Raw genomic sequence first — 105,866 nt, 5'->3', positions numbered from 1 at the left:
TGGAAAGGAACCATTTTTTAATCCCTTTAATTTGTTTTAGTCTCAGCTCTTCTGGTGGGTCCATATCCCTCAACGATATGCTAATTCTGCTATTTTTTTATGTATCCATCCTGCCTGCCATTAAGCTACTGGTTTCTAGCTCCAATAGGAGAACATTTGACCCACTGGCCCTGTCCCACTTCCCGGGTCAGCTACATCCCTCTTTTTAGGCTCTTTGTAACCGTAACAAAAGTTGTTTTTGTTGCTGTAAGTATAATAACTCTCCGTGGTCATTTTCAGTATCAGCTGTCATGTGGCGGCACAGTGGTTAAGGGAGGGAACTCTGGGGCCAGACTTCCTGGGGCCAGACCCAGGCTCAGCCACTGACTGAGTGTGTGACCCTGGGCAACAAATGTCACCTTCCTGTGCCTCAGGTTCCTGATCTGTGAGAAGGGTTAGCCTCGTCCTGAGGATTCAGTGAGCTAGGACACGGGGTGCTCTGGGAACAGTGCCAGCGACCTGTTAAACAACACAATTCAACTGAGGATCTAATTGGCTTTATTAAACAACTCATTAATTGGGTAGCATCCCACCTAGCAAGTAGAAAGGCTCTCTGAGGGGCTGTACAAATGGAAGGCTTTTATAGGCAGAAGTGGGGTGGGATGAGGAGGTGATCAGCAAAAGAAAAGGATTATTTTAGGCGAGGACATCTTCCCTTAGAGGCAGCGGTCAGGAAAGGTAAGGGTCTTTTCAAGGAAATTACCTCACTAGTGTTTATCAAGAAGTTCCAGACTGGGCTTCCCTGGTGGTGCAGTAGTTAAGAATCTGCCTGCCAATGCGGGGCACATGGGTCCGAGACCTGGTCCCGGGAAGATCCCACATGCTGCGGAACAGCTAAGCCCGTGCGCCACAACTACTGAAGCCCACACACCTAGAGCCCATGCTCCTCAACAAGAGAAACCACCGCAATAAGCCTGCGCACCGCAACAAAGAGTAGCCCCCACTCTCCACAACTAGAGAAAGCCCGCGTGCAGCAACGAAGACCCAACGCAGCCAAAAATAAATAAATAAAATAAATTGAAAAAAAAAAAAAAGAAGCTCCAGACTGATTAATTTAAAATTCCATGCCTGGGAGCAGCTGAAACTGCAATTAGGTTAGGTATTAAGTTTTGGTTTTGGTGACTCAGCTTAACACAAGTGACTCCATTTGGGCCTGTTGCCTCATTTTTTTTTTTTAAGTACTCAAATATTGTTTTTTTTTTTTTTGGCTGCATTGGGTCTTCGTTGCTGTATGTGGGTTTTCTCTAATTGAGGCAAGCAGGGGCTACTCTTCATCACAGTGCGTGGGCTTCTCACTGCGGTAGATTCTCTTGCTGTGGAGCCTGGATTGTAGGCACGTGGCTTCAGTAGTTGTGGTGCAAGGGCTCAGTAGTTGTGGCGCACGGGTTCAGTTGCTCCACGGCATGTGGGATCTTCCCAGACCAGGGCTCGAACCCGTGTCCCCTGCGCTGGCAGGCGGACCCTCAACTACTGCACCACCAGGGAAGTCCCTACGTTTACTTTTATAATGCTTAAAGTAGCTAATACTTGCATTCTCTTCTTTGCATTGTCTAGAGCTTCACTGTCCAATACAGCAGCCACTAACCATGTGGAACTATTTTAATTTAAACTCATTAAAATTCATTAAGATTTAAAATTCAGTGGATAAAATAGATGTGGTATATGTATACAATGGAATCTTACTCAGCCATAAAAATAATGAAATAATACCATTTGCAGCAACATGGATAGACCTAGAGATTATCATCCTAAGTGAAATAAGTCAGACAGAGAAAGACAAATATCATATGATATCACTTTTATGTGGAATCTAAAAAAATGATACAAATAAACTTATTTACAAAACAGAAATAGACTCACAGACATAGAAAACAAACTTATGGTTACCAAAAAGGAAGGAGATGGGGGAGGGATAAATTAGGAGTTTGGGATTAACAGATACACACTGATACATATAAAATAGATAAACAGGGCTTCCCTGGTGGCGCGGTGGTTAAGAATCTGCCTGCCAATGCAGGGCACATGGGTTCAAGCCCTGGTCTGGGAAGATTCCACGTGCTGCGGAGCAACTAAGCCTGTGTGCCACAACTACTGAGCCTGTGCTCTAAAGCCTGTGAGCCACAACTACTGAGCCCGCGTGCCACAATTACTGAAGCCCGTGCGCCTAGAGCCCGTGCTCCACAACAAGTGAAACCACTGCAATGAGAAGCCTGTGCACCACAACGAAGAGTAGTCCCTGCTCGCCGCAACTAGAGAAAGCCCGCGTGCAGCAACAAAGACCCAATGCAGCCAAAAATAAATAAATAATAATTTCTTTTAAAAAATCAGTTGTGTTTATATGCACTAATAACAAACTATCAGAACAAGAAATTAAGAAAACAATCTTATTTACAACTGCATCAAAAAGAGTAAAATACCTAGGAATAAATTTAACCAAGGAAGTGAAATATCTGTACACTGAAAACTGTAAAACATTCATGAAAGAAACTGAAGAAGACAAAAATGGAAAGATATTTCATGCTTGTGGATTGGAAGAATTAATATTGTTAAAATGTCCATACCATCCAAAATAATCTACATTATATGTAATCCATATCAAAATTCCAGTGGCATCTTTCACAGAAACAGAACAAAGAATTCTAAAATTTGCATGGAACCACAAAAGACCCCAAGAGCCAATGCAGTCTTGAGAAAGAAGAATAAAGCTGGAGGCATCACACTTCCTGATTTAAAACTATATTACAAAGGTAAAATAATCAAAACAGTATAGCATTGCCATAAAAAAAGACACACAGATCAATGGAACAGAATAGAGAGCCCAGAAATAAATCCACAAAATATGGTCAATTAATTTACTACAACAAAGCTAAGAATATACAGTGGGGAAAGGAAAGTCTCTTCAATAAATGGTGTTAAGAAAACTGGACAGCCATATGCAAAATAATTAACCTGCACCCCTCTCTTACACCATACACAAAAAAATAATACAAAATGGATCAAGGCTTGAAGGTAAGTCCTGAAACCATAAAACTCCTAGAAGAAAACATAGGCAATAAGCTCCTTGACATTGGTCTTGACAATGACTTTTTGGACTTGACACCAAAAACAAACATAAATAAGTGGGACTACATCAAACTAGAAAGCTTCTGCACAAAGGAAACCATCAACAAAATGAAAAGGCAACCTACAGAATGGGAGAAAATATTTGCAAATCATATATCTGATAAGGGTTTAATATCCAAAACATATAAATAATTCATACAACCACATTGTAAAACCAAAAAAAATCTGATTTAAAAATGGGTGGGGGGACTTCCCTGGTGGTGCAGTGGTTTAGAATCCGCCTGCCAATGCAGGGGACACGGGTTCGAGCCCTGGTCTGGGAAGATCCCACAGGCCGCAGAGCAACTAAGCCCATGCGCCATAACTACTGAGCCTGTGCTCTAGAGCCCGCGAGCCACAGCTACTGAGCCTGTATGCCACAACTACTGAAGCCCGGGCGCCTAGAGCCCATGCTCCACAAGAGAAGCCACCGCGATGAGAAGCTCACACACCACAACGAAGAGTAGCCCCCGCTCGCCGCAACTAGAGAAAGCCCGCATGCAGCAATGAAGACCCAATGCAACCAAAAATAAATACATTAATTAATTAATTAAAAAAAATAGGTGGGGAATTCCCTGGCAGTCCAATGGTTAGGGCTCCATGCTCCCACTGCAGGGGGCACTGGTTCAATCCACGGTTGGGGAACTAAGATCCTACAAGCCATGGAGTGTGGCCAAAAAAAAATTTTAAATAAGGAATTCCCTGGTGGTCCAGTGGCTAAGACTTCATGCTCCCAGTGCAGCGGGGCCCGGGTTCGATCCCTTGTCAGGGAACTAGATCCCATATGCTGCAACTAAGCGTTCACATGCCTCAACTAAAGATCCTTCATGCTGCAACTAAGACACAGCACAGGCAAATAAATAAATATTTTAAAAATTAAAAAATAATAAATAATAAAATAAAAACGGGCAGAGGATCTGAATATACTTTTTCCCAAAGAAGACATACAGATGGTCAACAGACACGTGAGAAGATGCTCAACGTCACTAATCATGAGGGAAATGCAAATCGAAACCACAATGAGATATCACCTCATACCTGTTAGAATAGCTATTATCATAAAACAAGAACTAAGTGTTGACAAAGATGTGGAGAAAATGGAACCCTTGCGCACCATTGATGGAAATATAAACTGTTGCAGCTAGTATAGAAAACAGTATGGAGGTTCCTCAAACAATTAAAAATAGAACTACCATATGATCCAGCAATTCCACTGCTGGGTATTTACCCAAAGGAAATGAAAACACTAACTCAAAAAGTTACATTGTAAAAAAAAAAAAAAAAAAAATTACATTGTACCCTCATGTTCATTGCAATATTATTTGTAATAGCCAAGACACTGACGCAACCTAAGTGTCATATACATATATATATATATATATAGAGAGAGAGAGAGAGAGAGAGAGAGAGGAAGAGAGATGTATATACTTCTATACAGGAACATTATTAAGCCATTAAAAAAGAAGGAAATCTTGCCATTTGTGACAACATAGATGGACCTTGAGGGCACTATGCTAAGCGAAACATAGAGAAACACAAATACTGGATGATCTCACTTATATGTGGAATCTTAAAAATAAAAAACAAACAAAAAACCTCATAGATACAGAGAACAGATTGGTGGTTGCCAGAGGCGGGGGTGTCAGGGGTGGGTGAAATGGATGAAGGGGGTCAAAGATACAAACTTCCAGTATTAAATTAATAAGTCCTGGGAATATAATATACAGCGTGATGACTATAGTTCATAATATTGTATTGCCTTTTTAAAAGTTGCTGAGTAAATCTTAAAATTTCTTATCACAAGAGACAAAACTACGTGTGGTGATGGATGTTAACTAGACTTAGTGTGGTGATGATTTTGCAATATATACAAATATCAAATCATTATGTTGCACACCTCAAACTAATATCATGTTATAAGACAATATATCTCAATTAAAATTTTAAAAAACTGGTGAAGTTAACAAAAGTGAAAGGAAAAAATCCAAGCCTAAGAAAGAGCAAATAGAGTAACCCACTTCACATTTGACTATGAGCTTCCTGGGGCTGGCCCTTAAAGGGACAATTTACATGATGAGTTTTCCTAGTCAAAGAGGAAGAAACACAGTAGTTCCTCAGGGGAGTCAGTGTTTTCCTGACACTCACTTATAAAGTTAAGGGTTAGGGATCCAGGATGATGGGCGATGAGAGGGAAGTGGCCAGCTGCTGACTATCATCTGAGGTAGAACCAATGGGATTTCTTAACACATTGGATATGGGGGTGTGAGAGAGGGGATCTGACAGCACCAAGGTTTCTGGCCTGACTAACTGTAAGAACCAAACTGTCGTTTTCTGATATGGAAAGGCTGGGGATGGAGCAGGTTTGGGGGAGAAGATATAGTATTGATCAAACATGCTAAGTTTGATATGCCTATTAGACACCCAAGTGGAGGTTTCAAGTAAGCAATTCTCTAGGAGCAAGTGAGGAACTCCCAGAAGAGACCCACATTGAAGGTGTAAATTTGGGGGCCATTAGCATCTGGTTGGTGTTTAAAGCTGTGAGTCTGGATGAGCTCACCTCAAGAGTGAGTGTTGATTAACAGAAGAGGACCAGAGCTGACATGTGAGATTGGTGTTACTGCAGTTACAGAGAGGGCCATGGTGGCTCAGAGAGTTTAAGTGACTTGCCCAAGATCACACGGCTAGTAAGGGGGTAGAATCTGCATTCAAACCCAGGTCCCAGTTCGAATCTTTCAACACTCCTTTAGAGTCGTCTATATAAGCTTCTTTTGATCTAATTTGAGCCAGGGCTATAATTTAGAACACTTAGAGGATTTAACTGGTGTTCATTCAGGTTCCAAAGCCCTCGGTTGTTTCTCAGCTGAGCTTTGAAAACAGCTAGAGAATCAGGAGTCCAGGGATGGGCCTGGAGGTCTGATGGGATTCCCACACACGGAGACAGGGCAGATCTGTGTGCTTTGCAAAGCCAGAGGTGATAGGACTCAAAATACTCGATTATGAAAGTTGGAGATATTGAATATTAAGACATGATTTCGGATCTATCCCAGCCCCAGAACAATTAGTGGAGCACTCAGTATTACAGCCCTGCAGCCTTCCTCCAGTCTGGAAGAATGTCACCAGTAGTTGTCACCAACTACTTGCCCTCATCCCAATCCTAAATTAAAGGTAACGGTGCTCATCTCTCCAGGACTGTTATAAGGTTAAACAAGAAAATATCAGTGAGGTCACTCAGCTTACGGCAAGCCCTGGCTCAGAGTTTCATTTATTTTTCATCTCATGCCTCAGCCATTAAGAATATGGAAGCCATATGACTTCCAAGGGTTCCCTCCTGCCCCTACCCCAGGAATTTATTCAGTTTGACTTGTCCCACCTAGGACAGAGTTCCACCCTGGGGTTCAGAGGTGGTCCTTTGGGGCTTGTCACCCTGGGCTGGTTGACAGCTGCCCTCCCCAGATCCCTTCTCTGCCCTGCTCTCTGCCCTGGAGGCTCCCTTGCCCTCTGGCTCCCACTTGGGTTCAGCTAAAGGTAGGACAGCCTGGAGATCAGAGGGAGAGTGAAGAGAGTCAAGACATTTCTTCCCTGCTCCGGATCACGCCTCTGGCAGTGGCTTTATCTCCCTACCCATGTCTATAGCATCTGTGAGCTGGCCTCCTGTGATATTGTGATTTGCAATAAGAAATATACATTTGAACTTTGTCCCCGTTTCTGGCATGGAGCTCCCCAAACCACACACACACACACACACACACACACACACACACACACTGGAATTGATGATCAGAATTTTACCTCCTCCTCTATGTCTCCGGCTTTCACTGGGGTTCAGCGACACTATTTCTTCCTCTTCTGCTTTAGTCCTTGGGGGCAACATTCTTTGTAGGTTCCTTTCTTTGGCAGCGTTGGGTCTTTGTTGCTGCACACGGGCTTTCTCTGGTTGTGGCGAGCGGGGGCTACTCTTCGTTTTGGTGCTCGGGCTTCTCATTGCGGTGGCTTCTCTTGTGGAGCACGGGCTCTAGGCGTGGGCTTCAGTAGTTGCAGCACGTGGGCTCAGTAGTTGTGGCTCGTGGGCTCTAGAGCGCAGGCTCAGTATTTGTGGCTCATGGGCTTAGTTGCTCCATGGCATGTGGGATCTTCCCGGACCAGGGCTCGAACCTGTGTCCCCTGCATTGGCAGGTGGATTCTTAACCACTGCACCACCAGGGAAGTCCTCTTTGTAGCTTCCTTTAACCATACACGTATCTCTACCAGGAGTCCCTATATTAAAGCCTCTGGAATTGTGCTGTCCAATATAATAACCACTGGCTACATGTAGGTATTTGAATTTAAATTACAATAATTAAATTAAACACAATTTAAAATGCAGTTCCTCCATTGCACTAGACACATTTCAAGTGTTCAGTAGCCAGTGTGGATAGTGGCTACCATTTTGAACAGTGCAGATATAGAAATCTGATCATGACAGATGATTCTATTGGACAGCACTGCTCTAGAACCAGCTGAGTTAGACTCTGTTTCCTGTTGGGCTGGACTGGTACCTACCTTCCCCCACATCCGTCAGAACCAAGGCACTTCTTTTTTTTTTTGATGTGGACCATTTTTTTTTAATTAATTAATTTATTTATATTTATTTTTGACTGTGTTGGGTCTTCGTTTCTGTGCAAGGGCTTTATCCAGTTGCGGTGAGCGCGGGCCACTCTTCATCACGATGCGCGGGCCTCTCACTGTCGTGGCCTCTCTTGTTGTGGAGCACAGGCTCCAGACGCGCAGGCTCAGTAGTTGTGGCTCACGGGCTTAGTTGCTCCGCGGCATGTGGGATCTTCCCAGACCAGGGCTCGAACCCGTGTCCCCTGCATTGGCAGGCAGATTCTTAACCACTGCGCCACCAGGGAAGCCCCGAAGGCACTTTTATCTGGTTTATATATTTGGGAATCCAGTTTAAACTGTCATTTGATTTCAACTGTTCTAACAGATATTCAAGACATAATGTTTAGGGACTTACGTGGTGGTTCAGTGGTTTAGACTCCACACTTCCACTGCAGGGGGCATGGGTTCGATCCCTGGTCAGGGAACTAAGGTCCCACATGCTGCATGGCACGACCAAATAAATAAATAAATTCTTTTTTTTTTTTTTGGCATATGTACTTTCTTTTAAAATTTAATTTATTAACTTATTTATTTTTGGCTCTGTTGGGTCTTCGTTGCTGCACGCGGGCTTTCTCTAGTTGTGGTGAGCAGAAGCTACTCTTTGCTGCGGTGCGCGGCCTTTTCATTGTGGTGGATTCTCTTGCTGCAGAGCATGGGCTCTAGGCGTGCGGGCTCAGTAGTTGTGGCGCATGGGCTCAGTTGCTCTGCGGCATGTGGGATCCTCCCGGACCAGGGCTCGAACCCATGTCCCCTGCACTGGCAGGCAGATTCTTAACCACTGCACCATCTGGGAAGTCCAATAAATGAATTCCTAAAAAAAAAAGAAGACATAATGTTTAACCCTCGTACACTGAGGGCGGGAACATGCAACAGTGCAGCCACCTTGGAAAAATTTGGCAGTTCCTTTACATACTAAACGTTTATAACCATATGACTCAACAATCCCACTTTGGGGTATATACCCAAGAGAACTGAAAACATAAAAACCTATACGTATGCAAAAACTTGTTCACAATGTGCATTATTTCTAATTGCCAAAAAGTGGAAACAACCTACATGTCCATCAACTAACGCATGGATAAACAAAATCCCAATTCTCAATTTTTCATGGTCCCTTGGACCCCCAGGTCTCAGTTTCCTCCCTTGGGCTGTTATCTATCTGCTGAGACTGTTGGGTTATAAGTCGGCCTGGCCTCCATCTCAGACCACTCTTCAAAACCCTTTTCAATGAATATTTATTGAGCACCTACTGTGTGCCAGGCATGGCACTCAGTGCTGGAGGTACACGGGCTCTGCAGGGTTTCTGGCTTTCATGGAACTTACTGCAGCCATTGACAAGAGTTACGAAGGGGAAGCACAGACCTATGAGACCACATAACAGAAGCCCCTACTCAAACCTGAGGATCAAGGAAGGCGTCCTGGAGGAAGTGATACATTCACTGTACCTGAAGGATGAATAGTAGAAGTGAACCAGACAGAGAGAAGAGGGTAGAGAACTCCAAGAAGAGGTAAGAGCTTTAGCAAAGGCCTGGAGGCAATAAGGAGCCTGTGGTGTAGAAGCTGCTGGAAACAACTCACTGTGACTGGCATGTGGGGCGGGGGATGTGCTGTGAGCAGTAAACACAGGCCTGAGGGCCTTGTTAGGACAGGCGATAACAAACCTGCCAAGCTTCCTACTCTGTGGCAGGCCTGGGATCCACAGGCAGCCTTGACAGTAATGGCCCCCCAGGCAGTGTCACGCTGGTGCCCTGCCATTTACTGCTCATGTTAGAACTTGCAAACACCAGTGTCTTCCTGAGATTCCCCACAAAAGTTGAGTCGGCACACACTGGTGCAGCTCTCCAATTGTTAAGATACTGGAATAGTTCTGTACCTCTACGTAAAGAGCCACTGGGCCAGGACTTCCCTGGTGGTCCAGTGGTTGAGACTCCATGCTTCCACTGCAGGAGGGCGCGGGTTTGATCCCTGGCTGGGGAAATAAGATCCTGCATGCTGCACGGCGTGGCCAAAAAAGAAAAATTAAAAAAGAGCCAGTGGCCCAAGAAATCCCTCCAGTAACCCCCACACCAGGCACTCTGGCTACTCCTTCAGGAAACTCCAGAAGGGCCCACATTCCTGCTACTGATAGGTCTGCACACCTGAAGAGCAATAGTACACCCTGCCCCCGTGTTATCATGAGGACTAATGTATGTACAATTAAGCCTAGTGCCTAAATGCACATTATTAGTACTTAATGAATGTAGGCTATTATTATTATCACCAAGACAACTTCAGAGCAAAGTCTGCTCCCCAGAAGACAAACCTCCTGTGGGTTTCAGGTAGATGTTACATGTCCTGCCTCCTCATGAATCCCAGAATAGTTGGTGGCAGAAGGACCGCAGGGAGCCTGTAACTGAGCAGGACCCTATGGGGTCTTCCCAGGACAGCTCCCTGCCCCTTGCCCATCCTGTGCCTGCCTTTTTCCTATAGAAAAACTTTAGCCTTCTGGCCTTCCCCAAGCTCCAAAGAATAAACTTAGAGAAATGAGAAAATGCAGAAACAAAGAAAAATAGTCAAGCAAGACAAAATAATAATAGTTTAGGCATTAAACAAAGTCAAGGACCTTTAGTTCCTCCTCAAGGGCTATAGATAATATTTTGAGCTCTTTTGCAGATACCAGGTGGAAGAAGTTAATTGTATGTTGCCCCAAGAACTTTGACCCCAGACAGGTTGGAAGCAGAAGGTTGATGATGTTGACTCCTGGTTACCTCACCATCAACAAATCAGAAAAATGTCCACGAACTGATCATGCACCTGCAACCCTCTCCTCAGCATGTAGCCCCTTCCTCATTTCCCTATATAATCTCCAAGCAAAACTTGGGGAATGGGGAGTGGTTCTTTGGGACATGAGTCCACCTTCTCCCCAGGATTGTTGGCTTCCTCAATAAAGCTATCTTTCCTTTTACGCAACACTTGTCTCTAAGTATTGGACTCTTGAGCAATGAGCGGCCTTACCTGAATTCAGTAAAAAGCCCGTGGTCATGACATTCAAGGCCTGGGTCCTTCCACCACCCTGTTCCCCCATGCCTGCCTCTCACCCACATTGCATGGGTGCTCATGAACACAGAGAATGGGCCCTCCTGCTGACTTCCATGGAGAACTTTGGAGACATTTGTAGAAAACCAGAAGCTGCTGTTTACTGCCTCTTCTGCCACTGATACTGGGGCATAAGGTGGGGCTGGGCTGGGGTGCAGCACGGTGTAATAAGAGAGCCTGACTGGGGCTCTGACCACAATGGAGTAGTGGGGACTGGATATACCTACCTATCTTAAACAAGTAAAAAGCCACCCAAAATCTAGGATTTTCAGACACTGGACAACAGGCAGTGCAGGATGGTGAGCTCTGTGCCCTAGTTTATTCTTCTCTGGGAGAGAATTCCCAGAAAGCACAGGAAGAGAGAACCCAAATAGACTCCAGCAGTCTCCCTGAGTTGAGGAGGAGACATTGAGAATTTGCGGAGGCCATGGCCATCAGAATTCACAGGGCAGAGTAATGGAGGAGGGAACTGTACCAAGAGGGAACTCTGGACCCTGGCAGAGGGTTGCCATGAGACTTCAGCTGAGTAGTGAGCAGGGGAGAAAATCCCCAGGGCTCATGCGGAGTGGGAGTAGCTGCTGGTCCCACTGGGGAGAGTGAAAAGACCTCCAAACACATGGGCATCTGGTAGAGGATTCAGAAGGGCATTGCCTCAGCATGGGGGCCAAATTAACCCTAGACTAAACGCTATTCTGGTCCTAACAAATGGTAAAAGCAAGTCTTGAAAGAATCAAACTGTTTCCAAGGCATTAAGACTCCCCGGAACTGCTTGGCCAAGTAACATAACTGTTTACCACAACAAAGTTCAAAATATTTAAAGGAGGAGATTTCCGGGAATTCCCGGTGGTCCAGTGGTTAGGACTCCGCGCTTCTACTGCAGGGGGCACGGGTTCGTTCAGGGAACTAAGATCCCGCATGCTGTGTGGCACAGCTACCCCTGCCCCAAAATAAGGAGGAGGAGATTTCCACCTATGGTTGAGTGAGGAGGTCAGCAAATCCTCTCTCCAAAAGTAACTGTAAATCTGGGCAAACTAGACAAAACAGCTACTTCAGGGCTCTGAGATCGACCAAAGGCATACCCCAATCCAAGAAGCAAATTGGGTTGAAAACTGTTCAACTCTGAGTTAGAACAGTGAGAGTCTGTGGTGTTCCTGCTTGGGGTTGCTCCATCGTGCCCCCTTCCCAGCTTGATAGGTTCTGCCAAGGTGGGGCAGGTCTTGAGGACCAGCGGCTTCACTGCTGAAGGGGACTCGTTGGATTTAGAGACCCAGACGATGTCCATGCCAAGCGACGTTGCCGATATAAGTAGCTAAATGTGTGGCGTGCAAGTGAAGAGCCTGACGCTGTGGCTGTGGACGAGGCAAGCATGCTCCTAGCTGAGGCTGTGTGCATTGCCGCAGAGGGCAGAGGGCCCGCTCCACCCTTACACGCTTGGCTAACCCTGGGGCTCCATGTACAGAGAAGACTCAGAAGGGCTCAGTGGAAAGTAAGGCTCGGGCCAACTTGAAAACAACGGGAACTTTGTGCTCTCCTACCCACACACAGATCCATTGGCAGAGGCAGAATTCTCACTGACGCAAAGTAACTGAGTACAACCTCCATCCAATAATTGGCTGACCATTAAGCTACACTGACACAGAGGTCTACCTAGGAACCCAAACTTTAAAATTTTTTTTAAAAAAAAGGATTTTTTAAAACATGGTAGGGACTTCCCTGGTAGTGCAGTGGCTAAGAATCCGCCTGCCAATGCAGGGGACACAGGTTTGAGCCCTGGTCCAGGAAGATCCCACATGCCGTGGAGCAACTAAGCCCATGTGCCACAACTACTGAAGCCCACGTGCCTAGAGCCTGTGCTCTGCAACAAGAGAAGCCACTGCAATGAAAAGCCCGCGTGCCACAATGAAGACCCAACGCAGCCAAAAATAAATTTAATTAATTAATTAATTAAAAAAATAAAAACAGGGTAGAAAGGTCAGTGACCACACACCATGAAGGAGGCAGATTTCACAGATTTTGCCGAGGCCAATTATTAAACAAACAAACATACCATGACAGCAATAACCTTTAGGGGGCATCAGAATCCAGTCTAAACTCAGGGGAAAAAAGTAATCAGTAGACGTTGTCTCTGAATGCCCCCAGATGTTGTATTTAATAGACCAAGGCTTTGAAGTAGCTGTTATAAATATGTTCAAAGAACTAAACAAAGAAGTGTGACAGCAAAACAAAGATTCAAAGAAAAGTGTAACAACAATGAATCAAAAATAGATCATCTTGATAAGGGGGTGGAAATCATGTATTTTTTTTTTACAGAAAAGTTCTGATACACGCTACAACATGGATGAACCTTCAAAATAGTATGTTAAGTGAAATAAACTGGACACAAAAGGACAAATATTGTATGATTCCACTTATATGAGGTACCTAGAATAGGCAAATTCATAGAAACAGAAAAAATAGAGATTATCAGGGACTGGAGGGAGAGAGGAATGGGGAGTTTTTTAGTTAGGGTACAGAGTGTCTGTTGGAATGATGAAAAACTTCTGGAAATGGACATCAAGGTGCCGAAGAAACTCAACAAGAATAAGAAACTGGTCAAGAAGCTGGCCAAAAAGTATGATGCGTTTCTGGCTTCAGAGTCTCTGATCAAGCGGATCCCATGAATCCTGGGCACAGGCCTGAATAAGTCTGGCAAGTTCCCTACCTAACTGACCCACAATGAGAACATGGTGGCCAAAGTTGATGAAGTGAAGTCCATGATCAAGTTCCAGATAAAGAAGGTACTGTGTCTGGCCGTGGCTGTTGGCCACATGAAGGTGAAAGATGATGAGCTTGTGTACAACATACAATCAGCTGTCAACTTCCTGGTGTCATTGCTCAAGAAAACTTGGCAGAACAGCCGGGCTTTGTACATTAAGAGCACCACGGGCAAGACCCAGCGCCTGTACTAAGGTGCAGCTCAATAAACCATACGCCCATCATTTAAAAAAAAAAAAAGGAATTCTGGAGTTGAGAGTAACAATAATAACTGAAGTGAAATATTCACTAAAGGGACTCAGCAACAGATTTAAGATGACAGATGATAGAATCAGTGAACTTGAAGATGGGTCAGTAGAAACTATTCAATCTGAAGAACATAGAGGGAAAAGGCAAATAAAAATGAGTCGTGGGACTTCCCTGGTGGTCCAGTGCGTAGGACTCTGTGTTCCCAATGCAGGGGGCCCTGGTTTTATCCCTGGTCGGGGAACTAGATCCCACCTGCATGCCACAACTAAGAAGTCCGCATGCCGCAACTAAAGATCCTGTGCACCACAATGAAGATCTGGAGCAGACAAAATAAATAAATTATATATATATATATATATATATAGTGTGTGTGTGTGTGTGTGTGTGTGTGTGTGTGTGTGTGGCACGTGAGCCTCTCACTGCTGTGGCCTCTCCCACAATGGAGCACAGGCTCTGGATGCGCAGGCCCAGCGGCCATGGCCCACAGGCCCAGCCGCTCTGCGGCACGTGGGATTCCCCCCGGACCGGGGCACGAACCCGTGCCCCCTGTATCCACAGGCAGACTCCCAACCACTGCACCACCAGGGAAGCCCAATAAATATATTTTTTAAAAAATAAGTCTTTGCTCAGTTATCTGTGGAACAACAGGTGTCCCAACATAAGCGCAGTAGGAGTCCCAACAGGAAAGGAAAAAGAGAAAAGGGAAGAAAAAAATATTTGAAGAAACAATGGCAGAGATTCCCAGTTGGTGAACATATCTACATACTGGGAGGGTGGCACATCCAGTTTCACGGGGACAGAATCTCCTGTGCTCAGGACCCTTCCAGACCCTGCCCTATGTACTTCTTCATCTGGGTGTTCATCTATATCCTCTATAGTATTCTGTATAATAAACCGGTAAACAAAAACCTAGACACAAAGCAATGAAGTGACTTATCTTCCACTAATAAGTAGCAAAGCTGGAATTCAAACCCAGGACTATCTGACTAAGAAACCAAAATCTTAATCACTTTGCTCATGGAATATATCTTCATAGAAACTAGTAACATTAAGTACTTTACCAGGGAAAAGGGAAAAAAAAGACACGATAGCCAAAAACTTCCCAAATGTGGTGAAAAAATAATCTACACATCTGAGAAACTCAATGAATACCATGTAGGATACATACAAAAAGATCCATGGTCAGACACATTATAGCCAAACTGTTGGAAGACAACAAGAAAAATCATAAAAGCAGCAAATACAAAAGACTCATCATGTGTAGGGAAGCATCAATACTGATATACGCCGACTTTGCATCTGAAACAATGGAGATCAGAAGGTAGTAGAATGACTTATGCAAAGTGCAACAAACAATTCAAAAATGAAATTAAGAAAGCAACTCCAGGGAATTCCCTGGTGGTCCGGTGGTTAGGACTTTACACTCTCACTGCCGAGGGCCTGGGTTCAATCTCTGGTCAGGTAACTAAGATCCCACAAGAGGCACAGCAAAAAAAGAGAAAAGAAAAAGAAAGAAAGAAAGCAATTCCATACATGACGTTGTGCCAGTAAATTCAACCACATAGATGAAATGGAAACATTCCTTAAAAATAATAAACTACCAAAGCTCACTCAAGAATAGAAAACTTGGGGACTGCCCTGGTGATCCAGTGGGTAAGACTCTGTGCTCCCATTGCAGGGGGCCTGGGTTCGATCCCTCGTCAGGGAACTAGATCCCACATGCATGCTGCAACTAAGAGTTTGCATGCCGCAACTAAGGTCCGGCGCAGCCTAAATAAATAAATACATATAAAAAAAAAAGAAAACTTGAATTAGACTTACATAATTAATGAAACAATTTGTAGTTAAACCTTCCTATGAAATCAATTTGAGCACTGTGCCTAAAATAAAAGCTTTATCTTCAAAACTTCACAGACTGGGCTTCCCTGGTGGCGCGGTGGCTGAGAGTCCGCCTGCCAATGTAGGGGACACGGGTTCGTGCCCTGGTCCAGGAAGATCCCACATGCCGCGGAGCGGCTGGGCCCGTGAGCCATGGCCGCTGAGCCTGCGCGTCTGGAGCCTGTGCTCCGCAACGGGAGAGGCCACAACAGTGAGAGGCCCGCGTACCGCAAAACAACACCACCAACAACAAAAACTAGCACAGACCTCTAGGCATTGAAAGGCAGAGTTTTTTCTTTTTCATTCCCAGAAATACTCTTTCATCATACAAAATTTATTGGTTTGGAGGGTTTTGGGGTGTGGTTTTGCTGTTGTTGTTTTTGTTTTTGTCTCTACATGAGCCAACTTTCAAAATATTTGGAAGCATAAAGGATTCACCCTCAGGTTTCCAGCATTTCTCTCCTGGTGACATTGTAAAGTCAGTTGAATTCCTTCACATTCCCCATAAACTGAAGGTAATGAATGGAAATATTCAGGAAAGGAAAAAAACTTTCCTACAAAGAAAACTCCAGGCACAGATGGCTCCACTGGTAAATTCTACCAAATATTTAAGGAAGAACTCAATAATATCAATAAATATTATTAGGAAGAAATAGATATCAATTCTACATGACTTAACACTATCCCAGTCTAATCCCAACAAGGTTTTTGAGAAACTGACAAGCTGATTCTAAAATTTATATAGAAAGCCAAAGACATAGACTAGCCAAAACAATTTTTAAAAAGAAAAAAGAGGAAGTACATTACATGATGTCAAGACTCACTATACAGCTACAGTTATCAAGACATGGTTTTGGTGTAGAGATAAACATATAAATTAATGAAATTAAATAAATAATTCAGAAAAAGATGAACACATATGTGGTCAATTGATGTTTAGCAAAGGTGGCAGGGCAATACGATGGGGGAAAGGAGAATATTCTCAATAAATGGTGCTGAAACAATTGGATAGCCATATGCAAAAAAAAAACCCGAAATGACTCATATATAAAAGCTAAGTCGAATGTATCATAAACCCAAATGTTAAAGCTAAAACTATAAAGCTTCTAGAGGAAAACATAGAAAATCTTAGTTACCCCGGGTTTGATGAAGATTTCTTATATAGGACACAAAAAGCACAAACTATAAAAGAAAAAAAATTACAAATTGAACTCATCAAAATTAAAAATTTGTTGTTCTTCAAAAGATACTGATTTTTAAAAATGAAATGAAAAGCTATGGACTGAGAGATAATATTTGCAAAATATGTATCTGACAAAGCCCTTGTATCTGAGATATATGAAGGTCTCACAACTCAAGAAGAAGACCCAATTTAAAAATAGGCCATAAATTGGAACAGACAGCTCACCAAAAATTCTGTCTGGACTTTAGGATCACACAGGCCTGGGTTCAAATCCTGGCTCTACCATTTTCAGACTTTGCCATATTGGGCAGGTCAGTTTACTTCGTCTCTCTAAGCCTCATTTTTCGCATCAGCAAGATGGGGAAAATATGTAACTAAATAGTAGGTAGTCGGGAAGATTAAACATAATATTCCTAACTTATTTAGATACTTAAGGAATGTCAGGAATTCCCTGGCGGTGCAGTGGTTAGGACGCCACACTCTCACTGCCGAGGGCCTGGATTCAATCCCTGGTTGGGGAACTAAGATCCTACAAGCCTCGCAGCATGGCCCAAAAAAAAAAAAAAAAAAAAATAGAATAAGAGGATCTGAGTACCAGCCTGTCACTTTATTTTTTTAATTGGGGTATAGTTGATTTACAATATGATATTAGTTTCAGGCGTACCTTATAGTGATTCAAAACTTTTATAGATTTACTCCATTTAAAGTTATTATAAAATATTGGCTATATTCCCTGTGCTGTACAATACATCCTGCAGCTTACTTATTTTTTAAAATTTATTTATTTATTTTTGACTGCGTTGGGTCTTTGTTGCTGCGCGCAGCTTTCTCTAGTTGCAGTCAGCGGGGGCTACTCTTCGTTGCGGTGCGCAGGCTTCTCATTGTGGTGGCTTCTCTTGTTGCAGAGCACGGGCTCTAGGCGCGCGGGCTTCAGTACTTGTGGCACGCGGGCTTCAGTAGTTGTGGCGCACGGGCTTAGTTGCTCTGCGGCATGTGGGATCTTCCCGGACCAGGGCTCGAACCTGTGTCGCCTGCATTGGCAGGCAGATTCTTAACCACCAGCTTACTTATTTTATACATAGTAGTTTGTACCTCTTAATCCTCTACCCCTATCTCACCCCACACGACCGGAAAAAAAAAAGAAATGTCAAACACCCTCCTCTTCTCTTATCAAGTAGAGATGGGTTTAGCCTCAGAAGTCTGGGTCAGGTAAGAGGCAGCAGCGCCCTTAGGCCAGAGGGCAAAAGCCCACATTGTGTCCAAGGGAGTGTGAAGAGGCTGAGACAGAGAAATGTGTCCAAAATAGGGCGTGGGAGCCACAGGGCCTGATGCTACCGAGAGCTTCAGAGATACTCTGGGTAGAGATATGTGGGGTAGTGGGTGGAGAACAGGAAAGTAACAACAAGGATGATAGCATCAGAACAGGAAAACCAGAAGCTGCCCAAGCAAATCTCAGCATCAGCGTCTGCAGCTAGGTTTTACACACTTGTCACGAGCAGTATTTACACAGGGAGGTGGGGTCTTACCTACAGGGCAGGCTGAGCCAGACAAGCCTCCTAGAGGACAGGGCAGCAGCAGCCCCCAGCCAGCCAGCTGGAGATGTGTGCTGGGAAGCTCCCCCGGGAGGAGGTTGAAGCTGGTCTGGGAAGTGGTGAACCCACCACAATGAAAGTGTATCATTGAACTTGGGGAATGGCCGAAAAGGACCAGGGACAGCCCAGCCTCCACAGGGAGTTCAGAAATGGCTACTGACTTGAAGGAACATTATCCACCCTGGAATCCTGCGCAAAACATCTGCTACTAAATCCACCCTTGAGGGAATTCCCTGGCGGTCCAGTGGTTAGGACTCCACGTTTTCCACTGATGAGGACATGGGTTCAGTTCCTCGTCAGGGAGCTAAGATCCTGCAAGCCGAAAGGTATGTATGTATGTATGTATGTATGTATAAATCAATCAATCAATCAATCAATCAATCAATCAATCCACCCTTGAGAGGAATTCCTCTCGGGTCTCAGCACCAGAAAGAGCTTGGCATCTCCAGGGCTCCAGCTTGGTTCTGGCTGGAAGCAGAGTGGAAGGCAAGCTGCCAGGTTCAGGTCTCCCCACTGCCTGGGAGCTTGGGGTTCAGTGACTGTGCAATGAGACTTCCAGCCAGCCAGGCGGGTCTGGAAGGGGTGGCAGGTGTGTCAAAGGTGTGAAGGTGCCCAAACTCCTCAGGCTGTGTGGATGCTGATTCTTCATTAATCTTAACCCCTTTGGGGCTCTTTACCAGTCCTTGTCTCCCCCAGGGCCCCACCAGATGCCCAGGGCAGAGTGATACCCCAGCCCTCCACCAGGAGTGTCTAGACTCACCCTCCCCCACTCTCGCTACTCTTCTGGAAAATGGCCTGCCAAAGCCAAGAGGCTGCATTTCAGAGGGTCTGGTGTCCCAGATGCAGTGATGACACCTGCAGGTGTCAAGGGTTTGACCTTGAGCCCCTCCTATAAATTTGCCCATGGGTCAGTGACACCCCCAGGAGTTAGAATGACCCTAAAGACCCCTCCATCCTGCCCCTCTGGGGGACGCTTGGGTCTAGACACCTGTACACTGCCCATCCAGGTCACACCTCACCCCCTCTGGGGCAACAAACAGCCCCACAGGTTCCCACTTCCCCAGTCTGGCTCAGGAAGGCGCTGTCCCCCTGACACACAGGAGGGGGAAAGAAATGGCTCATTCCCTATTCATTCATCAGCACTGATTCCCTGTCTCAGGCTAACTGGTGAAGACAGGCCAGGAAAAACCGCTCTGGGTGTTGCGTCAGACGTCTGTGCTACTGGGCGCTGTGGAAGAAATGCTGACCAACCTGGGAAGTGGGAGTGGGAGTCAGGAAGCCTTTAGGAAAAGGAGGCCTAGAGCTAAGGCACGACAGACATAGTCACTGGTCTCCCTGGAGAGTCTGAGAAGAGAGAAGGGCATCACTGGCCAGGCCTGGAGAAGTGAGTTATTTGTCCTGTTCTGGGAGCAGGCTGGAGCCTACAGCCTGGTGTCAGGGGAGGCCAGGAGGAAGGAAAGCAAAGGCAGCTGTGGAGGCGGAGGGGCTGGCTTAGGCCAGGCCACGGAAAACCTACCAGCTTCAAGCTTTCGAACTTTGAGGGCAATGCGGAGCCTTTAAAAGTTTCAGTGAGGGGCTTCCCTGGTGGCGCCGTGGTTAAGGACCCACCTGCCAATGCAGGGAACACGGGTTCGAGCCCTGGTCCGGGAAGATCCCACATGCCGTGGAGCAACTAAGCCCGTGAGCCACAACTACTGAACCTGCGCTCTAGAGCCCGCGAGCCACAACTACTGAAGCCCATGTGCCTAGAGCCCATGCTCCACAACAAGAGAAGCCACCGCAACGAGAAGCCCGCGCACAACCAAGAGGAGCCCCCGCTCGCCGCATCTAGAGAAAGCCCGCGCACAGCAACGAAGACCCAACACAGCCAAAGATAAATTAAAAAAAAAAAGTGATGCCTGTAAAAAAAAAAAAGTTTCGGTGAAACGCAAGGGACTTCACTTCTGTTGTCTTCCTCCCCCAAACCCATAACCCAAATCTAATCATGGGGGTAATACCAGACAAGCCCAAACTTTAGGAATTTGACAAAATACCTAACCAGCACTCCTCCAACTGGTCAAGGTCAGTGAAAACAAGTCTGAGGACCAGACAGAACAGAGGAAGCTAAGGAGACATGACAGCTAAATGTCCTGCAGTGTCCCAGATCGGGACACTGAAACAGAAGAGAGGCATTAGGGAAAAGCTAGTAAAATATAAAGTGTGAGGTTTAGTGAGCGGTAATCTGTCCATACAATTGAATGTTAGTCAACAATAAAAAAGAATAAAGTACTGTTACACATTACATGGGTGAATCTTGAAAACATGCTAAGTAGAAGCAGCAGACACAGAAAACACAGACCACGTACAGTATGATTCCATTTGTAGGAAATGTCCAGAATAGGCAAATCTACCGGGACAGGAAGTAGATTAGAGGTTGGCAGGGACTGGAGGGTGAGGGGGGATGGAGAAGAATAGGGAGGAACTGCTGACAGGTGGGGTTTCTTTTAGAGAAAAATGTTCTAAAATGAGATTGTAGCAATGGTTGCACAACCCTGTGAATGTACTAAAAACAATGGTACTTTAAACGGGTGGATTCTATCTCAATAAAGCTGTTTAAAAATAGCAAGGTCGTTGGTACCTTGGCTGTAACAAACGTACTACTGAAAGATGTTAACAATAGGGGAAGCTGGGTGAACTCTGTACTATTTTTGGAAACTTTGTTAATCTACAAAACTACTGTAAGATATACAAAGCTTATATAAAAATATGTATGTATTTTTATATACATTTTTATATATGTACACACACATAAATATGTACACAGTTTGTTTTTTTAAAGGCAAGGGAGTTAAGTGTTGATAGGGGCTTGAAACAGGGACATGGCGGAGGTAGAGAGAATTTACTGATGCTCATGAAGGAGAGGCATTCAGCTGGATGGAGTGTTAGTTTCCTATTGAGGCTATAACAAGTGACCCCAAACTTAACAACTTAAAACAACACGATTTTATTAGTTCTAGAAGAGGTCAAAAGTCCAAAATGGTTTTCACTGGGCTAAAACCCACAGTGGGGCTGCATTTCTTTGTGAAGACTCTGGGAAGAACCCGTTTTCTTGCCTCTTCCAGCTTCTACAGGCTGCTGCATTCCTCGGTACATGGCCCCTTCTTCCATCTTCAAACCCAGCCGTGGGTATAACATCTTCATCTCCCTCTCACTTTGACCCGCCTCAGTCCCTTTCATGTAATAGGACCCTTGTGGTTACACTAGGCCCACCTCAATAATCCAGAATAATCTCCCCATCTCAGTCATTAACATAAGCACATTTCAAGGTCCCTTTTGCCATATAGTCATATATTCACAAGTGGCCATCTCTGGGGGCCATTATTCTGCCTACACATGATGTCTTCAGGGAGGTGAACACAGGAGGCTGTACGGGTGGGGAAGGTGAGATCAGCTTTGGATTGTGGAGCCCGGGGTGCCTTTGGGACATCCAGGGGAACTGCCCCCCATAGCTTCCATCTATTCACCAAACACTAAGTACCTCCCATGAGTCGGTCACTGGGGATATAAACGTGAACACTGTATCTCACTGGTCCTAAGACATCTGTTTTTCACTTTGGAACATTTCTGAAATCAGGAGGCAGCTCTGAACCAATGACATCTTACAACTGCAATGCGCAGGCTTTTCTTTCTAACTGACACATAAAGTAAGACATCTTACAATTGAAGGCATCTTAAAGTCAATGAAATCCAGGTCTGGGCTAGCACTAGAATGGGCCTAGTTATTATAGTAGTTAATTATTATATAAGTTGGGTGCCTCACTAGAGCATCAAGTATCCCCATGCCGCCCCTCCAGCCTTTCCTGGTTCCAAGCCTGACTCCTTCCACCCTCCCATCTGCCCCCACGGCTCTGGTGCTTGACTCTCCCGTAGGTAACAGACTCCACCAGAGCCCCGGCCACACCCATGCTCAGCTCCACCACAGCAGGGTCCACGAAACGGCCCCTTTCCCCAGGTGTAACCTCAGTCCTGGAGTCAGGCCCAGTGGTTTTCCACCTGGCTGCATGTGGGAAACACCTGGGAGCTTTTTAAAGCCCCAAACACCAGACCATTACCTAGATCGATTCATTCAGAATCTCTGCGGAGTGATGTTACAGCTCCCCATAAAACTCCAACAGAGAGCCAAGGTAGAGAACTAACTGGTATGAGTGAGAAGAGGCATAAGGCAGCACCAGTGGGAGGTGGAAGGTGTTTGGTTCAGACTATACAATTATGCGTATCAGTCTTCCTCCCAATCCCTCCCCCTGACTCTGAATTCCTGGGAGGTGACCAGCCCAGTTCTCTCAGTTCCCTCAAGGCACTAACCAGTGTCAGACACATTGTGGAAGCCCAGAAAACGTAAGCCACAGGGCTTCCAAGGCCAAACAGAAAAGCCCTGGTGCCAGGAAAGGTCTTCGAAGGGAGCCCACTGGGTCTGGGCCCGCCCTCTGATGTGCTGTGTAACCTCCAGTGAGACACTGCCCACCTCTGTGCCTGTACAAAGCATGACTGGCCCAGGTGGCCTTGAAAGGTCCTTCAAGTGCCAACATTGAGTCTAGACTTTACCTAAGAGGCCGTTTCTATCCACTTCTAAGAAGTCTGAGGCAGTGGGGAGCCAGTGAGTATCAGCTTTCCTGCTCACTCCCAACAGATGTCCCAGCCTTTCCAGGCCTAAAGTCTCCACTTCTGGGGCTCTGTCCTGCACTGGCTGAAAAGCAGAGCATCTTAGGTCCTAAAAGCCAAAGACCTAAAAACAGCAAAACAAGAATTGCCAGAGAACTCTGGAGAACGGCATGTGAGTGGAGAGATTTTTAGATGGTGAACAAAGTCAGGTTGGGAGGCCACAAGACACCTGACAGGCCCAGCTCTGCCCCGAGGACTGGTAAACAAAGGCGAAGTGGTTCAAGGGACCAGAGACAAACTCCCAAGGAGGAACTTCATGAAAGGAAACACTCAAGGGCCAAAGCAAGTCCAAAGGGGTCTGGAAAACGTTCCCAACTTCTGGCCATCAGCCCAGCCAAGGCCCTAATACACAACTAAAGGCTTTTATTGGGGAAAGGAAGTTGACTGAAAAGTGGCCCCCGATATCCTCACTGCCTAAGGCAGCTGGGGCCTCCTCTGCAGAATCCAGGAAAGAAGGGGCCACCAAACTCGGCCCTCAGTAGGCTCAGGTGTAGAGGTCAAAATCAATCCGTTTGGAATTGTAGAACTGTCCGCCGGGGGTGTCCATCTTCCGGCAATACACACCGTCCGGGAAATAGCCTTCATTCACCCAGGTCTGCAAGAAGAGAGGGCAGAGCTGGGGGAGGACTAATGGGGTGGGGGGAGGGAGAGAAGAGGCAAAGTGAAGAAGAAAGGATTTTACCTGCATCTGGGTGCTGGAGAAGGGTCCATACAGCTCAGCATCCCCTGTGTTCTCCCACTTATATTCCCACATCACGTCGGCCAGACCATCTCCGGGCGACTCTGCGTCTAAAATAACAGGCAGAGCCATCTGGACCTCAAGGGGCCTGCCCCTGCCCACAACATCCCTCCTCTGCCCTTCAATCTTACCTCCTCTCTGGGCAGGGGTTGGGGTCTCCAGCTCCCCCTCCGCCACTTCCTCAGCAAACATGTCCAGGGAGGGTGGGGCTGTGGGGTCACGGGGTCCCTGGGTCTGGCACCCCAACCCCTTCAGCCGCATGGCCAATCGTTCCCTTGTCTCCTGATACACTCCGAGGTTGCCCCGAGCCACCATCTGGTCAGCCAACCCGGAGAGCCGGTCCAGGCGCTGGGGGGAACTGGGCCGCCCAGGCCCCTTGCTGCCCCCTTTGCCTCCTCCTCGGGCTCCCAGGCGCCTCAGTGCCCCAGCCACTGTCTCTCTTGGCAACATCAGCTCCAGAAGGCCCTCCAGGAGGGCTTGGGCGCTCATTGGTGTCTGGCCCAAGCTGTCCTCCTCCTCTGAGTCTGACGGCGGCCGCTGATTGGGCGGCCGCTCCCTGATCTTTACCTGCAACGTGAAAATGGGAAGGTTTTGTTTCTGACAAACTGCCAGCAAGGCCCAGGCCCAGCCACGTCCACCTCTGGCCCTCACCCAATCAATGTTGTCCAGCCAGCTGTCTCGGATCTGAGCTTCCCGGTTCAGGAAATAGTTGCCATCAGCATCAAAGTGGCCTTCCTCCATCTCTTCCTGCAGGTTGAAGGGTGTGATCCGCACACCTCCCTCACTGGGGAGTGTGGCTGCTTCCTGACCTGCACCAAAGACACAGGCGTCCCATGCTAGGAATGCAAAAATGAGACAGGAGCCTCCTGTGCTCTGTGACCTCAGAAACCCCTATTTGGTCCTCCAGCGGAAAGTCAGTTCTTGGCTATAGCTCACCTTCTACATCTTCTGAGGCCAGGATGTCATATTTGCTGGACCCTTCATCATCATCCTCCTCATCGCTGTCCAAAGAGTGTTTGCCTTTGAAGCGGCTCCCAGGACCTCCTGCCCCAGCCACAGGGTCCACCAACTGTGGGCAGCAGTCAGAAATCGAGAGAGATGCAGGTTACTGGCTATTACTCAAAATACTCTAGGATCTAGACTCAAACTGAAAATCCTGCAAACCCATTTCTCAGAGCACACAGAAAAGCTAGCCCTTTCCACCTTTTCTTTATCCCTCCAGATTTCTCTCTTGGCTTCTAGCTTTTTTTCCTCCCATCACTCCTCCCCAGAATGCAGGAATCTGGCCCCCTCACCTTTTTCTTGGGGGGACTGATTTCATCCTCATCATCCTCATCTCCCACGCCTTGGAAGGTCACTTTCCTCTTTGGCATGACTGGACAGAGGAGCCTTTCTCAAGCTGAGCCGAGGAAAAGGGTGCAGATTAAAGGAACTGGGTGAGGAGAATACTCACCGCGAGAGGATCTCCCGCACGACATATCTTTCCCTTAGTCGGTACTGGATCCAGTTTGGGAGGGGAGGGAGCACAGAATCAGGGGCCGAAAGGGGAGCTGGCAGCCAAGAGGCCCCCAGGACTTGGTCTGGCATCCGAAAGAGCTGCTGGAGCGGGGATGGAGAGGTGGACGCGCGGAGGAGCTCCCCACGGGCACCCCCCCCTTGAGACGGGCTCCCCCGCGTGACCACCACCATTCCCGGCCCCCGCAGTCCTGGGCGCGACGTTGCTCCGCGAGCAGACACCCGCTCAACCACCTCCAGCTTCCTCGCAGCCAGCGGGGCCTCGGCGAACCCAGGACCTGGCACCCTGGCAGCCCCGCTCCTCCCTGCGCCGAACTCCCGACTCCGTGGGGTGACCCCCAACTGTCCTGGGCTGTGTACAAATCAGAGTGGCAGCAGAGCCATGAGGACTCCAGCAACCCCGCCGGCGCGCGCTCACCTAAAGACCCAGGAAAGGCGGGGGAATCCAGGGAGACTGGTTTTCGCCAGGACTACATCCGGGTCACCCGCCCGCCACCACCCGGAAGAGAACTGCGGAAGGCGCCGGGGAAGGCCGGAAGTGGCTTCACTCGTGTTAGAGGACTAACTGAAGGAGAGGGCGGAAGTACGCGCTGAGCGGGGAAAGACACCCCCTCCCAGAAGTGACGTGAGACGTGTGGGGCGACGATGGCGAGCAGAGGGCACGTATGAACGCCTAGACCCTGATCGGACGAGAGGGATGGCCGGAAGTGGTCTCAATTCCCTCCTACAGCAGTAGAGGCTCTGGGGAGAAAGCGGAGCGCGCTTTACCTAAAGGGGCGCCCAGAGTCACGATGGAGGGGCAAAGTCCCAGCAGGGCCGCTGGGTCCCTGCCCTTGTTTCCCTTTCCCCGGTTGAGTCTCGTTTTCTCCAGGGCTGGCTCTGCGCCTTTCATCATCTCATTAGAGATCCTGCCTTCCTACTCTCAGCGTTCCGTTGTCCGCCCTCTCCTAGTTCGAGGTGCGGCCTTGCTCTTGTCCCAGAGGGGTTGCTCGGTTCTCCTGGGGCATTTTCCCAGCCCAGCTCCTTTTAGGACCCAGGGGAAGTCATTTACCCCACGCCTACCACCTGGGCAATTTCCCGGTTTCTGAGGTGGGAAAAGCCATAATAGGAGAGGTGGCAGTGGCACCTGTGCCCAGTACCGAGGCCAGAGGTCCCTTGTGCCCTCATCTCAGGTACGCCTGGAAAAGGGCAGTAGTGGATACCCGTGCCCCCCACCCCCGCCGAAACAGGACCCCAGCCCAGCAGCCCCTGCCCAGGTTTTGTACTCTGTCCCAAGGGGCAGAGCTGGGGTTGGAAAGTGGGAGTAGGTCCCAGTGCTCAGGGTATAAGACCTCTACCTCTTGAGGATACTCAGAGTCTGAATCCCAGTAGGCCAAGGCTGGGCCCAGAAAGAGCCTACTGGAGCCAGAGGAGGGCACTGGGGGCAGCTGGGGTCCCTAGGATACCAGATGGTCCACCCCTCCTTTCTCCTGCCCCTAGGGTTTCCTCCCAGGATGGACTACCATGAAACTGCACAAGTCCGTGCTCAGTTTCTTCCGTGGCTACAGAACACAGGCTCTGGACCGGGAAGGCATCCTGCTAAAGAAGGGGGCCAGAAATACCAGCTACCAGCACCGCTGGTTCATCCTCCGGGGAAACCTCCTCTTCTACCTGGAACTGGTACCAGGCTGACCCACACACCCCTGAGCCTCATCCTGTTAGAGAACTGCCAGTGAAGCCACGCCTTGGGGCCACAGAACCCTACGCCTTTACCATCCTGACCCCAGGGGTAGAAGGTGGGCAGGCCTACAAGCCGGCAGCAGAAAATCAGGAGAAGCTGGGAGCCTGGCTGTGCTGCTACGCTCTCTGGAGGCCCAGCACCAGGAGCTGTGCCAGGCAGCTGGACAAGAGACCAGCTCACCCCCAGAGGACTGTGGCTCCCCACAGTAAAGAGAGGGCAGTACCCTCTCCAGCTTGCAGGAGTTGCACGAGCACTCTGGGAAGGAGATCCGGGTGCTGCAGGCGGCGCACAGACAGCTCCAGGAGGCCAGTGACAACGGAGGCAGTGGATCCCAGGCAGAAGTGGAGTGGGAGCTCAACCACTGTCTGTTGATGAGTGACTAATAGACCAAAGGCCAAAAGGTACCTACCTGCCGAGACCAGGAGACCAGCCGATTGCTTCAAGAGACACCCACATCCTGACTAGCTCCGTCACTTCCTCCCTCCTTGTCCTTATTCTAACCCCCTTCATCAAATAACAATGCAGGAGACAGGCCCAGGTACAACAGCAGGTTCTTTTCCGGTTCCTCAAAGCGCCGCACAGGGTGGGGGCAGAGACAGAAGAAAATGTAAACATTGGGTTTCACCCCCTGGTGCTCAAGGGAAGACCCCTTACCCAGGTAGGGGCTGGAGAGTTGGAAGGGAACAAGGTGAAAGGTGGGAGCCCTGGTGAGACAAAGCAGGGGAGGCCTGAGAATACAGAGAAAGGTAGGTGAAGAGGAAGGAGAGCAAGGAGGGTGGTGGTGGGGAAGTGGGGGACATTTCCTGCTCCAGTGCATGTCCCCTTAAATAAACCAGCGTGCAAGAACATGGTGGAGGAAAACCAAAGGACAGAAGAGAGTGAACACCCCCACCCTGGGCCAACCGGGTCCTCCGTACATAATTACAACACAGAGATGTCCAGAAGGAGAACACGAAGAGCCTGGGCCCCCCACCAGGAAGTGGGGGGAGACAGGCAGGACTGAAGAAGGGAAAAGGAACCCAGCTCCACTTCATGGGTAAGGGGAGTGACTGGAGTGTAAGAATCTGAAAACCGCTGACTCCCATTGCCAAAAGTCACCCCTGTGGTGACAAAAGGCCAATCAGGACAGCACCTGGGAAGGGATCCCAGAGGGAATCGGGGCAGGAGTGACAGAGACCCCAGCTGGGCCTAACTGGAGGGCTCCAGACTTGTTCGCTGCTGCCCCAGGGAAATGCAGCTGCCCCACGTACTCTGACTGTCCTGGCCGTGTAGGGATCAGCAGCTGGCAAGGAGACGGGGAATCAAGCCACTTTCCTCAGAAGGAGGGACAGCCTGCCAAGGGGGCCGGGAGCAGCACCCCAGGCCAAGGCCTGCTCTTGGCTGAGGGAAGAAGAGAGGGCCCTGCAGTCCAGCCCCAGGGCAGAGGTCAGAAGTAAGCATCCTGCCGGGCCTCTGATGCTGAGGACCTGTCCCCGCCATCCTGGGGGGCTGGGGGTCCATCTGCCTTCCGACGCAGCGAGAGCTTCCTGCCCTGAGCCTTCTTCTCCTGCTTCTGCCGCTCCTTCTCCTGCTTCTGCCGCTCCTTCTCACGTTCCTTTTCCTGTTTCTGCCGCTCCTTCTCCTGCCTCCGGGCCTCCTTGCTGGGAGCCAGTGGGGTGCTGTTGCCAGTAGGCGAAGGAAGGGATGGATGCAGTCCCTCAGCGGTGACCAGAGGCCCTGGGGCAGGCCCAGCACTGGCCCTGCGGACAGGAGGGGGTGGAGAGGGGGCCCCTCCAGCTGCCCGAGAGCCTCGGCTCTTGAGGCCAGGGAGGCTGAGGAGGCTGGAGGAGGGGCCCAGGGGTGGCTGCTGCCGCCGACGCTCCTCATGGATCGCCCGGGAACCGTGTAGTCTCCGTGAGGGCCGATACTGCAGCTCGCCCCGGGTTTCCCGCCACTTCTTGAGCTGGGCCGAGTTCTCTCGCTCAATCAGTGCTTCTGTCACTGGGAGGTTGGTCACCTAGATGGAGAAGAAACAGGTACCAGAATAAGATTGGGGATGGGGATGGGCCAAAGCAGGTGTGAGGTATGCTAAGGCTAGGGCCTACCTCATGCACCAGAAAGTCCTCCTGCATGCACTGTTGGGGCAGATTGCGCAGCTGCTCCATGGTTTCATACATGCCTTGGCAGGAGCGCAGCTTCTCCACAGAGCCCAGCGTGTGCCGCAGCAGCACCAGGGCCACCCGGAAGATGATCTTGACGCCTGCAGGGTCCAAGGAAGAGAGGCTGGATGATCAGCCCAGGATCTCAGCCTGTCCCATTTAGGAGGGACTCACAGCCCCCATCCCTGTCTACTGCCAACCTTACAAATGAGGAAACTGAGGCCCTAAGAAGGGAAACAAGCTGCCATGGGTTTTAGGTTCCTGGGAGGTAAAGCAAGCTGTGGGCTGGTGGCAGAGCCAATAAGATCAGCCCTCAGTTTCTCCAGCCCCAAGACATCTTCCAGTGAAGCCTTATGTCAGCAGGCCACCCTCTGGCAGCCACCATGGAAACCGCAGCCCCGTCATGGCCTGAAATGGCTACAGAAGTACCTTCACAGAAGAACATATCCCAGACACGTAGCACTGAAGCCCAGGGAAGAGTGCGGGCAAAGATGCACATGAACCATTCTGTCATGTACAGCACGGGGTCAATGCGCTGCCGTCGCAGGTGCCGATGTGCCAGTGGGGAGGCCCGGCGCAACAGCGCAAAAAAGATTTCTCCATCCAGTTGAATGGCCTCCTGAAAGTGGGACAAACCATGAGAAGAGGCCTGCTGAGGACCCTTGGGGTAGAACCGGCCCTGGTAGTCAGTACCCATCCACGAAGTGGGATCCTCACCTCAGTAGGAGAGGCCCAGAACAGAGGGACAGAGTGGTACAGCGTGGGGCAGGACAAGGACCACCCTGCAGTCTTGGGGAAAAGTCACAGCCCCAGTTGCACCCAGCCTCCAGACACTCACCAGCCCTGCACTATAGTAACCGGGGAGGTACTTGTCGCAGATCTGCACCAGGCACCAAAAGGCTTGCTGAGAAGGGCAAGAACAAGGAGGGAGGGATGGGGCCTGAGAAACAGGGAGGAGGGAGCTCCCCCATCACCACTGTAGGCCAAGATCCTCCCAGCCCCTCCCCAACCAGGCCCAGCGTCTGCTGACCTCAGCAGGCATGTGCATGAGCAGCACTGCGGCCACGGGGGCCTGGGCCTGGCAGTAGCCCTCGTCAGGCCGGTAGATAGTGTAGGCCTTCAGGATTCGATACAGGTCCTGTTGCCTGTGGGTATGGGGAAAGACCATGAGGAAAGTCACAGGAGTTGGGAGCTCTCGCCCCCAAACTAACCCGCACCCCCCGAGAGCCCCCCTATATCCCGTGGCAGATCAACCCCAGAGCTTTACCACCACAACCTCTATCCACCTTCCTAATCCTGCCTATCAAGCTTAAGCCAAAGACTCAGACCGTAACCTAAGCTTTGTTCCAGGCTCTAGGCTTCCGCCCTTGCCTGCACACCCACGTGCTCCCCACCCGTGTCCCCACACGGGCTGTGCTCTCTCTCTGTCTGCTCCCATCCCGTAAACCTTCAAGGTCATCTTCTTCAGGAAGCTTTTCAACAGCGTCAGCCCTCCTCTGGCACTGTCTGAATGCTTTTACTGCCCCAGAGCAGGCACTCTCCCAGGGCAGGCCCTGCCTTATCTGTCTGGAATTCATCAGTCCCGCCGGGCAGAGCCCTGGTTCTCGGTGTAGGCTTGGGAAGCCAGCTGTGCCTCAGACCTTTCTCTTGTCTCTGCATCCAAAAGAATAAACTCTCTGCCCTAGATCTGTTCCTCTTCCCTGAGGGTGCCCCATCTCTGTGTGTGGGAATCCCATCCCCTCAGCCCCAGATCAGAAAACAGCGAGCCTTCCATCACTCCCCACAGCTAATTATCAAGTCGTATCAACACTACCTTCTGAATTTTATTCACGTCTATTCCCTCTCTCCGCACGTCTATTCCCTCTCTCCGCCGCCACAGCCACTGAGCAGCTCAGACCTTCATCTCTTAACCAGGACGATGTAATAACCTCCCAGATCCTCTCCCTGCCTCCAGTCACACACACCTGACCACTGCTTACATAGTGTTTCTCAAAATTCAGTCACTGGAGTGTGATCTTCATTTGTGCTTTATCTGCACACCACCCCACTATTATTTATTTTTTCTCCACTTTGTAATAACGTCCATGAAATGACAGGTTTGATATACTAGTTATTTCATCTAATATATATTAAAATAAACATGTAACTTCCCTAAGCTCCCATGCTACATTCACCCACCTGCCTGCTTCTGTGCCCCTGCCTTCTCCCCTGTTGCTATGGGTGAACTATCTGTGATCCTGGCCAACCACAGCCTTTCCACTTGGACACTGGGTCCCATCCCCTCTCGCCTACACAGGCCATCCCTCCAGCAACCTTCCCATTGTTTGTGCGTCATCCATTTTTCTCTAACTACAGAGGCTGGCATACCAACATGTCATTTCTTCTAGCTTAAAAAAAAAAAAACACCTCGTGACTTCCCTGGCGGCCCAATGGTTAAGACTCCATGCTTCCACTGCAGGGGGTGCGGGTTCGAGCCCTGGTCGGGAAAATAAGACCCCGCATGCCACAGGGCATGGCCAAAAAACAAACAAAAACCTCTCTCTACCCAGCCTTCCCCTATGAATACCACATCGTTTCTTTCCTACCTATTCAGCCAAACCCACCTAGAGTACAGACTTGCTATCTTCAAGTTCTTTCCTCCCATCCTCCAGTCAGGCTTAAGCCCACTGCTCCACACAAAACTGCTTTTGTCAAGGTCACCAATGACCTCCACATTGCTAAATCCAGAGGTTGATTTGCAGACTTCACTTTACTTGACCCGTCAGCAGCATTTCATACAGCTGATCCCGAAACCCCTCTTCACTTTGCTTCCAGGAATCACACTCTCCTGGTTTTCGTTATACCTCACCAGCTTCTTCCAGGCTCCTTTACAGGTTCTTTCTCATCTTCCCATTCTTGAAATGTTGGAGCTGCAGGGCTCAATCTTTGAACAGCTTCCTTTCATATCTACACTTGCTGCCTTGATGACCTCATCTAGTCCCATGGGTGAGATCTGGTCCCGTGTAGAGCCTGACAACTCTCAATTTCCAATCTGTCTCCAGTTTAAACCTCGCCCTGGATGTTGTGTCCACTGTACATCCAGCTTACTTGGCATCTCCATCTGGATATCCAGTGAGTATTTCAAACTTCACATTCCAAAAATGAGCTCCTGATATACCCTTCAAGCCTACGTTCCCCCCAGTTTTCCCATCCATATCAGTATATTGCAACTCCATTCATTCTAGTTTCTAAGACCAAAAACCTTGAGAGTCTTCCTTAACTACTATCTCTCTCTCTCTCTCTCTCACTCTCACACACACACACACACACACACACACACACACACACACACACTCTCTCTCTCTCTCTCTCTCTCTCTCTCTCTCTCTCTCTCTCTCCCCACATCTAATCCACTGGCAAATTCTTTTGGCTTTACCTTCAAAATATATCCAGTTTCACAGCTACCATCCTGGTCTATCTATCATCATCTCTTTCCTGGATTATGGAAATAGTCTACCTGGTCTCTCTGCTTCTGCCCTTGTCTCCTATAGTCTATTGTCAGCACAGCAGCCAGAAATGATCCTTTTTTTTTCTTCCAGCCGTGCTGCGCAGCATGTGGGATCTTAGTTCCCCAACCAGGGATCAAACCCATGCCCCCCGCAGTCGAAGCACAGAGTCTTAACCACTAGACGGCCAGGGAAGTCCCAGAATGATCTTTTTAAAACACAAGTCAGATCAGGTCACTTGTAACCAAATCTCGGCTCACATTCTCTTTTCCCCTTTCTTGCTTTAAACTCTTCTATTTACCACCATTGTACATACAACATACTTTCATTCTTTTATTTATTGTCTATCCTTACTAAAATATAAGCCCTGAGGGGGCAGCTGTCATCTGTAGCTAAAACAGTACCTGGCAGATAGCAGACGCTTGACTAATATTTGCTGAAAGGATGAACCTACTGTTAAATGTCCATCCACATGCTCCCACAAGGAGCTGAGAACCACCTAAAAACATCGCACACTACTAGGAAGCGATCTATAGCCTTCGTGAGGAAGCCGGGCAAACAGAACAAAGATCGAAGGGCCTGGGCACAGCATTTAAGGGCCCTTAATTGCTTTTCCAGCCTCAGCTCTACCCAACCCCACTGCCCAGACACAGCTTACATAACCCCCAAGCCAGGAAAAACCTGCCCCTTGCTCTGCTCCCATCTATCCTTTAAAACCTAGTTCAAATGCAACCTCTTCAATGAGCCCTTGATGTGCCTCCCCTTCCCCTCACCAGCACCCCACCCCACCCCCATCACCCTGAATCACAGTCTCCCTCCCAGGAGACTTCCTTCAACATGGCTAGACACTCAATCCATTAAGGACCACTCCTGTAGAAGTTCTGGAAGGCAAGACTGCTTTCAACCCAGCCCTGTATCCACCACTGACTCATACAGTCAGGTCGCCTTACCCATGCCCGCCTCGAGCAGCAAACATCTCATGGAAAGGGAACTGACGGTGCAGGTCCTTCTCAATCACATCCAGCCACTTAGGGTCCCCAGGAGCCCGTTCCAACTCCTGCAGTGGGACAGCTGAGATTATCTCAGGATCTGGGGGAACTGATGATACCCTTCACACAGACACTGTCACACGTCCCCACACCCTGGAGCTGTGCGCACCTCAAACTTGCCCGGGTTCTGCTCCAGGAGTTCCTTGCTATTGGACAAGTACTGCCAGGCCTTGGCTCTGAGGGAGGATGGGATCCCCTTCCGGCAGCGCAGCTTCACCTAAGGCAGAGTGGCAGGCAGGGGAACAGCTTCAGTGGCAGGCACAGCCTCCAAGCTTTCCCCAGCAGTCCTTGGGCTCCCTGGGACACTCGTACCACATCCCATAGGCTTCACTCCACTGGACCCCGCCTGGCCTTCTATCTTTAAAGCTACTCCTCCCCCAAGGCCCAAGTACCACCTACCCCCAACATGGTCTGGAGAGCAGATACTATCAGGTTCCTGGGCTTCCCCAGAGCACAAGGGCCCACCCTGTCCTCCCCACCCCCACCACGTCCATTGCCCTGCCCACCACAGCCTTCTCAAACCTTCTGGAAACGCCGTGAAAGCCATTTATCCCAGTGACTGAACATCTCCAGCCATTTGAGCTCCCGCTGCCGAGCCACATCCACAGGAATGGAGCTCTCTCTGAGGATATGGGGAGTATGGAAGAGGTCAGTAGCAGTAGTATAAAATCCAGATTGCTGGGGGGACTGAGGCAAGCCACTTCCCCAAGCTCAAACATGAGAGATCAGACCATAAAAGCATTTTGTGAGCTACCAATACCAAACATTAGGCTGTCTGGTCATTCTGGCCATCCAAGGTCCTAGTTCACCACACTAAATGGAATTTCCTTGGAATCTCTGAACAGAGATCACATTCTCATGTTGGATCGCTATACAGAGGCTGTGTTCAAATCCCACTTAAGACATATACAAGTTTGGGGAGAGAGCACGGAATACTGAAAAGCTACACTTTGCATTAGACCTGGATCCAAGTTCTAGGTTTGCCACCTATTCACTGTGTGGCCTTGGGCAAGTCACTCTCTAAGCCTCAATTTCCTCATGTGTAAGATGGAGAGAAAAATAGTATCTACCTAAGAGGTTATATGAGCTAACACATAGCAGTGACTCAGTAAGTAACAGCAATTATTATCCATAAAATAAAATACATAACAAACATACTTCCCTGTCCCCTTAGAAGCAACTGAGTTTCCTTCTACAAAACTCAAGATCCCTTGCACCATCTGCAATTTCCGCTACCTCCTCCTCCCTGAAATCACCCCACATTCCCAAGCAAATGAAGCTCTCCTTGCACTGTTTGCTCACTGTTCTTTCAGAGCTTCGCACTCAAGATACCCCATCAGTCTTGAAACAGTTAGTTGTAGGAGCCAGTACCAGGTGAGTGGAATGGAAGAAAGAGCTTGGGTTTCCAGATAGACCTGAGCTCAAAGCCCAGTTGTCCCTTAGAAGTTGGGGAGTCTTGGCGAGTGATAACCTAAGTCTCTTCCTTATAAATGTAAAAAGGAATGCCACCACCTACATCACAAAGTTATGAGAGGACTATTGAGAAACTGTATATAAAGGACTGTTAAATGGGAGGTTTAAAGTTAGTTTCCTTTGTCCCAGAAACTCCTTAAACTAAAAGGTGATTTCTCGGGCTTCCCTGGTGGCGCAGTGGTTAAGAGTCTGCCTGCCGATGCAGGGGACACGGGTTCGTGCCCCGGTCCGGGAGGATCCCACATGCCGCGGAGCGGCTGGGCCCGTGAGCCACGGCTGCTGAGCCTGCGCGTCTGGAGCCTGTGCTCCGCAACGGGAGAGGCCACAACAGTGAGAGGCCCGCGTACCGCCAAAAAAGAAAAAAAAAAAAAAAGGTGATTTCTCATTCACCTCTATCATAAGGCAATTCCAAACTCTACTAAAGGCCAGGAAGAGTAAGATACCTTTCCTGCCCTCAAAAGGTCACAAGCTAGCAGGGGAGATAATTGCAATATGTGAGGGGAATGCAATTACAAAGATGCGCAGAAGAGGCACCTAATCGGAGTAGGGGCAATGGATATCAGGGAAGGTTTCCTGGAGGAAGGGACATCTGAGGTAAGCCATGAAGGACTGAGTAGAACATGGCAGGGAAAGACCGGGAGAAGGGCATTCCTGGCTGATGGTACAGCCTGAGTATGAAGGGAGAAAGACTACAATCACTTCAACAGGACCACAGCACACAGTGCATGGTGAGAAGGCGGTGGAAAAGAAGACCAGAGAGGCTGGCAGAGCCAGAACATAAGGAGCCTGTGCGCAGGCTAAAGCGCTTGGACTTTATCCTGTGGACAGTGCTGAGCTGCTAACAGCTTTTAAGGTAACGTGTGCCACAGTCAGCCTTGCCTCAGAAGTTGATTCTGCCAGCATGGAAGATGGATTTTAGAGGGACAAAATTAAAAGCAGAGAATTAGGGCTTCCCTGGTGGCGCAGTGGTTGAGAGTCCGCCTGCCGATGCAGGGGACACGGGTTTGTGCCCCGGTCCGGGAAGATCCCACATGCCGCGAAGCGGCTGGGCCCATGAGCAATGCCCGCTGGGCCTGCACGTCCGGAGCCTGTGCTCCGCAACGGGAGAGGCCACAACAGTGAGAGATCCACGTACCGCAAAAAAAAAAAAAAAAAAAAAAAAAAAAAGCAGAGAATTAGCACCCCGCACCGTGCCTGGTACACAAGAGGGGCTCACTAAAACCCAATTCAATCCAAGTTCCTCAGGGCAGCAGGGTATTGAGGAGAGTGCCATTGGTCACACAGATCCAAATTGTTTGAGTGGGGCAAGTCACTCAACTGCTCTAATCCTGTTTCTTCATCTATAAATTAGGTACAGCAATGCATCCCTCATGCATGGGAAAGCACCAGGGTCAAACTTAAGTTGCCCTCCCCACACAGGACCGAGAACGTTGTTACTCAAAGATTTTCTGATTTTTTTGTTGGATTACAATCCCTCCCACAGGGCTTCCCCCAACACCAGGCAGGTCCCCCTCACCCCAACACGCACAGCCATGACTAAATCCTACTCATTCTTCACAATTCAGATCAGTCCAGCTGAATGCCCAGACTGGGCAAAAGATCCCTTCCCTAGCTGCTCACAAAACCCTGTGATGATCTCCAGGCTAAACCTAACGTATTATATTGAAACCAACTGTTTTAAGTATTTGTCTCTCCTCTAGATGATGAGCACCTTGAAATGATTATTTTATCCTTAGTACCCAGCACAGGGCCTGGCACTGGGGGTTCTCAGGCAGTGCTGTAAACTGAACTGACCAGCAGGTTAAAGGGGTACAGGAACAATGATCCAAAGAGAGGGAAGGAAGAAGTCAGAAGCAATCACACCCTCACCTCAGAAGTGACTCAGGCCCCTGGAGGGAACTAGGAAAGAGTAAGCCCGCCTGGGGAGATGAGGAAATGGGGAAGAGGCCTTCTCCACCCCCTTTCCTTCAGTGAAAACACAAGACTGCTCTTCTGTTTCACAGACGGGCCCTACCTTCAGAGTCTCTCCTCCATCAAACAGACTTCCCCACCTCACCACCACATCAGACCTAAGGCTATGGGGGAAGGGAGCTGCCTGCATCCCTCCAGACTTTCTCCCTAAGGAACCAAACATCTCTACCAGAACCCCTGTCCAGCCAACCCTCCAGAATATCTGACCTGTAGCTGGAGTTTCCCACCAAGGAGCTGGGACAACCTGAGGTACAATCTCATTCAACCTTTCACTTCACAGAGGAGGAAAGTGAGGCACTAACTCAAATGTGGAAGGCACTAACTCAAGGGCACACACACACCAAAGGCAAGGCTTAGGCTCAAACCCAGGACTCCCGACACCTGGTCTCAAACCCTAACACGCTGGTGCCACAGAAACCTCAGGAAACTAGGCGTGATAAGGATTGTTAAGCATTCCCATTCCCACTAATCACCCCGTGGATCCTCAGAGGAGGATGGGCAGCGAGATCGTGGGCAAGGCGTATCATCCCCCCCACCCTGCAACCTCTACTTCCATGAAGCAGGCCCGCTGGGTGCCCACTGGGTACTCACAGGCTGCCCGAATACTGGCTGCCCCCAAGGAAGCCGTACTTGTCCGTCTTGCGCAGGGCCAGCCCATTTATCTCCGAGTCTGAGCCCATGGAGCTCACATCATCCGCCAAGGACTCTAAGGTCCCAGACATGAGGCTCACGGAGTCCAAGTAGCTCAGAGTGTCTGGAGCCTGCCCTCGAGGCCCAGAGATTCCAGGTCCCAGGCTGGACGTGGAGCCTAGGTCCTGAGAGTTTTCAGCAGGCTCCAGAGCTGGGGTCACCGTCACGACAGCTACCGGGGCCTCACATGTCCCTGAAGGGCCTGTGCCAGGCCCTGAGGGGTCCTCTGGTGCCTGTCCTGTTGATGCTGATGCTGCAGCTCCATGTCCACTTGTCACCTGTCCTGCTGTCACTGCTGCAACCCGTGCAGTCACTCCTAAGGCCACAGTGGTTCCCGGCTTGGGGGCAAGCGGGGGTTTGGCGGTCAGGGCCCCAGGAGCCGTTCCTGAAGGGGTCCTGGTGCAGGTCCCGGTGAGGGTACCTGGCCCAGGATCGGGTGAGGTTCTGGCCTCCTCCGTCTTCGGAGAGTCTGCCCCTGGGGCCAGAGCCATGGACCTCTCGGCTCCTGCCACAGCCTCAGGCACCAAGGGCTCTGGGTCGGAGACCTGCGCCCTCAGGGCTTCGGGTGAGGCCTCCAGGGTCAGCCCCACCTCCGTGCTGCCGGTGACTGTCGGGGCGGGAGCCAGGGCCGAGTCCGAGGTCTGGGCTGGACCCGGTACCCATGCGGGCCGCGCCTCCCCGGGGGCCACCAGGGTGACCGGGGCCGAAGTGGCCATGGTCACTGGCGGCCCCGGAGCTACCACCACGACGGACCCGGCCCGGGAGCCGCGGGGCGGCGGCGACGGGGCCGCGGGGGCGCCATGACGGCGCGGCGGGGCCACCAGGGGCGCCGGGCCCGTCTCCATGACCGCGGGCCGCCCCTCACATCCCCCCGCCGCGGCGGCCGCAAAAGGCGCCGCCCCTCAGGCCGCTCCCCACCGCCCGCCGAGGAAGGGGAAAGGGCGAAGGGCGCGGCCCGGCGCGCGCCGGGGTCGTTGCTGGCGCGCGGGGGGCCACCCGGCGCGCGGAGCCGGGGCACGGGTCCCGGGGCGCCAGGCGCCGGGGTCTCGCTCGCGCCCTCTCCCCCCTTTCGCACTCTCGCCGCCTCCCCCTCCCTCCCGCTTCGGGCGAGCGGCCCACCTCGCGCCTGCGCACAAGCCCCGGTGCCGGCCAAGAGGCCAGCGTTTCGGCGCTTCACGCCTGCGCGCGGGCGGTCCCATCGCGCTCCTTTTTTCTCCCTCCTCGTCAGAGGGCTTGGACGAATAATAGGAGAGAGAGAACTGGGTTTCTGCCAATCGTTGGAAGTGTGGGTGGGGCTGGAGGTGGGAAGGGGGTGGGTATTTTGGGAAGAAGAAACAGACAAGGCGGAGGTTATAAAACCAATGAGAGGGCGAGTGAAGGCAGGAGGAGGCGGGACGAAGGGAGTAACTAATAGAAAAGCAGGAAGATGAACCTCCTGGCCAATAAAGATGGCTGAAGAATGAACGACTGTAGAAGGAGGCGGGTGCTGTGCGAGAAGAGGCGGGCCTGCCTAATAGGAATGGTTAAAAGGGAGCCAATGAAAAGGGGAGTAGGCGGAGGTCAAATTGACAGACAGTGATGTCTATTTGGGCGGTGACAGCCTCCGCAGTCGATAGGAGCTGAGGGATTCTTTGGGTCCCCCAAGAAGGTCAGGAAGAAATGACAGCTGGGAGGGGAGGGTCAAATTTGCGATTAATTTGCCTCGTCAGCCAATGAATGCATTCTCTCACTTTAGCAAAAGGAGGAAGATAGACAGCTGTCTCAGCCAATGCAGCATCCAAAGGGAAGGGGTGCTGCCAGCAGGCAGTGCCAAGCCAGGGATGTCGGTGACAACCGGAGACAAGCGCGGGAGGTGGGGGTGACAGTTGGGGACAGCGCGGAGAGGGGGCGGGGACCGGGTGCAACCGTTAGCCAATAAGAGCGCCACGCTGCCCTGCCTGAGTCTTCTCGTGGGCCCCATTCTCTATTCAGCTCCCAAGCCCACCACAGGGCACTTGATCCAGTGCTCTGATCAGGTACTCTTGCCCTTCACTTAGCCTCTAATTTTCATTCCAGCCCGCAACAAATCCCAGGCGACTATAACCAGAGCCCCAAAATCCTATAAGTGACTCATCTCTCTGGATCCACCATTTCCTGTGGGTATCCCAATCCCCAAGTCCCTCTCCTCAGCCCCTTCTATCTGAGCTCTTCCCCAGGATCTGGGCTCCAGTTCCTTGGAACTCATCCTCTGAGTGCCCCCTCCATTCTAGTGGGGATCCCAGACCCCAAATCATGAATTCCCAATACCATGAATTCCCATATCTGTGTTCTTCTGGGGATCCAGGACCCATGCCATCAACTCCTCTCTCCTCATTGATACACCCCTCTGTGCTCCTCATTCTCTGCTAAGAAATCAGACCCCAATCTCATGAGCCCTCCAGGCTACCCTAGACCACAAACACAAAGCCCTGACTTTACCAGCCCCTTCTCTCTCTGGCTCTCATTCCCCTGAGGTCCAGGATTCAGGACTCAGCACCAGGAGGGCTCCAATTTCCATACAAAGTCCACCATCCTGAAATTTCAGTCAGGCCTAGCTCCCAGCTTCCCAGTTACTTGGTTGCTGAGTTCTCTGAGGCTCCTTACTCCCAGCTCAGACTCAGATCCCGTGAACCAGTGTCTGAGATATGCCACTCCCGATCTCCTCCTCCTCAACTTCTCCACTTTCCATTTGGCCCAAGCTTCCTAAGCACTTCCCCCATCCCCCTCTTTGGAGTTCTCCTCCCCTCCCAGAACCCAGTAATAAGTGGGCTCCTCCCTGGGCCTGGACCCCCATGGTAACCGTATAAGGTGAGGCAGCTGTCGACTGAGGAAGGGAGGGGCCAGTGCAGGAGGCCAAGGGCAGCTGCTAAGTTTAGGGTGGCTCTGTCTCTCTTCTTAGAGACAACAGGTGCCTGGACCCCAGTGACCAGAAAAGCAAATGTCTTAGAGGCATTGGTATGAGGCTGGAGGAGGGGGAGGGAAGGAGGAGACTTCCTTAGGACATCAGGTCCTAGAGGGAACAGGAGGAGGAGGAGAGGGAACAGGAGGAGGAGGAGACACGGGTGTCCTTGCCAACCTTGGGCCTCCTGGGGCTTCCTCACCCACAGTTTCCGCAGACCTCCACTGTACGGAATGGACTGGGGCACCGAGGCCCAGAGGGGTGGGAGAGCGTACCTCAAAGTCACACAGTCAGCCTAGCTGGTTCTAGCCCAGATTGGAGAGAGAAGCCATTGGCCATCCCAGCCACCGAGGAGGAGGTGACCAATTAGGTTCCCTCTTGGTGTCCTTGACTCCCCTCCTCTGAGTTCCAACTTTCACACCGGTATCCAAAAAAGTGATTATAGACTCACACTAGACCATGTCCTTCTCCTGTTTCAAACCTTTCCAAGGCTCCCAAGGTCTCAGCCCTCAGCATGGCATTTGAAGACCCTCCAGTGTCTGATGTCCAGCCCCTTGTATCCTCTGCTCGAGCCCCATCCCAATTCTGGCGAACTGAACACTTCTGATCTTTCACTTCGCCAGGCCTTTGCCCATCTGTGCCCACCACTTAGCATGGCTGTTCCTCCACTTTCACCTGACTCACTTCTACCAGCCTTTATAACGTCATTCCCATACTCCTAGATAGGGCTGCTATGCCCTCTACTTCTGTACTCCTGACCAGCTGGTTTGTCATTTTCTGCATTTACCCTGTCTCCACAGCTAGACTGTAAGTTCTACCAAGGCAGGGCCTGAATATTAATTATAATGATTATGGGAATTCCCTGGCAGTCCAGTGGTTAGGACTCCAGGTTTTCACTGACAAGGGCCCGGATTCGATCCTTGGTTGGGGAACTAAGATCCCACAAGCCATGTGGTGCAGCCAAAAAATAAAAATAAAAATAATGATTATACTTCACTAACTGTTTCCAAATAGTGTTCACATCCAGAAGTTCTGTGGGATGGGAATTACGTCCCCATTTTATAGAGGGGGAAACCAAGGCCCAGGGAGTTGGAGCGCAAAGCCCAAGGTCACAGAGCAGGCTCTCTGCTCCAGGCTGTCTAGTCTCTTCATACCTAGTGATTCCATGCCCCACATCTTTCCTCACAAAATCCCCCCTCTTCTTGAAGGGGATGTAGAAGACTTCCTGATCCTTCAGCTTCCCCAGGCAGCTCTCTCCCACCTGTAACCTCTGTCACTACCCCCACATATACATACCCTTGAGTGTGAACTCCACAGTGGGGGGGACTGTGTTTGTCAAAGTGCACCTGCAAAGCATGGACCAGTGCCTGGCACACTGTAGGTACTCAATAAATTTACTGGGTTTAAATCTGGGCCCACCCCACACAGGGGTACAGGAGCCTGGTGCATCTCTTTCCTAGTCCTGTGTCTCAGCCTGGGCCCTCTCTGAACCCTGGCACATTCCAGCCTCCTTTGGGGAGAAAGAACATTCCTTCCTGCCCAGGTCCTAGTGATACCTGCATCCCAAGACTCACTCCCTCCTCCCTCCCTCCCTGGGCTCCAGCTGTTGCCAGCCCAAGAAAGGAGAGGCCCTGAGCTGGGCTATTTTGGTATCTGGGGTGGGCACCCACAGGGCTAAGGTTACCCTGGTATGTTAATGACTCCCTGGGGCAGGACTATATAACTCCAGAGGGACTGCCCCAGGCTGACTCTCTGCTCCTTTCCAGCCAGAGCCACTGCCTGGCCCCCAGGAGACCTAAGATATGGTGAGTGAGAATCCCCCAGCCCCTGCCCAGATCCCTCAGACCTCAGGGCAGCCTCATCCTTTGAAAGAAAGTAGCTGGTTCCCAGTCTGGCAAGAGGAAAAAAGATGAATCTTCCCTTTCTTGATATCACTAATGGGGAATGTACAGAATGATGCCCTAGAGGATCCAACCAAGGATAATATGCCTAGACGCTCCACTCGCAGGAGCCCAGTCCCTCTCAAAGCATGCTCCATGCCATCCTGCACTCCATCTTCCTAAAACCCCCGGGGCCAGCCAGACAAGTGTTCCCACTCCCATTTTATAAATGAGAAAGTAGAGGTTCAGGTGAGTGAGTGATCAGGGTCACGCAGCAAGTCTGGGACTCAGAGGAGGCAGGGTCAGGGCACTGAGAAGGGGAGGTACACTCCACTTGTTGGGTAGGACGGAAGGATGGGGACTTGAGGGCTACCCAGAGGAATTCGGGGGTACAAGTGCAGCAGGTCTCCTCAGCATAAGGAAGAGGAAGCCTAGAGCCAGAAAAGTTGCTTTAGAGGAATGGACTCAAAGAAGCCTGAATCTAATCCATCGCCTCTAGAGAGGAGTAGGGATTGGTCCATGAACCCCTCTGCCCAACCCTCATCCCTCAGGCACCCAAGAAGGCCAGGAGAAAGGCAGTGGCAGAGGGCGGAAGCTCCAATGTCTTCTCCATGTTCGATCAGACCCAGATCCAGGAGTTCAAGGAGGTAAGGGCGGGGAGAAGGGAGACTGAAGGCTGACCAAAGACTCCCCTTGCTGCCCCTCCCCCAACCCCTCCCTGGAATGTGCACCTGTTGGCGGGAGGGGAAGGGTTTAGAATTCCTTGTACTCCTCCCTGCTTGGAGTGGAAGTGGACGGCTGGCTGGGGGCCAGAATCTCAGAATCTGATCTGCCTAGAGTAAGGATGCTGAAGCCTGGCCATGGGGGACCTAACCTCTCCCTACCCTGGCCCTCCACAGGCCTTCACAGTAATTGACCAGAATCGTGATGGCATTATCGACAAGGAGGACCTGCGGGACACCTTCGCAGCCATGGGTGAGCCTACGCCACCTGTAAAGATTCAAGGCTGCAGAGTCCTGGGAATTCAGCAGCCTTAGGTTCCAGCCCTGCCAGGTCCACCCTGGGCCTCAGTCTACCCAGATAAAAAATGGATGGGATGATGTGAATTTATGGGAAGCATTATTCCCTGGCCCCTAGACCCCACTCCACTCCATGCTTCCCCCACCCTGTTCCAGGGCGTCTCAATGTGAAGAATGAGGAGCTAGATGACATGATGAAGGAAGCCAGTGGGCCCATCAACTTCACTGTCTTCCTGACCATGTTTGGGGAGAAGCTCAAAGGTGAATGAAGTGTCCTGGGTCCAAACCCCCAGATGCCTGTCCCCAGACCTTTCAGGGACTGACCCTTTAGCAACCCTTCAGCTTCATGTGCCCTCTGACCCCCCCAGGTGCCGACCCTGAGGATGTGATCACTGGAGCCTTCAAGGTCCTGGACCCTGAGGGGAAGGGCACCATCAAGAAGCAGTTGTAAGTGACACCCTCCAGCTGCTCCCACACAGAAAGCCTCCTTAAATTCCTACCAAGAGTTAGGCACTGCCAGAGATAAGGGAAAAATTAGGATTGTGGCGATGGGATTAAATTTTCACAGCACACAGGGGGAAGGGCAAAAGGGGGGAGGCCAGAGTGTTTGGGAGACCAAAGAGGAATCCAGAGTAACCCTGGTTTTCAAGGCAAGACTGGGAATGGCAACGGGCATGAGGTGGGAGGGAGTGGAAAGGAATCACGAAGCCCAACCTCTGTCACCTCTCTCCAGCCTGGAGGAGCTGCTTACCACGCAGTGTGACCGCTTCACCCGCGAAGAGGTGAGTGGGGAAAGGGCCTAGGAGAAGCGGAGGGCTGGGGGAAGGGGAACGTAAGGAACCGGTTGGAGATACCCCTGCGTTTTTTCCCCAGATCACGAATATGTGGGCGGCCTTCCCCCCCGACGTGGGCGGCAACGTAGACTACAAGAACATATGCTACGTCATCACGCATGGCGACGCCAAGGACCAGGAGTAGCGGACCCTCTTAGGCCTCTGCTGGGCAACGCCTTCCTGCCAGTGCGACCACCCCACCTTGACTCCTAATAAATTAAACTGGTCTCGTTTCTTATCCGCGACGGCTTCAGTGCGTTTGTGTGAGCAGAGCTCACGTGGGAGGCTGCGCTGAAACACCGGCTGGCACGAAACGAGTGCCCAGCAAATGAATGAATAAATAGTGGCCCAGAGGCCTGGGTGGAACGGTTTCACCCGCTACGCCCGCCGCTTATTCCCGCTGGGAAAGAGAAGACTTGCGTGGCCTCAGGGAAATTCAGTTTTTATTGAAGTCGCCGTTTGGGTGAAGTGGGGCGGGGTGGGAGAGTTAGGGGCTGGGAGAGTTAGGGGATGGGAGGGAAGCTCTGGCTCGCTAGGTGGGCCGAGGCGGATTGGGGCGGAGCCAAGGCGGGGTCGGGGCGGAGCCAAAGGCGGGGCTACACACTCCAGGATTGGGAGAACCTGCTAGCCCGCTAACCCCTTGCAAGGGCGGGCCTTACAGGCTGGGGCTCCGGGATTAAGCGCCGGGCAGCCTAGGGCTCGAGGATTGGACAAGAGACGAACTGAAGGCGGAGGCGAGGTAAAGTAGGGTCCGGGCGGGGGTCTCAGAGAGCGTCCGACTGCTCGCCCTGAGCCTGGTTCTGCTGCATCTGGGCCTGCATCTTCTCCAGCATCTCTTGCATGCGGCGCAGCTGTACGGGGCAAGATTGCAGGCAGTGGGACTGGGCGGGCAAGGCCAGAAAGGGACTTCGAAGAGGATTTGGGGCCTTGATCTGGGGGAAAGAGAGGTGCTTGCTCACCTCTTCGTCTTTCTCGCGGATCAACTTCTCCGTGTCGGCCAGAGGCAGCATGGGCAGCGGGATCTCTGTGGCGCTCTGGCGGGAGAGCTTGCTAGGGGGTGGAGGAAAGGGGCAGGAATCAAAGTCGAGAACCGTGGTTGTGAGTCACTGCCGCGAGGCAGGGCCTGGGGTTTGGCGGGACCATGTCCTTCAGGTTAGGGCCATACGCAAAGTGGGTGGGGAAAGAAAGGCTCCGGGAGAGAGGTCTAGAAGGTGAAGGCCGGGGTCATGGATGGTGAGCGCGGAGCCTTGGAAGCACCTAGGAGTCAGCTCTGGCTCTCACCTACGGCTGGCTCGATCACGCGCCCCAGGCCGGGCCAGGCTCTGTAGGCAGCGCGCCCGGTAGCCCTCATAGAGCAGATCATGCGTCACCTCCTTCAGGTCCTGCAGGTGTGTCTGCACTAGCATCCGTCGCAGGTTCAGGAAGTCGCAGTGATGTGGGTTCTCCACTGGGGGGCGGACCGGCAAGAGTCGGGGAGCTTGGGTCGGGTCTGCTGCCCAAGGACCCCTCTTTTGACTTTTAGGACCCCCGGAACCAGAACTCTCCCCAACTTCACCTGTTGGGTGCGGTTGACTCGGAGGCGTCCTGGGCTCCCTGCTGGCCTCAGAATGCGTTCCTGGCCTTACTCACCCTCCACGGTGCCCCAGGAGTAGCAGCGTCCCCTCACCGGTCGGGTCCCGCCGTCCCTCACTACTTCGCAGGAACCGACGACAGCAAAAGGGATGCTTTCCTAGAGGGCAGGAGTCAGCGATCACCGTTGCCCTCTTTGGGCAGAAACCTCTTTCTCAGCTCCCACCTCCACATCCGCCCTCCCCGGCTTCTCTGCCCCTTCCTCCTTTGCCTCTGCACCTTCATCTCCGCATCCTGCCTCTTGAAGTCTTCATCCTCATCAGAGTCACAATCAGGGAACTGGTAGATATTGATCTCCTCCTCCTGCAACTGTTCCCGGATCTTGGAGGAGACAGATGCAGAGACGGTGAGAAACACAGAGACTGTGAACCACAGACATTGCATGACCAGAGACAGTGAGATATAGATGCAGACACGGGGTGGAAGAGACAGAGAGGAAGACATGAAAGACAGAGATGGTGAAAGATGGACATACGGGATGACTGAAAAAATCTCAAACAACGAGAGACAGAGACGTAGATGGTGAAAAACTGAGACAGTTACCCTAATGGGAAGACTGATGCCTGGGAAGTTTTGAAGCTGAGCAGACACCGAAAGATCAGGAGAGAGAGGCATAAGTGGAAACAGTGGGAAAGGGCTCTGAAGACACAGGGGCGTGGGAAGGTGGGGGGGTGGGGCAGTCAGCATCCTGGGGCCAGAAGGATAATATTGGTCATTATGTCTACACCCCTGGCCTCAGACAGGCCTTAGCCAAGCATCCAGCCCAGGGATTCTATTCCGAACCTCCAGAGACATGGCTTCCTTAGGCAGCTTATGACCCACCTTCCTCAGAAACTTTCTTCCACAGTCTAGCCTGACACATCACGCTCCAAAAGGGCTACCCCAAGATCAAAGAAGTCATGGCTGAGTTCGATTTTGATCATGACTTTTGGCTTCATGTGAGGCCAAATGTCAGAGGCCACCGCACACACCTTCTGCTTGAGGGCCTGTGTTTCCTTAGGCATCAGGGCATCTGCTTTGCCAATGACTGGGATGATGTTGACCTTCTCATGCACCGCCCGGAGGAAGGCCACATCTAGGGGCCGGAGCCTGCACCCAGGGATTGGTCAGGGCTCAGTTTCAGGGCACAGAGACACTCCCCCTCCAGCCCTCCCCAAATGTCCCAACTCCCCAGGGTGCCCCTCGGACCCCCGGCCAAAGGGTGAGATGAAGTAGAGGCAGCAGTGGACACGGGAATCCTGGATGTTCTTCCTGTTCAGGCCACTCTCATCCCGAAGATACTGCTCAAATTGCTCCTCAATGAAGCGCACCACGGGCAGCCAGCTGGGGTGTGGGGAGAGAGCGGCAAGTCAGAGAACAGGGACCACAGCACAGGGAAGGGGAAAAGGCTAGCCAGGACTGTGGGTGTGGGAAGTAGTTTCTTTGGCTCCAACCAAAGACATAAGAGGAAACTGGCAGGTGAGATGTCGGGAAGTACAGGGCAATTTGGGCCACAAGGCCACCAGAAACAGGCCTCACCTTTGGCGGGGGGCGGGGGGTAGGGCAGGACAGACCAGCCCAGAATCTGACCCCTCAGTCTCCACAGAGTAGCCACATTGGGAAGCTGAGCCCCAGGTCCTCCCCCATTCCTCACCAGTCTGAACAGTCCACTGAGTCCCCAAAGCCAGGTGTGTCCACCAGGGTCAGCTTCACCTTAATACCCCCCTCCTCGATCTCCACGCCCCGGCGCTCGATGGTCAGTGTTTGTGTCAAGCGAGCTATAAGGATGGGGAGAGGTCAGGGAGCTGGGTAGGGGCCTGAGGCAGGACTAATTTCCTTTCTCAGACTCACAGTTGCCTCCACCCATTTTTCAGGGGAGGAGAGTGAGTCTCAGAGAAAAGCAGTGAGCTGCCTGAGTCCCCCAGAATGTCATGGGAAACCCAGATGGAAAGGAAGAGAGTGCAGTCTAGGGACATGGGAGGAGGGGGTCAGAGTGCCTGGAGAGCACGGTGAGGAGGGAGTCTTACCCCTGGCCTCTGGGACTTGCCGATCCTCATAGAGGTTGGTGAGAAATAGGCTGTTGATGAGGGTAGATTTTCCCAGGCCTGACTCCCCTGTGGACAAGACAGCCCCAGCTGGTCAGGTGAGGGGACAGCCAAGGTCTCTTGAGGACCCCTTGCCAGGCCCCTCTCCAAAACCCCCAGACCTGCCACCATGAGTGTGAAGTCAAACCCCTTCTTGACGGACTTGCGATGCAGCTGGTTGGGGAGGGCGGCGAAACCCACATACTCCTTGTCCTGTTGGCAGGGGGTGGACAATATGAGGCTGCTGGGGGCAGCAGGCAGGGCCCCCAGGATAACCTGATCTCAGAGGCTAGGAGAAGTCAGCCTATTGTGGGTTGACCTGGTTAACCTGGGGGTAGGGGACTGGGGGCAGAGATGCCTGGATTCCTGGGCATAAAGACTCACCATGGCCCCGATAGCTGTCGCTGCACCTGCTGTCTCTCCCCACTTCCTCTGGTGGGGCAGGAAGTTGAGGGCGGCAAACAAGGGGGCGGGCAATGTAGGAAGCTGAGATGCTCAAACTGGCCCAGACAGGTGGGAAAAGCTGAGACCAAGAACAGCTGTGGTCCTCAATTCCTGGATACCTTTGCCCATAACCCCAATAGGAAGCTTCAACCCCTCTGTTCTCTGTACACCTTTATTCCAAGCCCCATTGTAACCCCATCACCCTGGTGGGAGGTAGGGTGTAAGCAGAGAGGAAGGAAGTGGGTTGGTCTCTAGCAAGTGAGATGAAGGCTTTGACAGAGGTGGTTAAAAAAAAAATGTTCCAAGGGTCTGAGTGGACCAAAAGCCATAACAAAGATTGAGGGTGGGAGGGGCAATCAATTTTCCTCGCCAGGTCTTGCACTGGATTCTTAAAAGGACTTCAGGTCTTTGGACACCTCTTCTAGAGAGACTGTCCTTCAGAATCCTGGCCAAGGCACTCCCCTGCTTGAAACCCTTCATGGGCTTCCCAGTGATCTCAGAATCAATTCTGAGTCCTGACTTGGCAGCCAAAGCCTCCCCCATCTGACCTCATCACCCCATCTTTCACTCACCCTTAGTGAGTGCCCATATCCTAGGCTCTGTGTATGTTGAACTTTACCTTCTTCTGCACCAGGTGAACTGCTCTTTATCCTTCTAGGGTTTGATTCAAAGGGCTCTTCTTCCTCCTCTATGAAACCTTCCCCACCCACCCCAGGCAGAGTCATTTTCCATGCTCTAGACTCCCCAGCACCTTTCACAGGCCGCTCCATTGCCCACCTTTGCTTATCTGGATATCTCTTCTACTCCCCGCTGAGTTTTCTGAGGACAGGGACCATGTCTTCTAATTTCTATATCCCTGGTGTCTTGCACAGGGCCTGGCACAAAGAAGGTACCAATAGGGCTTCCCTGGTGGTGCAGTGGTTAAGAGTCCGCCTGCCGATGCAGGGGACACGGGTTCGTGCCCCGGTCCGGGAGGATCCCACATGCCGCGGAGCGACTGGGCCCATGAGCCATGGCCGCTGAGCCTGCGCTCTGCAATGGGAGAGACCACAACAGTGAGAGGCCCGCGTACCACAAAAAAAAAAAAGAAAGAAAGAAAAAATAAAGAAGGTGCCAATAAATAATATACTAGATAAATGAATGCACGAAAGAGTGAGTGATTGAAGTTAGTCCGGGACAAAGGCTGGCAGGCTGCAGAACTTGTAAAAGGAGCTTGGCTTTGGAGTCAGAAAGAACTTCCCAAACCTCAGCTCTCCCACTTACTGTGTGACCTTGGGCAAGTGATTTGCCCTCTCTGAACTCCATTTTTTTCATAGTAAGATGAAATACACACATTTATATTTTGTTATCAGGACTCAGAGTGGTTTCGGATGACATGGGCTTTGGAGTTAATCAGTTATGTATACAATATACTATATATATATATATATACACACACACACACACACACACACATACCCTAGCTTTAGCATTTATGAACTGAGTGACCTCTCTGAAACTTTAAAGCGAGTCCCCTTAGTATGACCTATAAGGCCTTGCTCAATCTGGATCCTGCCTATTGCTCCAACCCCATTTTCTTTCTCTATTCTTCATGGTTCTATTTATTATTTCCCATTTAGCCCCTGTTATAGACTGAATTGTGTCCCCCTACCCCCCACTTCATGTGTTGGAGCCCTAACCCCCAATGTGACTATATTTGGAGGTAAGACCTTTAAGGAGGAAATAAGGTTAAGTGAGGTCAGAAGGGTGGGGCCCTGATTCTATAGGTCTGGTGTCCTTATAAGAAGGGACACCAGCAATCTCTCTCTGCACATGCACAAAGGAAAGGCCATGTGAGGACACAGTGAGAAGGTGGCTGTCTGCAACCCAAGAAAAGAGGCCACACCAGAAACCAACCCTGCTGGCATTTTGATCTTGGACTTCCAGTCTCCAGAACTATGAGAAAATAAACATCTGTTGATTAAGACTCCTAGTCTGTGGTGCCCTGTTATGCCACCTCATAGCTCACTCATTTCCTCTCCTCAGCCTAAGGCAACCACTCTAATGTGCTTAATGTGTAATTTTTTAGTTTGTACATATTTTGAAAAATGTGCAGTGCATAGTACATGTTTACACAAATAGCTATATATGTATATACTAATATGTATTTCTGTTTGTTAATTTTTTTCAATCAGCGCTATCTTTTAAGATCCATCCATGCTACCACATTTTCCTTACTTCAACCTCATTTCTAGTACTGCTCCTTTCATGTAACCTTGGAAAAATCACCTCTCTGGGCCTTACTTTCCTCATCTACCATATGGGATTGGACGCTCCCACCACACTGAATTCACAGAAGTTGTTCAAGTTTCATGATTATAAAGACATAGAATAATTAAGAGCTGTGTGACCTTGGGCATCTTTAACCTTTCAGTGACTTCGTTTCTGTATCTGTTAAATAATGCCATTAATAATTTCACTTCATAGGGGCATGACGAGGATTATATACCTAACACATATAAAGTTCTTAGCAGTGCCTGGCATAAAAGATGAGCTCACACATAACGCTAGTTATTGCTATTACATGAGCTGAGGGGTGCAGCAGTGCCGCTAGCTCCAATCTAGCGACTGCTCTTCTGCATTAGTTGCTGAGAATCCAGAGAGAGTGAATCAGCCAGGGTTGCCGCCCTCTGGGGAGACAGAGACAGCCACAAGCAAGAGTGACACACAGCACTGGTGCTAAAAATGTAGTGTAATAATGAGATAAACAGAGTACTTTGAGAAGCCAAGGGAAGGGATAATTATACCCTTCCCCCTGCACCACAACCCTTCCCCCTGCATTTCTCACCAGGCTGAGCAGCCCTACCATCCTAGTTAAAACTCTGAACTCCTCCCTCCTTTGCTCTCCACAAGTATATCCAATTGGTTTCCAAGTCCTTTCTATCCATGAGAAAAATTGGCCCCTCCTCTCTACACCCTTCACCGTCTTGCCCCTGCCCTGGGGTCAGACTCTAATCAGCTCTTCCCTGAATTATTCAAATAATATTTAAGAAAATAACATGTACACACCTGTCAGAATGGCTATCATTCAAAAAGACCACAAATAACAAATGTTGGCAAGATGTGGAGAAAAGGGAACCCTTGTACACTGTTGGTGGGAATGTAAATTGGTGTAGCCAATGTGGAAAACAGTATGGAGGTTCTGCAAACAACTAAAAATAGAACTACCATATGATCCAGCAATAGCACTCCTGGGTATATATCCGAAGAAAATGAAAACACTAATTCAAAAAGATACGTGCACCCCAATGTTCATAGCAGCAGTGTTTACAATAGCCAAGATATGGAAGCAACCTAAGTGTCCATCAACAGATGAATGGATAAAGAAGATATGGTATTATATATACATATATAAAATATATATACATATATATATACATACACAAACACACACACACGTAATGAAATACTACCTACTCAGCCATAAAAATGAATGAAATTTTGCCATTTGCAACAATATGGATGAACTTGGAGGGTATTATGTTTAGTGAAATAAGTCAGACAAAGACAAACACTATATATTATAGCTTATATATGGAATATAAAAAACAAAAAAAAACTATCGAATACAACAAAACAGAAACAGACTCACACATCTAGAGAATAAACTAGTGGGGAGAGGGAAAGGAGAAGGGCAAGATAGGGCTGAGAGATTAAGAGGTACAAACTAAAATAAGCTACAAGGATATATTGTACAGCACAGGAAATACAGCCAATTTATAATAACTATAAATGCAGTATAATCTTTAAAAATTGTGAATCACTGGGACTTCCCTGGTGGTCCAGTGGTAACGAATCCGCCTTCCAAAGCAGGGGACGTGGGTTTGATCCCTGGTTGGGGAGCTAAGATCCCACATGTCTCGGGGGAACTAGGCCCGCGCGCCACAACTATTGAGCCCTCGTGCCTCAACGAGAGAGCCTGCGTGCCGCAAACTACAGAGCCCACGCGCTCTGGAGCCTGCGCGCCATAACTAGAGAGAGAAAACCCGCACGCCACAACTAGAGAGAAGCCTAAGGGCCACAAAGAGGAGACGGCACGCCGCAATGAAAGATCCCACATGTCTCAACGAAGATCCCGTGTGCCGCAACTAAGACCCGATGCAGCCAAAAAGATAAGGAAAATAAATAAAATAAATATTTACCAAAAAAATTGTGAATCACTATGTTGTACACCTGAAACTTACATAATATTGTAAATCAACTATACCTCAATAAAAAAAAGAAAAAAAGAGAAAAAATGGCATTTATATTCATTTATTTACTGTATAACCAATACATATTCTCATGGAAAAATTAGCAAATGCAAATGGTTAGAAAAATTTACATCTAATATCATTCCATGATATATCCTCATTTTGATTTTCATCCTTCTAGATTATCTCATATGCCTGTACATATGAATAAATATATATTCACAAAACTAGGATCATAACTTTGGAAACCTGTTTTCGTCACCTTATATGTTATATCTATGATCATAAATACACATCTACATTATCATTTTTCTAGATGCTTAGTATTCAGGCTGATTCCCATTCTTCCCTGTGATAAACAACGCTGAGCTGAGATGACTGTGTTTGTGGTGCTATCATTGTGCACTTGTCCAACCATTTCCTTGGGCCTCATTTCTATAAGGGGAATTACTGAGTCAAAGGAAGTCACATATTTAAGGCATTTGTGCATACTAATAAATGCCCTCAGAAAAGACTCTTGGCTTGGTTAAGTGCAGAGATGATATGAATTAGCAGTGACACAATATTCCATTTACATGCTTATTAATGCCAACAAATTATGCCCAGTTATTCCTGTGATAAGGTTTGGGGCCTGTTTGTAGAAAGGAAGATCCCCCCCTTGAGTTTCCTATGGGGCAGTGAATTGTAGACAGCAGTCTTCCCATTTAATGATCATCTGGATTAGTTCTTTTTCATCTCTCCATCATATCTTCACAGCTACCTATGGCCCTACCAGACATCCCTGAAAGGGTTTCTATGTCTTTAGGCCTGAGTTCAGGTTCAGACCCAATAACTCCAGGCTTTGTCTTCTCAAAGTCAGAGCTAGCTCTCCAAGTGAGTATGGCATGTGGGCTGGCCAGCCTTTGGGGGTTTCCTCCAAGAGGGGCTGGCTCTTTGCCATTTTGGTACCCTCTTACCTCTGTTTCCCAGCACATGTGCCTGGCACATATTGGACCCTCGGGAAATGTTTGTGGAACAGATGATTAACTTACCATCTCATCTGCAGCTTCCACTACTTTCCTATTATGTAAACTTTTGACACATTAAAACAGAACTATTATCTATCTTCCTCTTTGAGGATAGATCTTAATCATCTTTGGATCCCAAGCTTCTAGCACATAGTAGGTTTGCAATTAGTATGTGGGCCATTGTTCATTTCATTCCCTCTGCCTGGAGTTCTTCATTTTAGGCCCACTTCAGCCAGGCTCTGGACTTGGCTGAAATCTTACCTGTCCTGAAAGGATCAGCTCAAAAATGCCACCTTCTTCCTTGGTTACTTCAGCCCAAAGTGTAATAACTGATATTTTTTACTAAGTACTTTACACCTCAACCATTCAAATTAAGTATTATCCCCATTTTACAGTTCAGGAAACAGAAGTAACTTCCCCACCCAAGGTTAAATGGGAGCAAATGACAAGGTCAGGAATCAAACTCTGCATGAATGAACTTAAAGACAGTGTCTACAGCCACTAAACTCTACAGGTCTCTCTCTCTCTGTACTGCATTCCTATCACATCTTTGTTTATTAGGTCGGTATACAATCTGTCATATCATCTGTATGTCTCCATGTTCTACTGAGCAGAGAGAGCTCCCTGAGGGATTTCTTTGTATTTCCAGGGTCTAGACTTATGGTTGATGATCCATAAGTATGTGTTGATTGACTTGTGCTCCATGTTTACCCGTGTCTAACATTCATGCATACCAGGTACACAAAACCATACAGATTCATTCCCACAAATAAGAACTCTTCCTACTATCTTGAATCGGTGAACGTAACTCTCTCACGCCCTTAGAGTTCTTATCATGATTTGTTTGCTTGCCCCTTTAAACTGCTAGCACCCCAAGGACAACTCTTACACGTGTTTCATCTCTACCAAACTCTTGACATAGCACTGAGGTACTAATAAATGTTAGTTAATATACAAACCTTGGTTACCCCTCTCCATCATTAGATGGGCTGCAGACACTTACAGGCACCCCACCCCCTCCCCAAAGGCAACCTTGCCCAGAGTACAGATACTGGGGATCACACCCCTGGGACCACTGGAACACAGCCCCAGCCAGGGTCCCACCAAGCTGGGAAACAGGGTTTAATGTTTTAGCCTCTCCCTGGGCTCCCTTGGTAGGGCTGTAGTCTCCCCATGGCCTCTTTCTTTGTGTCCCTGTCTCTCTTTGTCTCTGCCTGTTTCTTCGTTCCTCTGCCTCTGTTTCTCTCCAGGTTCCCTGCCTTTTCTTGTAGTTCTTCCGACTTTGCTTCAACGACTTTATGTCTCTCTTATCTGTTTCTACATGTGTTTGTTTCTGGCGGCCAATCATTTGCTCTTGTGTTTTTGGTCTGCTGCAGTCTCTGTCTCTCTGCCTTTGCATCCTCTCTGATTCAGGGCTCTTAGGTTACGACTCCGGATCCAGGTCTGTGTCCATCGGCCTGCCTCTCCTCAGCATTTATCTGGCGTCTGCCACTAGCTCCCGCTACTGCCTGTCTCCCCCAGCCCAGCCCAGCCCCCACGCGCGGCCCTCTGCCTCGCCGACCGGTCCCGCTTTGTTTCCCGTGTCTCGGCGCCCCGCCCCCGCCCCATCTGGGGTCTCCGCCGCCCTCTGCCGCCCTTTGTCTGCCTTGGTCTTTCCCCCACCCCTTTCCCTGGGTCTGCCTTTGGATCTCTCTTTGTCTCTCCGGGCCGGGGTGGCTGGCGCTGTTGACCAGCTCCGGAGTTCGGCGCGGGTGGCCCGACACAGCGACAATTAGGAAGTCTTCGGCCCACCACATCCAGCTCCAGACCAGGAGGCACACGGTTAATACCACCGAGTTCGGGCAACTGTCCTCGGCTCAGAGTAGCCCTCTCCGCGGCACGCGGCTGCCCGCCGGCCACAGAGCTCTGGAGGACGAGGGCTGCCCCCACAAGCGTGCAGCTCCTCCAAGGTCCTAGAGCGGCCGGGTGCCACCCGGCGCTTCCGCTTCCCGTCCCCGCCCCCGGCGGCCGCCCCAGGGGAACGCCTGGGACGGAGCCCCCTCCCCGTTTGGCGCCGAGCCCACATCCCCGAGCCGTTGGCGGCGCGGGCACCGGAGCCCCGCCGAGGAGCTCCGGAGGGCGCCGGGGTGGCGGAGGCGGCTGCTGCAGCGGCGGCAGCGGGAGGAGAAGGGGAGCGGCTGCGCTCCGGAAGGAGCAGCAGGTGCAGGGGCGGCTGGCGGCGCGGGCGGGGATCACCGGGAGCCGCGCCCCGCACCTCGGACCCGAACGCTGCCCGGTCCCCGTGCCGGCCAGCAGAGGGCAGGGCGCCGCCGTCCGCACATGGCTGTGTGACCGTGAAATTGTGTCTGTCCCCTTGCTCAGGGCGGCGTGCCGGCGATGGAGCGCTCGGTGGGGCCCTGGGGCGCGGATCTCCATGGCTCAGAGGACAGGGAGCAGCTGAGAGGCACCCGCACAGGTGAGGGCCAAAGCGGTGCACCGCCGTGGGCAGGTAATGGCCGGGTGAGGACCCCGGTGCTGGGCTTTGCCTGGCCCAGACCCAGAAAAATCGGACATGAACTGTGCTTCCGGGGGGTGGGCGGGGGGGGGGGGTTGGGCGGGGAGGAGGAGAGCAAAAGCCAAGGGATGGAGCCAGTGTTTCTGAGCACCTACTATGCGCCAGGCCTTCAGGGGCATCATTTCAAGGACTCCCTCCCCTTCCCCGACAGTGATCAGCAGGCTTGCTGCCTCTGCCCTACTTCAGGCCTCATTCTGTCTCATCCCGGCAATTGCAGCAGCCTCCCCTCAGCCCTTTTCTCTCCAGTGATGCACTGTGCAGCCACATTGATCTAAGTCCAGATCTAATCCTGTCTCCCTTCACAAAAACCTTCCCTAGCTCCCTTCTGCTACTAATTAAAAGCCTTAGCCTAGTGTTCAATCCAGATCTTACATGCTTAATCTAGTCTCAGCATCCCTTTCCATGGTTTACTCTTTTCTCTGCTGTGAAAGCCCAGCCCTGTCTCTTTATTTCCTCTCTCTTGTGACAGCACAGTTATTCTGAGCCTGCAATTATAATTTTTTGTGCCTATCTCTCTTACCCATCCTGAGGGACAGGTGTGTGTCTGGGTCCTCTCAGGTACACACAAGATGATTGAAGTAATAAGTTACAGACTGGGCTAATATAAAAAAGATATAACGTAATTAGCAAATACCAGGCAATATAATGTAGGGGTTAACACAGGCTTGAGAATCAGACAGACCTGAGTTAGAAACCTGGTTTTGCTACTTTATAACTCACTTTGAGCAAGTGACTTAAATTCTTGGAGTCTCCATGTTGGGTAAAATGGGGGTAGTTAACAGTATTACCTCATAGGATTGTTTGCAAGGATTCAGTAATGCTTGGTTAAGTTATTGGCACATATGAAGGGCACAGTAAAAGGAAGTTACTGTTACTGAGAGGCACAGACAATAATAAGTGCTTCAGAAATTCAGAGGAGAGAGAGCAAGAGAGATCCTTGCAACCACAGATGGTCAAGGACGCCTTTCTGGGGAGGTTGCTATCAAAGATAGGGGCTGAGCCAAAGGGCAGGGTCTACAACTCCTTTTTCTTTCCCCAGGTCTAGGGAGTGAGAACGTGGAGATTTCTCAGCCAGATGAGTTTGAACATGCCCCACAGGAGGATGACTTGGGGTTCAAGGAAGAGGAAGATTTGGCCCCAGGTCATGAAGTAGGAAATGCCTCTCTCAAACCCGAAGGCATTCAGACCTGGGATGACTTGTGGGTCCAGAGAGTGGGACCTGGGAAACCACAGGCCCGGGACAGAGGCCCTCGGCTCCTGGGAGAACCACGCTGGGGCCAGGCTAGTGATCGGGCTGCCGTGTGCGGCGAGTGTGGCAAGAGCTTTCGGCAGATGTCAGATCTGGTGAAACACCAGCGAACCCACACAGGGGAGAAGCCCTACAAGTGTGGGGTCTGTGGCAAGGGCTTTGGGGATAGCTCTGCCCGTATCAAACACCAGCGAACTCATAGTGGTGAAAAGCCCTACAGAGCCCGGCCACCAGCCCAGGGCCCCCCAAAGATTCCTCGATCCAGGATCCCTGCTGGTGAGCGCCCCACCATCTGCGGTGAGTGCGGCAAGAGCTTCCGGCAGAGCTCTGACCTGGTGAAACACCAGCGGACACACACGGGCGAGAAGCCCTACAAGTGCGGGGTCTGTGGCAAGGGCTTTGGCGACAGTTCTGCCCGCATAAAGCACCAGCGGACACACCGGGGGGAGCAGCCCCCCCGGCCCGTGGTGCCCCGACGGCTGCCATCTCGAGTAGCCACGGCAGCCGCACAGGGACCTAAGGCCCAGGATAAGCCATACATCTGCACTGACTGTGGCAAAAGATTTGTACTCAGCTGCAGCCTCCTGAGCCACCAGCGCAGTCACCTGGGGCCCAAGCCTTTTGGCTGTGATGTGTGTGGAAAGGAGTTTGCCCGGGGCTCAGATCTGGTGAAGCACCTGCGGGTGCACACAGGAGAGAAGCCTTACCTCTGCCCCGAGTGTGGCAAGGGCTTCGCTGACAGCTCCGCCCGGGTCAAGCACCTCCGCACCCACAGTGGCGAGAGGCCTCATGCCTGTCCGGAGTGTGCCCGCACCTTCAGCCTCAGCTCCACCCTTTTCCGCCACCGCCTCACTCACGCGGAGCCCCAGGACTTCAGCTTCCCAGGCTACCCCCTCGCCCCCCTGATCCCCAGCCCACCCCCCAGCTTAAGCCCACCGCCACCTCCCCTTGGCACCAGCCCCCCGCTGACACCTCGAAGCCCTTCGCACTCAGGTGATGGCCCTTTCGGCCTGCCTGGCTTGGAGCCGGAGCCTGGGGGCCCACAGGCTGGGGAGCCGCCTCCACCGCTGGCGGGTGACAAGCCCCACAAGTGCCCTGAGTGTGGCAAGGGTTTCCGCCGAAGCTCGGACCTGGTGAAACACCATCGTGTACACACGGGGGAAAAACCCTACCTCTGCCCTGAATGCGGCAAGGGTTTTGCCGACAGCTCTGCCCGGGTCAAGCATCTCCGCACCCACCGTGGTGAACGGGCTCGGCCACCACCACCATCCACTCTCCTGAGGCCACACAACCCCCCTGGCTCAGCACCCACGGCCCCTCGATCCCGAGTCCGGGCTCAGCCCTCTGGGCCCAGCCAGCCCCACGTGTGTGGCTTCTGTGGGAAGGAGTTTCCCCGGAGCTCGGATCTAGTCAAACATAGGCGCACACACACCGGGGAGAAGCCATACAAGTGTGCAGAGTGTGGCAAGGGTTTTGGTGACAGTTCTGCCCGCATCAAGCACCAGCGTGGGCACCTGGTCTTGAGGCCCTTTGGGACAGGGGATAGTCAGGCAAGGCCCCTCAAAGAGGAGCCACCAACGGGACTGGAATGATGGGGTCCAGGGTGGGTGGAGGCCCAGGAGACCAAAGGGGAGGGTATCTGCCGCTTAAGCAGAGAAGAAAGGGCCTGGGAGGCAGTGGGAGGGAGAAGGAGGGGAAGAAACAAATGGGAGAAAGGAGTGGATAGATAGCAATAGAGATTTGGAGACAATGACCTTGAAGCTCAGGAAACTCCTGGCTGGGCTCAGTCAGGACCTTGCCAGTGTGGTTTATACCCCCAGCTTCTAGAACACTGCCTAGTATACAGTAGGCAATAAATATTTGTTGATGAACAAACTGACCTTAGCCTGAGGGCCCTTAAAGAACTCTAAATTCCTGCTGCCTCTTAACCTGTAAATTGACCCCTCCCAACCTTGCCCCTGGGAGACCAGCACCCTGAACCAGGGTTTGTTAGACCGATGAGCTTCAACAATAAGACTTCTGAGGTTTAGGGTGACAGAGTGAGGCAAGGCCATCTTGACCACCCTACTGATGGTGAGAGTATTGTTGTGAGGCAGGCAGTACCCAGCCTCAGGCCGCTGGACGTGGTCTTAGCCAGGAAGAGGACACTTGGAGAGGCCAGACCTATCTGCCCTGGAGAAGCCCAAACTGCCCTGACACCTGGACACGGCAGAACAGGTCAGAGACAGCAGAAAGAGCAGTCATCTGCCCTGGGTGCTAAGCCCAGGTCCTGGTGGACGGCAGCAGAGATACACTGGCAGAAGGGCAGTACAGGGGTGAGGAGAAGCCAGGGAAGCACCAAGGCCTGACAGCCACATCTCCATGTGTCTCGCCAATAAACTGCTTCTTGTCTGAGGCTTGGACTCTTGTGTGCGTGTCTGCGTGGTGAGGGGTGAAAAAGGTGCCGAAGGGTCGCCACAGGCAAAATCCATAAGCCATGTTGTAAACTTGCTCTCTTTGAGCCCTGACAAATAAAGAAGTTGGGTTGTCATAGCTGCATTTTAGCTCTGACAACGGGTTAAGAAAACGGCCACCAGGCCTGTCAGCTGATGCCTCAGACCTGAGTTCTGGCTGCCCACAGGAGCCACCTACGCCACAGGCTCGAGCGCGACCCTTAAAAGGAAAAACACTCGGTGGGAGCGTGGGGGGTGGGGGTGGGCGGGTGTTTTGCGAGCGCTGTTGCTATGGCGACAGGTACCGGGAGAAAAGTGGCTGGCAGGAATTGGTACCAGCTCAGAGGACCCCGACACTGATGTTCTGCTTTCTGGGAAACCCCACCTCCCTGCGACCCTTTTTTTATTTGTCGAGAAACAGGTCATTCGTCTGCATAGCCCAAAGGCAGGGCCAAGGGGATGTCTCTATCCCCCAGAAAAGGCAACCGTATTTCCCAGCCATCCATGCGTCATTAGGTGCAGGACTCCAACTCCTAGCTTTTTCCGAGGAGGGCGCCAATAGGGAGGAAGGGGAAAAAGGAACTGACCTGATTGGCCAGGGACAAAAAAGACTAGGGCGGTTCACCCATCTAAGAAATGAAGTACAAGACTCCCTACAACTTCGCAGGCTTGTCGTCTCAGCTAATTTGCGGGAACGGTCCCCGGGTAGAAGCTCTCGCGACATCTTAACCGTCGGCCGGGCTTCCTTAGAAACCAATGAAAGCTTGCTGCAGCGCGGCTCCTCCCAGTCCTCCCACCCCTGCCAAGTTGTTAAACAGATTCGAAATCCCAGAATTTTGAGTTCAGGCCTGGAGTGCTCAGCGGCTTCTGTCCTAAGTGCACACAAACACCCATAGACCTGAATGGAGGCCTTTGGGGCTTTGGGAAGATCCTCCCTGCTGGTTGCCGTGTCTCATCTCCCTACCAGGTTGGCCTCCAACGTAGCCTGCAGTGAACTTTGTAAAATCTGACCACTTCACTCCCCTATTAAAAACCCTGCCGTATGTGCGCATGTCCTCTCTATAAAACTTAACTCCTAGATGGCATTCAAGGCCTTCCACTTGTGTGGTTTCAGACCCGTGCCTATTAAATATTCTGTTTTTGTAACTTGGAATGCCCCCCTTCCCAACGTGTTAACCTATCCAAACACCTCAAGTGTTACTTCCTCCCAGAAGCCTTCCCTAAACCTCCAGCCTGGTTAGAACCCCCTTCATCTGATGTGTTAAGCTCCCTTAACACATCGAGAGCTTCTTTAGGATAAAGAGACACTCAACAGCATTACCTACTGTGTGCTGGGTACTGGGCATAGAAAGATGAATAAGACAAAGTTTCTGCCCTCAGTTTCTACGCAGAAGCTAGACAATGAACAAATATTTTCAAGTGTGGTAAAGACTATGCAGGAAGCAGGCATGCAGGAGAGACTCCCACATGGTTCAATGCCTCTCCAAAGAGGCAATTATGTTAAGACGTAAAGAATGACTTGGAACAAGCCGAGAAAGGAGGAGGTGGGAGATGAGATGGCGAATGGTGTGTTCTATGCACCAAGTCCTTGGGATTCAAGAACTCAAGTAAACTTCTAGTGAGGCTGAAGGCAAATAGTGAAATGCAGAATAGTGAAAAGTGAGATAAAGACTTCCAAATTCAACTTTCTACCTCCCAGTCCTAAAAGGGGCCTGGCATACAAAAAGGCTCACTCAATACTTTGGTGAACGATGTCCTTGGGACATGATGTTCTCTTCACGAGAGTTTACAGTCCCACAAACTGCTACCTCTTTGTCCATCTGGCAAACTCCCACTCATCTTTGAAGGTCCTTTACATTTATCTCTTTGGTGAGGCCTGCACCCAATATCCACTCCCTTCCAGGGGGCTGTCAGAACACCTATTGTTTCCTTTTCATATGTATATGATATATATATCATATACATATATATTTTTAAATCACCTTCTTTACTAGACTGTGAGATTCTCAAGAACAAGAACTAGCTCTGATTCCAGATAGATACTTGTACATGTTCCTCCTTTTGCAAGTATCTGTTCCAAAGTCCTCCCACAGTAGGAGGACCTTCCAGTAGGGACTTTCGCTGCTCCCAGCTGAGCCTCCTCACTGATTCTCTGAATTAGGGGAAGCACGCCTTGCCTTTCGCTAGAGTTCCTGCCATAATCTGGCCCTGCCTGCCTCTTCTCCAGCTCCCACACTACATTTCCATTAACTCACTTGGCTCCAGCCATACAAGCCTTCTTTCTTGTCCTCAAACATGCCAAGCTTAATCTCACCTTAAACTCTCTGTAGTTCTGTCTAGAACATTCTTCATCTAGATTTTCAAATGGCTAACTTTTTCTCATCATTCAAGTTTCATCTCATATATTATATCCTAAGAGATGCCTTCCCTGCCCACATTAAAGAAGCTCCCAACCATAGCCACTCCTTGTTGCATCATCTGGCCCTATTTCCTTCTTACACCTGTCCTTACCTGAAATTATCTTATTTACTTGTTGACATTTTTTACACCTTGAGAAGTGCCATGGTAGCTAAGATTTTTGTCTCTTTTGTTCACTACTGCATCTCCAATATCTAGAATAGTGCCAGGTACATAGTAGGGTTCAATAAATATTTGATGAGAGAATTAACACAATCAAAGTGGCTTTTGGGATCCTGAGGGTGAGTATCACATTCATTTACCCCCTTTTCCCAGCTCTGAGGAAGAGCAAAACTTTGACCAGCTCTGAGGAAGAGCAAAACTTTGACCAGATGTAATCCCAACATCCAAATTATGTTATGGGTTCTGCAGACTGAGGATCCGGCTTGAGTCCTGGCTCTGCTACCAATTTCCTCATGTAACCTCATTTCTGAGAGAGAATTTGGTGCAACAGGAAGAGCATGAGGTTTGGAATTGGCTACTTACCAGCTATGTGACTTTGAGCAAATTACTTAAGTTTTTAGTTCCGTCATTTGTCAAAGGAAGGTAATATGATTGATCCCCACAGGGTTGTTGTAAAGAGACAACCAGGGATTGTAAGCACTTACTGAATGTAATTTCTCTTTCATCATTTCTGAATCTTCGTTGCCCCATTCATAAATTGGGAGAATTAGGTATCTTTTTCAAGAGAAGTGGGAAAATACAGATCTTTACATGAAATATCTCAATTTTTAAATGTTGGAAATTAAATTTTGTAAAAGACCTCTCGTGCTTCTTTTGAAGTTAACTTTTAAACCTGAGAGCCAAACAAGATACTTCTGTGGACTGGATCTGGTCCGTGTGCTATAATTTTCCACCTAGGCTACTGGGTTGCTGGGGATGCTGTGACAGTACTTACTGTGTAACTTAGGCAAGTCAGTTAGCTTCAATTAGCTCATCTGTGAAATGGACCCACCTTTGTGCGGATCGAGATCAGATGTGCAAAAGGCTTAGCATAACGATGGCGCATAAGAGGCACACCACGCAACAAACAGCAGCGGTTGCTTGGATGGCTGTTGGTAAGTATGTATTCAAGGAGCAAGATATCCCAGAGAGCAGGAGACCGTGAAGGCGACGCTGCGAAAGGAGAAAAGATGGGAGAAGAGGCAAAAAGAGGGAAGGGACGAGGTGAGGAGGCAACAGGGTCCGCCCTCCAGGCGGGGCGCCAGCGAGAGGCCCAGGCAGGGGCGGGAGCGCACGTGGCCTATTTCGGGCGGAGCAGACGCGCTTGGCCGCAGCTGAGACCTCCGAGCCTGCCGCAGGAGACGAGCCTTTAAGGTAGGTCACTACAGGACTGTGAGGACCTTGAACACCGACTAGGGCAGCCCGGGGTCTTTGGGAGTCGGAGTTGAGCGGAAGGTACTGGGTGTGGGCTCGCCACCCTCCCGGGGCAGTTTGGGCCGGACGCCTGGGTCCTCTGGCCCCTCCCCTAGGGGCGGGGTTAGATATTCCGACCAATGGCCAGTCGTCAGCGAGGCCCCGCCTACTCCCCGCCCCCGGAGTCGCGGCGTCGCAGAGTGCCCAACCGCCCGGCGCCCTGGCCTGGGGCAGCTCGAGCGCCCGAACCTGTGGCTGGTGAGTGCGCACCCCCTCAGGGTCTCCGTCCCGATCCTGCCTCCAGCCCGTGCCCTAGAGCTCCGGGCCGCGGACCCAGGCACCGGGGAGTGACTCAGCGCGGGGAGGGTGGTGACTCACTGGGGCTAGAGATTCGAAGTGTTCAGGGCCTTGAATGCCGGGATGAGTGGGGTGAACGAGAGTCTTCCGAGCTGGTCCCGGGATAGGGCTGGGGCCTAGGGCCGGGCTGGGATAGAGGGAAGAAGGTCAGACACAAAGATCACAGGAGAAGCCACGGCTGCACCGCCTTGTGTGGGCCAGAGCCATGGTGGGGGGCGGGTCCTGAGCTTCTGACTCAGCTCCCTGCCCCAGGACACCAAGATGCCCGGTGAACAGCAGACAGAGGAGGAGGAGGAGGAAGAGATGCAAGAAGAGATGGTGCTGCTGGTGAAGGGTGAGGAGGATGAGGGTGAAGAGAAGTATGAAGTGGTGAAACTCAAGATCCCCATGGACAACAAGGAGGTACGTGTTCCACACCCTGGGGTCCCTTCGCCCCTAAACCTGGTGCAGGTCCAGCCTCCCTCACACAGAATCCAGGGATCCTGTCCCTACTTTCCCTTGACTCTCAGGGTTGGCCACCCATCCTTCTGTCCCACAGTCCATGCTGTCATCATACAGATGTCACGCCTACTGTGCCAGGCTCTGTGCTGGGTGCTGGAGAGTAAACGCTCTCCTCGGTTCCTCGAGGAGCTTGATGCCTAGCAGGGTTAGACTGACAAGGGTGTTGAAGGTTTAAAGAGAGGAGTTTTAAGGAGATCAAAATATGAGTTAGATTTACCCATTAGAGACCCTAACTGCCACTAGGTATAGTTCTACTTCCCAAAACCCTACAGGACTCCCACCCACAGCCAGAGCAGCCCTGAGTCCAGCTGGAAGACTCCTGGGCCAGATTTGTGGGCCCAGGCTCCCTCTGATTTCTTCCTGCACAGGCGCCAGTTCCCAGAAAAAGAAAGTTCTGCTGCCCCCTAGTGGGTGTGGTGGGCCCTAGGGGGAGGGGGCTGGCTGCTGTGGCCTCCTCTTCCAGTCAAAATAACTATTTAGGGAATTCCCAGGCGGTCCAGTGGTTAGGACTCTGCACTTTCACTGCGGTGGCCCGTTTAGTTCTGTTTTCTCAGGCTTCCTTGGCCCATCCTCCTAGCTCAGCCTGCCTCTTCCGGCCCTGTGAATCCCCTGGTCTCCACCTTTGGCCTATAAGTTAAGAACTCAGACTCCAGAGTTTAGGGTGGACTTCCAACTCTGTCACTTACCAGCTGTGTCACCTTAGGCAAGTTTAACCTCTTTGTGGCTCAGTTTCCTCACTGGTACAAGGGAAATCATAATAGCACCTACTTCTTGGGGTTGGGAGGATTAAATGAGTTAATACATGTAAGAGTTAGAACTGTGTCTGGCACATAATAAACACTATGTAAGTATTTGCTGCTATTATTCATTTTTCTCCCTAAAGTTCAGGACCTTGGGCTAGGTCATCCTTCTGGAGATTTTTCTACTCATTTTTCTCAAGGCCTTTCTGGGCTGAATCCTGAGGCTTGGGAGTGAACAGGGAAACCTAGAACATGGAGGCCTAGAGAATTGAGGGCAAATAACTCAAGGCAGTGGGGAAGGCTTCATGGAAATGACTTTGACGTGGGCCTGAAAACTTAGTGGGAATTTGGCAAATGGAGGAGGAGGAAGGGCATTTCAGGATGAGGAAACAGCAAAAGCAAATGCTCAGAGAAGATAAGGCCAGAGAAGTAGGCGGGGCCAGAGAGTAAAAGGTGTTGAAAGGCAGCTTAGGAGTTTGGACGTACTCTGTTAGGTTATGCGGTGCCATCAGAAGCCTCAAATCAGAGGAGAGACATGATCAGATTTTCTATTTAGAAGAATCGTGGGCTGCTGTGGGGAGACCAGGTCAGGTATGGCTGGTAGCCTGCTCTAAGGTAGTGGCAGCAGGGGAGAGAAGATGGAAATAAGGGGGTTTTGGGGAACATTGACTGGACTGGATGGAGCTAAGGATGGGAAGGGTGGGTGTAGGCATGGCTAGTCATGAAAAGGCTGTAGAGCTAGACTCTGAATGGTATCATGTAGCGGTTAAAAGCATTGGCTCAAATCCTAACCACTATTTACCAGTTTTGCCTCGACAGCCTTTTCATCTATAAAATGAGATAATGAAAGTAAGATCCTTGAAATCCAGTCTAAGTATCACGTGGGTGACTGGATTTGGAGGAGGGTGGAAATGAGAGTTACACACACACATCCCACAAGATAGCTCATCAACTTGCTGTGTGGTCTCCCTGAGTCTCGGTTTCTATGAAATAGTGGTCTCCAAAGCTCCTTCTAGTGTCAACATTCTGTGACTCTCAGCTCTCACCCAGTCCCATGGCCGGTCATTGTCCAGAACAGGCCTTAATTATGCTGCACTCAGTAGCTGGAATATTCTCTCACTGCCTATTAAAATCCAAACTATATTTAATGAATAGAAGGGTTTTGTCAGAGGGCTCTATGTACATCCAGTCCTGTCTCTCCCTGCTTAAAATTGAACCCTTGAGTGGTATTCTGTTTCCCTCAGCTCCTGCGCCTGGCATTCAAAGGTCTTCATCGTCTGACCTCATGGCTTCATCTCTAGTCACTCAGCACCCATCCCATGCCCCAGCTTCAAACACACCTGACCCTTCTTACCTCGAAGACTTTGCCCATGTGGTCTTTCAACCTGTAGAACCCTCTTCACCTTTCCCACCTGCTTTCCCTAGGAGTAGTGCATCTCCTAGATCAGGCTTCTTCATTTTTGACATGCGTACATATCACCTGGGGATCTTGTTAAACTGAAGAGTTTGATCCAGTAGGTATGGGGGGGACTTGAGATTCTGTATTTCTAACAAGTTTCCAGTGATGCTGACGCTGCTGGTCTGTGGACCACACTTGATTTAGCAATGAGCGAGAGGATAGGGATTGTACTTTATACTCTGTACTCAAAAGAAGGGAGATTCTGACAGCTAAAAAAGCCCAGGTGAGGGAGACAAACTGTGTAGGTAACCTTAAACTTGTCAGTGAGATAGAATTGCATCATTCTATGAGAGAAGAGGTGTTTTAGATAATGACAGACTTCCAGTGTAAACCCTGACCCTGCCGATGGATTAGCTGTAGGACCTTGGTAGTCACTTACTTCTGAGTCTTATATCTTTATTTTAAAATGGTGCTAATACAGCCTAACCCAAAGGGTTGTGAGAATTTAAAATAAGAACATGGGTGGAAAGCACTTACCACACTTCCTGGCACACAGTGAGTGCTCAGTAAGTGGTAGTTATTGTTATTAATTAGAAAAGTAATGGCTGAGGAAAAAACTGGAATGTTTGCTCTGGTTTAAAACAAAAACAAAAACACCTTAAGCAGGAAGACAAAATCACTAACTTTATTTTTTATTTATTTATTTTTAAAATAAATTTATTTATTTATTTATTTATTTTTTGGCTGCATTGGGTCTTTGTTGCTACACTCAGGCTTTCTTTAGTTGTCGTGAGCAGGGCTTCTCATTGTGGTGTCTTCCTTGTTGTGGAGCACGGGCTCTAGGCACGCGGGCTTCAATAGTTGTGGCTTCTGGGCTCTAGAGCGCTGGCTCAGTAGTTGTGGCGCACGGGCTTAGTTGCTCCATGGCATGTGGGATCTTCCCAGACCAGGGCTCAAACCTGTGTCACCTGCATTGGCAGGCAGATTCTTAACCACTGCGCCACCAGGGAAGTTCCAAAATCACTAACTTTAAATACTTGGATTGTCATATTCTTATACTACATGTATCCCCCTAGTACCCTCATGTTATAGTGCAGATACCCTGTATTCTAATTTTTAAATCTAACAGCTGTAGAACTTAAAAGGCATGTAAGTCTGGTATTTGCCAGGCTTCAGTCACTTACCTGTTTGCTCATTTATTTAATGCTCTTCTTCAGATAGATTCACATTGTTTTGTTAAATAAATTTACCCTCATCTGAGCAATAATACTGATGAAATTGTGGGTTTCATGTGATCTGTTGTTTTTCTAATATCCATGAAAATAAATACATAATGATCATAGTAAGATAAGAGTTAGCCTACATAACACTTAGAATCCTCTTGCATTCTGTGATGTGCATACCTCAAGTCGGGAAATATTGATCTCACCTAGCCTACCTTGCCTTCCTTGGTTCACTGAGGCAGGGGAAGGGAGGGACTTGCCTGGGGTCTTAATGAGCTAGACTCAGCCCCTCTTACGAAGATTCTTCCTAGGGCACCCAAGGCCCCTCCTCCTGGAGCTGGAGATACCAAGGGTACTTGTGTGAAGAATTTCTTTTTCACAAGATAGTGAATCCAGCATAAGGAAGTCCTCAGGCTGGTCAAAGTCACCTTAAAGAAGGGTGCCAAAGAAAAACAGGCCAGAAAAATACAGATATAATGAGAAAAATTCTCTCCACGATGGCTGACGTGATGAAATAAACCCAATAGATGTCAAAACCGGGGCAAGACTGGAAAGCATGACCTTGAATTCAGACTGCTGAATTTGCTGTGGGGAGTTTCTCGATTTAAAGTATCAAGTTGTATTTTAACCTTGAATCCCTCTTAGAGAGTGCCAGGCACTTGGAGTCCAGCGGCCGTCACATCTTCATGCTGTGTGTGCAGGGAAGCAGTGTAGCCTACTGGTTAAGGGTGAGAACTCTTAAGGTCAGTCCTGACTCCCACTGGCTATGTGAATTTAATCTCTCTGAGCCCAGTTTTCTCAAAAGATAATGCCTGACTCAAGGGGGAGTGACAGGAAGATTTAATACAATAATGTACATAACATAGCACTGTCAGATCTTTACACTGTAATGTTATCATTATCATGATAATAGTATTTAAGCCAGAGTTCCCTTGGCTGGTGACCAGTTTCCCAAACTGCCTTGTTTTCAAATTTCTGAGGTGGTTACCAAAAAGCTACTGTCTTTTTAACAAAGGATCTTGAAGGCCCTGAAGGTGCCCTCCTTACAACTTCAGAAAGAAGAGGCCTCGCCACTCCCTAGTTGTCATTTACCCTCTCTTAACCTGTTTCCTTATCTATAGAAGAAGAATAGTGATAATCACTTGGTGGAGATGGAATATGGGGAGAAAGAAGCTAACACTGTCTTATGCTTAATATGTGCCTGGTTTTTCATTTGGTCATGAATTAATATCCTATTTGCTTAGTCCATAGTAGAGATTTAACACCACTTTTGCTAGGATGAGCCTTCTCTTTTCTAAGAAGGAAGCAATGTTTCCTCAGTATTCCTCTTTACTGTTAGTACAAACTGTTTTCCCTTCATCTGCCTCTTATAAAGCATTTCTTTTTCTGATTTTATCTCCAGAGGCCCAGACCTCATGAAACTGGCTTATTTTTGAATTTTTTTCATTTCAGGCCTCAGAATAGTATTTGGGTTTCACCCTGGCTGCCTTTTTTGCAGCTTAAAAAATGATAGGTGCTTGCTCTTGAAAGTTTATTAGAGAGCCTGGACTTGATGGTGGCCTGGTTTCTAAGACACCGTGCTCTCCTGGGTCTCTTACCTCACTGGCTGCTTCTGCTCAGTCTCCTTTGCTGGCTGCTTTTTGTCTTGCCACCCCCATTTCTCTCTGCCTATTCCTTGGGCGAACTCATCCAGTCTCAAGGTTTTAAAAACCACCTCCATGCTGATGCCTTCCCAATTAACATCTCCAGCCTGGGCCTCTCTCCTGAGCTCCAGATGTGTCAAGGAGAACTGCAGATAAGATCAGAAACGGATAGTAGGTACCAACTTGCGCCTCCCTCCACCCTCAGCTCTGTAGATGGCAATTCCGCCTTTGTAGTTGCTAAGCTCAAAATCCTTGGAGTCATTTTTACTCCTTTCTTTACACCTCATGTCTAATCTACTATCAAATTTGCTGTCTCAAACTGCAGAATATGTCCAGAAGCAGACCACTTCTCACCACCTTCACTTCCCAACTTTGTCACTGGGTCCAAGCCACTGTCTTCTCTGGCTTGCAGTACAGTAGCTTCCTCACTGCGTTCCTGCCCCCTCCCCTCCTTTATTCTTTTTTTTTAAAATTAATTTATTTTTTTTTGGCTGCGTTGGTTCTTTGTTGCTGCGCATGGACTTTCTCTAGTTGCGGCGAGCGGGGGCTTCTCTTGTTGCGGAGCACAGGCTCCAGGCGTGTGGGCTCAGTAGCTGTGGCTCACAGGCTTAATTGCTCTGCAGCATGTGGGATCTTCACGGACCAGGGCTTGAACCCTTGTCCCCTGCATTGGCAGGCGGATTCTTAACCACTGCACCACCAGGGAAGCCCCTGAAACCTTTTAAAATATGAGTCTAATCTGTTCCCCTCCTTGCTCAAAACCGTCTAACATCTCTATTGAGTCCTCACCTCATTCACATGCAAGGCCCTATGCTAAGATATCCCCTTCAGGACCACTCCATGGATTACTCTTCCCCTCCTGCCGTCCGCCCTAAGCACTGTTTCTGGCCATTCCTAGAACAGGAAAACTGCTGTCTCAGGGCCTTGCTTTTCCCTCTGGAACCTGCTCTCTCACCTCCTTAGGTCTTCGCTCATGTGACATCAGCGAGGTTCCTCAACCCTATTTAAATTTGCAGCACCCCCTCCAATACCAGCACTCCTTATCCATTCTTCCTGAAACTAGGAATTAAAAAAAAAATTTAATGTTGAATCCCCAGTTCCTAGAACAGAGTCTGGCACATTGTACGCGTTCAATAAATACTGTATGAATTAATAAAGAATAGCTAGAATTACACTAGGCATTGTGCTATGTGCGTTTATGTTAATCTCATTTAAAGCGCACATCCGTCCTGAGAGGCGCACCCCGTGGCTTTTCCTACTGTACAAACGGGGGACGGAGAGGCTGCAGCCGGCAGAGCCCCAGGTCTCTGGCTCCCGAGCCTCTCGGTCAGGGCTGACCTGTCCCCTGTCCCCTCTCCCCGCAGGTCCCGAGCGAGGCGCCAGCGCCGTCGGCGGACCCGGCGCGCCCACACGCGTGCCGGGACTGCGGCCGCGCCTTTGCGCGCCGCTCCACATTGGCCAAGCACGTCCGCATACACACGGGCGAGCGGCCCTTTGCGTGCACCGAGTGCGGCCGGCGCTTCTCGCAGAAGTCAGCGCTGACCAAACACAGCCGCACGCATACGGGCGAGCGGCCTTACGAATGCCCAGAATGCGACAAGCGCTTCTCGGCCGCCTCGAACCTGCGGCAGCACCGGCGGCGCCACACGGGCGAGAAGCCGTACGCATGCGCACAATGCGGCCGCCGCTTCGCCCAGAGCTCCAACTACGCACAGCACCTGCGCGTGCACACGGGCGAGAAGCCGTACTCGTGCCCGGACTGCGGACGCGCCTTCGGCGGCAGTTCCTGTCTGGCGCGCCACCGACGCACGCACACGGGCGAGCGGCCGTACGCATGCGCCGACTGCGGCACGCGCTTCGCTCAGAGCTCGGCGCTGGCCAAGCACCGGCGCGTGCACACGGGCGAGAAGCCGCACCGCTGCGCCGTGTGCGGCCGCGGCTTCGGCCACCGCTCCAACCTGGCGGAGCATGCGCGCACGCACACAGGCGAGCGGCCCTACCCATGTGCCGAGTGCGGCCGGCGCTTCCGCCTCAGCTCACACTTCATCCGCCACCGTCGCGCGCACATGCGGCGCCGTCTCTACATCTGCGCGGGCTGCGGCCGGGACTTCAAGCTACCCGCCGGAGCCACTGCCACTGAGCGCTGCCCAGATTGTGAGGGCAGTTGAACCGCCATTCTTGTCTCCGCGGGGTGCGAGCTGGGGAGGGGCACGCTAGTATCCCGACCTGGGGCTGCGTTAACCTGGACAACTCCCCGCCCCGCCTCCTGCGTCTCAGATGGGGTGGGACGGCGGGCCTGGCTGCCCTGGAACTGGGAGACAGGGAGGATCCCCTACCGGGGGTCCCTGGAAACGCGCCCACCTCCCCCTCATTACATCCCCTCGGCCCGTGTTAGAGTGAATAAAGTATTATATCCTCACCCCACCCGTGCCTGTGAATGAGGTGGGTGGGGTGTGAATTAGGAGGAAAGTTGGGGGTCTCTCCAGGCTTAGGTGATTTAGGTGAATTGTCATGGAGTCAAGTGGGGCTATAAGCCCAAAAGTGTTCCAGGAACTGGTTTTGTGTGTGTGTGGAGTCATTCCACGCTTGGCCCTTGGTTATGTCTTCATGACCTCAGACCTAGAAGGGTCCATAAATTTAGCGCATTTGTGATCAACAGGCACTGCATTCTGCAGAGCTTTGAGTGAGCCGGCATGAACCTCATGGAACTTGGTCTAGTAAAGAGAAGCAATAGTGGAAACTTTAGCACGAGGTTAAAGGACTTCACTGCTACATTATTATTAGCTCATTTTCATCCTCAAAGCATCCCAAAGTGAGGTAACTCTTTTACCTCCATTTCTGCAGATGAGTAAATAGGTACCGACAGCCAGTGAATGGCACAGTGAGGACGAGTACACAGGCAAGTGCAGTCCCTTGTCATTGGAACTCTGTTGGGGGAGTTGCTGGATAGGAGAGGTCTTCAGTGCAGTCTTGGAGTTTAGAGAGGCTCTTCTCAGAGGTGGCATTTAAGCTGGTCTTAAGGTCAAGAGAGTTGGGGTTGGGGACGTATGGAGAGAACCCCTGAACCTGCATGCCAGACTTGTTAGAGCTTGCAGATGTCCTCTGGGGTGGAAGGCAGGGACAACAAGCAAGGACGTTGGCAGGAGACAGACCACTAAGGACCCTGGAAGCCAGGTTAAATGTTCCAAGGCCACAAAGAAGCCTTGAGGGATTAGAGGGGAGGGAGGCATATGGCATATTATTGAGCTAGAATTAATAGGAGTTAAAGTGGACGTGTGGAAAGGAGAGATGGGGCTGATTTCATTTCTTAGCTTGGGTGACCGCAGGCAGTGTCATTGAGATGGGGACACAGGATGAGGAGCAGGAGCAGGAGTTGAAGTGGCAGCAATCGTTACACCCCAACCTGGACACATTGAGTGTGAAGTAAATGTGGACGGGTCAGGGAGGCGATTGGAAGTAACACCTTGGGGATATCAGGTCTGGAGGGCATGGCACCACATCCAGAAGAGGGTAGTAGAGAACTTGAGTCTGTGACAGAACAGCCAGAGGTAGAAAAGCAGAAGTGTCTTGTCTGGGAAATCTAGAGGAAAGTGTTTTATGGAGGAAACAGCTCAGTCAGATGCCGCTGTGGTGTCCACTGTGTGTGAATTCGGGGAAAGTGATGAGAACGGTTTCAGTGGAGGGGTGGGGGGTGAAAGCCAGCGTTGAATGGGTTAGGGTAGAAATGAGACAATGAAGAAGCAGAGTGGATGGGTATAGATCCATTTCAAGAGGTTTGGCTGTGAAAAGCATGAGGGAAGTAGCTAGAGTTTTGTTGGTTTTGTCTTGTCAATACGAAAGAGAGTCAAGTATGCTTTTTTCTTTTTTTTTTGCGGTACGCGGGCCTCTCACTGTTGTGGCCTCTCCTGTTGTGGAGCACAGGCTCCGGACATGCAGGCTCAGCGGCCATGGCTCACGGGCCCAGCCACTCTGCAGCATGTGGGACCCTCCCAGACCGGGGCACGAACCTGTGTCCCCTGCATCGTCAGGCGGACCCTCAACCACTGCACCACCAGGGAAGCCCTCAAGTATGCTTTATGTGCTAATGGGATGGGCTAATGGAAAGGAAAAGACTTTGATTATATGGAGGAGAGAGGAGATAACTGATCAAGGAGACAGATGAAATAAGAGATCAATAAGCTAAGGCTCCTGCTATCACTGGTGGGCAGAGGAAAGGAGGGTTTGGGAAGTTAAAGCTAAAGCAGTTCCAATCTGATGGATTCTCTTTTACCTAGGAAGTAAGAGAGGTCACTGGTTAGGAGGAAGTGACGTCATTAATAAGAGTGAGGGCAGTAAAGGGAAATGCTTTATTTTACTGATGTGGAATCAGGTTTCACCCTGTGAAGGCGGCAGGCTGCTAGTTCCCTGGGTAGCTCTGAAAAGAAAGTGATGTGCCTGGGGTCACACAACGGGTGAATCATACACACCCAACACTATCTTTAGGTGTAGAAGTGGAACAAGCAAATTGGCCTTGGGAGAGAAGGAGGGGGCTAAGGGGTCCAAGCCCCAAAAGAGAGGAAGCCCTGTTCTGCTTCATATCAGACAGACTTGACCGTGATTTGTGCTGGGGGCCAAGGGAGAGGGGCAGAGAGCTCTCTCAGGGACAAGGCCCACGCCTGCCTTAACTGTTGAAATTTCCTGCTCTGTGCCCCTGAAAGTTTTGAGTTGAAAAAGCAAACAGATAATGACAACTGCAAACTTACACTGTCCTAAACACTCTACTTAGAATAACTTACTCAAACCTTACAACCCTATAAGGTAGATAACATTATTTTCATTTCATTTAATGTATTTATTTATTTATTTTTGGCTGCGCGGCACGTGGGATCTTAGTTCCCCGACCAGGGATGGAACCCACGCCCCCTGCGGTGGAAGCGCAGAGTCTTAACCACTGGACCATCAGGGAAGTCCCTTATTTTCATTTTAGATGAGGAAATGGAGGCACAGAAAGATGCCAATATAATCCAGAACATCATCCGGTATCAAAGATGGCATTTGAACCCATACAGCCTGGCTCCAGAACCTGGGCTCTTATCCAACACTACATAAAGCCTCCAGTCTTGTTTAGAGAAGGGGAAGGGACTTACTTGCATGAGGTCAGACAGAGAACTTACTAGAAATCAGATCTCTCTGCTCTGCAGGTGGGCAGTATAATAGAGAAACATGGGCTTTGGGCTCACAGGTATCCCTGGTACCCCTCTCCAGCATGTGCTGAGACAGAGAGCCTCCCCAGCTGCCCCAGGAAGAATCCAGAAGTTGCTAACCAAAACTTTTATTGAGAGAGAAAAAAACAGGAGGCTACCTACTGGAGGTTCTTGGGCCTCAGACCTCAAGAAGGGTAGCGCCCAGGCCCATGATCTGTTAGGAAAGGACTAGAATGAGGTAGCATGGCTGGAGCACCCTCTGCTCCTCAGATGCCGTGCTGAGTTGCAGGTTCTGTGCCCATGTTTCTAGGTTGAGGCCTGACCTGTGGACTCACAGGCAAGGTCTGCAGGCCCCACAGCCTGGTTTTCAGAGGTGGCCCCATGGGGCAAGTCTGTGTACTTGCGGGCAGAGCCGCGGGACAGATGCACTGGGTAGCGTCGCCGGTTGGTGTCCATCTTGGAGAGCACTGCTCGGGGCAGATCTACACGGCAGCGGGCTGCCAATGCTACCAGGTAGATGAGGACGTCACTGAGCTCCTCTTGAAGGGCTGCTCGTTCCCTGGGGGGCCAGGCTTGGGGCCCAGGCTCCTCATCCGGCTTCCACTGACTGGGGACAGGACACAAAGACAGGCACACACACATAGATGCTAGCTAGGCCAGTGGGCTCCACCTCTCTTAGGCGCACACCCCAGGCCTTGCAGCAATGAACTCCCACCTCCTAGGAAGTTCCTCCAAAGACAAGTCAACCCAGCTAGGCCCTGGAATCTTCATGGTGGGGAAGAGACCCCATCAGATGATTCACCCAGACCTCTGTGTCCCTACCTGAGCCAAGGAGTAGCCAAAAGACACAATTCTACTCCTCCCCTGCCGGCCTTAGCCACTGCCACCCCAGACTAAACCTTAGACCTGGACCACTGCAGAAGCCTCTAACTCATCTTCTTACCCTGCACCATCTTTTAAAAGCACAAATTACATTTTGTCCCTCCCCTGCTTAAAACTCCCCCAAGTGTGCTTGGAATAACATCCAAACTCCTACCATGCCCTCCAGGTCCTGCATGAACTGACTCCTTCTTCCAGTGTCATCATCCACCATGCTCCCTCTCACTCCCCACCTAAAGCCACTCTGGCCTTTTCTGCCTTGCAAACGGGCCAAACTGTCACAGGGCCTTTGCACTTACTGCTCCCTCTGCCTTGAATGCTCTTCCCCCCATCCTTCCCATGGCTGGCTGTTACTCAGGTCTCAGCTCAGATGTCACCTCCTCAGAAAAGCCTCCCTTCTGTTACCTTCTTTCTCATCACCTTGTGTTACTTTCCTCATAGAACTTGTGACAATTCCACATCTTTTAAAATTAGTTCACTTATCTATTGTCAGTCTCCTTGCACTGTGATGGTAGGAACTGTGTCTATCTTGTTCAAGGCCATATCTCGATTCTAGAGGACATAGCACACAGATGGTGGTCATGAATCTGTAATGAACGAATGGCTTGCCCTCACACACATCTGTGCCCTCATTTGTCCATCCCACAGTGACTGCCCTGACTTAGGTCTCACCACCTTTTGCCTCATCTACACCAGCTTCCTCACTGGTCTCCCCTGACCCAATTCTCTTGGGGATCCAATCCACCCTGCAGACACAGTGACCTTTCTACCATTCAAATCTGGTCAGGTGTTCTGTCCAAACTCCATTGCTTCCCAGCCCTGATTCTATCATTCTGTGTTCCTATCCTACCCCTGTCCTCCACAGCCACAGTATATTGAGTGCCTATTGTATCCCAGCCACTTGGGACACACCAGAGACCAAAACAGACAAAATCCTTGCTCTTCCTCAAGAAGCGTACACTGAAGGAATCTTATATTCTCCCTGAATTTAACTTGCCCTTTCCCACCTCACTACCTTTGCAAATGTAAACTCCCCCTGTCTGGAATGCCATAGGCAGGTCTTCTATAGAATACCTGCCTTTCCACCCCAGAGGCAGAGGTAAAGGACAGTTACCACTGTCCCCTCTTAGACCTGGACCTGCCTTGCTGTTTTCACACCTTTCTCTCCCAGGAGACTGGGCACCCCTAGAGGGCAGGGACCTATAAGTCATCTTTGTATGCCCAGCAACCATGTACAGAGCTTGGTAGTGAGGAGGGGAAATTGGATCCAGGGATATCTAATGGTCAAATAAATCCTCCCCTCCCCTCCCCAACACACAGACTCTTCCGGAAGCCTATCATCTACTCACAAGAGCTCTGCCAGCTCCCCTACTTCCCCTACCAAGGCCAGGAGGAGGTTCCGAGGTTGGTGGAACTGGTCCCAGTCTCGTTCAGCAGCAAACTCAGCATGGAGGCGGCGGCTGGAATAGGAGAAAGGGGTGGAAGTCCAGGTCCCAAGGTTAGGGGATGGGGGAGGAGATGCAGGGCCCTGGCAGGTACCTCAGTGATATGTAATGGGGGCATGGGTATCAGGGGGGATTCTGCAACCAATTCCTTGGGTGGCCTAAGCAAGTCGTTTCCTCTTTAGGGAACTTGGTTTCCTCATCTATAAAATGGGTGGGACCTTACACAGACCCTAAATTGTCGAAATCTAATAATACCTTCTTTTTCATTTTTCCACCTCCTGCTGCTGCTTCTGCAGTTTTCCTCCATCTGGAATATCCCTATCTCTGTATATCTAAATCCTATTGATTTTACAGAATACAGCTCCAGGACACTTCCCCTAAGAAGCCCTCTTTGATTTCCTCCAGCAAGAAATGCCTCCCACCTCTCAACACGACATTTACCACCGTCCTACCTCCGGCTCCTGGAGGGCAGAGACAGGGCAGAAGCAGCATCGTACTCCGGTATATCCCCTGCCTCAGGTGTGCATTAAGCCCATTTTACAGAGGAGGAGGTTAGAAGGCTCGCCTGCGGGGGTCAGCCAGCAGAGCTAGGACCTGAGCACAGCTGCTAGCCTTCTTCCCGACCACGTGGAGGGGCCCTCCCCAAACGGAGGGAGAAAGGGGGCGATCTCCCCAGCCCAGCCTGGGCAAGGACGGCTTACATGTCCTCGAGCGTTGGTTCCGAGCTGAAGCTGAAGGGGGCGGCAGCAGCAGTGCCCTCTCCTCCTGCATCCCCACGCGTCTCCCCACCCGCGGACATACCGCCCACCCCGCCGCAGCCCTGACTTGCTGAAGAATCTGGAGCCAAGCTCGGAGCCCCCGCCTCCAGAGCGCCTGACCAATCACAGGCGTTCATGATTGCTTCACGGGGGCGGAACCAAACGAAAGACCAATTTCTTACGTGGAGTTTGCTACAGCCCGCCCCTTACCCGGACAGGACCAACCTAAGAGGACTTGCGTTCTTTGGCGCCGGCCCCCGAATTCTTCAGTCTTAACCAAGCATCTTAAAGGTATAGGTACCAGATTCGACCAAGGGAAGAGACAAAAGGCAGAGAGTGGAGAGCGCAGGCGCATCACTTCCCTTTTGGGCGCCAGATGGCGCCAAAGCAAAATGATGGCGGGGAGCCCCGTGGAGAACCCCAGCAATGAAGGGTTTAAACGAGAAAGGGGAATTTATCAAAAGGATACAGGAATGTCTCCAGGATACAGCTGAGCCTGAGAGTGAACTAGAAGTAAGGTAGCTGTTTCAAGTATTTTACATATTTATTTATTTTTTGGAGGCCCTGCTAAATCTATAGTTTCTTTTTATTTTTATTTATTTATTTTTTATACAGCAAGTTCTTATTACTTATCTATTTTTTACATATTAGTGTATATGTGTCAATCCCAATTTCCCAATTCATACCCCCCACCCTGTGCCGCTTTCCCCCCTTGGGGTCCATACGTTTGTTCTCTACATCTGTGTCTCTATTTCTGCCCTGCAAACCAGTTCGTCTGTACCATTTTTCTAGATTCCACATATATGCGTTAACATACGATATTTGTTTTTCTCTTTCTGACTTACTTCACTCTGTATGACAGTCTCTAGGTCCATCCAGGTCTCTACAGATGACCCAATTTCTTTCCTTTTTATGGCTGAGTAATATTCCATTGTGTATATGTACCACATCTTCCTTATCCATTTGTCTTGTCAATGGGCATTTAGGTTGCTTAAGCATTTTACATATTTTTTTTTAATCCTCACAGCAACTCATTCAATCCTCAAGTCAGCCCTCTGAGGTAGGTAATACTATAATAATCATCCACATTTTAGAGATACGGAAAATGAGAGACTGAGTAGTTTAACTCAACACCTAGTAAAGTGGTAGCCAGGTTTCAAATTCAGGCAGTTTGGCTTCAGAGTCTGTTAACCCCTATGTCATATTGTCTCAAATGGTGATAAGTACGATGAAAAAAGAATCTGGGACTGGTAGGTAGCAAGACAGAAAGGACCGGGATCCTTGATAACATTGCTGAGCCACTTACTTTTACAAGTTACAGAGATGCCCTGATTTAGGACTCTGGTTATATAATATAATAAATCCCTTTATCGAAGGACTTCCCTGGTGGTCCAGTGGTTAAGACTCCATGCTCCCAGTGCAGGGGGCCCGGCTTCAATCCCTGGTCAGGGAACTAGATCCCACATGCTGCAACTGAAGATCCTGCATGCCACAACTAAGACCTGGCACAGCCAAATAAATAAATAAAATATTTTTTAAAAAATTGCTTTATTGGTCAAGCCACTTTTAGGGTTTTTTGTTTGTTTGTTTTGGGTTTTTGTTGTTGTTGTTACTCGTCTTTGAGAAAGTGATATTTAAGCTGAGTAAAAGTCAAGGGGAAAAATCAAGAGTACTAGGTAGAGAGAACAAGAGTGCTTAAAGCAGGAAAGGCTTGGCATGTTCTAAAGGCAAAAAGAATTCCAGGATGGCAGGAATGCAGTGAGCAAGGGGGAGAATGGTGGGATATGGTGTTGGAGAAGGAAAAAGAGGCTAGATCAGATCAATCAACCATGGATTTTATTTCATATTTTATTTTATTTTGGATTTTAACTATTACGGGAACCCTTTGGAGGATTTTAGGCAGGGGAGCAGTATGATCATGTGTTGTATTTCTGAGCCCTCTGACTGCTGTGTTAAGAATGAACTGAAGAGGGGACTTCCCTGGTGGCGTAGTGGATAAGACTCCACGCTCCCAATGCAGGGGGCCCGGGTTCCATCCCACGTGCTGCAACTAAGGAGCCCACCTGCCACAACTAAGACCTGGTGCAGCCAAATAAATAAATATTTTTTAAAAAAGAGTAGCATTCTATGTAATTTGACCTTATATTTTAAAAAAAAAAAAAAACGAATGAACTGAAGAGGGCAAGAGTAGAAGCAGAGAGATGAGTTACTGCAGTTTTCCAGCAACAGATGTTGCTGCCTTGGACTGCTGATGGCGGGTGAAGATGAAGAGAGGTGGATGCATATTTTGGAGACAGATCTATAGGCTTTGGTGGTTTTGAACTAGTGAGATGGGAGAAAGGGTAGAATCAAGCATGGCCTACAGGTTTTGAGTGTTGAGCAACTTGGTGGATGGATGGTGACTCATACTGGGATGTGGAAGATGAGGTTCAGGATTGAACACATGAGGCATCAGAAGCGTGTTTTAGGACAAAGCAAGTTGAAGACGCGTATCGAATTGGCAGGTGGATTTATGAGCCTAAGTTTTAGAGGAGAGATCAGGGCTAGAGATTCAGATTTGGTAGTCTTAGTCATTTAAACAGTACCTAAAGTCAGGGAATTGGAGAAGAATAACTAGTACCAGAATCTAGGTAGACGAGACCAAGATTTGGGCTACTCCAACATTTGGCAGTTGAGCAGAAGAGAAAGGTGAGGTAGGAGAAAAATTGACGGAGTGTGAAATTTCGGAGCCTAAGGGAGGAAAGTGTTCCAGAACGAGCGGACATCTGATGCGGCTGAGCTGCTGGGTAAAATGAGAGCACAGAATTTGCTAGATTAGGCAACATGGAAGCTGGATATAGGGTGTGGGAGATAAGAGGGAGTCCTGAGTAACTCCTTGGTTTCTGGCTTGAGTAAATGGATGGATAGTTTTGTCATTTGCTGAAATGAGGACACAGAAGACCTGGGAGTTGGGGTAGGAGGGAAGATAACGAATTTTAGTTTGGAACACGTTGGGTCCGAGATGACTCTAGAACATCCAGATGATGTCCAGCAGGCAGGTGGACAGACAGGTCTGAAGTTCAGAGCATTGAACTGCCTTATGGATCTGGGTACTGAAAGTTTCAGGAGCCAAGTGCCACCCCTAGCACCTTCCCTGGTGTTTGCTAAGCTTCTCCAGACCAGAACCCAAACTCTTACTGGAATGTAAAACACCCCTTGGAGAGCAGTTTTCTCAGGAGTCCTCTGCATCTCAGATTTTTGAACAGTCAGGTTTCCAGGACTTCTAGAGTTCCCAGGTCAGATGGTCCTTGGAGACGGACCCGAAGGAGGAGGCGCTCTCTCTGAGACTGCCTCTGCCCATCTCCCCTAGGAGATTCCCTGGCTGAGTTGTAAAGCTCCTGCAAAGCATCCTGCAGGGACATCCAAGTTCTTTGCTCCAACGGCATCATCCTCTAAAGACCAACCAAACTCAGCATCAGCACGGCATGGAGTTGGGGGTGGGGGCGGGGGAGACCCTCACGAGGGAGAAGGAACAGACATGAATATATGATTGGCCCCATCATCTGGACTTCTCGTCCCAGGCTCTTCCTGAACCTTCACCCCACATCCTGTTAGTTTTCTCCATTCTCCTCAGTCACATCTAGGCAGCCAGACTTCTTTAGTCAGGGCCTCAGTGTACTTGGTCTTGCTTTTTGGTCCACATCTGTGATTAGCCCTTTAGAAGCCTATCCCCCCAGAGACTAGGTGCCCTAGTCTTTTCAAACCAAAGGTGTTTCCCCAGTGCAGGCTAATAAATGTTTAATGACAGGGTGGACGGGCTGGAACAGGCAAATGTGTCAATGCACACATATGCCCTTCTGGTACTCAAGAGTTTGGCCACCTTCCCCACTACAGCCAAACAGATGCAGCTGTTTCCAGTAAGGCTCTTTGGGAAACCCTGGAGTAGAAGTGTCAACAGCAGCTGGAGAACAAAATAACAGAAGCCCATAAGCTGGGTAGGTGGTATCAGGGTGGGGGAACCTAAGCCAGTCGGAGGTCCCAGAGACAGCAGAGTGTGATGGGAAACTAGGAGTCAGGTGATTGGGAACCTATCTACCAATGCTCTTGGGAAGATTGTTTCTCTTCTCTGAGCCTCAATTTCTCTATATAATGGGGGTCTGGCCTAGGTGGCCTCCAAGGACCCTCCACAAGTGTGCTAGGAGGACCAGGACAATATGTATTTTGTTCATGGCTGGATCCCGAGAATCTACTGCAGTGCTGTTCTTATTCGAGGTAGATCCATAGGCCTTGTTGGTTTTGAACTGGGGGACAGGAGAAAGGGTGCTGCTATAATTAAAAATATTTCTTCTTAAATTTTTCAGGAGGAGTCATGACAGAGGCTTTTAGGAACCTCTAGCCTAGTTCAGTCAGGCCAGGGAGTCCCCAACACCCTTAGAAGTCCTTCCCCAACCTACTTACCCAGCTGTATCCCCCTACACACATGCTGAGCAGGTGTTCCCCACTCTCCCTGCCTTTGCTCACATAGTTCCCTCCATCTGCAATGCCCATCCCCCTTCTCTGCGTAGCCAAATCCAAATTCCACCCATCCTGTAGAGCCCTGCTTCAAAGCCACCTCCTCTGGGAAGCCTTCCTAAACTTCCTCCAAAAGGACATAATTTGGTTTTATTTTATTTTATTATTTATTTATTTTTGGCCACGTTAGTTCCCGACCAGGGATTGAACCCGCGCCCTCGTCAGTGAAAGCACAGAGTCCTAACCACTGGACCGCCAGGGAATTCCCAGGACATAATTTGGTTTTATAAAGCACTTCATCCACTCTCACTCTCGTGGCGCTTACCACTTCTTGCCTTAACTTGGGGCTGTTTGGTGTTCCTGTTCTAGATCTCCCCCTAGACCGGGTCTCCTGGAGAACAAAAGCAGTGTCCGGCTTTTGTTTCCCCGGGACCTGGTACTTGAGTCGATCTAATAAATATTAATTTAGGGAGCAGGTCTCATGGGATCCTCTCCGTAACTCGCTGCCATAGGTGGGTATGGCTGCACCTATTTTACAGATGAGGAAACTGAGACCCAGAGAGGTCAGGAGACTTGTCTGAGATCACCCAGAAAGGTGAAGGCTGAAGCTCACCAGCACTCCCCAGTGCTCTTCAGCAACTGAAAGACGTCTCCCCACAAAGGAGTAAAGGAGGCAGCTCACATGTGCTTGGGTATCTGCTGAGGTCACCTTGCCACTGCCTTTCCTTCTGCCCTTCTGTCCTTTCTTTTCATCTTCCTCTCTCTCTTTCTCTACCTTCAATTTCCTCTCCTTTTTCTTTTCTTCCTTTGGCTCCCTTTTCCTTTTCTTCCTCTTTCTTTTCCTTCATCACCTTTCTTACCTCTGTTTATACCTGTGATTCTGTTCTGATTTCCACCCGAGGCCTGTCACCTGCACTACCTCCATTTTGCTGCCCAGCCCCTCCCCAAGGAATAGTTGGGTGCCTACCTTGCTTCCAACCCCTAACCCTTTCTAGGTTAACTAAGAGGACCCAGGCCAGGGAAGCATCCAGTCATTTTCCTGCCCTTTTCTACTGCCCACCCCAAGCAAGAAAATAAACCAGTTAGAGAGCTGTGTAAATTGATAAGCAGAACCAAGGCCCAAATTTCTTCTCCAAAGCCTTGTCTTAAGAGATTGGTGGTACCAACTTCCACCACTAGGAGACACCAAGAGCAAGGAAAGTGTGAAAACAGGATGCTGGGGTCCCCAGTGTATACCTCACTCAATCATTGATTCAGTATATTCCGAACACTAACTGTGGGCCAGACTATTCTGAACACTAACTGGGGGCCAGACACTGTTCCAGTGCTGGGATACAGAACATCCTCTGCCATCCTGGAGCTTACATACAAGCAGAAAGGGACAATTAAAGTAAACTAAGAAATTTTCAAGATAATTACAGATTAGGATAAAAGCTATGAAGCCAATAAATACGGTGATGAGTTGGGAGAGTAGCTGGGTGTTGGCTGAGGTCAGAGAGGGCTTTTATGAAGAGGTTTTATTTGAGCTGAATTAGGACTAAGAGTGAGCCAGCTGCATAGAGGTGAGGTTCCAGGCGGAGAACAAAGGATCTTGATTTGTTTGAAGCACCATGGAAAGGCTAATGGGCTAGAGTTTAGTGAGAGAGGTAGGGAGAGTGCTGTGAGATGAAGGGTCACAAGATGAAGCAGGGATTTTGTGGAAAGCTATTTGAGAGCTTTGAGCTCTGAGCAGGAGAAAACCCGATTGAATTTATCTATTTATTATTTATTTGTTGTTGTTGTTAGATTACATTTTGTTTATTTTTCAAGGTTTTCTTTTTGGCTGGAGTTGATAACTGCCTCATTCTTTTTTTTGGCTAATTTTCTACATAATTGGTAACTGTCACTAATTCTATTTACATCTTCTGATAACCTTCCAATACAATTTATCACACAATTAAACATACCAATCCTCTATCAGTTCCATTTTCCTTTTCTTGGAAGCCTTCCAGGCTTCTGCTCCAGCATGGGCTGGTTCTTCTCTATGCCTGCTGGACCGCTATTACCTTGAGAGCTCCCTTCACCTTCCACCTGTGCTGGGTTGGGTTTCCCAGACCCCATGTTTTTCTCTTTCTCCGTTTGCTCCCTTGTTTTTCTGGAGCACATCTTCCAGTAGTTTCTTGAGAAGGAGTGAATGGGATGAAACCACTTTGATACCTTCCATGTCTAAAAAATATCCTTATACTATTTGTTTGAAAAACGTAGCTAAATATAGAATTACACAGAGATCATTTACCCTCAAAATTTTGAAAGCATTGCTTTTTTGTCTTTTAGCTTCCAATTCACTGCTGAGAAGTCTGATACCAAACCTTTGTTTGTGATCTTCCCCTCCCCCCAGAAGATTTAGGAGAGCAAAGTGATTAGAAGCATGGACTTTGGAACCAGGCTGTTTAGGAGACTGCCAGGGCAACCTTGGACAAATTTCTCAATCTCCCTGCACCTCAGCTTCCTCATTTGCGAAATGGGGTGGTTGGAAGTTTACAGGAGTTAATACATATAAAAGCACTTAGAACAGTGCCTGGCAAAGAGTATGTACCAGGTAAGAATTTGCTATTGTTATTATTAGGGCCTCTTTATCCCTGGCATTTTAAAATTTAACAGTAAAATGAGTGTAGGCCTTTTTCCACTCACAATGCTGGGAATTCAAAAGGCATGTGACAGTTGCAATTTTAAACTTTAGAAAACTTTCTTGTATTATTTTTTGATCGTTTTCTTTCTTCCATCTGCTTTATTACCTCTTTCTGGGACTCTTAGACGTTGAACCTCCTGGCTCATCTCTGATTTTCCTACTTTTTTTCCCTTCTATCGTGCATCTCTTTGTTTGTCTCCTTTCTGATGTCAACTTTACCGTCTAAATCTTCTACTGAACTTTAAGATTGTAGCTATATTTTTATATTCTAAGTGCTTTGCTCTCTTATTATCTTTTAATGGATACTTTATCTTCTTTTATTTCTGCTCTTTTTTTTCTTTTGCTCCCTGTATTGTCTCCTTCTTGAGTTTGTTTGTTTGCTTTGACTTCTTTCAAGTTGGAGGCTTGCCTCAAATATCTGGTGATCCTTGCCTGCTCATATTTGAGAATGAGGCATTAAAAAGAATGTGCTTGAGTGAAGCTTTTCAACTGGGAGGCTTCCCAGTACAGGGATTTTCACCGGGGACTCCCTAAATGTTTGTATTTATAGGTCTTTTTTCTGGGCAGGTTTATATTCTCCAGAGGAGTCTATTCCACCTGCGCCAGGCAGGGGCGGTATAAGCTTCCTGGACAGTGTTTCTAATAGCTAAGCTGAGGGAGGGGGCTGGACAATCTCATTTTTGTCTTTATTCTTGTTTTTGGTGAGGCTCCCTGTCCTCTGCTCTGCCTGGTGCCCCTGACTTTACAATATTTTTTAAATTCACATTTTCCAGAAAACAAACCTCCATTTACCTACACAGGTGAGAGGCAGTCACCTGGTTGTATGACACAGGGGAGAAGATTGAGAACTGCAAAGATCTAATTGCCCTGTGCATAAATTTTTAACCAGTATCTCCGTTCTCATCCCCACCCTTTGACCCCACCTTCCTTAGTACATTCGGAGCGTATTTCCTTGCTTCCTGTTAGTGTTCCCCAACTCTGAAGGCATTTATACTTCGCCTTCCTCTGTTCTTCTAAGTCAGTTACCCCTCTTCCACCCACTTGCCATGTTCCAAGATTTGCTGACACCTTTCTTTACCTATTTCCTCTCCCACCCTCTAGTCCTTGGGATTTATGCCTGTTCTCGAGTCCTTTACTGTCAACGCTAAATGTATCAGTTGGTTCATTTTATAAGACTGTTAAAGAATCAGAATTCCAAGGATACAAACATTAGCCAGAAGAATTTTTCAACAAAATCCTCTTTATTTCATTAGAAATCACTTTATTGATTAAATCACCAGGAATTTTCAACACAAGAATTTAACATCTTAATGTCCACCAAGGCCTGGGCTCTGGGGCTTGCTCTGCCTCTCCCAGTCCTTAAAGGGGTTTAGAGGGAGAGACGTCATTAACAGAGACCAAGTAAGGTGGTTGGAGGTCCTCCTTTCCCAGTCATTGGACAAGCTGCTCAATTCTTGTCCAGAGTAGGAAAGAGCCAGTGTTTCAGAGTAATCTAATAAGAATTTGACATTGCATTTTAATCTCCCTTAACAATTTAGATTTATCAACAGTACTGGTCCAAACTTATTTGCTTCTGATCTAAATGTTTTTCTTTTTGCAACTTATTTTTGGTGTCTATGTAATTTTAAACAATCTCACTCCCTGGGCAGAAATCAATGAACCCTGTGCTGAGAAAAATCTCTCAAACCTGAGTAGCCTCATCTTGCTCTTGGAAAGAGGAAACAGAGGGTTTTCTGCTCTTTTTCCACTCGAGAGATTAGCAAACCTACCCCCCGAAAGTCCAAAATGTTACTTCTGGCCTTGGAATGTGCAGCTTTTGATGGGCTGATTCAAATCACCTACAAAGGGCAGCTGGAACTATTACGCAGGCAGCCTTCTTTGGAAATTTCCTAAAATCAACTCTTGAGAATTGTCCATGATTCTGTACAAAGGCTCTACAGTCCAAACAACTTCCCCTATTCCATCTCACAAGCTAGGCTCAGAGGAGGTACTGGAATTCTCAGGAGCAAGAGCGGTAGCAGAGGCTCCTCGAGGCAGGACCTCGATAACTCGAGGCTTGTCAATGATCCGGGCTGTCCGGTTTCCCTTTTCCACGATGCCGACGATCCAGGCTTGGTGGCCCTCTCCATACTTTGAAGATTTGATTTCCGAACAAAAGCGAGCTGCCTGTTCTCTTGGCAGACAAATCAGTAACCCCCCAGAAGTTTCTGCTGAGGTTCCTTGAAGGAGCCCAAAGCGCCCACTGGCCTTGCTGATGGCAGCCATCTTGGCAATGATTGGCAGATTATGAATGACAAAGGACACCTCATTTCTTTGCTGTTTTGCAAGGTTCTGAGAGTGACCCAGAATGCCAAAGCCTGTGATATCTGTGGCTGCATGGGCATTAAACGTGTGCATTAATCCAGCAGCAATTCTATTTAGGGTAGCCATGTTGAACATGGCTTCCTGATAGGCCAGCTCTACCTCTTCTCTGGAGACCACCATCTTTATTTTATTCCATCTTTCAGGATTATCCAGCCATTGGTGGGCATTGACAGCAACTTGGGTTCCTAAGGGTTTGGTTAACACAAGCACATCCCCAACAACAGCACTGTCAGGCATTATGAATTCATTTGGTTGACACACCACAGTGGCAACTCCACCGACGATAATCCAAGGGTTTACCACCGTTTGCCCACCAGTCACTGCAGTTCCTCCTTCCTCTGCAGCATCCCGAAAGCCTTTGATCATGAGTGGTGTTATCTTTTCTCGTTCCTCCTCAGTCATACTCTGGCTGACGCTGAGTAGCATCAACATGTTGTCACATTCAGTAATGCCCATGGCGTAGAGATCACTCAGCACGTTGGCACAAGCTATGCGCCCCATCATGTAGGGATCTTCCACCAAGGGGTAAAAGAAGTCGGTAGTCTGCACCAGGGACAGGCCCCCGTGCCTCAGGGGTATGACGCACGAGTCCATCCCAATGCCGAGGGTTGGTAAGGTTGGGCTGGGTTCCGCCCTAACCGGCAGGCCGGCTTCCTGGGCCGTCTCTTCACGGCCTCCGACCAGGCCCCGGCCCAGCGGAGGCCGCACCTCTGGCCGCGTCAGTCCCGCCAGGAGTTTGAGCAGCGTCTCCTGCGGGACCTTGCAGCCTCAGCCCTTCATGCCGGAGAAGCCGGTCAGCCGCCAGCTCGGGCTGAGGCCCAACGCCTGGGGCTCGAAGGGCCGGTAGCTCGAGAAGCCCCGGCCTAGAGGCAAGCCTGTCGGGCCCGAGGAGCCTTCCCCCGCCGCCACCGCCGCCATCGCCTCTCCGCCGGCGCCCGTCGCCGCGGCTTCCGCCATCACGCCTGCCCGGCAGGGAGGGGAAAAGAGGAGTGAGGAGCAGAGGTCCTTTTTACTTTCCACTCCAGTTATTAAGGAGTAACAGTCAGATATTACCGCACAGCGCCTCCCCGGCACGACTCGCGCAGACTGACTGCCGCCACCCCACGCGCTCCTGGCCGTCCGGGGGGAGGAGTTGCCGGCATCCCTTATTTATACCCCTTGTGATTGACAGCCATACCAGCCAATGATCACTTTGCCCTCGAGAGGCGGGCTTCCTTTGGTCTAAAAGATGTATTACTAACTAATCAACCACCAGCTTGGGAAATTGACCTCGGAGAGATTACAGAACAAATACCTTGGTTCATTTCCCTTGATGTAATTTAAATGATCTCTTGGGAGTGGCTGGCGGAGCTCTGTTTCCCTAGAGGCAGTTTACCAAATCCAGCATTTTCTAAGACGAGGGCAGATGGGTCACTTGGCAAACCTCAAGCCGGTCAGAATTGTCCAAGATAGCGCGCATGATCAATCCAGGGTAGGAAAATAGCCCAGGGAAAAATCGGAAAGAATAGTGAGAAATTAATTATTAAGTTACTACCATTATATAAGCAAGCCGCAGCATCAAAATAATGAAATGTTAACATGGACTTTAAAGCATTTAAGACTCCAAGTCCAGACATCTGCATGGGTTCTGGTGCTGTTTCCACTACTAACTGCCTGTGCCAGTCATTTTCCCTCTCCCGTGCATCAGCTGACTCATCTGAACAACAAAGTAGCTTACCTAGGTCTATTCTATTCCAAAGTTTCTACCTCTTTAAGTTAATATATATGAGAATCTGTGATGTATTCATGAAGGGCAGTTTGCCAATATCCATTAAAATTATAACTGTGTTAAATACCTTTGACCCAGCAGTTCCAGTTCCAGAACTTTACCCTTTAGATGTACTCACCTATGTGAGTGGGAAATAATAGTTATTTACTGCTGTGCTATAAACATACAGGAACAACTTAAATGTTTATCAATTATGATTAAAATAGTGATACATTTATATAATAGACTATCAGGCAACTGTAAAAAAGAATGAGGGCTTCCCTGGTGGCGCAGTGGTTGAGAGTCCGTCTGCCGATGCAGGGGACACTGGTCCATGCCCCGGTCTGGGAAGATCCCACATGCCGCGGAGCGGCTGGGCCCGTGAGCCACGGCCGCTGAGCCTGCAAGTCCGGAGCCTGTGCTCCGCAACGGGAGAGGCCACGACAGTGAGAGGCCCGCGTACCGCAAAAAAAAAAAAAAAAGAATGAGAAAACATCGATGTGATTATCCTGATAGTAGTTACAGTTCTAACAGGCAGGATTCTAAATACTTTACATATATTAACTAATTTAATTCTCATAAAGACCTTATACTAATAATTCTATAAGTAATAAGTAATTTTGATTGCCTCTGGGGAGAGAATGAGGTGGTTAGGGGACAGGAGATTTTTTCATTGTATTGTCTTTTTGTTCTTTTAACATTGGAACTCAAAATAATTTTTTTAAACATTTGAATGTAAAGCATACTTGAAAAATAAGTAACTGCCTATGGGAGTATAAATTGGTGCAAACGTTTTGGAAAAAAGTTTGGCCTTAACTGATAAAGTTGGACACATGCAAACCCATGGAATTCCACCCATAGGACATGTCCTGGAGAAAACTCTTGCACGTGTGCCCCAGATGATATGTTCAAGAATGGCTGTAAGAGCTCTGGAGATGTTTGCACGACAATGTAAATGTACTTAACACTACTGAACTGTACACTTAAAAGTGGTTAAGATGGTAAATTTTATGTTATGTGTGTTTTACCACAATCACAAATATAAAAAATAGAGTAGATAATTATAGATAGTATAGTTCATCATTACATTTGGTTTTTATTACTGCACAATACGGTATTAAGTCCTGGAGTGAATTGGAAGGAACCAGAACGTTAGAATTAGACCGAGTTGCAATCTTGGCTCTCCTAATGACCTTAGGCTAATTGTCTAACCTCTAGGGACCTCAGTTTCATTGCCTAAAAAAAAAATAGTCCTTTCACCTGAAGATAATAATACATATCAAATAAGAATGTTAAGAGAATTAAATTTTTTAAATGTGTGTAAATCTCCTAACACAGTTCCTGGCTGATGGTAAGCTCAAAATAAATGATAGAACCTACTATCATACAGTACTGATAATGTGGGTGTAGGGACTGGACTTTAAATTCACAAAACTTATAACATCTTCAAAAGTTTTTTATAAAAACAAATTCATTTATCTCCCAAAGGAAAAAGAAGAACTATAATGGTAAAACACTGGAAATGATCCAAATGTCTGTTAGCAGGGGAGTGCACAAATAATCACACAATGGAATATTATTTATTTGTAAAAATGAGATATAGGCATCATCAACATGAATAATCTCAAAAACAAAATGTTGGCAGTAAGAAGCGAGCTATAGAAAACATAAACTAAGATGCCATTTATAAATAAGCAATAATATATCGCTGAGATGCATAAATGATAAAAACTCTTTTAAAAGGTAAGAGAATGAATGATTAACAAAATTTAGCATAGGAGTTACTTCTGGGGAAGTGTATATAAGGGGACTTCTGAGCTATGTTAAATTCTGTTCCTTGGGCTGGGTGGTAGTTACATAGGTACTCCTTAAACCATACACATATATTTCCCCATGCTTTTTGTAAGTAAACTATATTTCAACATTTTAAGAAGAAGGAAGTATGCTGTATTTCAGAATTTTAAAAAAAATGATACACTGTAAAAGCAATAGATGTGGAAGCAAAGGACTTCTGGGTTTTGTCTGATCTCTGGGTGTGCTATCAATGAGCTGTCTGGCCTTAATGAAGTTATATAACCTCTCTACACCCTAGTTTCCACTTCTGTAAGATGAGGGTCATCATCTCTGCTTTGGATCATATGAAAATCTCATCCACGAAAAGTTCTTTGCAAAACGTTCAGCATATTGTACATGTGAAGGATTCCTTTATCATTAAGGGAAAAACAAAAGCATTCTATTTCATCTGTAGTCACCTCTTCTGGGTTAAAAAGTGGCTAGATCAGGTGCCCCTGGTTATATGCTCTCTTAGTTCTTTGGACTTTTCCTTCTCAGTATTTAGTGCAATTGTAATTCTTTATTCATGTGATTACACCATGACTATCTGTTCCACTAGTCTGTAAGCTCCACAGAGCAGGGGCTGCTCTGTTTCGTCCACCCTAGCACTTTACATGGCAATAACATTTGTTGAATGAATACATCATTTTATACAATACAGTTTGCTGAGCACATATAATGAGCCATATGATGGTGCTGAGCATTTTGCATTTATTTATCTCCTCATTTCCTCCTCAGAGCAGCCCCAGGAAATTGGCTTTCTTAACTCCATTTTACAGATGCAGAAACTGAGGTCCCTGATAGGTTAGGAGTCTTGCACAGAGTCACCAGCTGGGAATCAACCTAGTGAGAATTGTAAACCCAAGTCTGTCTGACCGGAAGGCTGGTGCTCTACCCCTCATTCCGGGGGTCCCCTTGATAATACTAACAACCCTTACCACGCCCCTCAAGGAAGCAGGACTCTTTTGGGGGAAGATTTGCATCCATATCCCTCCCTGTCACTTCTACCTGGGAGCAATGTTCACCCGGGCCAGTGCAAAAAAAGTCATGAATTTGCCTTGGCCAGTGACCAACCTACTGGGCCAGAACGACAGGTTGACGTGCCTTTGTGCAGGCCATCCACCCGGGTGGATCCTTGTGACTGCATTATGAGCTTTCGAAAGCATCCTTTTTATCTTTTTCTTATTTTTTCACTGAGAGATTCATTGAACCACATTTACCATTTGGGTCAAAGACTGCAAAGGTTAAAAACCTGGAGGTGGGGTTGGGAGAGCAGGCAAAGGAGAAGAAAGAGGGGTTTTAAAGAATAAGAGAATCTGAGGTATAGTTGATTTACAATATATTAGTTTCAAGTGTACAGCATTGTGATTCAAAACTTTCATAGATTTACTCCATTTAAAGTTATTTTATGGACTTCCTTGGTGGTGCAGTGGCTAAGACTTGGTGCTCTCAATGCAGGGGCCCCAGGTTCAATCCCTGGTCGATGAACTAGATCCTTCATGCATGCCGCAACTAAGAGTCCACATGGCGCAACTAAAGATCCTGCACGCCACTACAAATATCCAGTGTGCCACAACTAAGACCCGGTGCAGCCAAAATAAATAAATATTTTAAAAAATAACGTTATTATAAAATATTGGCTGTATTCCCTGTGCTGTACAATACATCCTGTAGCTTACTTATTTTATACATAGTAGTTTGTACCTCTTAATCCCCTACTCCTATCTCACCCCTCACCCACCCCCATTTGATTTTCACATACAATAAGAGCCTTGGGGCTTTTTTCCATTATGATAATCATTCAGAATTATGACACTACACTTTAGGGTTCAGTACACTTTTTTGGGGAGGGGGCCTGCCCCGCACCTCGAGGCATGTAGGATCTTAGTTCCCCGACCAGGGAAAGAACCTGCGCCCCCTGCAGTGGAAGCACGGAGTCCTAACAACTGGACCACCAGGGAATTCCTGAAAATATACATTCAGTGCATTTTCAGTACACTGAAAATACTTCAGTAGGCTCAGTACACTCTCCATTAAAATTTTTTCTTGTTACAAAATCACTGTCTTGTCATTGTAGAAAAATCACAAAATGCAACTTAGTAAAAAGGAAAAAAGTTAAAATCACTTGAAATCCCTCCTCCCGGAGAGAATTGCTATTGAACCTTAGTGGAGCAGAGCTAAGTTTAGACATTTTTCTTCCCATGCTATATAGAGGGCCACCACCTCACAATGGGCCCCAGGGGGCGCCCAGCCATTCCCTCCAGGCTGTACGGAGTGACATAGTGTGTGCTCTGTGCATTATATATACCTTTTTTTTTTTTTAAACAAAAATGGGATCATCCCATTTATTTCTAGTAAGAAATAAAATAATGGCTGAAAAATATCTGGCATGAAGTAGATGCTGGAGACTCTCCCTGGGTTCATTCACAAATATGTATAGAAGACCTCCTTTGTGCTAGCCACTGCACTGGATATTGGAGCTGTATCAGTGGATACAACAGACAGCAATCCCTGTCCTCATGGAGCTGACATGTTAATGAAGAGAGGGATAGCACTAGATAAGAGCCATCCTTTGTTGGTTAGGGATAGATATTAAGGAGAAAAAATAAAGTCTGGAGAGAAGGAGGTAAGAATTCTTGTATGTGAGTGTGTATTGTATGATTGTGGTCAGGGAAGGCCTCACTGAGAAGGTGACTTTGAAATAAAGGCCTGACTGAAGAGAGGAATAAGGATGCAGATATTTGGGAAAGAGTGTTTCAGGCAGAGAGACTGGCAAGTTCAAAGGTCCTGGGGCAGGAAGGAGTGTGCCTGGGGTGGTCTAGGAACAACAAGGAGGTCAGGGTGACTGCTGCATAGTGAGTAGGGAGTGTTAAAGGAAATGAAGTCAGACAGATGTGGCACAGGGTAGGGAGGAGGTAGCACAGGACATAGTACTTCACAGGTCATTGTAGGATTGACATAATCTAACTTTGTTATGGTTTTTAGTCTGCAGTCAAACCCCAAAGGTCCAAACTTTTCCCATCGACCTGAGCCCCCACCACTCTGGCCTGACACCCAGGTCAGTGTCCCCATTGGTGGTCCCTGCCTTGGACCTGACCCAGGCCAGGTTCAGCCCTAGTTCCCAGCTCCCACCTCTCCTGGACTTGCCTCATGGAATTTTTAGCAACAGGCTCTGCCTCAGAAGACTTGAGAAATGACACTCATGGCCACAACTCTCACATTGTTAACCACCTTCCACCATCCCAAATGCCAGGAAGTTTCATCTTTGTGTCTGGGGCAAATGTGAGAAACCCTAGTGAGTGAACTCCTGCCATAAGACCCACAGAGAGAAAGAGACTCGGGGTTAGGGCAGAACTCGGGTAATGGAGGATGTTGAGACAGAGATAGAGATCACCAGAGAGGCTTTGAAGATGAGGAGGGAGGGAGTCATGTGATCATCTGGGGGAACGGCATTCCAAACAGAGAAACACCCAGAGCAAAGGCCCCAAGACACAGCAAGCCTGATGCGATGGCGAAAGAGTAAGTAGGCCAGTGGCTGGGCAAGAGAAGGGCAGGAAGAGGTGATGTCAGAGGGGCAATGAAAGGCCTGATATGCAGGGCCTGTGGGCCACTATAAGGACTTCAGCTCTGGCTCTGGGTGAGATAGGAGCCATTGGAGGGTTTAGACTGGAGGACTGACATGATGACTCTGCCTACGGTAAGGGCAGATGGGCTCGGGAGGTGGAATCAGAGGGACAGTGAGAAGGCTCCTGCAAAAACCCAGGAGAGAGACAATGGTGGTTTGCACCAGTAGCTACAGTGAAGATGGTAAGAGGCAGTCAGAGTCAGGGTATTTTTTGAAACCAAAAGATTTCCTGATGGCTTGAGTGCAAGATCTGATGGGTCATGTGGAGGATTTTTGGACTTTTTCTCCTAATAGAAGGAGGAAGCCACAGATTAGTTTTGAGCAGGGGGATGACATGGTTGCCTTTGTGTTTTTGAGAGATCACTCTGGCTGCTAGGTTGAAAATAGACTGGAGGGGAAGAATGCTGCAGAGGATGGTGAGGGATGGTGGTGGCTTGGACTAGAGGGAAGAAGGTAGAGGGGTTGGACGGAGGACAGCACAGCTCTCCCTGCCTCCAGGCCTTTGCAAGGCTGCTCTCAATCACCCAAAAGCCCTTTATGGACAACAAACACTATTATCTTCAAGACTCCAGGAAGTCCCCCCACTGTGATCCCTCAGCTCTGTGATTTCCTCTGTCCTAGCATTTATCATGCTAGGTTTTTTCTGACATCTGTGAGCTTCTCACAGGTGGAATCACACTTCACTAGCCTCTAGAAGTCCGAGGCCCAGCACCAGGTCTGGCACAGAGAAGGCCTTAGAGAGCGTTGGTTGAATGAATAAATGAAAAGAATGTGAAGGAGGAAATAGATCAACACCCTGATATTCGGAGCTCACCAAAGCATTGCAAATCCTTTATTAGTGTTGTTGTTGTTCTCTGATTATGAAAGTAATACGTGCTCTTTACAAAAAAAAAAAAAAATTACAGACATAACAATCATAGCGTGAAAGATCCCCCAAACCTTATCCTCTATATTCTAGAAATAACTCAAGACATCTCTAGAATTTAGAAATAACTATGCAGAGTTCAGTCCTTATCCTCCCCCCAATTTGTTTTATATATACATGAAAAAACGAAATGTTTAAGAGACAGAGAGATGGGAGAGAGAGAAGCTGAGAAAGACAGACTTCCTGCCTAGCAGACAAATAAGATGTAACACACACTGCTCTGTAACTTGCTTTTTTTCTACCATGACAATCTTTCTATGCTAGTATATGTAAATCTACCGTATTTTGATAAAGGCTGAATAGTATTGTATAAAATCGATTTGTTTAATCGATATAACCAAATTCTTATTATGTTGGAGATTTAATTTATTTTCTTCCTTTTTTAAAAAAAAAATTTAAAGATTTCCTTGACTATCCCTGTTGTATTTATTTTGAGGCACCAGATTTTAGGAGGGTAGTTGACACATGTTCCTCCTAGGATGGTCAGAGGACTTGAGACTGTTTTATGGGGAATATTAGACATAACTGAGGATGTTCAGCCTGGAAGAGAGAAGACTAAGGGTTGACATGAGCCATATCCAAATTGCTGAGGGGTTTCCTGGTGGGAAGGTGAAAAGATTAGTCCTAGGCATTTCCACAGGGCAGAACCAAGTCTAAAGCATGGAAGTCACAGGAAGGCAAATTGGCATGTAATACAAGAAAGCATTTTCCTACAGGCAGGGACACCAGAGACACAATGGATCTCTTTGAGAAGTCATGAGCATCCCAGCTCTGGAGGTGTGTGAGCGGGGCCTGGTTGAAGATTTAGTGGGAGGTAATACATAAGGGACTTGTGTGAGACGAGGGAGGGTTGAATTCAGGAGAATTCAGGAGATCTTTCATATCTGAAACTGTTTTTACTACACTTCTAGTGGAAACTATCATAAAGGATGGCATGGAGAAGTTGGCATGAAGCCTCAGAGAAAGGCTCACGGGCCCAGCCGCTCCGCAGCATGTGGGATCTTCCCGGACCGGGGCACGAACCCGTGTCCCCTGCATTGGCAGGTGGACTCTCAACCACTGCGCCACCAGGGAAGCCCAAATTTATTTATTTATTTATTTTAAAGCCTTAGAGAAGATCTTGGGCAGATCTTGACACGTGGTGATGGGGAATGCACATTTTAGGCAAGTGGGATAGGCTGATGAGAGATTGAGGAAGAAAAAGTGGGACGTGAGGCTAAAGAAAGTTTGAGCCAAGTTATGTTGTAAGACTGAAATTTACCCCACGAAACAAATAACTTCTGGCGCTTCTGCCTCGCCCTAGCCCCACAACCTCTGCTTGAGGACTACTTCCCCACCCAGAGATTGAGGACGAGGTGGCCAGATGCTGGTTTGTATTTAGGATGTGACTCTGTTCCCTTGGCCTCAGCTGGTTACTGTGGGGTTGACATTTGACTCTAGCTGGTCAATCAGATTCTCCCTCCTAAGGGCGTGGAAATTCAGAGATCTTAGCCCCCTCGATTAAGTATATATAAAGTTGGGATGAGGTGGTCAATAAAGGGCAAACTTTTTTGAGCTTTGTTGAAGATGCGGAGAATGGTGGCCTGCAGAGAGGAAGGGAAGAATGGGGGAAGATGGGGTGCCCTCTCCAGCCACCCAGAAGACCCAGTTGTTTTGGGGTTCCCCTAAGGGTTTTGTGATATTCTTCAAACAAATTTATTCTTTTAATTTTAGCCAGTTCAAATGGGCTCCTATTACTTACCGCAATGTGAGATTTGGCCAAGACCCTCCAAATTCATAGGGAGTCATCCGAGGCCTTGAAGGGAGTCGCCCATAGTTCCTGAAGGAGTTTCAGGAATATTCAGCGGGAAGAGGGGCGGCAGAAAGGGTTGAGGAGAGTCTGATTGGTCGTGAGACCTGGGAGGAGGCCTTCCTAATGATTTAGGTATTCCCCCAAACACTTCAGACAGTGCAAACACATCCTACAATAACCAGTCTTCCAGGTTCTGTTTTTCTTTTTTTTTTTTTTTTGGCCATGCGGCACGGCTTGTGGGATCTTAGTTCCCGGACCAGAGATCAAACCTGGACCCACAGGAGTGAAGGCACGGAGTCCTAACGACTGTACCACCAGGGAATTCTCTTGACCTATTTTCTAGATGGACTCAAGCTACCCAGTGAGAAGACAGGAAATGTTTTCTTTTTTCTCACTGAAGTATAGTGATGGCAGGGAGTCATTTTCCTTGTTTTAACAAATTTTTCCTTGTTGGAAAAAATTTTATCAGGCGGGCATTACTAATATCTTCATTGTACACAAAGCAGGCCAAACTTGGGTTGTGGCCACTTTGGAAGTTCAAGAATGCCTGGGCATGCTTGGAAAACTTCCAAGGTGACCCTATAGAAGACCTTTTCAAGAGGGAGCAGAGGAGCTTCCTGAAGGTGGGGGAGACTCATATGACAATGAGCTTGACCCAGGAATGAAGTCTTAGCTGTCAGAGGGGAGTAGAGATCCTTCTTATACACAGTGGCTATTATCTAGGCTAGAGCAGCCAAGGTATGAAGTCCGGAGCAGCTTACACACCAGGGAATGGTATGTGAGACTTCCTGAAATAGCACAGAAGATTTGCAGGAAGCTGGAGATCTTGTACTAGCAGGTGGGGGTCATAAAGCAACAATATGGGGGTATGAAGATGAATACGATCCTATCAGAGCTCACAGATTAGTGAGTCCCATGGAAGTCTGGGCGATGTACAGAAGAAGGAACCAAGGCCCAGAGAGGTGAAGAGATTCACTGGCACAATATAGCCAGACAATACGGCCCAGAACTGATTCCCAGATTGCTGGCCCTGAACTGTATGCTCTGTTGGCCACAAAAATGAACCCCACACGCAGATGCTGGAAATGGAGCCCTCGAAGTGAGGTCAATCAGGGACAACGGGGGGCCCCATGGACTACAGGTGAATGCCCAAGGGCTGCCATCCTTAGAAGATCCCTACCTGTGGTGTGTTCAGCTCAACCCTCCCTCCAGGTAAAGGGAAAACCCAGGTAGAGTTTCTAGAACCTTAGAATGCACGGTCCACCTAGCCATGAGATCATAAGGGCCTTGGAATAGTGTGGTGGCCTTAGTGACCTCCTCTGCCCTGAGGCTCCAACTCCTCCTCTGGGGAGTTTCTCCTTCTAACCTCCTGGCAGGTGGGAAGAAGGGGAAAGAGCCCTGTGGTGACCCAGATACTTGTGTCAGAACCATCCTGACCAAAGCAGCTTGTGTTGATACACCCAAGAGGAAGTCGTGGGTGAAGAGCCTGGGCCGAGAGACAGCAGCTGATGGCAGCCAGCAGCATCTGCACAAGCGGATCTTCTGTGTGAATCTGAAAAGAGACCTTTGCCCTGATTTGTCTTTGGTTTCGAGGCAGTTGGGCCTGGTGGTTTCATGTGGGAGGCTGGGAGGCCCCAGCCTGTGTTTCCTGATGCCAACTACATCAGCCAGAGGCCCACTGGTCCCTGAGCGCCCAGAAGCTTCCTGCTGCCACACCCTTGCCTAGTCAATATTTTATTCATCCAAGAGCCACAGGAGAGAAAAGTTTCAGCATGAGGGTCCATGTGAACTGGGGCTAGAGAGGCCATTAGGAATGGACGCCGCCCTCCAAGTTATCGCTGTTCCTCATTCACGGAGCTCATATTTATATCTCTCATGACACATATTTCTATGAATGTCTGAACTGCCCTCTCCTCTCTTGTAACTGGCCAGTCCTCTCTCTATTCTCCAATTCACAGTCTGGAAGGAGCCAACAGATTGCTTACCTGCCCCCAGTGTATTATGTCATTTTATATAGTCATTAAATAAATTCCTGGCTCTGGGAACTCAGCCCTCTTTTTTGTTTGTTTGTTTGTTTTTGTTTGTTGTTGTTGTTTGTGGTACACAGGCCTCTCACTGCTGTGGCCCCTCCCACTGCGGAGCACAGGCTCTGGACGCACAGGCTCAGTGGCCATGGCTCACGGGCCCAGCCGCTCTGCAGCATGTGGGATCTTCCCGGACCGGGGCACAAACCCGTGTCCCCTGCATTGGCAGGCGGATTCTTAACCACTGTGCCACCAGGGAAGCCCCCAGCCCTCTTCTTTCAACTCCTTCAACCTCTCCGTTTTAAATGATACAGATTTTTGCTTCTGAGAGCCTAGACCTTGGAAAGCAAAAGCCTTTTAACTATCCTTAGGGACAAGGGCAGCCCCGAGTATTCATTCATTTAGTAAACATTTACTGATTCAGTATTTATCCACTCTGTTCCAAGCACTGTTCTAGGTACTGGGTGTACAGCAGTGAATAACAACTGTCCAAGTGGAGTTTACATTCCAGTAGGGAAGATGGACAATAAACTAGATGAATAAGGAAATTAGATAGTAGAAGCAGTTTATAAGTGCTAAGGAACAAAGACCTCGAGGAGACAGGGAACGAGCCTGCAGGAGAACAAGTGCCCTGAGGCCAAGGAGTGATGGATGATCAAAGGGCCGGGACAGCAGTGAGGCTGGAAAGGAGTACGCTGGAAGGGGACGAGCTCAAACAGATGATGAGATGTCTGATGAGTTAAGCCTTTGTGGGACATGGTGAGAACTTTGGCTGGTATTTTGAGTGACATGAGGAACCACTGGAAGGTTTTGAGCAAGAAAGTGACGTGATCTGACATATTTTTAAAGGACCCCTCTGACTGTAGCAGAGGCAAGGTTGGAAGCAGGACCCATTAGTTAGGAAACTGCCACAAAATCTGGGCACAAGGAGCTTCTGGGTTGGTGAGCATGTGGAGGTGCCTGGAGAGGGCAGGGAAACTCCTCACACCCTGCCCTGTGCAATTTTTCCATCTGACTGTTCCTGAACTATAGCTTTTTATAATAAGCCAGTGATCTAAATCTCCTACTTTATCATCTGTTATAACTTTGTAAAAGAAGGGAAATTTTTTATACATCTTTATTGGAGTATAATTGATTTACAATGTTGTGTTAGTTTCTGCTGTACAACAAAGTGAATCAGCTATACATATACATATATCCCCATATCCTCTCCTTCTTGAACCTCCCTCCCACCCTCCCTATCCCACCCCTCTAGGTGGTCACAATGCATCGAGCTGATCTCTCTGTGCTTTGCGGCTGCTTCCCACTATCTATTTTATATTTAGTAGTGTATGTATGTCCATGCCACTCTCTCACTATGTCCCGGCCTCCCCTTTCACCCCTTGTCCTCAAGTCCATTCTCTACATCTGCGTCTTTATTCCTGCCCTGCCACTAGGTCTATCAGAGAAGGGAAATTAAGTTAATAAGATACATATATATATTTACATATATGGCTTAATAGACAAAACTGGACATTACAAAGTAAACAAAGAATGTTGCCCCCCACCATTTCAGTTCTATAAGGATTAAGTTGCAACCCACTGCAGTTGCCCACCGACAGTGCACCTGGAAGGGAATTCCGGAAGGAGAACAGTAAGATGGAGCTTTGTTTTGGATATATAATTAAGATGCATATCTAAGGGAGAATGTCAATGACCCTAGATTCTTGCATCTTCCCAGACATAGAAAATACTAAGATCATTAACTTGAGATAGCTGGGTTTTATGATTAGATTAGTAATCTTTTACCAAGATATATGCTTGACTACATGTCTTTCCCAGCCAAAAAAATCACATATATACTGGGTCCTCCCCTACCTCTTCAGAGCAATCTGAGAGGCTGTCTCCCGGGCTATAGTTCTCAATAAGGTCCCCCAATAAAACTGAAACTTGGGCTTCCCTGGTGGCACAGTGGTTGAGAATCTGCCTTCCAATGCAGGGGACACGAGCCCTGGTCTGGGAAGATCCCACATGCCACGGAGCTACAAAGCCCGTGTGCCACAACTACTGAGCCTGCACGTCTGGAGCCTGTGCTCTGCAACAAGAGAGGCCGCGACAGTGAGAGACCCGCGCACCGCGATGAAGAGTGGCCCCCGCTCGCCACAACTAGAGAAAGCCCATGCAGAAACGAAGAAACGAAGACCCAAATAAATAAATAAATAAATAAATAAACAGCCTAAATAAATAAATAAATTTAAAAAAAACCAAAAACTGAAACTCACTGCTTTTACGGTGTGCAGTGTTTTTTTAGTCAACAACAACATCAAGGGGAAAAAAGTGAGATATTGACAAATAAAGAAAAGGAGAATTGGTAGAATTGCCGTAACTACTCTGAAAGACAATTTATTATCAGGTATTATTATACATTGTCTTTGAAGATGTGTATGCCTTATGACTTAAAATTTATCCTTGGGGGTATACCATAAGGGAATTTATAAAAATATACAAAAAGACATATACTAGGATTTTTACTGAAACATTGCAACTCAACATCTATCAGAAAAGGAAGACTGCATATGAGCATATCAAAACAATGGAATATTATACAGCTATCAAAATGAATAAACCAGAATTATATATATTCACTTTGATTGATCTCATAGACATAATAATGAGTTACCAAAGTGCAGAACATTTTATACAGTTTTGAAATCATTTTATGTCAATTAAAAGTCATAAATATCACACATACATAGATATATATTGTGATACTTATACATACTAAAATATAAAAGCATCATTACCCTCAAACAATTGTAATTATTGCTTCTAGGGCATGAGGAGAAGGGAACATGGATTACAGTATTATTTGCCTTGATATATTTATCAAAAAATATAAAATAATCTGTTGCAAAAAAAAAAAAATCTGGGCACAAGATGGTGATGGCTTGGACCATGGAATGAGCAGTGATGAAGATACAAAAGAGCATGATACAAAGTCCTGTTTGCTCTCTTGAGTGGAGCAAGAAAAAATTCTCTCTCATCGTTTTCAGATGAACCTACAGAAAAATAAGACATCATTGAGATCATTTTACCCCACAGAGGACACACAGACTTGAGGCATCCAGCCCACTGGCTCAGTCTTAGTTGCATGGATTCTGTGTAACCTGGAACTTCCCAATCTGAGATCTCATTTGTCACTCCTCTGTGACGTGATATGTTTGAGTCCATTTTCACGACCCTGTGGGGAACAATTCATAAGTGGAAAAACCAAGTCATCCTGGAGAGAGCTGCATGTGTTGGGTCCAGTCTATCCGTGGCCATCTTTGCCCCAGGCATCACCTCAGGTCCATTCAGCCATCACCACGCCAACAGAATCCGTTCCACACTGTTCATCTGATGCAGTCAATATGACATCATACAGAAACCACCTATTGAAGCTGCTTTCCTCAGAAAGGGGTGCGAGTATGGCCAACACTTTGTGTTTCATAAACTTTTCTCTAGATGCTCGGTCTGTTTGCCCACTGAGGAGACATTCAGTAGGTTAGACCATGGGGCACAGAGAGGCAACAAGGCCCCTGAAAGCCATACCAAGGAGCTCAGACTCAATCTTGTGTGGGCAAAAGGGGAATCATCAGGGGTTTTAAAGCGTGAGAGAGACATGCTCAGGTTTCTCAAGGCTACTGGGCGAGTAGCTGGGAGGTAGAACCTTCTCTAGGGGGAGGGGACTGAGGGAAAGAAGAGCTGCAGTGGCAATAAATTGTTCAGGTGAAAACTGATGGAGGTTCTAACAGAAGGGATGGAATGGAGAGACAGTTCAGAGGATCTGGGCCCTCAGAGAACTGACAGTCTCAGTTATGATGAAGACAGCTGGCGAACATGACTAGGGAAGAAGTTGTGTATGTGTGTCTGTGTGTGTGTCTGTGTGTGTGTGTAAGGTGCATCCTGCCCCTCAGGCCTTCCCCATGTGGTCTCAGCCTGAGATCCTTGCAGCCCAGCTCTTCAGGGGAATCACCTGCTCTCTCCTGCATTGGGCCCCTGACTTCCTAGAATCTTTGGGGCTTACTTGTACTTTATAGTTCCTCAGCCTTATAAACCTTGAAAAGAAGTGGGGGGAAAAATATATATATTATATATATATGTATAATTCTTTTGTTTTTTTAAACTGAAAACCTGAACATGATAAATATACAAATGAGTATACCCACCTGCTGAAACATACACATAAACTAATATAATCCAAGCAATGGAGACTCTGAGAGTGTTTCCTGAATCCTTTCATCCCAGGTGTTCTATTCGTTGCTACTGATACACTTAAAGTTTCTATAAACTTAAGCCCTAACTCAAGCAACTAAAATTTGAAGCTGGTGTAAAGGAAAACCTTCACACTGGAGATGGCTAATTTGACTATTAATTCTGGATTAGATGTTCCGTGGTGAGAGGAGAATTATAGTTTTTTCCAAACAGATCAAACCTGTATGGTTAACTACTAGAACTAATAATTTTTTGTCATGAAGAACGTAGGGCTCCAAACTGGTAACCATGGTTATTCTAGAGTTTTTATCCTTTTACTTTATACACTTCCGTGATGTTTGAATTTTAAAATGTATATTCTTTTTGTAATTTCAGAACAAAACAAAAGAATTTGGTTAGCTGTAAATTGAAACTGCTGTACAGAGAATCAAAGAAATCAGTCTGACTTATCTGATTTTAACTGAATTTGAAAAAGACTGTTTAATATCATCTAATTAACAAGAGCCAGCTCGTCAAGTTGTAACTGCCTGGCGGTAGATTATGGGTAATCTGACTGCAAAAGCCTTCTGCAGGGCAGTGACACTGGAAGTGGCCTTGCAGGTTGAGCAGGATTTCCTCACAACAGAGAGAATAAGAAGTGTATCAGTATTGTTTTCCCATAAACAAATACACTTCCTCTATTCTGTTGTGTTTTTAATATTTTTATTTTTTTTAATTACCCAAGTTATACACCCTCTTCCAGATAATGCAGAAATGTGTAATCCGTATTCTGCAGAGGTAATCACTGTTTAGAGTTTGGTTGTGTGTCGTTTCAGATTTTTTTTTTACAAACACACCCATAATTTCAACTTCCATTTATCTTTCTTTTTTTTCCAGATATAAATCACATACCATTTAGTGTTTTTTAAAAATATATTCAGAAAGTTGTGCAACCATCACCACTATCTAATTCCAGAACATTTCATCACTCCAAAAAAAATCTCTATACCCAAGAGCAGTCACTCCACATTCTCCACTCCCCCCGCCCTGACAACCACTCATCTATTTTCTGTCTCTATAGATTTGCCTATTCTGGACATTTCATGTAAATGCAAGCATACCATATCTGACCTTTTGTGCCTGACTTGTTTCACTTAGCATGATTTTCAAGGTTTGTCCATGGACAAACATTGTAGAATGTTTGTAGAATGTACAAACATTCTACATGGACAAACACTGTAGAATGTACCAATACTCCATTCTTTTTTTAATGACTGAATAATATTCCACTGTATGAATAGACCACATTTTGTTTATCCATTCATCAGTGGGTAGACATTTGCATTGTTTCCAGTCTTTGGCTAATATGAATAATTCTGTTATGAGCACTCATGTATAAGTTTTTTGGTGAACATATTTTCAATTCTTTTGGGTCTAGACCTAGGAATCGCTAGGTCACATGGAAACTATGTTTAACTTTTTTGAGGAACTGTCAAACTGTTTTCCACAGTAGCTGCACCAGCTTAAATTCCCACCGGCAAAGCACAAGAGTTCCCATTTCTCCACGTTCTCACGAACACTTAGTTTCTTTCTTTTTTACTCTAGCCATCCTCTTTGGTGTGAAGTGGTATCTTTTGGTTTTGATTTGTACTCCTCTAATGACTAATAATGTTGAACATTTTCGTGTACGGAGTGGCCATTTTATATACTGTCTTTGGAGAAACGTCTATTCAAATTCTTTGCCCACTTGAAAACTGGGTTGTCTTTTTACCATTGAGTTACAGGAGTTCTTTATATATTCTGTTTTGTTTTGTCATTGTTGTTTTTTTCCTTTTTTGGCAGTGCTGCACAGCATGTGAGATCTTAGTTCCCTGACCAGGGATGGAACCCGCGACCGCTATAGGGGAAGTGCAGAGTCTTAACCACCGGACCACCAGGGAAGTCCCACAAGAGTTCTTTATATATTCTGGATACAAGTCCTGTATCAGATG

The 105,866-nt window shown here is 48.7% G+C and overlaps 8 protein-coding genes across 11 annotated transcripts; 3 read left to right on the top strand and 5 right to left on the bottom strand.

Moving 5' to 3' along the window:
- Positions 1-21,475: 21,475 nt before the first annotated feature.
- On the bottom strand, positions 21,476-25,970 carry CD2BP2 (CD2 cytoplasmic tail binding protein 2). 2 transcript variants are annotated; one of them, XM_060285215.1, is made up of 7 exons: positions 25,887-25,970; positions 25,249-25,352; positions 24,890-25,022; positions 24,605-24,762; positions 24,085-24,520; positions 23,897-24,003; positions 21,476-23,809 (listed from the first exon to the last, which is right to left on the bottom strand). In XM_060285215.1, exons 2-7 carry the CDS (start codon positions 25,324-25,326, stop codon positions 23,699-23,701), a joined length of 1,023 nt encoding a protein of 340 aa, XP_060141198.1. In that variant the 5' UTR covers positions 25,327-25,352; positions 25,887-25,970; the 3' UTR covers positions 21,476-23,698. The 2 variants fall into 2 exon arrangements, with proteins under 2 accessions (XP_060141198.1, XP_060141199.1); XM_060285216.1 differs by lacking the exon at positions 25,887-25,970 and adding an exon at positions 25,703-25,880.
- A 1,752-nt stretch (positions 25,971-27,722) lies between these two features.
- TBC1D10B (TBC1 domain family member 10B) lies at positions 27,723-38,939 on the bottom strand. Its single transcript, XM_030871740.3, has 9 exons — positions 37,896-38,939; positions 34,383-34,482; positions 33,970-34,077; positions 33,762-33,868; positions 30,357-30,471; positions 30,165-30,230; positions 29,756-29,945; positions 29,273-29,427; positions 27,723-29,184 (listed from the first exon to the last, which is right to left on the bottom strand). Exons 1-9 carry the CDS (start codon positions 38,837-38,839, stop codon positions 28,615-28,617), a joined length of 2,355 nt encoding a protein of 784 aa, XP_030727600.2. The 5' UTR covers positions 38,840-38,939; the 3' UTR covers positions 27,723-28,614.
- Positions 38,940-42,693: 3,754 nt separating this feature from the next.
- On the top strand, positions 42,694-44,820 carry MYL11 (myosin light chain 11). The gene is made up of 7 exons (XM_030871745.2): positions 42,694-42,716; positions 43,343-43,438; positions 43,691-43,766; positions 43,967-44,071; positions 44,179-44,257; positions 44,544-44,592; positions 44,684-44,820. Exons 1-7 carry the CDS (start codon positions 42,714-42,716, stop codon positions 44,786-44,788), a joined length of 513 nt encoding a protein of 170 aa, XP_030727605.1. The 5' UTR covers positions 42,694-42,713; the 3' UTR covers positions 44,789-44,820.
- Positions 44,821-45,161: 341 nt separating this feature from the next.
- Positions 45,162-48,908, bottom strand: SEPTIN1 (septin 1). The gene is made up of 12 exons (XM_070043615.1): positions 48,899-48,908; positions 48,720-48,829; positions 48,458-48,548; positions 48,279-48,365; positions 47,906-48,029; positions 47,461-47,595; positions 47,244-47,361; positions 46,492-46,593; positions 46,273-46,372; positions 45,925-46,090; positions 45,603-45,693; positions 45,162-45,494 (listed from the first exon to the last, which is right to left on the bottom strand). Exons 1-12 carry the CDS (start codon positions 48,906-48,908, stop codon positions 45,408-45,410), a joined length of 1,221 nt encoding a protein of 406 aa, XP_069899716.1. The 3' UTR covers positions 45,162-45,407.
- Positions 48,909-55,943: 7,035 nt separating this feature from the next.
- ZNF48 (zinc finger protein 48) lies at positions 55,944-60,209 on the top strand. The gene is made up of 3 exons (XM_070043667.1): positions 55,944-56,218; positions 56,380-56,473; positions 57,612-60,209. Exons 2-3 carry the CDS (start codon positions 56,395-56,397, stop codon positions 59,411-59,413), a joined length of 1,881 nt encoding a protein of 626 aa, XP_069899768.1. The 5' UTR covers positions 55,944-56,218; positions 56,380-56,394; the 3' UTR covers positions 59,414-60,209.
- A 3,738-nt stretch (positions 60,210-63,947) lies between these two features.
- On the top strand, positions 63,948-72,353 carry ZNF771 (zinc finger protein 771). Of its 2 annotated transcripts, none has more exons than XM_070043668.1 (3): positions 63,948-64,027; positions 64,676-64,825; positions 71,294-72,353. In XM_070043668.1, exons 2-3 carry the CDS (start codon positions 64,685-64,687, stop codon positions 72,095-72,097), a joined length of 945 nt encoding a protein of 314 aa, XP_069899769.1. In that variant the 5' UTR covers positions 63,948-64,027; positions 64,676-64,684; the 3' UTR covers positions 72,098-72,353. The 2 variants fall into 2 exon arrangements, with proteins under 2 accessions (XP_069899769.1, XP_030727616.3); XM_030871756.3 differs by lacking the exon at positions 63,948-64,027 and adding an exon at positions 64,226-64,324.
- Positions 72,354-74,458: 2,105 nt separating this feature from the next.
- Positions 74,459-78,270, bottom strand: DCTPP1 (dCTP pyrophosphatase 1). Of its 2 annotated transcripts, none has more exons than XM_060285077.1 (3): positions 77,889-78,131; positions 77,373-77,451; positions 74,459-75,719 (listed from the first exon to the last, which is right to left on the bottom strand). In XM_060285077.1, the coding sequence occupies exons 1-3, from the start codon at positions 77,926-77,928 to the stop codon at positions 75,419-75,421; spliced, it is 420 nt and encodes a 139-aa protein (XP_060141060.1). In that variant the 5' UTR covers positions 77,929-78,131; the 3' UTR covers positions 74,459-75,418. The 2 variants fall into 2 exon arrangements, with proteins under 2 accessions (XP_060141060.1, XP_030727618.1); XM_030871758.3 differs by lacking the exon at positions 77,889-78,131 and adding an exon at positions 78,138-78,270 and having other exon boundaries at positions 74,467-75,719; positions 77,341-77,451.
- An 8,303-nt stretch (positions 78,271-86,573) lies between these two features.
- Positions 86,574-88,829, bottom strand: SEPHS2 (selenophosphate synthetase 2). Its single transcript, XM_030871755.2, has one exon. It carries the CDS (start codon positions 88,672-88,674, stop codon positions 87,319-87,321), a length of 1,356 nt encoding a protein of 451 aa, XP_030727615.1. The 5' UTR covers positions 88,675-88,829; the 3' UTR covers positions 86,574-87,318.
- Positions 88,830-105,866: the final 17,037 nt, after the last annotated feature.

Source organism: Globicephala melas, chromosome 15 (assembly GCF_963455315.2).
Source record: "Globicephala melas chromosome 15, mGloMel1.2, whole genome shotgun sequence".
NCBI lineage: Eukaryota > Metazoa > Chordata > Mammalia > Artiodactyla > Delphinidae > Globicephala > Globicephala melas.
This window is presented reverse-complemented; position numbering and strand designations above follow the sequence as displayed.

Coding starts and splice junctions, on each gene's coding strand:
- CD2BP2 (XM_060285215.1), bottom strand. CDS start 25,326: ATGCCAAAGAGGAAAGTGACCTTCCAAGGCGTGGGAGATGAGGATGAT. Junction 24,763..24,889: donor GGCCTCAGAAGATGTAGAAG/GTGAGCTATAGC, acceptor TCTTTGGTGCAG/GTCAGGAAGCAGCCACACTC. Junction 24,004..24,084: donor AACCCCTGCCCAGAGAGGAG/GTAAGATTGAAG, acceptor CTGTTATTTTAG/ACGCAGAGTCGCCCGGAGAT.
- TBC1D10B (XM_030871740.3), bottom strand. CDS start 38,839: ATGGAGACGGGCCCGGCGCCCCTGGTGGCCCCGCCGCGCCGTCATGGC. Junction 29,946..30,164: donor GTTACTATAGTGCAGGGCTG/GTGAGTGTCTGG, acceptor TCCCACTTTCAG/GAGGCCATTCAACTGGATGG. Junction 29,428..29,755: donor GGATATGTTCTTCTGTGAAG/GTACTTCTGTAG, acceptor TGGACCCTGCAG/GCGTCAAGATCATCTTCCGG.
- MYL11 (XM_030871745.2), top strand. Junction 43,767..43,966: donor GGACACCTTCGCAGCCATGG/GTGAGCCTACGC, acceptor ACCCTGTTCCAG/GGCGTCTCAATGTGAAGAAT. Junction 44,072..44,178: donor GTTTGGGGAGAAGCTCAAAG/GTGAATGAAGTG, acceptor TGACCCCCCCAG/GTGCCGACCCTGAGGATGTG.
- SEPTIN1 (XM_070043615.1), bottom strand. Junction 47,362..47,460: donor ATCTCACCCTTTGGCCGGGG/GTCCGAGGGGCA, acceptor CCCTGGGTGCAG/GCTCCGGCCCCTAGATGTGG. Junction 46,373..46,491: donor GGCAGGATGCGGAGATGAAG/GTGCAGAGGCAA, acceptor CCTGCCCTCTAG/GAAAGCATCCCTTTTGCTGT.
- ZNF48 (XM_070043667.1), top strand. CDS start 56,395: ATGGAGCGCTCGGTGGGGCCCTGGGGCGCGGATCTCCATGGCTCAGAG. Junction 56,474..57,611: donor GCTGAGAGGCACCCGCACAG/GTGAGGGCCAAA, acceptor TTCTTTCCCCAG/GTCTAGGGAGTGAGAACGTG.
- ZNF771 (XM_070043668.1), top strand. CDS start 64,685: ATGCCCGGTGAACAGCAGACAGAGGAGGAGGAGGAGGAAGAGATGCAA. Junction 64,826..71,293: donor TCCCCATGGACAACAAGGAG/GTACGTGTTCCA, acceptor CTCTCCCCGCAG/GTCCCGAGCGAGGCGCCAGC.
- DCTPP1 (XM_030871758.3), bottom strand. CDS start 78,235: ATGTCCGCGGGTGGGGAGACGCGTGGGGATGCAGGAGGAGAGGGCACT. Junction 77,452..78,137: donor GAACCAACGCTCGAGGACAT/GTAAGCCGTCCT, acceptor CTCCTATTCCAG/CCGCCGCCTCCATGCTGAGT. Junction 75,720..77,340: donor GGGGAGCTGGCAGAGCTCTT/GTGAGTAGATGA, acceptor TCCTGTCCCCAG/TCAGTGGAAGCCGGATGAGG.